Source organism: Polyodon spathula, chromosome 3 (genome assembly GCF_017654505.1).
Source record: "Polyodon spathula isolate WHYD16114869_AA chromosome 3, ASM1765450v1, whole genome shotgun sequence".
Taxonomy (NCBI): Eukaryota; Metazoa; Chordata; class Actinopteri; order Acipenseriformes; family Polyodontidae; genus Polyodon; species Polyodon spathula.
In genome coordinates, this window is record NC_054536.1 from 55,400,400 (window position 1) to 55,522,469 (window position 122,070).

The following is a 122,070-nucleotide window of genomic DNA, read 5'->3' on the forward strand; positions in this document are numbered from 1 at the left end:
GAGTCTCGTTCACAGATGAGCTGCCAATTACAGCTAAAGAGAGCAGCAGAGACAGATAAAGATCATGTGTTGAGTAAAATGAGGTACTATACACTCACAGGCTGGCCAAATACTGTCGATGTGGGTGGTCTTATGCCTTATGTCAATCAGAAAACAAAGCTAACTGTAGAGAATGGCTGTGTTTTGTGGGGTTTTAGAGTGGTAATTCTGGAAAGCTTGCAATCAAGAATGTTAATAGAGTTACACGAACAGCACCAAGGCATTGTAAAAATGAAAATGTTAGCTTGCAGCTTGTTCTGGTGCCAAGCTTAGATGCTGCTATAGAAACCGAATGTAAGGAATGTGAAATGTGCTTGGGTAGCAGGAACTTACTGGAAGTTACTGGACCGTGGTAAAGGATACATATTGATTACGCAGAGAAAGACAAACCTACTTTTCTGGTGGTTATCGACACATATTCTAGATGGCCTGAAGTAGTGCTTGTACCAAATGCCACTTCAGCAAAAACAATTGAGGTATTAAGGGGGGTATGTGCTGCCTATGGGTTGCCGGAGAAGACTGTCTCCGACAATGGGCCTCAATTTACTTCCGAGGAGTTTCAACAGTTCCTCAGGCGAAATGGTATTAGACATACTCGATCAGCTCCGTACCATCCAGTTTCCAATGGTGCTGCGGAACGATTGGTGCAGACATTTAAATGAGCTTTTGAGAAAATTAACAAACCCGGCCTGTGGGCACAGCATAGAATTGCAAATGTGCTGTTAGCTTACAGATCGACTCTGCAGTCAACAACAATGAAAACAGCTTTGCATGCATTTCTCATTGCTGAGACCGGACACATCACAACACATGCAGCTTCAACAAAAAAAAAAGAATGTAGTGGCTGAATGCAAATTCTAGATCTACACTCAGGTCTCTGCTTCCTGAACAACATGGTAAAAGGTAACAGGGGAGGAGGAAACAAATGGCAAAAAGGGATAATTAAGAAGGTACTCGGTCCAATAACGTACATGGTTTTGGTTGCAGGTAAACTTGTAAAGAGACACATTAATCAAATGTGGGCTGTGAAAGAGAATGATGTATCTGAGATACATGAAATACTGCGTGGTATGATGATAATGATGACGTTTCTGTATCCACTGAGTCAATTGGATGTAACACTATGAACGTTGGAAATGATGAAAGTGGAGGTAACTCTGAAATACAAATGCATGTAACTGTTTCACGTGGGGAAAATGTAAATATCGAGTCATGTACAACAAGTTCTGCTGTAACTTATCCCACATGTAGCTGTAAGATTCCAAATAGATTGAATTTGTAAAAAGAAAAAAAAAGAAAGAAAAGAATGTCAGGGGGTTTCTGCTAAGGGGAAGGAGATGTGTTTTGCTCTGCAGGTGCAGAGTGTTGTTCACATGCACAGCAAGCACAAAATTGTTACAATGTATATCAACAAGTGTAAGGCAACGTATTAGCTAGTGTGCATCTCAACACATGCAAGGGCGCGTGTCAGCTGGGGTATAAAAGCAAAGGCACATCGGAGTTCTGTGTTCTGAGTTCTGTGTGCCACTGTGACTGAATAAACAACATTTGATTTTGTGCAGTTCTCCTTTTCTGGCCTCATTTATTTCTTTACCCATAATACATAACACTGACATTAATAAAGCAACTACAATGTAATATAACGACTCTCTTTGAGATATGATATTGTTATATATCAATGGCGCTAGTGCTAGGGTTTACTGGGCCCTGGTGCAAGACTGTGAACTTAATGTTATCAAGTAAAAAAGTTAGTATGAAAACAAAAAAAACACACATCTGCATCTCAAAACATAGGCCACAATACAAATTCATTCATTACAACTCATAAACGAAAACATGAGTTCATACAGTTTGTGAACCCCTTAGGATTTTCACATATTTCAAACCTAAAATTGTATTAGATCTTAATTTAAGTCCTAATAATAGATAAAGATAACCTGATTAAACAAATGACACAAGAACATGGTACTTTTTCAACATTTATTTATGCAAAAATGACTCAACATTCAATATCAATGTGTGAAAACGTATGTGAACCTTTAGATTCAGTAACTGGTTCAACTAAGTGTTTCCTGTAACTTTTGGTCAGTCTCTCACATCGGTTTTTAGGAATTTTGGCCCATTTCTCAGAAATGCTTCAACTCTGTGACATTTGTGGACTTCCTTGCATGGACAGCTTGCTTCAGGTCCTGCCACAACATTTCTCTGGGATTTTGGTCTGGACTTTGACTAGGCTATTCTAAAATGCAGAATTTCTTCTTTTGCAGCCATTCTTTTGTAGATCTGCTTGTATGTTTAGCATCATTGTCTTGCTGCAGACCCTCTTTCGGTTCAGCTTCAGCTCATGGACAGATGGCCTGACATTCTCCTCTAGAATCTTCTGATACAATGCAGCATTCATGGTTGTGTCAATGATGGCAAGCCGTCCAAGTCCTGAGGCAGCAAAGCAGCCTCAAACCATCACACTCCCACCACCATGCTTGACGGTTGGGATGAAGTTCTTCTGTTCGAACGCAGTGTTTGGTTTTCACCAAACATAACATTTCTCATTGAGGCCAAAAAGTTCTACCTTTGACTCGTCTGTCCAGAGAACATTGTTCCAGAAATCTTGTGGATCATCTACTGTATGTGCTCTTTGGCGAACTTAAAATGGGCAACAATGTTCTTATTAGAGAGCAGTGGTTTCCTCCTGGCTATCCTTCCATGAACACCATTCTTGTTTAGTCTTTTTCTGATAGTTGAGTCATAAACATTCACATTAGTCAAGGGGAGAGTGGTCTGCAGATCCTTGGATGTTACTCTGGGGTTTTTTGTGACTTCCTTGATGATTTTCTGGTTTGTACTTGGAGAGATTTTGGTAGAATGACCGCTCCTGGGTAGAGTAACTGTGGTCTTGAACTTTCTCCATTTGTAGACTGACAGTGGATTGTTGGAGCCCCAGATCCTTAAAATGGTTTTGTAATCCTTTCTAGACTGATGAGCATCAATAACTGTTTTTCTGAGGTCCTCAGAGATTTCTTTTGATTGTGGCATGATGTGTTTCCACACACCTCTATGGTGAGGACCAAACTCACAAACTTTCTGATCTATATATAGGGTGGGGGCTCCCAAACTCACCCCTGAAGATCTACCTAATTATTTAAACACCTGCTTCTAATTATTCCCTTAATTGAGTTGATAAAACCAGGGGTTCACTTACTTTTTCACATTCCTTGAATCTTAATTACTCATTGTTTGTCTAATTCATACATAATTTTGTTTCAAAAGACATGGAATTGGTTAATATAAACCCTATTGGATATTTAAGAAAAGACTTTTGATTTAAGAAGGCTTTCATGGTAAAACTATGGTATTTCCTTAATTATCACTGGGGTTCACAAACTTTTTCTTGGCACTGTAATTCTATGAACACACTTAATAAATTAATATCCCCAAATGCATGTAATTGTTTTAAATAATTAATTTTTACCAACAGTTTGTTAAGGTGGAATTTTGTGAGGTGGACAGACTCAGACACATTCAGCTGGTTCGGTGTAAATGTAACAGGTTCAACCACAGACATCAACCACCCCCAAGTCAGATGTGAGTTGCTTCAAGGTGGAAGATGCAAGAAGCTGTGCTAAATTTACAGGTGAGAACCAAACATGCAAGTTAACCTATGCTTAACTCTTTGCGTTCCTATGTCAGACCTGGTCCAACATCGCGAAAATCCCTTTCCAGTCCATTGTTGGACTCTGTCGAAAACATTGCCCAAAACCATGATCTAACACAGCCTGTGTTGCACCTAATTCAAAAAAAGCAGAGACAAGGCATTCCCTAATCGACTCTGATCGGAGAGAAGGTGGAAACAACAGAATATACCATATACAGGCTGAGCAAAGCCGAATCGAACAGATGGAGACTGAGACGCACAGAGTAAACATTGCACAGAGAAGGCAGAGAATGTCAAGGCAGCTTGGTGAACTTGCACAGATGATGGATGAGGCAGAAAGTACAGACGAAAGCAGTTTGGATGATGATTTCGATCAATTTAGTGACGAGGAAGTAAATATTTCTCTTACTGAGGGCTCTGAGGAAAGTGACCACTAATCAGACGCGCAGCCGGAGGGCGAATGGAGACGCGCATCGGTAAGTGCAGATGCTTTCACAAAACTACAATTTATTGTGGTACATAGGGGATATCAAGGGAGTACTACTTTGAGGACTGCACTGGAGTTTTTTCAACATTTTTTCACAAACGCTTTGTTTACTGAAATTGTAAATGAAACCAATCGATATGCGAGTGTAAAACTAACAGGACCGCTGCGTCATAATTCTATTTGGAACTCTTGGAAACCTGTTACGTTACCAGAGATGAAGGCATTATTTGGTGTTCTGCTGAACATGGGTCTGAATGTAAAAACGGAAATAAAAGAATATTTCTCAGAGGAGTAGGCTGACAGAATGCAGTTTTTTAAAGATGTATTCAAGAGATCACGTTTCTTGCAGATCTTTTGGATGCTACACCTTTGCCCTCCCCCCACCCAGGTGCCTCAGGCTGCTTTTGTTAGCAGAGGACAAAAGGTCAGGAATTTGGTCAGCTACATAGACACAAAAAGCTGTTGGCTTCAAACGAAGGATTATCTTCAAGTGCTACAATTCTTTGAGGCTAACCAAGAGGGGGATGCTTGTGTTTGTTTTAGCTGTCTGTGAAACTGGTTATGTCTCTGCTATTGTTCCTTACTTTGGTAGCCCAACAAGACTCCCTGTTGAGACCTGGCATGCAGTTTTCATCAAGAATTGTTCTTCACCAGTGTGAAACATTGCTACAGACAACAAATGGACATGGCTTTCATTTGTTTACAGACAGATTTTACACAGGTTACGACCTGGCCATGGACCTGCTAAAAATAAAAATCTACCTTACTGGAACAGTAGTGGCCAACAGAAGAGGATTGACAGTACCTGTGAAGCAAGGCCTCAGACTTAAAAAAAAAAAAAACAAGACAGTCTCACTCTGCAAGGACAACAAGGCCACGGTGCTAGGATGGAAGGACAAAAGGATAGAGCTCATGATGAGCATCTTCCATGCAGTGACTATGAGAAGTGTGGCAAAGTGGTCGGTAGGGGGAACGGGTGTAGCGGTGATGCGGTGCAGGAGTGACAGGCAGACAACGATAATCCAGTGAAAAGTGCTTTATTACTTTTCCAGGTCTGGTGACCGACAAAGAAAACAATCCCCGGCAATACACAATGATGTGTAAAGCTCGGGGATAACAGAAACAGGGCACAGTCCCGAGCAAAGACAAACAGACGGTCACCAGGCCTGGGTGAGTGCAGTCGTGAGGGTGGGTGGTGAAAACACGGATACCGTGGTGTGCAGGGGTGCTCCGGACAGTGCTGACCCTTTGCGACAGCTCCGGAGTAGTGCTTTAACTGTCTACAGTGAAACAAACACAGACAGTTAATAACAAACACAACACGAATCACAATACTGAGAGTTCCACTCTCGCTCCTTCTTTCTCCAAGCATTTTACCCAAACAAAGGAAAAGATCAGCGTTACCCTGGCCCCTATATGTAATCCAGCATGATATCTAGGTAAACCGTTGCAGCTGCCTTATTACTTGCAGCTGCCTCTAGTTTACCTCTCTACCTTCTCCATTACTCCCCCCCCTCCCGGGAAAAATAATCCGCATTTTGGTGGTCTTTCCCCACACGGTGTACCATATGGTACATGAAGGGCTGCAATGCCAGATACCACCGAGTTATCCGGGCATTGCTGTCCTTCATTGTGCTTGACCACGTGAGTGGGGTGTGGTCTGTGACCAGATCAAATGAGTGTCCCAGCAGGTAGTATCGTAAAGAGTGAGTAGCCCATTTAATGGCCAAACACTCTTTTTCGACTACGGAGTAGTTGCGTTCCCGAGGTAACATTTTTTTACTCAGGTACAATATCGGGTGCTCTGTCCCAGAAACGAACTGTCAGGCCAGCCCTTCCAGATACTTCTTCTCTCGTTCTTTAGCGCCCTCACAGGTCGGGAGGAAGATTTATCACCAGAACTCATATTTCTGTCACAGAAGGTACAGCACACCATCAAGAGAGGAGCAATTGAAGAGCTGGACAAGCCTTCAGTTATCTATGATTACACCAGCAAGATGGGTGCAGTGGACCCGGCGGATCACTACTGTACCAGCTATGCTTTCACAAGAAAGTGGTGGAGGAAGATGTTCTTTTGGCTGCTGGAAGTAGCAATTGTGAACACTGCTATCCTGTTCAATTTGATGAAGGTGGAATCAGGACAGCTACCTGTTCACAATAAAGCCTTACTGATACAAGTGGTAGGAGATGTGCAGGAAAACGTGATCATCCGTCATCCATAGAGAGAGAAGAAAGACTGAATGGAAAGCCACATTTCATTTCCAAAAATGAATCAAAGAGTACCAAAGACTGTGCACTGTTCAGTAACAGAAAGACAAAAGGGGGGAGGAGAGAGATGGTATGGTTCTGCAAAACCTGCTCAAAGCAGCCAGGGTTACACCCAGGTGAATGTTTTGAAATATACCATACCATGGAAACATATAGATATATAGTTTTTAGTTCTTTTTTTTTGTTAGTAGTGTGTAATTGATATGTAAAATGTTTTGTACCTATCTGATTATTCTAAAGGTAATATAATCAAGCAAAAACTAACATTTTGTGAAATTTTGTTACTTTATATATATATATATATATATATATATATATATATATATATATATATATATATATATATATATATATATATATATTAAAAAATCAGTTTTTTGTAATTTTTTTTTGGTACTGTTGTCTTTGTATAGGGTATCATTTGGACTTGCACTGCTTTGTTACTTGTTTTAAGGACATAGAGTCACTTTATTTCAATTTGAACAGCACGTGGTCTGAAATTTTACTTTGTTCACAAAAATTAATTGGACCTGACCAGCCTAAAACAAAGACACTGGGAAAGAACAGAGCCACCCCACTAAACTGAAATCCGGCACATGAGGTCCGACTTGGAACCTAACCTCCACCCCCCCACCCGCCATACAAAACACATAGAATCATTCATATAACAGAAGCAAAACTTGCTTACCTCACATATATGCGTCTGGGACACATAGGGACAATTCAAAACAAGTTCAAGCCCAGCAAAGCCTACGGAAGTGTCCCATTAAAAAAAAAAAAAGAAAAACAAGCCGAGTGGATGGAGCAGGATTCATCGAAGTTCCAGATGACGCCGTGAAGACCTCAGCATCACCTCGTCAGATTCCGCAGCAGAATGGGCAGGGGACAGGTCAGATGTAGTGCAAGGCTGAGAAGATCCGGAGATGCCAGCGGAGTTCAGGAAGTCCAGCGCTCGGTCGGATGGGTTTGAGAGCCATGAATGATCTTCAGAGCTGAAATTGTAGAAGAGTGATACTGGGATTAACCAGCAGGTGGAGCTACCCAATTTATATCAGAAGTGTTTTCTGAGGGTTTATTGTATTGCACAGCCTGGCAGGAAGAGCACTGAATGCATGATTGAATGCAGGAACTGTATGGAATAAATAAACAAGCTAAAAACAACCTACAATAGAGTCATCCTGTATTACGATACTAAATACGGTGACAAGGATAAAGTCTTTTGAGGAACAGGAAGCCTAATGCCAGTTAGGACCAAATACAATTTTAAAGAAGGGGAAAGAAAGAGTGTTGAAAAATAGGAAAACCATGGCTGGCATACTAAGCTCGGTTTCAGCATTTGATTCTCAAAGTCAGTCATGGGAAGAATATTCTTTGCTGCAAATTACATTGATGCTGGGGTTAAAAAGATCTTAATTAGTGTTCTGGGAGCTCAGACTTACAGTTTAATGAGAAATGTATTGAATCCTGAGAGACTTGGGAATAAATCGTTTCAGGAATTGGTGGATTTGCTGAACGTTGCAAAAGCTTGACAAAATAAAAATAAAGGAACGGTGAGCTGGGAAGAGGCTGGTTGGAGGAGCTCCCCATGGATTTGAGAGTTTGTCATGTTCAGTCTGGAGAGAAAGAGACACTGCATGATGTGTTGGTGAGACATTATGAGGTCTTTAAAGATTAACTAGAGCACTGAAGGGCACCCAGGCCAAGATTCATGTGGATAGGGAGACCTTGCCATGATTTTTTTGACCAAGGTCTGTACCATATGCCATGAAATCTAAGGTAGAAGCAGAAATTGCTTGACTCTTGAGAGACAATGTAATCAGAAAAATTGTCTAATTTGGCAGCACCTATAGTTCCAGTGTTAAAACCAGATGGATCCATTAGGATTTGTGGGTATTATAAGTTGACTGTTAACCGAGTGGCTTCCCTGGTCCAGTATCCCATTCCCTACATTGAGGATTTGTTCGCAATTTTATCCGGAGGACAGCAGTTTACCAAACTGGATATGAGTCATGCCTATCAAGAGATAGTGTTGGACGATCAGTCTAAGATGTATCTGACAGTGAACATCCATAAAGGCTTGTTTACTTATAACTGGTTACCTGCTATCTTCCAGAAAACCATGGAGGGGTGTTGCAAGGCAATAACAGAAAGGCCTGCACACCCTGCGAGCGGAGACGACAAAAAATAAGTGTTTGTGGTTTGATGGTCATCCTGGACCTGTTTGTATATGCAGTGTGCCCTCATGATTTCAATGCTCTTGCCCGTGAGGGAAGGAAACCACCTTGGTAGTGCATTCTTGCCTTCCGATCCTTCCTCTAGGCCCACAAGACGTAAATTATTATACCGGTTCCTGTCCACAATCTTTGCTTCTATAGTCGACCCTGGAGTTAGAAAAATAGATTGCTTTCGTATTGGCATCTGCGGAAGAGTGGACCAGAGACACATCGGCCTTGACGTCTATGAGCTCAAGTTAAAGGCAGCAGGTTCTTTTTTAATCGAGCTAAGTGTGGCATCCAATTTCAGCACCGTCACTTGCAGCCAGGAGAATTTGCATTCAAAGAACTGCCTGTTCTTTTTCATACACGCTTTTATCATGGCTGTCGAAAAGGATTCTACATCAGTGCTTCCAGGCTTGTGGGGTGAAGAATACTGTGGAGACTGTCTTTTTTGGAGGGAACTCGACATTTCTGGAGTGTCCAAAAAACAGTAGATCAGTGAGGAGATGAGTAACCCAATGATTAAAACAGCTTGAGAAGTAAAATAAGCGAAGGTTAGAGAGGAACGAAATCTCTAAGCTGCTACTGCCAACAGGTCACGTGATCACCCTGATACACAAATCTATTGAATTATTATAAATTTATATACGGCTCGCCAAATGTTTCGCCAAAACTAGATACATGGCTCTTTAATGTCTTCATTTTAATCAATTTGAATATGGTGTTAATTTACACACCACGTGTGAATTCCGGTTTCTGAGGTGCAATTGCTGTACAATACATGTCATTTCAATATAAACAATATATACAGATTATATAAAAATAGGTAGAAACCATTGGTTTCCTGTAAGAGAATGACCATTACTGCTGACCTGTTAAATCTTTTACAGGAAAAAGATATTTTTCACAAAACATTGAAAGTGTGGTACCACTTCAAAGCCTAAACCATTTCTGTTGTAGTCCTTTTATCTGTGACAGGACACATCTGCTGCTTTTAGGAAATGATTACAGTACCTTGGCATGGCTATGTCTCCAAGGGACCCATAGGGTCCTGAGTACCTAAAGCCATCATAAATAGCACAGACTATGTCCTTAAGGGTACCATATATATATATATATATATATATATATATATATATATATATATATATATATATATATATATATATATATATATTAAAGGTGAGATTACTTAATACGAAAAAAAAAAAAAAAATTGACATAATTAGGCATAATCAAACACACACTTAATCAGTGATCACCACGTTTTATGTCAAATACAGTTTTATTGTGTTTACAAAAGGTGCAAACTGTTCCAGTTTTGTGCTGTAGAAGCCTGGCGACATCTCAAAAGAACACTATTGTACATTGTTTATCTATCTGGTTTGTTGATTGTACCACTAAAACATGTTTGTATCAAACAAGGAACAGGTCCTTCCAGCTTACTTAATACCAACCAAAGCAAAGGAACAGATAACATTGCTTTGAACCTTATTTATACCGTCACTCATGACCCCTTGGTAAACAATTGCTGCTGCTTTTTATGATCTGCAGCTGCCACATCATTTGCCCTCTGGGTCAATGCGTTAGTGTACCAAAGCTCTCTTTTTTACATGACCGACTTCTTTTTAACCCTTGGAACGAAGTGTCAGGTCAAGTAGTCAGAGTATTCTGTTAGAACATAAGAACATAAGAACATAAGAAAGTTTACAAACGAGAGGAAGCCATTCGGCCCATCTTGCTCGTTTGGTTGTTAGTAGCTTATTGATCCCAGAATCTCATCAAGCAGCTTCTTGAAGGATCCCAGGGTGTCAGCTTCAACAACAATACTGGGGAGTTGATTCCAGACCCTCACTATTTTCTGTGTAAAAAAGTGCCTCCTATTTTCTGTTCTGAATACCCCTTTGTCTAATCTCCATTTGTGACCCCTGGTCCTTGTTTCTTTTTTCAGGTCGAAAAAGTCCAGAACTGAACACAATATTCAAGATGAGGTCTTCCTAGTGCATTGTACAGTTTTAACGTTACTTCCCTTGATTTAAATTCAACACTTCACAATATATCTGAGCATCTTGTTGGCCTTTTTTATAGCTTCCCCACACTGTCTAGATGAAGACATCAACAAAAACTCCTAGGTCTTTTTCATAGAGTCCTTCTCCAATTTCAGTATCTCCCATATGATATTTATAATGTACATTTTTATTTCCTGCTTGCAGTACCTTACACTTTTCTCTATTAAATGTCATTTGCCATGTGTCTGCCCAGTTCTGAATCTTGTCTAGATCATTTTGAATGACCTTTGCTGCTGCAACAGTGTTTGCCTCTCCTCCTATTTTTGTGTCGTCTGCAAATTTAACAAGTTTGCTTACTATACCAGAATCTAAATCATTAATGTAGATTACTTAGTGCCTTCACAAGTTGGCAGGGACATTTACCATCAAGAATCATTGTCTTTCTGTCACAAAGGTGATATATAAATTAAAGATTGATTGACTGATTGATATAGAGATGAGTCCTGGTGGCAACTTCTGTAGGCCTGGATCTCTGTAGGGCTCAAAGATCTCTAGGGTCAAAGACAGTACATCTGATAGCTCTGGAGATCCAAAAGAGTGACTCAGGACAATAATGCTTTGTACATTAGCATAATGGCTTTCCTACCGTTGCCCAGAATCACAAACTATTCAGCAGATTACCTGCTATTTCACACTTGATGCTTGGGGCAATACTTGTTTCCTAGAAGTCCAGTATACCTAGAGATTACCAGAACCACAGAGGGTCTAACCACTAAGACAGGTGTTCAGCAGTGGATGAAGGCCTGGTGTGCGCTGAAGATTTTAAAGTCTTGTCTCACATTACACAAATTTAATTGAGAAAGAGAAAAATAAGAAGGTAAAAAAGAAATCATGGTATGGGTACTAAAAGAAAACTAGTTTAGAACGAAAGGGTTCCATCTGCACCTGCTGCTAAACTAATTCACACCTTGTTGTAACAGACCAGCTGGTGACCCAACCAAACATATGAGCAAGAATATTAAATAATTGCCTTAGGTCACCCTTCATAAATGGAGAGTGCTCAGAAAAGCACAATAACAGTGATCCTTGGTGTTTGGATAACTGTATCACTGTGCAGTGTAACTGTGCACTGTATGTATATCCGAATGTTTAGTTTGATTATTATTCTTAAAAAACCAATGGTATAGTTATGGGTTAAAGTATAGTTATAGTGTGTGTAAATTTGACTGACCCGAACCCTAATGCTAATGCTCATCCAAACCGTGACAATAACTACAGCCCCAACTCCTGTGCTGAAACATCAGAATGATTAACAGCAAGGGATCAACGGTATATCTACTGTCAAATACCCATCAACACCCGCCTGTAGACATCACCTTTTTATCTATTTTTTCTTTTTTACCAAATTACATTTAGCTACAGACATGACGAACAGAGTTGTATTAAAATGTAGTCAAATCTGCGTTGGTTAATGTATCTGAGAAGAAAGCAGCTAAAAGAAAAACTGGAACATTTTAGAAATTAATTGTATTATGAATTCCTACAAGCATAAACTTTAGGTTTAAAGTTGCTGTTTTTTGGGGTTTTTTTGTTGTTGTTTTTTTCAGTGACTGGTGATTGTTTTAAGCTGAATTTACTGTGAAGATTCTGACAGAATTTGGAATCCTGATGATGAACACAAGCTTATGCTACCTTAAAGTGGAAGGCACAGAACAGATTTAGAACATTAATGGGATTATCTTGACAGACAACTCACAAGAGACCACATTCTGGTAATCCGCAAGAATTTAAGAATGTTTTCCCAAAAGTCTCAAGCCTGTATATTATAGATGTGGAGTACACAAGACGACTATGTTTTGTTGTTATAGTTTCTTATTGTTCTGATACTTATGTACAAATCCTGAAGAACTTTGTTTCACCTGACTTTTTAGTAATTCTATTCCCACGGTTGCTTGGCAGGTTAGCTTTTCTGCAGCAGTTTAAGTTTTGAGTTTAACTCATACTCTGTTATTATTTTTAATTAATTAATTTATTTATTACCAGATGCCCTTATCCAGTGTGACTTACAGTTGTGACAAAATCACAATACAAAATATCACATTACAGATAACAGCAGTAATAAAGTACAGTAAAATCAGTAGAAAATAAGAGCACAATAAAAAATACAGTAAATAATTCCCTCTCGGTTATGACACACCTCGGATATAACGCTCCTATGGTCCCCCAAACTATAAACAGCTTTCATTTTCTGTCTCTCTCTTTTGATACAGTATCTGAACTGAAGAAAAGCTGCACTGGCAATTTATAACACAGACATCTTATTCAACATTCGAATTATTAATAAATAAATATTAAGCCTATTATGTGGTTATCTTTCCTAATGTATTAACTTTTTTTGCTGCGAGAGGATTTGTGGCTTTCTCTGGGAGATTAGACATTTCAGCCCTGCTCCTGCAGCCAAACCTGGGGCGAGCCCATCCCCTCTTCCCCTCTCCCAAGCCGTTCTCCTTCTTGAACTTGGTTTGCCTGTCTGTCGCTTCAAAACGATCTCTTGACCGCCGTTTAGCCAGGCTGTTTATACTGCTAATTAAAATGGTCCATGAGTGGGAATGTTTTTTTTTTTTTTTTTTTTTTAAATATAGTGTTGATTACATGCTTTATGCATGGTTAATTCACGTAAAGTTAGATTTTTGCTTCACTATATATATGTATTATAGAGGGAGTTATTTTATTTTGTATTTTAGTCAGATGTGTGTTGTTATGTGTCCCACAACGCACCCTACCACCCCCCCCCCCCCCCCGTTTATAACACTCTTCGGATATAATAATGTATATTCCCTTCCATTAGAAAAGCAATTTCAAGTGGCTTATGTCAGTCGACTTATCCTCTTATTGAAAAGGAATTTCCTCTTTGAAGAGGCAAGCAGTCAGCCACACAACATCTATTAAGCAAATGCACCTCTTTACCCCCAGTCTCCTATTCTAAAAGCACCAGGATATTTCAGTGCCACTTAAATGTTTGCAGTATAAGAATAATGTAATAGTCAATCAAAATGAACCAGTGTTTTAGACAGTGTGTGTGTGTGTGAAATGTAATATTTATTGATGCTAATGAACCGCAATCTCCCTTGAAGCTATAAGAAAATTGGTCTAGGTTCACCCAGTTGCCCATTTGCAACATACCTCAGATAATTTACTCAGTCAATTCCTAGGTTATTATAAAGATACAGTAGATGCATAATTTGACAAATATTGCCATAGCAACTGCAGAAAAAGTCTCAGTGTTTAAGTGCTGCAGCTGGCCAGGCTGTGGCAGATTCAGGGACCCCGTACAGATTATGTGGACGGCTTATATTAAGACACGTATATGAGAAGGAAGTTCAGTGTGTAACAGGGAAGGTGTTAATGGCTGATCATACCGAATTAAAATCTTTTAGTCATTCTTTTAACTATTCCAGAATGTAACCAACAGTGAGAATGTACTTAACTAATCTGATCGTGGAGGAAAAAAACAGAAATGGAGACAGTTACTTTATAATGGGCTCTATGTAGCATAGATTTTTTTTGGTATCTTCTTTTTGTTGGTTTTTGTGACTTTGTAGACCTACTCACCATGTATTAAAGTAATTTTCACTCCCCTCATTTTCACTCCCATTTTTACTTTTCAGAAGGGGTTACTTCCTTTTGTTTTTTACTTGTGTTCCACTGTTCTATGGATTTTGTTGGGTGCTGTCTTACTAAATGATCTAGCAGGTTGGTGGTATTGCCACAGAAGCTCATTAAACTCCACAAACAGTGTATTTTACCTTTCCATTTTGTTCTTATGTGAAAAACTTCCAAACATCTGATGGCATTATTTAAAATTAAATTAAATCGCCAATTTAACTAGCATCCTGAAATGCGGCCTACCTCTAGTTTCTCTCTAAGTTTTTTTTAGTTTTTGTAATGCTTAATCTGAAAACATACATGCTGTGTAGTGGGCGGAAATATTTTTTTTTCTAATTATTTTTTAACAGGACCAAAGGAAAGGCAAGAAATAAGAGTGTAGATTTTTTTGCCGGTCCTAATAAAAAACGATCATTAATGAACTGATAGATACATTTTTTTTAACCGTCGATGGTTATTTTACCCATCGATGGTTATTCCCAGCCCTAAATTAAACACAAACTGAATTTTTTTCTTCTCAGTAATTAATTACAAACTATATGGTGCCCCTGAAGTTCAAAACACAAGCAAATAAAAAAATACAGACAAACAAAAAATGTGTACCTGCAATTAAAAAAAAATAAGTGCAAACACAAAAAAACGCCTGCATCTTAAAATGTGTCTACAAAAACAAAGCCTGCCTCTTAAAATGTGTCTGCAAACACAAAAAAAAGCCTGCATCTTCAAATTTGTTTGCAAAACCAAAAAAACAAATCAAATGCAAACAAATCAAATCCCAAAAAGGAAATGACGTAGCTAAGTGGGCGGGTGTTGGTAGTGGAAAGACATAGATCAGATCTTTTACATTTACGTAAGCTATCGTCTTTGTACAGTTTTGGGTATGTATTATATATATATATATATATATATATATATATATATATATATATATATAGAGAGAGAGAGAGAGAGAGAGAGAGAGAGAGAGAGAGAGAGAGAGAGAGAGAGAGAGTAAGATAGCAGGGAGAGGGTTAAAATCCTCCCTGCTAAAAAAATGTGAGAATGCACGTTTGCTTAATTATTTTATTGTTTAATTATTTAGTTATTTCCTGCACCTGGTGTTAATTGCAAATTACAGCCAGGTGCAGGGTATTTAAAGGAAGCAGTTAGTCAGTTCAGGGCTGCTGAAAGAAGGAACAGAAAGTGTGCTCTGGTTCCAAGTAGTCAGAGTGAGGTACTGTGATAAACTGTGTAATTTTGTGTTTTGGTTACAGGTAAACAGCTTAGCTGTCCGGGATGTTAGTAAGAGATCCTGATTGCATAGTTAGTGCTCCAAGAAGGAACTAGGTGTTTTGTTTGTTTTGTTTATTTTTGTTTGTGTTCATTAAAAGTGCGCATCAGCGCTATTAAAATCAATTTCTATGTCCTGGGTCTGTCTTAAAGGGGCAACGAACTGTGAGAGTTGCAAGGATCGTTTACAATATATATATATATATATATATATATATATATATTAAAATAATATTATTACTGTAGTAAAAGTAGGACTGAAATATGGAGCATACAAAATAGTAGCCTGCAGTATAAAATTGTAAAAAGGCACAGAGCTACCAGTGAACTACCAGACTATGCACAGCAGTTATTTATAGATATGAGTTATTAAATAATGGTGTAACTTTATGGGAATCCTGTCATTTAAATTCAATAAAAGTATTCCTATGCGTAAACTTTTGGATGAGAAGCTTATTTGAAGAGTAGGCTAAGCTTGGGCAGAGCTGAGAGGAGTTGCCCTTTGATTCCTCCTAATTATGAAAAGCTGTTTTAAAAGCTCAAGATAGAAGCAGTTTTTTTAAAGATGAATATAACTGTCCTGGTAGGTTACCATGAAAGCTTTTGATTATACAGTATTTATAGCACTGTTTGCTGTATGGTAAGGTCCTCGCAGTGAACACCCCTCTTAGTAAACGGAACAGTCAAGTCAATTCTCTTGAACGTGACCGATGTTCCGCAAATGTCACCATCCACATTGTTCCACGGTTTTACACGGTGAATGTGCTTTGATATCTTTGTGATAAGTACAACTTTTTTTTCTCTATTAAGATGTATTTTCCATTTTGTGGTAATACTTTGGGGAACAGTAGATCATTCTGCGGTAGTTGTGGAAAATCACTGCTGTTCCTACCACAAAGTTCAGCAGAAGGCAAACCTGAAGGCGAAACTTCACAGGATAAGTTGTTTTTCCAGCATAAACTGTATATCCTCTATTTTGTAATATTATTGTTTTTATTTTTTATTTCCATCTATATTGGCAAATAATTCCATTAACCTTTTAAACCCCCAGCCTCCCACAGGCAATTTCAGCCTGGTGGGCTATGGCCTTAAATAAATCACATTATCTTCCAAAGTATAGACAGCACAGGCATGGTTCAGGGCTTGAATTCAAGATAACCCCCTGGCCATTAGGACTAAAATTTTGATTCAGATTTGATTTAAGTCTTACTCAGTACCACATTGGAAGGAGATATCCAGAAAAAAAAGAAAAACATAAAAAACAAGAAACGCTTTACATTTGTTTATATTCTATCGTCATTTTTTCACCTTGTAGCACATGGAGTCAGATTTTTTTCCAGTGCTTCCACAACATGTCTACTACACTGGATAAAAATGTAAAACTGATTGATTTAATAACATGAAGTTATTAGATATTAGAACATATAGAGCGGGGTGTTCCGACAAACAGGGGAGCAGTCACCGCCTTTGAGGAGACCCGACAAACAAGAGGTGTTCCACCGCTTGGGGCCCTCATGTAAATAGAGGCATCAGAACCAGAAAGAGAAGAAGACAAAGACTCATGCATGCTAAAGGAGAACTCTCCTTTACAAGGTAAATGAAGTGAAGCTTAACAAATGGTTGGAGAAAGTGGAATCACTAACCCCCAAAAGAATGGACCACCAGCTCCACCGGCTCCCCGCTGAAGACACCTATGTATAAAGAAAAGGAGAAAAGAGTTAACACAAAATGGGGAAGAAGACAAAGGGGTTAATAAGCGGTACCCTGTTTAGACCCTCCACATGGTGGAAAGAAAAAACCCTTCTTAGGGGAAATCTTTGGTGGCCCTGGCAGAAAGGTTGTCCCCACTCTGGACATACTAGCAATGGACTGATGAGCAGAAGACATTTTAGATCATGAAGAACGAATGTAATCTTCAACTGCTGATGAGGTCCAGCGTCCCATTTTTTTGATTAGATGATGGTTGATATTTGCTTTTGCAGCTGATGTAGCTGCTCTTATTCTGAATGAATGAGGAGTGTACAATTGTGAGGGAAGACCTGCTCTGGACACCACAGTGGAGAGATGTGAAGAAAACCAATACCTTGATACAATGGACCGGCTTGAATTGATGAACAAAGGTTCAGAGGAAGAAATAGCCTTGCATTCTGTGATGTACTTCAGCATGGAAGTGTAGGGGCACAGAGGAGAGTTGATTTTTGAAAGCTGAATACATTGTCCTTGCCGCAGCTGATCCATTTTTGAAATGCAGAGGAATAAGATGAAATGGGAATCTGGAATGAGCCTGAGGTCACTGCAGTGGATACCTAGAGTAGGAAAGCTGGAAATAGAAGGAACTGTATATTATTTAAAAAAAAAAATACGGATAAGCATATGGTTTCCATAGCTAAATCATCGAATGGAGAGAAGCAGCTTTGGCGGTGAATTGAAATGAAGTTGCCGAGAATGTCTGTAGAGACAAGCAGGTGAGCAGGAGATGGAGCCGGAGAGCACTTGGAAATTCCTCGCAGGAGGAGAAGGACAGCTGGGATTGATAGTATAGTTGGAGAAGCAAGTGAAATTGGTGTTGAATTCCTGATAAATAGGATTTGATTGTAGCTAATGCCAGATGTAGAGAGTCATTTTCATGAACTATAAAACCCATGATCCAGTCCTGGTTAAATAGAGTAGGATTAATCTTGCTTTGGGAGCAGAAAGTTACATAACAAGCCCAACTTGTAGAGTATGAGGATCTGGAAGAAAGGACACGTGCTGAAGCCGTGTAATCTTGAGCTGAATTAAGTATCTTACTGATAGTTGGATTCAGTTGAAAATCAGCTGATTGAACTGTGGAGTTGCTGCTGGAAATGGCAGAGCTGTAGGAACCAGACTGTGGAATTTGGAAATTTGTAAACGAGAAAGAGCATCAGCTGTATTATTATAAAAGCCTGGTAGGTGGAAAGCTGGTATTAGGAAATTGTTGGAAACTGAAATCCATACTAGCCGTCGCTGTAATTGCATGACAAGAGGGGAACTGGAACGTTATTTATTTATAGCATGCACTGTAGCTATATTATCGCAGTAGAATACTAATGATTTCTTAGATCATAGATGACCCCATAGCTGGGCAGCTGCAACTATTGGGTATATTTTGAGAAGAGCTGTGGATTTTAGATGTGGAGAAAGATTTTCAATTTCCTGAGGCCATTTACTGGAAAACAACTGATTGTTTAAAAGACCTCAGAATCCCAGAAATGAGGCATCTCTAAGAAAACCAGGTCATGTGGTGCTGAAATGAAATCGTCATAAAACATAGAAAGGCATTTCCAGTGCTGAATAAGTGCAGACCACATTTTAATGTATTTCCAAGCTTCCGAGGAAATATTAATGTAAGAGTCCAAGTTTTCTGCTGTCGATGCAGGCACAAGTAGTCAAGATGTAAACGTCCTCCCTTGGGGGATAATGTGAACAGCAAAGTTGAAATGACCCAGCAAGGAAAGCAAAGCACGTTTCCTATTTGTTTTATTTTACTAATCTGAAATATGGTTCAGTTTAGACTCAGGTAGAGTACGCCGACTTCTGAAAATAAACTTTTAAGATTAGAAATCGCTTCTGCTGGCGGATCTGTAGAAGGAGAGATCAATAGAAATTTGGCAAGAAGATGAAGCAGAAATGAAACATGGTAAGCGTTGAGAAGTATCCAGCATAATACTTCTGAAAGTGTATCAAATATCTATAGCCTGCTGCGGCAGCTGAAAGTTAGCTGAGTAGCGAAATAGAAATTTCCTTCCCAGCATATACCAAATAGATGACAAAGAGAAGGATGGATTGGCATTACTTTAAATGCATCTGATATATCTGCTTTAGATAACCAGGAACTTTGCATGCTAATTTAATAGCGTGAATTGCATCTGAAATGGTAATACAATGAAGAGAAAACTAGTTATGAGGAATGAGCAAGTTGATGCAGCTGGCGCTTGACCCTCGCGGTGCTGATAAATCGATGACGAGACCAGAGTTGTAATGAATCAAGTCATCGACTTGACTCGGAATCAAGTCGCAATTTTTCGTGATTCGACTCGACTCGAGTCATTGCCATCAAATGACTTGACTTGACTCGAGTCCCTGCAAGCAAAGATTCGACTTGGCTCGACTCCCTGCTCAAAAGACATGACTTGACTCTTTGCGCAAAAAAGCCTTCATTTGACTCGAGTCATTGTCTTTATGATAAAAATATTAAAAGATATTTAAAAAAATAAAAATAAATAATGCCGGAGAAAATTAAACAACACGGCAGAAAAAGCACTGATAGTAATATATTTTTTTTACTTTTCATCAGCAATTGGTTTATTATCAGATGAGCAAAGGCAAATGAATAACATAGATAAATAAACTTAGAAAAAACATTTTATAGAAGCGCACAGCACAATAAGTTATAAAAAAAAGTTTGATTTCTTTTTCTTTTTTTTCAACAAAAGGGTATTACTTTACCTTGAGTCTAAGGCTTTTCACAATCAACACAGATAATGCACTTCTCCACATCACCTTTCTGCACAGGGCGCAGCTGTCCGAAGTTTTATTTTTATTGCACTTGCCAACCTGGCATTGGCGTCTCTTGCAGCTCTCAGCGGGGTTCCCAGCTTCAGCTGTGGGTACACGCTTGGCAGTCTCCCTCTGTTCCAAATGGTTATTTCAAAGTTCCTGTGCTAACTGTAAAATATATTCTCTCCTTGGTAAATTATTCTCCTGGCATTATTTGTAAAGTACCCAGGAGTTGATGGCTACTAGTTCCATACATTGTAAAACACCTGAACAAACCACTGTCAGGAGCCAGCTTTCACAGAATACTTCTTTGCCATCTGATCCAAAACATCAACTCCATGTTTTGTTGCGTAGTAAAACTCCACTGTGTCTGGTATTTATTTTCACTAGTCCCCATGCTGATTGACTGACCAAAGCAGCACAGCTGGCAAGCAGGTGCCAGCCTTCAAAGGCTGATTAAAAACAGGCAGAGAGTAGAGACTAATCTGATTACAGCTAAACACATAGTGGAAAAAATAATAAAGTAGAATACTGTTCTGAATAATCAAAGTACAGTTGTTTTCTGTGTGGCCGTCAATGTGACTGCTTCCGTGGCTTATAGGTGTAATGTAATATATCACCTTTATTTCTGCCCTCCCACGTTCTATGCTTTGTGAGAATATTTAATACATACGGACAGAAAGGTACATGAACGCGCAACACCATATGTGTTACACGACTGGAGAATATTACATTTCAAAACCGCCAAAATGACCGCCGCGGGGCTTCTAGTGTTAAAGACAGTATTATTGTCATTCCTTGCACCCCAACACCTCTTTCTTAACAAATTAAGCACTGGTCAGAACTAATGACTCAAAGTGACTCGAGCCAGATTGGTGTCTTGACTTGAGCAGTTTAGTGACTCGACTCGAGCATGTCAAAGACTTGACTTAACTCGAGTCCCAATTTAGGTGACTTGTTACAACTCTGGATGAGATGCTTTTTTCCTGATATTTTCCGAGTGGTGATACCTATGGGGTTACTTCTGTAGACTGGAGACGGGGAGCTAAAAAGGGACCTACTATAAAACCATTTTCAATGAGAATGAACTAACTTTGGTTCTTGAATGCCTGAACAAAGGTTCTTGCTTTGAAAAGAGGAGGAAGGAATTTGACTGAATCCAGTTGAAAAAACATTTTTTAGTCCATCGATTGGTGAAAATGATGTCAGGGTGATTCTAGAGTTTTTTTTTTTTTTTGGATAAAGCCAGAATGTTTATGGGAGCGGAGACTGTGAGCATTTGAGAGAGTCACTTGCAAACTAGAGGCAGATTGTATTGGAATGGGCATCCACATAAGTAGTGTACATATACATGAAGTTGCATTACTGTTTGAGCAGAAACCAGTATTAAAATTATTACAGATTTTCCCCCCTTATTTATCTTGCCTTGAGGATAATTCTGGAGGAGCTGAAGCGTGGGTAGGATTATGAAAGGAGGCTCTGTTTGAGTAGTGAGGTACAGAGGTGCCAGGTGCTGATTTGGAGGTTGATGCTATTGCTGTCTTTGGGCAGAGGGATGTTGAGTGACCTATGGAAGCATAGACCCCATGTGCTTTGGCTCTGAGACTGCTGAAAATTCTACTAAATAGATCTGAATCAGGTTGTGCCCAGTTAATTATGTGCTTATCAGATGCCAGAATAGTTCCACTATGTAATATTCATAGGAGTCTAGTTCAACTCTTTGGTTACGATACTGTATACTGAGCATAGCACATCTCTGAATATAGTGACGGCAAGGATGAATTCCCCTAATGTTACATTTTTTAGTAATCTGGGGTCTCTGGATTTTAATGTAACTGATAGATCTCCACAACCCGCAACTCTGTGATCCAGAAACTCTGACATCGCTGTCAATAATGAAACAATATTGACATCCTTCATTTCGATTTTGTTGCTCCTGATTTGTGGAGCTATAGAGTGACGTCCAGCTGAAGTTGGAGAGGAGGAGCCGTATGCAGATGCAGTAGCAAGGTTGTAGATTGGAGGATCTGATGAAATTACCAAGGTTAGAGCAGAACCGGAAGAAACTGTAATAGCCGCTATAGTGTTTGCTGCAGGAATAAACGAGAGAGCTGAACTTTGTTTCTCTTGCTCAATATTAGATACCCTTTTATCCAAATCTCTCAGTTTGGTACTGACTGAAGATAATGTGTGAGCGAAAAGCTGGATGAATGATTTAACCCTTTGCAGTCCTATGTCAGACCCTGTCCACCATCATCAAAAAGAGGTCAAGCACAGGTCTCTAGTTGTTTCTTCTCTGGAAAAAGTTGAGAAAATCTTTCAATGGCTGAGTGAGACCGATAGAAACTGAAAAAAAGGGGCGGATCTGAGCAATACATATATAGCCCTGTGAGGCGTGTGAGTAAAAATGGATTTTCCAGACAGTGATTTACGTGTAAAAAAATAAAAATTTATTTAATATTACACGGAAAAGAAAAAAACAATAAAGAAGGATGTGAGGGAGGGAGTGCTGGAGTAATCAAAAATAAAGGAACAGAAGCCTCTTAATCCTCTTCGTGATCTTCTCAATCCAAAAATGAAACAAAAAGGAATAAAAATAGAAAAGAGCAAAGTTAGTAAGGGCTCCGTCCGTAATTAAAAGTAAATAACACAGTCCAACACGTACTTCTCTCCAGCCTTTTTTTCCCTGCCTCTATTCCTCAGGACCAACCCCGAACACAGTAGCACGTTCCCTTTAGTATGCAAACCCCGCCCCGGTAGTCAGTGGATCACCAATCCCAGACTGACAGGTATCCTTAACTTCACTTGACTCCAGTGGCTGGAATTTACATACTCGTACTTCCGCCCCTCAAAAAGATGACTTTTGTCATGGTTACAAGACCTTGGTAAGGGAAGTCCCGAGTTGGTTTGATGCCTTCTACTGTTGGGAGGCTGAATTGCGACCGAAACCCCTTTGACTCATCACAAGCCCCTGCACATAGAGATAACACGGACATAAACAAACAAGATAGCAGCTTTGCATCTAGCACTCAAAGAATATCACTGACATTTGCCAAGCTTTTTGAGAGGTTATAGTAATAAAATAATGACTTGGATCGCATTATCAAGGAGTTTGGTGATTAATCGAGTGATCAGGAAATGATTTATCAGTATGCACGACTATGAAGAGGTATGTGATAAATACGGCGAACAGGGGGTGGGGCAGGGCTGGAGATGCTGAGTGTCCTGTTGATATGCAGTACCTTTTAAACATGTACTCTGGGGGAAAAAAATATGTTTAAACAGGGTGTGTAAAATAAACAGCGCGTGTGAAAATAAATTGGACCTGACATGCCTGACAGGCGCTGAATAAATGGACCACAAAGGGTTAATTTCATTAAATATCAGGAAGTGCTGTTGCTGAATTTCACTGGCTGGCATGGCTGGCTGCTGATTAGAAGTGCTGGCTGTGGGGAAGACTTGCTTGCACAGACTGACTATTGTCTGCTTGGAGAGGCTGAATGGCTGGGCGCTGCTGGGGAGCTTTTTTAGGAGGAAAATCTGGTTCTGTTGAAATGGAACTGCAATAGATAAGAAAAGAGATTCTTGTTAACACCCTGCTGGAATCGCACTGCCTTTTAAGGAGGGTTTTTATTAGTTTGTTCATGGACAAGTCCCTCCAAAACAGTCGCTCGGGAGGAGCATCCTGAGGCCGGAGACGCTTGGATCGGCGAAGATTAGGAACTTGGTGGCAGGTAGACATGGAGAAACTTGAACGAGAATCCTGAGAATCCTCTGAATCAGAAGACAAATGCTGTAAGTTCTCCATTATGCTTGATTAATAGAATTTGAGAGTCCTGAAATCCGCTTAGGTTTATACCAAAAACTAAAAAAAACACAAGACAGCTAGATAAGGGTGACTGACGGCTAAATAAGATAGATTTAATTGATTAAAGAATATGATAGGATGCGGGTAGGCCTAGCTCCACCCCCAAACCACACATATAGGTTAACATATATTTGCAACCATTAAATATAACCTTACAATACAATACAATTTAATCTATTGTGGCATCTAAATATTGCTGATTTGTCCATTTATTAATGTAATAATCATATATACAATTTGTTGTACAAGGTAAAGGTGTACAATATTCATTATTATATATATTAGGGGTCTCCAATCCTGGTCCTGGAGAGCTAGTGTTCCTCATGGTTTTTATTCAAACTGTACACTAAATGACTTAACTGGAGCAATCAAGCGCTTACCGGCGCTCAGGGACCAGGACTGGAGACCCCTGATGTATATGCATGTTCGTGTGTGAGCATATATATATATATATATATATATATATATATATATATATATATATCCACATAAATTTAGGCATTATGGGTTGATGTGTTGATGGCATTTTGACACCAAAAAGAGGGAAAACCTTGTAAGTTTCTGTCCACCCACACTGCTCTGCAAAAGAGCTTCTACAAGCTGCACAGAGAAAACTGAAAGATTTTAATAAAGATATGAGTGAGGGACCATACCAACTGTTGCATTCTGATGGAAGTGAAGCTAACACAATTCCAGGAAGCGAGAAGCCTTTTACTCTTGCACAATACAAAACATAAACTAGGAAGCCCTATCATCGCAAAACTTTATTTCTGTGTCTTCAAGAATATTTTGAAAGACAGGGTTTGTTTTTCTATCTATCTATCTATCTATCTATCTATCTATCTATCTATCTATCTATCTATCTATCTATCTATATATCTATATCTATATCTATATATATTCCGTACATAGCCTTAATAGTATAGAAATTGTAAATAGCAAGCAATGTCAAAACTAGCTTTTGAAGTTAAATTTGAAAAACATTCCAGTACAACAAGAAGACAGGTAAAACACATATTGTATGGACCTATAATGAAATGTACAACAATGACAACTGGTGAATAAATGCACACCTCATATTCTTTATGAATTTAGAAAATATATCACATTTTGAGGGGAATTTGATCTTGTGAAATGACTAGCTCTTTGAAGCTTGATGCACTAAACCAGTGGTTCTCAACCCTCTGAAGTACCCCTGTCTCTTCTGGTTTTCACTCCAGCTTAGCTCTCAAGTACTTAATTGAACTAATATTTGGCTGATTTACACCTTTTTAATTGTTTTCAGCTCTTGAACAGGTGGAGATAGTTCAATTAAATAACCGACAACTCAGTTGGAATGAAAACCAGAACACAAAGGGGTCCTTCAGGACCAGTGTTGGGAACCACTGCACAAAACCACTGTATTCTAGAACAGCATGACATACAAATAATCAGTGTACTAATATTTTCTAGAATTCTAGAACATGGGGCCGGACCAAATCAAAGTTAGCACTTAGCGAACAAGGACAAGGAAAGGATTCACGGTAACAATACACAAGAAAAATTCCAAACGAAATCTCATGGAACCAAAACAAGTCCTTTACGCCCTTCAAAAAGCCCTTGTTGACTACAAGTGGGTTGAGAAGGGGGAGTGGTTTGCTATCGCCCGACCAAATCTACTCAATTCCGGCTATAAATCACATCGCAAGACTTTCGCAGGACGGGATTTCACAGTCAACTTCAAACTTTTCGAAAGCTATTGTGTATAAAAATAACACTAAACATCCTGATATTTGCAAAAACAAAACCAAAAAAAAAAAAACAGTACATGCCTCAAGATGCTCCACTGACCTCATATATCGAATACTTGCACACAACACTAAATAATTTAAAATGAATAATTTACAGTACCAAATATTAATATATGTATTATTCCTATTATTATCACAATATATGTTGTTTGTTGCACCCTTAAACAAACACACATAAGACTTCTTTAGCCTCCTTTTTTTTTTCACAGTTCGAGTTAAGTGTTTAATAAAATAATACATCTACAGAGTAAACAAACTAGAATAGTAATAAAGAACGCATGAATGTTTGCTACTTTAAAGATATTAACTTTTAGTTTTTAAACATTTGGTTACTCTCGTAAAATACTTCAACATGTTGGCACACACGTAAACATTATGAAGCCCAAATTCTCTGCATGTAAGAACAAGCCCACTGTTCCAGTACAAGGGAGCACATTTGGTTATATCGTGTCAGCATGCCAAGCGGTATCCTCGAAATGTATAAATCTGTGTAGATAAAAAAATTACATAATACCTATAAAGGTCATCAAGATTAAGTTTTTAAATTTGCTTCAGATTTTCGACAGAAAATAATAATAATAATAATAATAATAATAATAATAATAATAATAATACACAACTAACTGGCATTTCAGAGCATAATTGGTATAGTTTTAGTTGAAGGTAAATTAGGTAACTCTTCTTAAGTGTTACTACAGCTGTTGAAGTATTGGGTCTTTAATTGTTCTGGTCATTGATAATATTTTGACAGCTTTTTACACTTATAAATTTTATGTCCACATACATCACAGTGTTTCACAAGTCCTTCTAGGATGACATCTCATGTACACTGAATTGATACGAGTTCAGGGATGTGGTCAATAATCCTTACACTGTCGAACTGGTAACACAGCAGTGAAAAAAACTCTGGGTTTTTTAAACACTTGCTGTTATATGGAAGCATGCTATCATTTTTGTTCTTGGTTATGTTTAAGATACAATTCCAATTTTTAATGTTTTACGTGGTAACTGTATATGTGTGCTTACTTGTCATTTTTCAAATGCTATGCTTAATTTATTAAAAGATTTGAATTATACAGCTTTCTGTGAATAAATCTATATAAATAGGGTTAAAAATGGTCGTAACATGATTTTGAAAACATAAAATTTAAATCAGGACATGCATAACATATTTGTTATGAGAAAAATGAAGGAGTTTCACTGGAGGACATCTTGATGTTTGCCACAGGACTCCGTACACTGCCTCCTGGTGGGATGCAGCCACGGCCCTTCATAGAATTAATTTACAATTCCACATTCCCCTTGTCTTACATCTGTGAAAATGTTATAACACTTCCAGTCTGTGTGATGAGTCAACGGGGTTTTGGTCTGTGATTCAGCCTCCCGACAGTAGAAGGCATCAAACCAACTCGGGACTTCCCTTACCAAGATCTCGTGACCATGACGAAAGTCATCTTTATGAGGGGCGGTACCTTGGTGAGGGGTGGAAGTACGAGTATGTAAATTCCAGCCATTGGCGTCAAGTGAAGGATAAGGACACTTGTCAGTTGGGGATTGGTGTTCCACTGACTATAAAGGGGGATGTTGCATACTAAAGAGAACGTACTACTGTGTTCGGGGCTCGTCCGAAGGAAAATAGGTGGAGTATCGGACGAAGGGAGAGACAAAAGTTGAGCAGCGGGGTTTTTGAATATTTTACTAATTTCTTTTGTCTTTTTTTTTGTTTATGTCCAGAGACACCGGGAAGACGATTAAGGACGTTTTTCACTACCTGTTTTGGGATTATTACTCCAGCACCCCCTCCCTCACGCCATTTTGTTTTCTTTTGTTATTTGTTTTTTTTGTTGTGCATAGAAAATAATAATAAATCAATTTATTTTTGTACACACAAATTACTGTCTGGACATTCCATAATACACTCTCGCCTCACACTCAGGCTCATACGAGCAATTCAAACGCAGTATGGATTTTGGAATACAAAATTCTCCAGGGTGTGGTCAACCTTAGATAATTAAGACTGCTACAATGGGCTTGTCTGACCAACAAACTCAATTCCTGTATTTACTTACATTTTATACATGTTATGTATTCTGACCTTCCTTTCTGTTCCTGCTTCGATTCTTATGTAAAGTGTTAACTGTATCTAGAAAGACAACTTGTAAACTCACTAAACTATTTGGGAGACAGTGTACAGAAGAAGTTAAGCTGCATCCCAATTTATAAAGCATAATCTAATTTAGCTGTAGTGCCACTAACATGCTCTGCTTGTCTTATTCAGCTGATTTTTCCTATAATAGTTAGGTTTGTTAATATCAACTAAGCAAAAGCAGAAAAGCATTAGATAGCAGACATGTATAAGTCCCTGCAAAATTCACAGGTGACTACCTGGATTTCAATCTGAAATGTATCAAGCAACTCCAAAGAAACTGGATTTAAAGAATAAGCATAATCAACACATTTTAAATTATCATCTAAGGTAAAGTTAAACAGGGAACATCACAAAAAACTAAATTAAACCCTTAATAGGTGCAATGGCATTTACTGATATATTATGGAACTAAATTAATAGGAACTAAATAAAATAATAATGCAGGTTATAATTACTCCCTTAAAAAAAAATACTGTCATGTTTGACAATTATTTTTGTTGCAGAGCTTTATCCATACGGAGTCCTGTTGGCTGGGTAAATTTGTTATAATGACATTAATATATTCAGAAATACATTCATAACCAATTTCTCTAAAGAGACTACTATTCTAACATGGTGTGAAATTGTGTGTTTGTGTTAGTGGACACACAATGACAAGATTTTGCAGAGAAGTTCTTTCAATGCAAAATATAATGCTGGGAACTGAAAAGTAATTTATAAAAACTTCAAAAATGTGTTGCATCAGTTTATTAACAAAGTCCACATGGTTGCTGTCTGCAATTATGCTTTTTTTTATTCAAAGGAAGCAATATCCAGAATTATAAATATAGGTATTATTCAAAAGAATGTAGTGTTCTTCCAAAAAGGACAGTCCATTTGTGGTTGAAACTAAGATAAGGCTTACATGTTGTATACTGTATAATACATACTGTTATAATGTTGCTCAAAACAATAGCTTACAAGTAGTGCATGTTATATGTTACTGGGGGAAAAAAAAAAAATCAACGTTTTCCAAAACATATTGTTGTCGATGTGTCTGTTTTGGAAAGCTTCTGTCCTATTGTATTTCCCAGTTTTACCTTACCGGTAGTTATAATTCTGTTTTTAATTATCTGTGCTTACTTTGAACAAAGAGCTACACATTAAACACATTTACAAAAAATATAAATCACAAACTGGATTTTATTATTGAGTGGTAAAGCCTGGAATATAATGCGGCAAAAATATTTAAATGTACAGTCTTTGTGTATAAGGGAAGACTGTGCAAGAAAACAAGTTAAGGGAGAAATTCAATAGGGCCTACATTTCAAATAACTTCCTGTTGAAAGTGTTCAAGTGTCCACTACCAAAACTAAATACAAATGCAAATACTTGACCATGTACTTCCAAATGCATTTCAGATACCTGTATGTAACCCCTATTCATCAGTGTGATACTAGCTAATCACACCTCTACCAACCACCATCCATTCAACAATCAAACTCACCTGTTCACGATCTTCTCAATCTTTGAAGATGACCCGCTTTGAAGTAAAAAAGAGTAACTGTTTAGCAAACAAAGGTCATTTCAGTTACACGATTGACATTTATCAGATGCTTAGTTCTTCTGAGTAAATCACCAGCTGTAAGTTTACAAACTTTGTGTAAACCTTTTAAGACAAACAAATGTTTGGCCAGTAAAAGCGCAGTGTAAATAAAAGATTAACCTCTCCCATCTTAGTCCAGACTATATAAATTCTGTATATTGTTAACACTTTTGTTTAGGTATCCATTATCAGTGGTTATAAACAATCTATTAGCTATGCCATTAACCTTTATAAAGTATGATTACAAATAATAAGACTTAAAATACAAATTTTTTTTGTTGCTATGACACATTAACAAAATGTTCTAATATAGATTTTAACAGTATTTATAATGTAATATATAACATGTCATTTGACCACTAATAAAAATATCTTGTAAAAATGTCAAGGTCAATTTATAAAGCTATTATAAAGTATCTTACACGTTAATTACATATATTATAACTATAATTATAATTATCATATCCTATTATGTAGGTTATTGTATGTTTTACAAATTACTTTATTACAACTATATATAAATATACGAATCACCCTAAGAACCTTTCATTCACTATTTTAAAGCATCCCACAATGCACTTTGGTTACTTAACTTTATATATAGTTTGTTCCCATAGTTGCTAACCTGAAAAGAGCGCTTTTCTAAAAGAATTATTGATTGATGCTATCTGTGAAAAAATACAGCTTTATTTTGCCTGTTTCCACATTACTTTTTTTCTGATTCGCTGTTGATGTAAATTAAGCATTGCCATTAACAATAAATGTGTTTATAAGAACCTAATCTTAGAATGACAATGGCCAATTTTAACAACCCTTAGAGCATACGCCACGGCAATAAAACATTTTACTTTATTATACAACACAAAGCTTTCCACTGCTAATATTTTTATATATTTTCCAATTAACCACCCAGCCTCGCTAATATCACTCAAATTCTTAATCACACATTTACAGATTCTACAAAATGTACCTCATGTTGTGATCATAAAGGTTTATGAATACTCTTAAAGCACAGTTTGTTTACCCTTCACCACACTGGTGACAGTCACCCTCTCTGTCGTCATTACAAACCTCTTTGGTGAAATATTTTCCTGTTAGCCTTTAATTACAAAGTATTTCATTTATAAGATAGTAATACAATATTTGTGCAACCCCTACGAAAACGTCATAGGGTTTGCAAAATATAGGGGTCCCTAATCTTTAACATAACTATAAATGTATATAAAGTATATCAGAAGTTACTGTCAAGTTCCTTATTATACAGTTTATTATAAGATATTAATAACATATTTTGCAACCCCTAAAGTGATCTGTGACACTATTCTAATCTGTAAAATAACTATACATGTATATAAAATCTACTTTTTTATAACTTATCAATAAATCATTTTCAGCCCCAAATCTAAAAATCTATTTTACTTTTACAACTATATATAAATATACGAATCACCCCAAGAACCTTTCATTCACTATTTTAAAGCATCCCACAATGCACTTTGGTTACTTAACTTTATATATAGTTTGCTCCCATAGTTGCCAACCTGAAAAGGGTGCTTTTTTAAAAGGATTACAATGAAGTTTTTGCTTTTGATGTTTTCAGCAAAGATGCCCCAAAGTGCTCATGGAATTAAGTATTTAAACTATTGTTTATGCAATATGTAACTGTGTAGATCTTCCATTGCCCATTGTTTTCTTCTTTAACTTGACTGTCAAAATGTTTTCATTCTTAAGAAAGAAAACCTGATTATTATTTTTTTATTATTCAACTTTTATTATTATTATTATTTAAAATTGTAATAAAACATCAGCTGGAAAATGAGTACTGATGTCAAGACTTTGAAACCTGAATGGCAAAATATGTTGTACTTACAATTTGAAAACGCACTCACTTATATACATCTTACATTGGCATCTTAACGTATGTAATTACATGTAAGTATGGCTGCCTCCTAAATATATTCCTCCTTGTTCCTATTTTGCTTCCAGGTTTTCCTTGACTTGGTTCTTTTTCATTCTCATTCATTTTTTCCCTGAAAAAAAGAACACACAATACATGCATTAGTATTACTATTTTAATCTCCAATGATTACATTAAAGGGCATGGATTCTATGTATCCTAACATTGTTTCAAAAACATGATAGAAGGTTAATGACCAGTGCAGTTGAACTACAAAGGTACATACTGTATGTGTGTATTCAGAATTGCCTTCCAAACCCAGTAAATGTAGTTAGCTCTGTTTTAAGCCATTATCTAGTTTAGTCACTGTTTACATTACTTTTAGGTGAGAGGTCAGTAAGTTTATTGTAGCAAAATGCGGTAGGCTTACTTATTAACCCTTAGCGGTCCATTTATTTAGAGCTCGTCAGGCACATCAGGTCCAATTTATTTTCACATGCCCTGTTCATTTTACACTCGCTGTTTAAAATATTTTTTTTTCAGAATAAAACAGGTTCAAAAGGCACAGAATCGCAAAAAAAACTACTCAGTACTGTATCTACAACCAAGCGCCACCCCGTGTTTGCTGTATTTTTTACAAACCTCTTTATAAACATGCATACTGACCGCAAAGGGTTAAGAGATCATGGGCCTTATTTTCAAACAGGCAAAATTAAAACTAAGTCTCAAATTTATGTAATTTCACAGGTGGGGGCTAGGGCTATGTGAAGAATATGGGTTAGTATTTAGAGGCTTAGCCTTGAGGGAGTGATGATGGCCTGGGTTCCAGGAGTGCTTGTTTTGAACTGTTAGTGGCCTACTGGCCTGGTCAAAGGACGGGGTCGGGACTTTATACCGCAAGATCCTCGTACTGCGGAGGACACCCTGAAAACATAGAAATCCTCTGACTCTGCAGAGAATCCTTGGAGGCGCGACCTTCCGGACCGGGCCATGCCCTAGGAGGATGGAAAGGTTCATAACCTGGAAAGGAGGAAGGAAAGAGAATCCCTGTCTTCAGGAGCCTCTTTCAGAGAGGTGAGACAAGTCCTCTTAGGCCAGGCACTGGAGTTTGCCCGCAGGGATATCTGAAAGATAGAGTTTAGTTAGTATTTGGTTTTAGTATTTAAGAATTGTAGAAGATCATTGCTCCTACTGATACAGTGAGAGAGAGAATATAGAGTCTCTGGGTGAGACAAGAAATAGCACATGAGCTGCGAAAGAACAGTGTGGCCAGTGATCCCCTCTGATTCGCTGCACTGAGGACACCCCTTTTTAATGAAGGCTTGAGCAGCTGTGGCTGACTTGAGGCCTGGGGAAGTGAGACTCAGCATCACCCCAAAAGGATGGACCACTGGGGAGCAGGGATAGCACCTGTGAAGACAAACAAAAGACAGCATGCCAATGCACAACAATAGAGAAGAAGAAAAAGCAAGGACAAAGACAGAAATAGTTAGTAAGATGGGCTACAAACTGCAGTACCCTTCTGCAGTACCTCTTCCGGCCTGTGTCCATGAGGCGTTGGTGATTCCACTTAGTACACCACGTGTGGCAGGAAATGGCGTTGCGGTGACGTCAGGCCAGAATGAGGAAGCACACACAGGTCAGGTAACTGCAGTGAAAAAGACGCAGCGTGCCGTTTATTTTTAATACAAAAAATAATAAAAATATTTAAACAAAAATAAACGCTCACAGAGCACAAATAAAAGATGTAAATAAAATGATCAACTCCAGGTCAGGCTGGGCAAATCGCCTTCACTGTACCTGTATTTTTTTATACTTCTCTCTCCTCTCGTTCCGCCTCTCTAACACCCCACCTGGAACTGAGAGCATAGCAGGCTTTTTATACCGTGGCCGAGGGGTTTAACTAGTTAGTAATTATTCTATTACCCCTCGGCTACAATCTGCACAAGTTTATTTAATTACTCCTGGCAAGAGGACAAGCTGCTATCTTGCCTCTGCCAGAACACACTCAAACAAATCAACAAAACAAAACGTGGTGTTTCGCCGTCATAAATAACAACAAATACAATAAATAAATCATAATACCACTACAACACAACACAGGGGCAGAGGGGGAGATCCCGTTCTAAAAATAAACACCATACAGGGCTGTTCGCCCTGATACAGTGTGTCATTATCAACTTGCTCTGTGCCATTTATTGAAATGTTCAATACCACAGAACCCGAGGTTACCTTCGCAACCACTGCACATTTTTCTTGTGTCCTTTTTTTTTTGTTTTCATTTTCATAGCAGACCCTGCACCTTTTTTACGGTCTCTGCTTCCCTTGTGTTGGAGGGATAGTCACAAATGCGTGTACAGGACTACTTTGCGCAGACATTGTGATGGATCCGGCTGCCGCAGACACCTGCTTTATTGCCTTGTACCCAGTATTGTGTTTTAATTGTATTTTGTCACAGCACTGCCATTTCAAACCAAACAGCTTCCCATTTGGGCCTGCCTTAACTGTAAAGTAGCTGCATGCTCTTGAAGGGTAAAAATAAATATTAGTTAAATATGTAGTATGAAAATGCTTAAGTACGTTTAAGTTTAAGCTATGTTGAAATATGGATAGGTAAGTCAGCACTTTACAAGGACATCAGAATTTGGCTGTGTGCTGAGAACACCTTGTGTGTTCTGAGAACATTTATGATATTTTGTTTCCTTTTAAGATGAATATGCATCTTGCTGTACGCACATATTATTTTGTCTTGTTTGTGCATTACTATAAAAAGCTGTACCTTGTAACTACGTGTCAGAGAAGCATTAGCAGACTGCCTGCGACGTCTTGTGTCTCCAGAATTCTGCTTAATAAAACTTCTGCTTCGTATCAATTCTCAGAGGGTCTTTATTTAAAATTACACTCTTTTGTTTGTACAGTCACAAAGGTAAGTGATTAGCTTTTCAGGAACAAAAGCCATAAAGCACTCCAATGGAGAATGCAAACTCTCAAGTTCCACGGCGGGATGCACATCTGTGTAAACAGGTGCAAAATCAAATGGAGGACTGGCATTATAGTAGGGATCAGTAATAAACACCCAGTCCCCTGCTGTTCTTGGCTCCACATCCTCTTCGTCATCATCGCTGAGTGATAAGTCAGCATCACTGTTGCTGGTACCGAAATCCTCCAAACCAACTTTGAAATCTTCATCACTCCCGTTGTCGCTCTTGACGTACATTGCCATATTTAGCTTTCACTAAAAACTATATAAACTACACCTAAACAAGTAAAACTAATAATAAAACAAATAATCATAATTTAAAACTCTCTCTCTCTCTCTCTCTCTCTCTCTCTCTCTCTCTCTCTCTATCTATATATATATATATATATATATAATAATTCTACATATTGCACTACAGGTGTTCTCCAAAACATTTAGATAATTTGTATCATCATCTTCATTTACGTGCTGCCAAACGGAACAAACATGTAAACCATTCAACTTCTTGCATTTGCAAAGAACAAATTTATGGTGCACACAATATAGTGTATTCAAAATGCTTTATTGCATTAAAAAAGATCCTGATGAAGGCACTGTGGTGCCGAAACTGGTATATTTGTATATCTTTTTTATTGAGTATGGTGTATTATGTGCGCCATAAATTTGATTTTTGCAATTGCAAGAAGTTGAATGGTTTATGTGTGTGTGTGCATGTGTGTTGAATGGCTCCCCGCAATATATCCCAGTCTTCTAAACACCCACAGGTAGATTGGAATCACTACATGACACGCAATTGGATAAAAATGTCACCTGACCCTTCCCTGACTTTCATTGCACATTCCACAGTGCTAGCACTGTCTTAGAGAATGAAACCTGAAACACTAGACTGAGAAACCAATCATAGAATAGAATGGGAAACTTGACGTACGCACGTACGGTATGGTACTGTAAGTGGGTTTTCATTTGACGTACGTGCGTATGTCATGGTGTTGAAGTGGTTAAATGAGTGTGGCTTAAATAGGCTGATAGCTTTGATAGGCAGGAGAAAATAAGAGGAAACCAGCTGCAGCTCCCGCACCCACCCCCGAGCTCCACTTTAAAGTTAACATTAAATCACATTCTTTATATTTTGGGTTCAACAAATTTATCTAATCCCTTTGAAAGGCATATATTCCATATATCATGTTTATATAGCATTCTTTCATGTACATAGTGACTTTATCTAGCTAGTACAGTATAATTACAATTAGTTGTTTTCCTGCCAAATAACCACAAACTTCGGATCTTCAGAAGCAAAACTGACATTAACACATTCTTTTTTCTTTAATTTAATGATTTTATGAAAAAGAAGCACAATGTATAAGACACCAATATAATAGTAAAGTAAAATGAATGAATGTCATATCTAACGAACCAACAATACTTAACAAATGTAACAAACTTTGTGTGTGTGTGTAATTGTTTAAAAATATGAACACATACAATACTTATTGATATTACACACCACCTGTGAAGCCTGAATTACAGAGGCCCTGAAGTGTAAAACGCAAATACAAAAAGCAAGACACAAACACAAAAAGAAAAACCCAAAGATAAATCAAGAAACACAAGCACAAAAAGAAAAAAACGCCAAGATACAAACACAAAAAGAAAAAGGCAAACATAAATCAAGAATCACAAAAAAGAAAAATGCACACACAGAAAAAACACAACACCTAAATCAAGAAACAAAAAGAAAATCACAAACACAAATGAAGAAACACACAAAAAAAGACGCAAACACTAAACTAGAAACACAAAAACAAAAAGGAGAACACAAACACAAAAAGACCACTCATTACCGAAATGCGTCATGCTGGATCCATCTGCCGTAGAAATCTTGTCTCGCACCCAGCACGTAAGCATATTAAAAACAAAAATCTACGTGTTAAATGACAGTAAGATCTGACAAAGCCGAAAAAGATGGGAAATTATCAAGTAAGACGGCCACTTCGCTCTTACTTCACCCATGTTCTGACAAGGCTTCTAGCACACACTGCTTAAGTGGTACAGTAGGTGGGTTCACTTCAGACAAAATAGGTAGTCACTACCACTGGGCAGGTCAGCAGGATGCTGAGGATTCAAAAGTTCTCTGAAACCCCCCTGTGTCTGCTCTTCCTTTTTTTCAAACTCAGTTTCTTTATTGAAGACTCAATTAAACTAACAATTAGCCTAATCAAAGCTGTTGAATGATTTTTCTACAATAAAGTTACTGACTTCTCACCTAAAAGTAATGTAAACAATGACTAGACTAGATAATGGCTTTAAAGCAGGGTTAACTACATTTACTAGGTTTGGGAGGCAATTCTGAATACATACATACAGTATGTATCTTTGTAGTTCAACTGCACTAGTCATTAACCTTCTATCATGTTTTTGAAACAATGTTAGGATATATAGAATCAGTGCCCTTTAATGTAATCATTGGAGATTAAAATAATAATACTAATGCATGTATTGTTTTTTGTTTTGTTTTTCAGGGAAAAATGAATTCGAATGAAAAAGAACCAAGTCAAGGAAAACCTGGAAGCAAAATAGGAACAAGGAGGAATATATTTAGGAGACAGCCATACTTACATGTAATTATATACGTTAAGATGCCAATGTAAGATGTATATAAGTGAGTGCGTTTTCAAGTTGTAAGTACAACATATTTTGCTATTCAGGTTTCAAAGTCTTGACATCAGTACTCATTTTCCAGCTGATGTTTTATTACAGTTTTAAATAATAATGATAAAAAAAGTTGAATAAAAGAAAAAAAAATCTTTCTAAGAATGAAAACATTTTGACGGTCAAGTTAAAGAAGAAAACAATGGGCAATGGAAGATCTACACAGTTATGGTAAAAAAAAAAAAAAAAAAAAAAAAAAAAAAAAAAAAAAAAAAAACATTGAAAGTTTGCATAGACAATAGTTTAAATATTTTAATCCATGAGCACTTTGGGAGAATCTTTGCTGAAAACATCAAACACAAACAATTAATTGTAAAACATGTTACACTTAAGAAAAGATTGTTTTGCCACTTATCATAATTATGAAGATATACATGACTTTAGATTTAGGGCTAAAAATGGGCTATTGATAAGTTATAAAACGTATACTTTATATACATTTATAATTATTTAATAGATTAGAATTGTACATCACTTTAATTTAGGGGTTGCAAAATATGTTATTAATCTCTTATACACTGTTAATAGAGTAAACAGTATAACAGGGAACTTGACAGCATTTCTGATGTACTTTATATACAGGTATAGTTATGTTATAGATTAGAGACCCCTATATTTTGCAAACCCTATGAAGTTTTCATATGGGGTTGCACAATATTCTATTACTATCTTATAAATGAAAGACTTTGTAATTAAAGGCTAATAGGAAAATATTTCACCAAATAGGTTTTTAATGACAACAGAGTGATGAAGATTAAACAAACTGTGCTTTAAGAGTTTTGATAAACCTTTAAGATCACAATATGAGGTAGATTTTGAAGAAACTGTAAATGTGTGATTAAGTATTTGAGTGATATTACCGAGGCTGGGTGGTTAATTGGAAAATAACTTAAAATATTAGCAATGGAAAGCTTTGTGTTGTATAATAAAGTAAAAAAAAAATATTGTCATGGTGTATATTCAAAGGGTTGCTAAAATTGGTCACTGTCATTCAAAGATTATTTTCTGATAAACAGAATTATTGTTATAAAATTACCAATTACACAGATGTTTCAGCTAAAATACACAATATTAATGTCTTCATTGTTTTTTGTTTTTCAAAATGGCCACCAGGAAGTGATGGAAGATTGTTCTTGAAATAAAAAGGTTCTGATCTACTTCAAATAAGTAACTTGGGTAGAGCAATCTACTGAATCAAAATTGTTAACAAAATAAAATATTATTTGTTGTAAGTGCTGGTGGGCTTACTCGGTACATGGGCTTAAAGTTTACAGTTACCATCTATAACAAACTGCTGCTACTTTCCTAATCTGATACTCAGAAGGACAAAACACCTGGTAAATGAGAATTGAAATGACTTACCTTTGTTTGTTGAACTGTGTCCTGATTTTGCACTTCAATGATGTGACCTTCATAAATTGAAATGATCATCAACAAGTGAGTTCAATTACGTTGAATCGATGGCAATTGGTAGAGGTGTAATAAGCAGGTCTAATAACTAGGATTGCCAACTGTCCGGTTTTTGGACCGAACAACTGGTTTTAAAGAAATTTGTACAATGTATGGTCAGAACCACTGAGAGGACAGAAAAAGTCTGGTTCTTGCAAATCTTGCTTACTCACTTTTCATTGGCATTTGGGTATTTCCATTCTCGCTGAGCCAGTCCACTGTGCAAACGTTTTATTATTATTATTATTATTATTATTATTATTATTATTATTATTATTAGACCGTTAAGTTTGAGAACTACACTGAAATGTATTCTGTGTTATTTTTCCATTCACCACTTAGCGGGATCTGTTTGCTGATCATCTATTATTTAAAAAAAAAAAAGAAAATCACCCACAGCACCCTTATATCTGTAACTCTACAATGATCTCTGCAGTGGCAATAATTGGCACCCCTGTCTTAACTCAGTTCAATCAATCGTAATCTTTCTCTCTAAGCTGAATCAGTGCTCAGTAAACAAAAAGGCAGGAAAAAAGTATCAATTGTTGTGACATAGACAGAATAATTTTTGGTGACAACTTTCTTTCCCGACCTGTGAGGGTGCTGTGTAAAGGGAACAGAGTGCCCTGGACTGGACTGCCAGACAATTCATTCCCAGGGTTAGAAGGAAGTAGGATATCTAGAAAGGGGGCAGAGCTATGATACACTAAATCATTGACCCGGAAAGGAAACGACGTGGCAGCTGCAGATTGGAGGAGCGGCTGCATGATTTACAGTACAAATAGGGGAGTAGAGAAGTGATCTGTTCCTTGTTATGGTTAAAAGCTGAACCGGAAGGAGAACCTGTACTATAATCGGGAGTGTTTTCTTTATTTTGTTTGTCGTGTCTAATGAATACTTGTTTGTTATTATTAGACGGCTAACACAATCTGGAGCTGTCGCTAAAGACCAGCACTAAACCCGAACAACACTGCACTTTGTTTCATGATAAACTGTATTTGCACTATGAGCACTGGAGCATGCACTGTGGACTGGTGATTCTGTTTATGTTACATGTGGGTATAAAAGATCGGGACTGTTATTTCGGGACCAACCCGTTGATTGCAACGAAGCAATACACGCCGCTGTATTGCTTGTTATCATTATTATTTACTGTGTTTTGTGTCATCAGACCATTGGATTTACAAATAAAATATCATTGCACCTGGATTATCGTTGTCTATCTGTTAATTGATCACTGCTGCATTCCTGCACCTGCACCACTTTGGCACACTTGGTTATGATGAATCAGCAAGTACATATACTTGCCCAAAAAAGTATTGGGTCACTTTACATGTACGTTAAATATTTACACTTACCTTGTACAACAAATGAAATACCCTGGGCATAGAGTTAGTGGATCAAAAAATAGGTACGACTACTCCCGTTCATTTTTAATTAAAAGTTTAATGGAATTAAATGACTTTTTTGCTAATATAGATGGTAATAAAAAATAAAAAACAATAATAATAAAAGGTAAAGGATATACAGTTACCCTGTGATGTTTCGCCTTCAGCTGCTGAACTTTGTGGTAGGAACTGCAATGATTTTCCACAGCTACTGCAGAATGACCTACTCTTCACCAAAGTATACATCCTAATCTAGAAAAAAAGTTATACTTTTTTAGCATTAATTTAAATATAAAGGACGTCATAAAAACAAGGCTTCTATAAAATGTCACGACGATTAACAAACATGTCTTGTATAGCAAAATTAGTTTGCCACAAATTTAAGTTTGAAATTCCTCAGATGTGATTTTGTTTTCTGTATCCTCAAAATGTAGGATTGTTTTGATTTTATCAGTATTATAGCTCCTGAGTCTCATGCCCTTAGGTAATGAAAATAAATATTTCCCTACTCACGTGTAGATATCGAAGCACATTCACCGTGTAAAACCGTGGAACAATGTGGATGGTGACATTTACGGAACATCGGTCACGTTCAAGAGAAAATTGACTTGACTGTTCCGTTTACTAAGAGGGGTGTTCACTGCGAGGACCCTACCTGTGGCAGGCTGGCGAGTGGATAGAGGCCCAGAGACAGACTGCAGTTAAAAAAAAAATAACTATTTTATTATAAATAAACAAAAATAAAGTGCACAAGGGCAAAATAACAGATACTCAAACACAAATAAAGCAAAAACAAAACTCACAAAAATAAAGTTTCCAGGCTGGGCAATGCCTTCACTGGATTTAGAAAATTCAAAAACCACAAAACAAACACCAACCTGCTTCCTCAGCTCCCTCTCCCAAATGAGAAGCTGAGGCCTCCTTTTATATCAGGTGGCTGGGCGCTGATTGATCGTTAATCAACCTAATCAACTAATCAACCCCAGCCACCTGAACATAATAAACCCAGGCAGGCAGGGGAAGTTAACCCCATCCCTGCCAATTTAAAAGGGCAGAGCTTTGCTCTGCCACACTACCATACAGCAAACTGTGCTATAAATATTGTATAATCACAAGCTTTCATGGTAACCTACCAGGACAGTTGTATTCATGTTAAAAAATAAATCTAACTGCTTCAGCTTTTAAAACAGCTTTTCATAATTAGGAGGAATCAAAGGGCAACTCCTTGGCTCTGCCCATGCTTAGCCTACTCTTCATATAAGCTTTTCATCCAAAAGTTTACACATAGGAATACTTTTATTGAGACATATATAAGACAGGATTCCCATAAAGTTACACCATTATGTAATAACTCATATCTATAAATAACTATATATATATATATATATATATATATATATATATATAACACATACTAGTACCCAAAACTGTACAAAGATGATAGCTTTAACTGAGTAAATGTTCATCGAGTCAGAGATCTGATCTATGTCTTTCGACTACCAACACCCGCCCACTTAGCTATGTCATTTCCATTTTGGGATTTGATTTGTTTACATGTGTTTTTTTTTTGTGTATTTGCAGACAAATTGTAAGATATAGGTTTTTTTGTAGTCATTTTTTTTTTTAACTGCAGGTACACATTTTTTTTGTTTGTCTGTATTTTTTTATTTGCTTGTGTTTTGCACTTCAGAGCCACCATAGAATCCTGATCTCTCCTGTATAACGAGTAGTAATTTATGCTGTTGGTAGACTTGCGTGATTTTACAGTAGTATAGTAGCTGTTTAGGGTTTCTCATGCAAAAATTTGATGAAGGACGGAGGCTACAAATTTGCAGTATTTACAAACATGTAATGTTAGCACATAGAGCCCAATGTCTTTTCAGATCATTCTAAATGTGATCCGTAGTAGCACCGTTTGTGGAACCCCTGAATCAGGCTGTCTGTAAGGTGTTAGCATGGAATTTCTCATTGCTTTGCTATAATGAGTTGATGCTTGTCTTTTATATGTGGGATGTCACTAGGGTTTCCACTACCACCTTGGGAACACCAAGATACATATAATTCACTTTCTATTAAAAATACCAAGACCTTAATCCACACTTAGGTCACCCTGAGATGAGATTACTGTTACTTACAGTGTGCTTGATTTCAAGCCTCCTTTATCTAGAGAAATGATCCTCAGCAGCCAGCTTGGTCTTTCTTATGAGACTCCATATAGGAAATTCATGATTAAAAAAATAAAATAAAATACTTACAAAGTGTTGATGTTCAGTGTTCATCACCTTGGTGCACAAGGGGCCCTATATCACTGCTGTGTTTAGATATCCCACTGTTTAGCTCAATTGAATAGAATCCTTGATTTGACACATTGACTGTCTGAAAACTTCATTAAAATTAGCATCTGCCCTGACTTATTATACAACAGGACTGGAACATTTTGTAACTTGCCTGATACCCATATGGTATCAAATATGTTAGCGAGCAATCAATCTAACCAGGATGTCATTATAATCTTAATTTAAGGACTTTGCTGTTCACCTACATTTTGTACCAGTTCTGTAACATTAGGAGTGTGTTTTCCTTTTACAACATATGGTTCTAATTGTAAAAAGCTTTGATAAGAGCCACTGTAGTATGGCTTTAATTTAATTTTGCCCAAAGTGGAAAAATCTGCCTTTCAAATCTTGATTTAAACAGTTTGTTGACTATTTATTTATGTTCTGTATGTGTGCACTCAGTGTAAGTATTTTAGTTTATGTACTAGTAAGCTCACTACAGTCTTCACTAGAACTCAAAGAGGTGTCTTTGTGTTTCTGAAACCATTGACGACCAGAGCAGCTAAAATCTATTTACTTTTATAAACAGAAAGTTCTGGCTTTTAACATTCAGATTGTAATCAATGATATAACAAGGAAGCTGATTATCAACCATTTGGGATTTTGAAATACACACAAGCGTACTGCTAACCAGCTGGCCTCAATAGTAATCAAATATTTCCACATGGTTTTACTGTTTGAAGTACTTTAGTTAAAACAAAGCAATCAATGTTATTGGGTTTTACATAATCAAGAACATCCAGTCATTTATCATGAATATGCAATTTTCTCAATCCATTTTGTCAGTGAAGTTTTCCTTTCTTATTCCCCTTCTTCTCCATCTGACACAGCAATAGCAGACCACTTTTAAAATACTTTCTGTTGATGGGAGTAGTAATGAAAAGCACTAAATCTCAAAGGTTGCCGCCTTTCTCCCTAAGTGATAGTAGTGTTGATGTGATAGTTCCCTCACCCTCTAGGATTTCTAAAGGTGTAAGGTTAAATGCAGAAGGGAAGTATACTCTGAGAAGGAGCTAATTGTGGTGATTTACAACATAACAATCTCTCTCTCTCTCTCTCTCTCTCTCTCTCTCTCTCTCTCTCTCTCTCTCTCTCTCTATCTCTCGCTCGCTCGCTCGCTCCAGTATTTTATCCATTAACCTAGGAATTTTGTCTAAAGCAAGTGTACACAGTTTATAATATAAAAACAGGGCTTGTGCATAATGACATCAGTTGGGTGCTCTCTGTTTTTATCACTAATCACTAGAGGTCCCCCAAGCATGACCTTTTTGTCCAACTAGTCACATCTAAGACTGCATGTGGACATCAGGAGGCTAATAGAAGGCCAACTTGGCAACTGAAGAATGAAAAACAGCAGACCTCATCATCTCTCATCTGTTAATAGCATACATTTAAATAAGTTGTTGTTTTACAAAGGTGGACTACATTGTGTCAGCCTCTCTTGCAGTAGTGTGATGCAATCTGTCACATGTCCACTGCATGGAAGGCACAGAAGGTATAGTACTACTCTGACTGTCCAGGGCTATCTTTCAATAGAATTATCAAAACACAGCTGCTATTTATTTTACTTTTGGAACCTTTTTTTAAAAGCTAAGACTTACTTTCCATCTGTATGTAGCTGGATGTTACAATTGACACTTTAAATGGTACATTGAAAAAGTATAATGCCTTGATGTTTTATCTTTATTGCTTGATTGTATTACTTTGTGTAGGTTACTAGTATGTCCTCCTTCTTTTAACAAATAACCATTTTAGTTCTGATACTTGCTGGCTTAGTGATAGCATTCTAGAGGCTCTAGTCAGTGAATTACAGACCATTGTTTTAATTGGTTCAGACCTCTTCATCTGTTATACATTTTACACTTGGCCCCGGGCCTAAAGCCAGAAATAAAAATGCAATTTAGGATTTAACCACTTCATTTAGGGATAAAGAGAATCTGTGTCTTTTTTAATCTTTTTAAAACCGATCCTGTGATATTGTTTGCCCTTCCTGACGTGAGTTAAAGAAATAAATAGATAAAGTTCAGTCTAGCCATGATCTCTATCCGTGCAACAAGTATTGTTATTTATTTAAATACAACATATGTGAGTCAAATTCTAAATGTATTTTCTCATCGACCACAACCTATTTGTTCCTTAATAGTGTTAAGAGTACAGTGCCCGTTCTATTAATATTGAACATCGCGACACAGCCATTAAATTACAATGCAGTATTTCTTCATCAATTCACTTAATTTTTTTTAGGGTGAGAAATGGAGGTTGTGGGTATCCACTGACACACGGGGAGGTATACTATAGTACTGCTAGGGTACCCACAATGGTAACTCCTCGGACTGGGTCAAGCAAGTCAACCATATGACTAACAACAATGGCACAGAGCATGGGTGAAAATACATAAACAAAAGTGTAAGAAAAAAAAAAAGATACATTGGAAAAACAACAAAAAAACTCAAAAGTTGCTTGAAAGTTGTAAGAGAGACCCTGCTTCTCTAAGTACAAGGCTTTGCTAAGTCTAAATATGCTTTGACTAGTCTCGCTGGACTGGACAAAAAACAAGGCAGTGAAATGGATTTTATATCAATCAATCAATCAATCTCTATATAGCTCTTTACAAGGTAGTGAGGAACAATGCATAATACATTAAATACATTGAAATATAGGGCATAGTACATTAAACAACAGCAAAAAAAACTATGCAAATACATTAAATATAGGCATGATACATTAAATAAAATGCTAGGATGTGAATTCTAAACATTGTGGATCCATGCGTCAAGCAGAATTATATGAATAAGATGGAGTGAAAAACCTGAAATAACAGTGTGGCAGAGCACAGCTCTGCCCTTTAGAAATTGGCAGGGATGGGGTTAAATTCCCCTACCTGCCTGGGTTCATTGTGTTCAGGCGGCTGGGGTTGATTAGATGATTAGTTTAATTAACGATCAATCAGCGCCCAGCCACCTGACATAAAAGGAGGGATCTGAGAAAGCAGGTTTGTGTTTTGTTGGTTGTGATTTTTCAATTTTCTAAATCCAGTGAAGGCATTGCCCAGCCTGGAAACCTTTATTTTGTACATTTTGCTTTTTTGTCTTTCTTTTTGTGTTTCAATCCTTTTGTTTTGGCCCTTGTGCCTTTTTATTTTTGTATCTATTTATAATAAAAGTATATTTTTTTGAACTGCAGTCTGTCTCTGGGCCTCTATCCACTCGCAAGCCTGCCACAAACAGATATCAAGCTTAGAGGCTTAAAAAGTGTGTTTTTACTTGCAGTTGGGTTCTATCTATTTTTATCACTAATCAACAGAAGTCTAAATAATAACTATAATGTCAGTCTAAATTCTTATAAGGAAACACACTTAATAAAGCTGCAGTGTCTTGTTGTGTCAAGTAATGAGTACAAATTAGTATTTGTAATGATTATGGTGTTTTTTCAGTGAGTGTTAATAATGTATGCATTTATAAATACTTAAATAAATTGAAATTCAATTGCTAACTTTTTTCAATGTCTTCTTATAAAACAAACTATAATCTGAGTAGTTTATGTTGTTTATTTTGTCAGTTTAAGAAGTGCTTTGCGACTTTTAGCATATCTTATTCCCATCGGATCACTACAGTACACCCTTGCTATAACGCCCTTCATTATAACGAACCTTTGTCTATAACAAACCTCGCTGCTCGACTCCAAGTAAAAAAAATAAAAAAGATAATACAAACACACACTGTCAACATCGCGGTCTGTACGGATGGGATGCCACCTCGGTAGTGAAGTCAACTCTTTTGTCTTAATAAAAAGCGCACGCTGTGTAACTATACAGAAATGAAAATAATTTTATATCGCAACAAAGCTGGAAACTATATTGATAATTTGAAAAAAGGCATATCTTTGTCGTGAATACAGGTTTTCAAAGGGCACAAAAAAAACGTTTTTTGGCTTGTTCAGCAACCATGCGGCAAAGCAGCATTGATTGAAGAAAAAACAACAACAACAAAAAACTAAACTTGAGGATCTGATAAACTTTTCATGTCGGGTTGATTTGGAATAAAAGCTCAGTTTGGGATTCTTGCATGTTGGATTAAGATTTGGTGCACTTTGAAATGATTCATGTCAGATTGACTTTAAATAAAAGTTAAGCTTCAATTTGGGATTTTTGCTTTTTGCATTTGTGTTTTATGTGTTGCATCCATGAGACAAACGAATACATGTAATTGTACTTTTTTTTTTCTTAATTTAGTTGTCTCCAATTTTTAACCCTGGTTTTCTCCCCAATTATTATTTGTATCCTTGGCTCACTGCTCGCTCGCTTTGTATCATGGCTCCTGCCAATCTGTCATTTTTCGCACTGCGGATCCACAACGAAGCCACCAGACCTATAGCGCCAGAGGACAACACAGATCTGGCGGCTCCACTGCAGAACCACAGGCGCCCTATCGGCCACAGGGGTCACTGATGCATGGTGAGCAGTGGATTCCCTGCCAACCTAAGCCTCCCTACCAATTGTGCGCCACACCCTAGGAACTCCCAGTCACGGTCAGCTGTGACATAGCCTGGACTTGAACCTGTGGCACATCCTGCACTCCACGTGGAATGCCTTTACTGGATGTGCCACTCAGGAGCCCCCATAGTTGTACTTTTATTCACAATCTCATCTCATTATCTTACTGCAGCAGTGTATTGTTCATTGTGATTGTCCTTTTGCTATAACGAACCCCTCAATATAACAACAAAACGCTTGGACCCCAACAGATTCATTATAGCGATGGTGTACTGTATTTCAAATACACATTTATCATAATGTGAGCACATTTTAAAACCTCCATATTGAAAAATCAGTGCATTAAAGGTAAGATTTACTATTTTGTGGTATTATCTTTATAACTTAGACTCTTAAAAGACCTGCATAATCATAATTTTATTCCACTACAATTACACCCTAATGACTTGTACTGTGCACAGCACTGTATATGAGCTTATAGTATAATATCTATCACGACTTATATATTATACTGTATGCCTTTATTTCTTTACTGCAGCAGTACACTGGGTTGAGGGTTCACATTTTTTTTCCACAATAACTCCCAAATCCCTTTCCTGATCACTACTCACTACATGAGTTATGGTCAGCTGCTAGTGTTTGAAGGACATTTTTCTGTTTTATAAGTTTTATAAGCACTTATGGGGATAAAAGTATTTTCTTCTGACACTAAAGATCATGGTCATTTAAGACATAAAAGAATTTGCCTGAGAAGTATTTTACAGCTGAAGCTCAGCAGAGCAATGAAAGGGCAAAGGGCGATTTTTGAACTGCTTTTAGAATAACCAAAATATAGAGAAAGGATAAAAGATAATAAGTTCCATATGTAAAATGTTGCTTTAGACATTTATGATTGCTTTATGTCTTTTTCCCTGCATTACTCATATAAAGACTCAACTTTGCTTTAGGGCAAAAGAAGTACTCATACCGGTATTTACAGTTTTACTCGTTATAATATGTCACTTTAACAAACAAATAAAGTAATAAATCTTCAAAATACATAAGCCAGCTGATGAATTTCTAATAAAAAAAATGGTAATGTTTTTAAAATGGGATTTACAATGTTGTAATCAGGTATTTAAAGGGAAATTGCATGTCAGCTGTAGCAGATTTCGACACATTACCAGAGACATTATTCAAAACTCCAATGTAGTAAATTCTTGGGGTCCGTTCTTGAAGAGCCTTGCCTCATTTGCCTTTTGCCTCATAATGTCCTAAGGTGCAGAATCATGTTAAAATATATGGGAAAATGTATAAGCACCAATTATTTTCTTTTCTTTGCTTTCCCAGGGGTAAATGCAGACTATATGTCAACCATCATGTCTTATAAACCTCTATAGCTCTACTGACAGATGTGTCAGTAGCCTACCCATACTGCACCAGAAAATATATCAAACCCATCAATGACAGGCCACATTTTTCAGTTTATTGAATCTGCCAGGATTGAAATGCAAATGGTAGCTGGGGATAGGCTGAATCAGTGCCTAAGACAGGATTTACCCACACACACACAATATGAGAAACAGGGCAAACCTGGAAAAAGCAGCTCATCAAATTGTCAGTGGGGAAAGTACAATGTCTAAAATAACTGGAGGATAAAAACAGAGCTTCTTGTATAATGTGGAGCAAAGAACTGAAACTAGACTTTTTAATCTTACTTAAAGAGCAGGTAGCTTCAAATGACATTTAACAGTTTTATTTTACCTTTTTATGATACTTCCAGTCATTTAGAGTAGTTCTAAGTGTTGGGTTAACAAGCGTTAAACTTTCTCACCAACACACCATTCATACCCTATTGTTATTCCTACAACTATGACCCCTGTTGCACATACAGAGGTCAGATGGTTGTTTTCTACACTCAGTCCCACAGACCGTAACTCTGGAGGTGAGTCGCTTTGCCGAGACCCGCCCACCAGCCAGTCAAGGATCTGCAGCCATCCAATCCCTGTCAACACACTCAGCTGGCAAGCAAGTTTCTGCAAAGCATCTGGATCTTTTTGAAGTTTCCCAAACTATTTACAATAAAGCAAAAGAAAATAAAACAAACACACATAATTTTTTTGTGCAAGCCTCAGCCCTGCCACATCATGTCATAAATGTATACAGTTTATGTATACAGTAGATTCCCATAGTTAAATATTTCAGTCAAGACCCACTATCTCACTATGACAAGTGAATAAGAAGCAGTAAAATGCAGTATGTGCTATCCATTAGTAAGAGAACACCACATTAAAGCAAGGTTAACTGCCGCATTCCCACAAAATCATGCCTGTTGTATTATATCCACTCTTTGAACTCTTCAGGCGATGTGTCGACTGATAAATATGTTTAACAAAAATCAATCAGCATTATCCTTTAAAGGCCATAATAGCATGGATAAAATATATTCTTCCTTACAGCTGTAATACGTAAAGTCAATTCTGACAGAAAATGCATTTCATAATATTTATAAATGGATGCCCAAACAGTAAAAGCCAGTCTGCTTATGAACCTCATCTATAACATCAAGCACTTGAATGAGTGTTATTATCATTATATTTATTTAAAATATGCTTGGTGCGATGAGAAATAATGGTTATCAGGTTACAATATTGCTCAATAGGCTTTTTATTCTAACTAGTTAAAACAATCAGTTCCACAGTTGTCATACTTGATGTGCAGAATGCATTTTAAAGACCTACTTCACCTTTTTTATCAAGATCATGATCAAGATCTAGTGGCATCAGAAATGTAAAAGTGAAAGCACAAGTTCTTGGATTTTAACATAATTCTGAAGTGCTACTGTATATTGTTTCTATGATAACAGTGTGCAATTACCTAAAAGTAACAGTGCATAAAATGGCTGAAACAACCAGCTATCTTTCCCACAGCTGTTGTCCGTTAGTTACTTGGTAGCAAAGGCATCAATAAGGAAAGCAAATACAGTTCTAGGGATAGCGAAAGCATGGTGAATGATAGTATAAGCAGAGAAAGGCAACCGTAAATGTATCCATTTAGGATTATAATGGTGAAAACTTAACACTTGAGTAAATGCTGTTGTAAATTTACTGCTTCAGAAACAGTTGTACAAAACTGCCAAGATACAACAGAGGAACTGTATAATTGGTTCTGTATAATTAACAGTTTTCTTTTCATTTTCAGGAAAAAAAACTGTGTTGGTAAGAGCTGTAAATTCATTAGAAAGCAGAAGGGATTAGCATTGTAGCTGTGGGTTACAGAAATTTGAGAATGTGTATTTAAAACATAAACAGCAGATTACTGTAAAAAAGAAATACATCCTGTGGTAGAGTGACCAATGGCCAAGGCAGACAGAGGCAGAGAAAGTCAACACTCAGGCAGAAATTGCAGTGGAGGGAGGTTGCGCACTTCTATTCACAAAGACAAATCAAAACAAACACAAAGAAAAACCTAACTCCACACAGAAGAACTAAACTAAACTTGCTCAAATGAATCTTTAATTAAAACAGGACAGCTAAGCAATTACCCTGTACAAAATCCCTTTGAGAAAGTTTTCTCAACCCACACGGTAATCGTTTTCTTCTTCCAAACCACACATCAACTCCCTACACACCTCCTACTACACCCTCTTTGTCTTCTTGAACTCAGAATAACTTTACACCTGAGTTAATTATGCTTAATTGAAAACTCTCAAACAATTATTGAATAGGTATTCTGAGATCTTCAGCCCTAGTGAGTTTCTACAAGTGATTAAAAGGGGACAAGTTTATAAAGGGGACGGTTTCTAGCTACCTATTCTACTTTGGAATGTTTAACCATGCAATAGCCATAAACAGAATTACGTTTTTATAAAGAGGACTGTTTTTAGCCACCTAGATTTTATCCGTATATGGCTATTGCATGATTATAAACCATCTATAATGCTTTAGTAACACTCTATAACATAGTTATTAAGTATCCATTATATATTTATAAAACACTAATAAGCAGAACCTTAATATAAAGTGTTACCCATGGTAAGCCTCTGTTGATTAGGTAAGCTCTATACATGTTCCTTGTAAAATATTACCAGCAGCTATGCTAGGAATTCATTTGCTCCAGAGTATTACATCAAAACACAGATTATTCTACATTTATTTTTGTTTTTACACCATGTGGAAAAATAATGTATTAACCTTTAAAAGAATGGTAACAAAATCAGTTAAATCAGATCATTTAATTTTCCTACTTAGCAGTATACAAAAACATGGTGGTTTTGCTCTTGAGTTACAGCTGAACTTGCAGGTCACATGTGTAACCCCCCTGGTGTTGCCAGTAACGTATTAGCAATATCAAGCCTCTCTAGTTCAAAACATTAAGATTTGTGAGTCTGCAGCTAAAATGTAAGGCATGTAAACAAGGACAGCACAAGCAGGTAAATAATGTAATGTTGAAAACCTATTAATCATGTTTAAGTACAATATATATTACCTGACTGTAACAGCTTTCTGAAGTACATAGCAAATGTAAAAAAAAAAAAGATGTTTGCTGCACAGCATATTGCTAATGACCAATGCAGCTTATTGGTGCAATACAAAGTATCACCAGCTTATAGGTTTCATACAAATTAATTAATTATTCTTTTAATTAATAATTATAATAATTATTATAATAATATATTATTATAATTATAAATAATTAGTAGTTTTTTTTTTTTTTTTGGAAACACTTAAGTATATAAACAGTAATAATATAATAATAATAACAATAATAATATCTTTATATCGTGCCTTTCATTGTGGACCACCATCACAAAGCACTTTACAGAGGTAGGCTGTGAACTGCATTATATGCAGGGTCACTTACAAAAGGACATTGATTTAACATCTCATCCGCAGGATGGAGCACAAGGAGGTTAAGTTACTTGCTCAGGGTCACACAGTGAGTCAGCCAGTGGCAGAGGTGGGATTTGAAAAGGGGCCATCCAGAAAAGGGGCGGAGCCACAATACTGCAAGTCATTGTCCCCATGGTTGGCAAGGTGGCAATCATGGATTGGATAAAGGGCGATTGCACTCACTACCAAGGGGGCTTGACTAACAGTATAACAAGGGGTGTGGTGAGGTAAACTGTTCTTTGTTTTTTGTCTACCGAAGGACCGGCAAATGGACGTAAAAACTGTGAGTGTTTAATATATTGTCAGTGTTGCGTGTTAATGCTTTGTTTTGTCATTAATAGACTGCTAAACTTAGCTGTAGCTAAGAGACCAGCACCAACCTAGAATACACTGCACCAAAACAACCCCGTTGCAAACAACGTTTTCACCCACTGGACTTGGACTGTGTTATTTGTGCTTGATTTGTGTTGTACTGTTTGCAACTCTGTTTTGATACAATATTAGTTCGGGATTGAAACTCTTGTTTTAGGCTGTGTGTTACACATAGTTCTAAAGGAAAGCAAAATAAAAATATCCTTAGTCTTGGAACTTTGTGTGGTCACATAATTTCCTGCACTGCATCACTTCCATACCTGCGCACTACTAACCACTTTGTCACAATTACGCCTTTTATAAAAAGGACATTTCGTATAAGATGTTTCCTTTTTGATACCTTTAATAGTATTATAATTTATTACAAAATGCACATTAGCATTATCCTTGTCCCTTCATCAGGGAAAAATAGAAAAGGAACAAAAGTCTATATGATGATGAAAAAACTACTTTGGTTGTTTAAACAGTGATTACAAGAATTGAATCCTGAGTATAATATCATAATCACTGTAAACAGCACAGATGAAAGGTGCCAAGAAAGAAATAGTGTATCTGTTATGAAGTGGTTAAAGTAAAAATAATCAATGAGTGACAAAATTGATAATACATTCCCAATGCAAACCCATCATGTGTAGGGCTCTGTGAAAATTGCAATTCACAGGCTGCGCAGAAATCGTGAAATTAGCCCAATGCCACAATTTTTACAATATTATTAAGAAATAAAAATAATTTAATAATTATTTGTATTTCATACCAAAAAAAATCACATTAACGAAACTATACAGCTCTACTGTGTGCCTGCATGTACTATTTACCATGCACACAGTGCTGTGCAGTGATTATGTCATGTGACTACAGTACATGCAATCTAAGTGTGAAATTAAAATACTACACTCTGTAAACAAGAAAATGGATGTCTCTAAAAAGGCTAAAAATATGTCTGCAGCAGATCACATAAAGCAGTATCCAGCGGAGTTTAAACAACGATGGAGGGAAGCTCTTCTGTACATCCTGCAACATTACTGTAGATCACTACTGAAACACGTGTGTTGACATTAAGTATTCACTGAAAGAGAAAGGCTGAAACCCAGAGCAGTACTGTGACTGCTTTACTTGTAAAGAAACATAAAACAGTGACTTCCATGTTCCAAAAGTCCATTCATTAAATTTTGACCTGACAGAGGCGTTTGTTTGCACAAATATCCCTTTTGAAAAACTGGACAACCAAAAGTAACAGAAATTCTTCATAGTGTAGCAAAAACTGGAGTGATTCCTTTATCAGCCCAGCTGAGACATGAATACTTATCTAAAGCTGCAGAGTATCACAAGCAGGAGATTATGGAATTGGTAAAACAGTCTGGTTGCTTGTCAGGGTCACACTGACAAGTCGACTGACACCCCAGATCAGTATGGGTATACACACTGTATTTGTTTTGCAAGACCTAAATGGTGAACAGGCACCTGATGTACTAGAACTGAAAGCTGTCCTTGCAGATACACTTTACCTACAGGCTGTTAATTACAACACTGCTTCACAAGCTATTGTAAACTGCTTGATGAATAACTTTGATGTTAATTTTGATGTCAGTGCATTTATCTGTATATTTGCTTTAAAAAAAAAAAAAAAAAATCTGTACACGTAATTTATAACATATTTCCGTGCACATTCCGCGAAATACTTTACCTGTGACACTACTATGAATTTTAAAGAAAATGTCCACGATTTTCACAGGGCCTTAATCATGTGTCATACATTTGTATTTAAAGAGTTTGCTGCTTAAAACCTCAGCTGATAAACCAGATAATAATAAGTGATGCACTGCAACAAATGATTAATGTATATGTAGGGTTTTCGGTTTTTATTAATTTCATTTTTCGGTGCTTATTTTCAGCTACTGTATTCCTTCGAATTTAAGACGCACTTTTTAAATAATGTTTTGCTTCTCAGAAATAGCCTGCATCTTAAATTCAAATACAGTAGTATAATGATGCGTGTATTAAAATCACCAGCAAAAGACGTGACTATCAGAGTACACAAACAGCAATGTGACTGATAGCCAAGAAAAGAAGAACAAAGAAAAAGCATTTCCAGCAAAAGTTTGGCTTTTGTGGATGAGGAAAAAAGTTACCGTATAAGAAATAAATGTCTACATTTATTTATTTCAGCATTTTTTTTTTTGCAGAACTGCTAATTCAAAAGTATTCATAACCTGACAAGGAAAATAATTTAATAGCTAGTTGAGCCAACTTTATCAATAATAAATTCAGAGGACTTCTCTTGTGCACAGCCTTCTTCAACTCATACCAAAGATTCTCAATTGGAATTAGATCAGGACTTCGACTAGGCCATTCCAGAACCTTGATTTTATTCTTCTTTAACCATTCTGAGTAGATTTTAATGTGTACGTTGTTGTGTTGGAACATCCAGTTGCGCTTTAAATCAAGTTTTGTAGCGGAAGGTTTCAGATGACTGGTAATATCTTTTGGTATGCTATAGAATCCATGTTACCATGTATTGAAACTACATTTCCTGTGTCCAAATGTAACAACAATCAGCATGAACAAATAACTCGATTTTTGTTTCATCACTCCACAAAACCTTTGACCGGAACTCATATCCATCATTCAAATGCCATTTTGCAAACTTTAAGCGACAGTCCTGGTGACGTTTTCCTAAGAGTGGCTTTTTCCTTGATCTGAGACCATTGAGACCTTCACCATGCAATACTCGACCTGTGGCTGAAATGGAAACCCCAGTCCTACTTGCAGACAATTCACTTTAAACATCTTTGCCAGTCAATCTCAGATTGTTATTAACCTTCACCACAATTCTTCTAATTGTTCTTGGTGAAAGAACCTTCTTTCTTCCAGACCGAGGGAGTGTTGTGACAGTTTCTGGCAAAGTGGTTGGTGAGTGGGGAACAGGTGTTGCGGTGATGCGGTGCAGGAGTGAAAGTCAGACAATCGTAATCCCGTGGAAAGTGCTTTTATTTATATTCCAGGTCTGGTGACCATTTAAATAATAAATCCCCGGCAATACACAACCATGTGTAAAGCATGGGGATACCAAACAGGGCACAGTCCCGAACAGAAACAAACACACAGTCACCAGTACTGGGTGAGTGCAGACGTGCTTGTGGTGAATGAAGACACGGGTATTTCTTGATGGTTTTGTGCAGTGGTGATCCGGATCGTGCTGACCCTTGGCGACAGCTCCGGATTTGCGGGTTAGCTGTCCGGTGGTGCAAAACACAGACAATTACTAGACAGACAAAACACAACACACAACACGTAACATGCCTTTTTTTCTTAATGAAAGCTCCTCTCTAGGTCCTTCTCTCTGCTGAGCTTTTACCCAAATGAAGGAAAAGATCAGTGTTACCCTGTCCCCTATAGGCAAACCCACATGACATCTTGGTAAATGGTTGCAGCTGCCTTATTGCTTGCAGCTGCCCCTCGTTTACCTTTCAGGTCAATACGGTCTTACAACAGAGTCTCGCTTCTTTCCAGGCTGACCAACTTCCCGGCCCCGGAAACGAACTGTCAGGCCAGCCCTTCCAGATACTTCTCCTCCTGTTCTTTAGCGCCCTCACAGGTCGGGAGGGAGATTTACCACCAGAACTCATTGTCTTACTGTCACACAGTACCATGATACTTCTTGATAATAGAAACAGTAGTTGAAATTGGGATACTCAGATGCTTGGAAATCTTCTTGTATCCTTCTCTAGCTTTATGACAATAAATCATTTTCTCCCTAAGGTCTTCAGCTAGCTCTTTACTTTTTCTCATATTGAATTGGTAATGACAGCAATCATCCAACGCCTAACCCTTTTATACTCTCTAAGAATGTTCACCTACAATCCAGCATTTTTTAGACTTTTCTAGAATTAGGTTCTGCATTATCATATTGAAATTTCTAGCACCTTGTAGACAATACAATTATTGCACGAATACTTTTGAATTACCATTTTTGGACCTTTGCAAAAAAAAAAAAAAAAAAAAAAATGCTAAAATAAATAATTGTAGACATCTATTTCTTGTAACTTTTCTCATCCTAAAATTATTTGGTTTCGAGAAATTTCGAGAAATTATACATTTCTATTAGGCATGTAAACTTTTAACTAAAACTGTGTGTAAACCTTAATGAAGATCATTAGCATTAATGGCAATGATGCATCAAAACCATTGACATTCTCTGGCAGGGATTGCAGAAGCTGACGCTTTCAGGAGAGGTGTGTTTGGGACTTAAAAGTCAGTCCCATATGAGTGAAAAGCTGCTCCCTTTCTCTTTCCCCTGCCAAGACATAAATTAATTCACAAAGTGTGCAGTGTTCATAAAACAAGCACTGAATCAGTTGTGAGGCATTTAGGGTAGACAGGCCCAATAGTTGTTTGGCAGCAAATTGAGCATCTGCATGCAGCTCAGGTGTGTCTGTAGAGCAACTAAATCATTAATTCAGAACTTACAGTGGTGTTGAATTTTACAGTAATTTAACTTTTGGCTTCAATGTTCCTTTAGAATGGTGGTATGCAATCATTCTGTATGGTGCTGGAAAACTGAGCCATGTGTACGTTCTCATCCCTCTGACAAGAAAGCATATGATTTGGACTTTAAGCTATTCAATTCTCTGTTGTTAGGTAAAAAACAGGCAGACAACTTACTATTTAAATTAATACTTCTAGCAGACAAGCAACTTTTCTTATACTTCTAATCTATTTGTGAATTTAAGAAAAAAGAAAGTGCATATAAGGAGGACTATGGAAGATCTGTATTGTCTGGTGCTAACAAGATTCAAAAACTACCAATAGGGTTCTTATGGCGAGTAATAGCCATTGGGGCCTGTAATGACATCTGTTCTGAAAGGTTGATTAAATTGGGTCACAGTGTGGAAAAGGAGCTCTTGCAGAATTTAGCTCCCTTTTACAATCCATTAGTTACAGCACGACGATCTAAAAAGTGATGTACTCACAAAAATGAAGAAAAAGGAAATGCATTTACAGTATTATCTAAATTACTCAGCAGTTATGGACTGGATCATTAGGATCAAAGAACCTTAGCTTCTAGGACAGTGGTTTGAACATTGTTAGCCACCCAATTTTAGGATCCCAAACAGATAAAAAATTCAATGTGTCACAGATTGAATTTCTTGTTTGAAGAATTAATCAACTATTGTCTTTCATCTTTAGCATGGTCACACCTAAAACAGCTCTGCAAAAGTAATGTTGAACCTCTAGGCATACAAATCAAAAGACATTGAAAATGAAAACATGTTTGATCAAACACACTTCGGAAGGAAAAAAGGAAAGATGAGGCAACACCACAGCTTCCCTTATACAAGTTTACCATAGTAAAAAGCCTAACAAAACATAGTGAGGGCATGGTAAAGTGTAGGTGAGCATTTTATAGAATTATAAAGGTACGGTAAAGCATATTAATAAACACAGCAAACCAGGGTAAACTATGGTAATGCATGGTACAACCATGGGAAAAGCATAGTAACATTGCAAAAATACTATGCAAAAATACTGTAGTAAACTTTTATAATGGTGCCATACAAGATGGAATGTGCTTAGTGTAATACAAACCAGAAGTAACCCCCAAATAACAAATTTCTTCCCCGTAGTATATTAACACTCTGTCCTAATGATTTTGAGTTTTTAGCAGCCGAGTTATATGAAAAAATTCTGCTTAAAAACATATTAAATATAATGACATACACTTTCAAAATTAACTGTAATATATTATAGTTCATACTTGTTTCTGTTAATGATGAATTGATGTTAGGATTATTTGTAATATAAAGACCTGTATCATGAAATGTGAATTCCATATAAAAATTATTTACAGAAGAATAATAAATAATGTATACAACTTTGTGACAGAGAGAGAATGAATCTGAGTCAACAATCTCCCTCCCGACCTGTGAGGGCACCGTATAACAGGAACAGTGTGACCTGGACCAGATGGTTTGACAGTTCATTCCAGGGTCAGTCGAAAGTCGGCCATCCAAAAAGGGGGCGAAGCCACAATGCTAGAAGTCAGCGCCTTACTGCGGTAGGTGATGTGTCAGTCATGGATTGGAGGAGACGTGATTGCACTCGCTACCAAAGGGGGCATAACTGAGCGATCTGTTGCGAAACGGAGCACTGAAAGAACCATAAAACAAAACCGTGAGTGTTTGTATTTGTTTTGTTAAACACTGTTGTATTTAGTAGACGACTAACAACCGGGAGCTATCACTGTTCCATTATTATTTAATGGTGCCAAACTGTGAAAACAATTAAATAACTTTTTGGACCTTGAACACTGTTTGTTGTCATTGCTTGAACACTGCATTACCTCTACACCTGCGCACTACAAGCCACTTTGCCACACGAGGTGTCAGACCATGGGATTATGGATGACTGCACTAACCACGCTCTTACAGGTGCTGGATGTGAGATGGGAGGCTGCAAAAAAAAAGACAGAGGAGAGGTACACACGCTGATCGAGAAAATCAGCAGCAGGAAAGTACCTCAGGTACCAGCAGGACCCGTGATAGCGCCCCTAAAGCAAGAGCACAGAAAATTATGGCAGAGGATGACCCGGAGTGATACCTGGTCGCTTCGAGCCTTCATGGCCTCAAGAATGCTGGGCTAGCCAGCTGGGCCCCTATATAATCAAAGAGGCCCAAGCAGCCTACCAGGCCATGACCGATGAAGAGGCCAGCCACTACAACCTGGTTAAACAGGCCATCTTCCGGATACTCAATATTATGAGGGAAATGCATCCAGTATGATTCAAGGAGTAATTAAGGACACCGGAGACCTGCCCCAGTTTGGTTGTGCAGCAATTGTGCGACCACATGGTGCACTGGCTTAGCCCCCTCAGGAAGACAAGGGTACAAAAGGGTGAAGGCATTGCCATGTTGTTGGCGCCGAGACCCAGGCGTGGATACAGTGCCACAATCCAGCCACTCTGGAAGCCGCAGTCAAACTGGCAGATGACTTTGAGGACTCTCTGATTTCCTCCAAAACCAGTCTGTTGACCTCCTCAAAAACCAGTCTGTTGACCTCTCCGTCACCACCGCCGAGCAGCTGGGGACTGGCTCCACTTCCACCTCAACCCCGCCTCGCTCTGGATTCCAGATCTTCCAGACCACCGACCCCAATGGGCCGACCCACCTCTTAACAATGGAGGCAGTGGTTGGCCCTCATCTGAGGGATTCACTGGCTATAATCTACTGCTGATAAGGCTATGAAACTACAAATATTTAACTCCAGTGCCTTCTGCCCCTCATTTCTGTTCCCGGTGCCACCAAGAAGGATATTATGCCCAGCTGTGCTCCTCAGCTATGAAGTGCAACGTGGTGACATGTCACCTGACAGCGGAAGTGGGTAAAAGATGGGGAAATGGATGGGAGGGACATATTGTTGATGTAGTTGTTAGTAAAGTGAGTACCCATGCATTAGTGGACTCCAAGCGTGAGCAAACCTTAATTCGGACAGCTTTCTTGGGCTGTGTGTCGTGGCAGCCACAAGACCAGGTGGCAATCTCCTGTATCTATGGAGACACGACGACTTATCCCATGCTAAAAACATATATATCGGTAGGACTGATGCAGTGTCACCTCGTAGTGCCGGTGGTGGAAAGGCTGCCACATCCAGTAATTCTAGCTCGTGACTGGTCACAGTATAAACAAATAAAAATATGGAGGCAGTTCCATTGCAGTCTATGAGTGCAGCTGCAATAGCCAAAGAATTAATGCAGATTATGTCTAGAGTAGGGATTCCCAAAGAGATATTGACTGATCATGGAACTAACATTTTGTCACAAATGTTACAGTAAGTGTATAAAATATAAAAAATACGTCCCATCTGGATATCTGTTTATCATCCACAGATGAGCGGTTTGGCAGTTCAATTGTGATAGTCACCAAAAAGGACGGCACCAATCGTTTCTGCATTAACTTCCTAAAGGTAAAGGCTATTGCCAAGTTCAATGCCTACCCCATGCCTCAGGTCGACAAGCTTCTTGACAGACTTGGAAAGGCAGGGTTCATCTCAACTTAGGACCTGATGAAGGGACACTGGCAGATCCCCTTAATACCCTTTGTAGTGACTTTGGCATACAATTTATTTATATATAAATTAGTCTCTAGGCACACTGTTTAAGAACGTCCAAACTTTAGTAACTGAGACATACCATAATAGTTCGGAGATATCATGTAGAACTTAGATTCCCTTGACAACAACTGACATCCACACAACGTGTTAGAAATATAAAACAATCATTTATTTAAGGAAAAAATGCGTATACAGCTAATCTAATATTACAGAAAGGAAAGGCTATTGGTTAGCGATATGCGTGAATAGTAATATGCAGTTAATTGATTCCATAGTCAAACGATTACAATGACCATAACATCATTAGCATACATGGTTAATATACTAATACTGAATATGTCTTATCACACAAACTGTCTACTTTGCATTAGTATATTCAATACCCGTTTCTCGTTGTACATGTAAATATGCACGAGAATTAATTCAACTTCCCATTCAGAACGGAATCCAACATTCCAGTACCTAATTTAACAAATTAGTTTACCGTGTTAAGTTAGTTTGGACATGCAACGTACCAAACTAATAATATGTTATTAACCTCAGTTGATTATACATTCCAATTAAATCAGAAATGGGGCAATGATGAAATTCTCTGCATTTACGAGGCAACTCCTTTTGAGTTGCACATCTCAAACAAACATAATACATTTCTTACACATTCTAAAAAAAGGAAGTTATGTTCAGTTTCCACTTAACTTGATAGCATTTGCTTCAGTTACTTTCTCGAGTCATAAAGTATTTAATACTAGACATGTTGAATACTTATCCATTTCCATATACAGACGTCAAGTCTGTGTTGATGAACACTGAAGCTCTCGATCTAAAGTTCCAATGAAAATGGTACTTGGCTGTTTACGCATTGTATTGCGTAGGCTTGCAATACAAATATTTGTTCTTTTCAAATGGAGATCAGCTTGTTGATCTCCAAGGCTTGCAACATTATCTTTGTTGTTGGCAGTTTTCCCACTGGGAATAGTTCTGTTGATCAGACGTAACTCAGTTCAGCTAATGCATTGCAACTGAAAAGTTATATAGTTTGTAAATGTTCTTGTGGCGATTCTCTCGGAATCTTCCAAAAACATAACTGATAGCTTCGCTTCAGTTTGTTTCATGCAGCTACATGGAAACAAAGACCCGCTTTCTGATTAATGCAGTATCCCTCTTACTGATCCAGTCCCTCGTAGGACAGAAGGCAGGGCCCTTCCTCAGAAGATGATTCTAGCCATTATTCAGAATATTGGTTCTTTCTTGCCTTCTGTGAATTCGAGCACGTATGCTCCCATGACTCTGCAACTGTTCAGAGCAGTGTAGCATCCATTTTGTCCCATCCAAACTTCAAGACAACTCTAGTGGGAGAACATTACTTGTGCACACCTCCTTTGTGGTCAGCAGACATGTCTGGGCGCAGCAGCTCTACTGGAAGACAGCAGAAGCTCGCAGCACTTCGAAAGTCAGCGGGGTTTGCGATTCTATTTCACCCCCTGTCAGCTGGATTTACGACAAGATCTGTTTCTAGTCTTAGTGTCAAGGTACTCAGAATTGTCTGGCTTGTGGTGCCGCATGAGTCATTCAACAATCGTGAAGATAAGCCATGTGTCCAGTATTTAATTTATGACTCTTTTTAAAAGCATTCTTTGTCAGTGGGGGAGTTGGAGACCAGAAACCAAGAAGACACAGAGAATGGTTTAAGACTCAGTGGATATTCCAAATCTGTTATTTTCATGCAAAGAATGATATGATGACCCCCTTTCTGACGCTAAACCTTGATGGTCTGTTTCATTTCATAACCATGCAATTTGGGCTACATGGTGTGCCCGCTGCCTTTCAGAGACTAATGTACCAGGTCTTACGCCTTCATCGTGAGTATGCAGCAGCGTATATTGATGATGTGGTTATTTACAGCTCCACCTGACGAGAGCATTTAGCTAGGCTCACTGCCGCACTGCAGTCTATGAGGGTAGCCTAGCTGACAGCCATCTTGATTAAATGTGAATTTGCCAAAGTGGGCAGGTGAAATCCGTAGCCACCAAAGTCCAGGCTTTGTTGGATGTGGCAATCCCGAAAACCAAGTCCCGAGTGAGGCCTCTCTTGGGGTTGGCCGATTACTACTGATGCTTTATCCCTGAATATGCCATAGGGGTCAATCCTAGTAAACATCAAATTTGCACTAAATTTAATTAAATGAAAAGGAGATTGTCAGGGGGCGTTCGACACCATTAAGCAGAGACTCTTTCAAGCCTCTACCCTTATCACACCAGATTTTGATAAGGAATTCATCCTTCACACTGACACTTTGGATGTTGGTCTGGGGGCAGGTTGACGGAGTAGAACACCCCATCCCAATGCTCCCCCAGAAGCGTAACTACATTGAAAAGGAATGTCTGGCCATTAAATGGGCCACTCAGACCTTACGCTACTACCTATTGAGACATTCATTCATTCTTGTCAGTGACCATGCCCAACTCAAATAGTTAACACTAGAAGGACCGGAGATATACTGTAGACCTAGAAGCCCCACAGCAGTCTTTATGACAGCTGTATTCAAAACACTGTAAATAGTATAACGAAAGGAGAAACGGATGTAATTTATTTATTTTTTTATTATTGATTACGCCACAATACAGTAAACATTTATTTTACAAATCGAAACAGGAACATGTAAATAAATAAACAACAGACATTAGTTTACAGCATAGTGTGCATATTTATAAAACTGAAACGATAGCAATATATTTTTTACTTTTCTACAGCAACTGGTATCAAATGAGTAAAAGCAACTGAACCACGTAGATAAATAAACTTAAATACAGAAGCGCACAGCACAAGAAGTCTAAATTATGGGTTTTTTTCCGACAAAAGAGTATTCCGTTATCTGGAGTCTAAGGCTGTTCACAATCAACACAGATAATGCACTTCTCCATGCCGCCTTTCTGCACTTTTATTTTTATTGCACTTGCCAATCTGGCATTGGCATCTCTTGCGGTTCTCAACGGGGTTGCCAGCTTCAGCAGTGGGTACACGCTTGGCAGTCTCCCTCTGTTTCAAATGCTTCATGCGAAGTTCCTATGCTAACTGTAAAATATATTCTCTACTTGGTAAATTCTTCTCCATGCATTATTTGTGAAGTCCACTGGAGTTGATGACTTCTAGGTCCAATACATTGTAAAACACCTGAACAGACCACCATCTGGAGCAGATTTCATGGAATACTTCCGTGCCATCTGATCCAAAACATCAACTCCATATTTTATTGCATAGTAAAACTTCACGGTCTCTGGTATTTATTTTCACTAGTCCCGATTCTAATCAACTGACCAAATCAGCGCAGCTGGCAAGCAGGCGCCAGCCTTCAAAAGGCTGATTGAAAACAATAGACTGTCAGTCATTCACTCAGGCAGAGAGTAAAGACTAATCTGATTACAGCTAAAACACATTGCGGACTGGTAAATAAAACTAATAAAGTAGAATGCTGTTCCGTATAATCAAAATACAATTGTTTTCTGTGTGGCCATCAATGTGACTGCTCCCAGGGCTTTTAGGTATAATGTAATATATCTCCTTTATTTCTGCACTCCCGCCGTTCATGCTTTGTGAGAATATTTAATACATCCGAACAGAAAGGCACATGAACACGCAGCCCCATATGTGCTACACGACTGAAGAAAATTACATTTTAAAACAAAAAAACATCAAAATGACCGCCGCGGGGCTTCAAGTGTTAAGCACAATGAAGGATTGCTGCATGACCCAGCTACACTTCAGCTTCAGCTCACAGAACGATGGCCTGATGTTCTCCTGTAGAATTCTCTGATACATAATTTATGATTCCTTCAATGATGGCAAGTCGTCCAGGTCCTGATGCAACAAAGCATCCCTAAATCATGACACTACCACTACCATGCTTGACCGTTGGTATGATGTTCTTACTATGGAATGCAGTGTTTGGTTTTCTCCAGTCACAACGGGGCCCATGTTGGCCAAAAAGTTCCACTTTTGAGTCATCTGTCCATAGAATACTGTTCCAGAACTCTTGAGGATCATCCAAGTGCTTTTTGGGAAACTTGAGATGAGCATTCATGTTCTTCTTAGTGAGCAGTGGTTTCTGCCTTACTACTCTACCATGAGTCACATTTTTGCCCAGTGTCTCTGATGGTGGAGTCATGAACACTGACCTTCGCCGAGGTGAGAGAGGCCTGCAGATACCTGGATGTTGTTCTAGGGTTCTTTGTGACTTCCTGGACGATTTTACGCCTTGCTCTTGGAGAAATTTTGGCAGGACGTCCACTCTTGGGAAGATTCACTACTGTCCCAAACTTTCTCCATTTGGACAATATGGCTCCCACTGTGGTTTGGTGGAGCCCAGAAGCCTTAGAAATGGCGTTGTAACCCTTTCTAGACTGATAGGCATCAACAACTTTTTTTCAGAGGTCTTCAGGAATTTCTTTTAATTGTGGCATGATGTGCCTCTAGAACAGGGGTACCCAATCCTGGTCCTGGAGGTCCGGTGTCCCTCCTGGCTTTTGTTGCAACTGTGCCGTAAATTATTTAATTGGACCAATTGAGTGCTAATTAGAAGCTTAATTGGTCCAATTAATCAATTTGAACAAAAACCAGGAGGGCATTGGCACTCCAGGACCAGGATTGGGCACCCCTGCTCTAGAATCTGTGTGCTGACGACTTCACTCTGATGGCAAGGGCCAAAGTCAGATTTATATTGGGCAGGACTGGCCCAAATCAGGCCTGATTGTTAACCAAAGTATTGAAACAGTTGACCCAAATTATCCCTTTAACTGGTTTAACTAGGGTTGCAATAACTTTTTTTCACACCTGAAGATTGCATGTTTGATTACCTTGCACACCAAACAAATGAAAGAAGCACCAAACTTTGGTGTCATTTTTTCTCTCAGACTCCCTCTATATACTACTGAAACCCACAAAAAGATCTGACCAAATTCAATGTAAAAAAATGTGCAAAAATGCAGAAAATCAGACTGCAAATACTTCGTGGTATCTGGCACTGCAATCTTTCATGTATTTTATGACTTACCATGCAGGTAAAGATCACCAAAATGCGGGACAGGAGTGTAATGGGGAAAGTAGACTCCGTCGTGGGATATGTGACAGAGAATGAATGAATCTGAGTCAACAATCTCCCTCCCAACTTGTGAGGGCGCTGTATAACAGGAACTGTGTGCCCCGGACTGGATGGTGTGACAGTTCATTCCAGGGTCAGTCGGAAGTCGGCCGTCCAAAAAGCCACAATACTAGAAGTCACAATACTAGAAGTCAGCGCCTTATTGCGATAGGCGATGTGTCAGTCATGGACTGGAGGAAAAGTGATTGCACTCGCTACCAAAGGGGGCATCACTGAAGGTATATCAGGGTGTGTGCCTGGGTGATCTGTTCCTTTGTTATGGTGGCGAAATGGAGTGCCGAAAGAACCATAAAACGAAACTGTGAGTGTTTTGTATTTGTTTTGTTAATCACTGTTTATTGTATTTAGTAGATGGCCAACAATCGGGAACTGTCACTGTTCCAGACAGCAATAAAACCTGGATTCCAAACACTGCTATGTCACAAAATAACAGCGTATTCACCACCAGCACTGGAGCACTGAGAGAAATGACGCAGATCTGTGCCTGTATTATTTCGGAACTGAAACCCTGCTTTGCCAGCATTATTATTTAACAGTGCCAACAATTACATAACTGTTTGGACCATGAACACTGTTTGTTGTTGGTTTGAGCACTGCATTACCTCTACACCTGCACACTACAAGTCACTTTGCCACAAGCTTTCATCAAAATTTTCATTTTTTAACACAGTAAAAAAAAAAAAAAAAAAAAAGTAACTGCTGTCAGACATTCTGCCTCCTCTCTTTTTATGTACAGTATGTCCCCACAAAATGTAATCAGTTGTGTTCTCTGAATTTCTACACGGGACACAATTCATAGTTTAAAGACACATCGAGAAATCTTTCCATTGTGAAAAAGTCAATATCACCCAATGTAACAGCACGTATCTAAATTGCTGACATTTTAAAGTGCTACAAATATATTGTGTTTATTTTTTCCCAGTACTGTTGTAACTTCACACAAACACAAACATGCAGCAACAATAATAATGAATTGTAACACAAAGATTTTCATTCTAACAATACAATGATAGTAGGCAGGCTGAAAGCTCTAAAAGCTTTTGGAATGAGCCTGACTACATTTGACATATTAACCAAGCATTTTGCATGTTGTGTCATGGCAGTGATTTTAATAATATTTAGAAGGTACACAACACAAATAATGGGTGATTCTGTACCAGACTGCCTTAAAAGTGAGATTTGTCATTTACAAAAAAACAAAAAAAAACAAAAAAATACAAAAGGAAAGGTTTGACAGAAGGTGTTTTTCTTTAAATAATTTTAAACGCGCACCCCAAATGAACTGTGTAAATAAGCAGATGGTAAGTCAAGCACACCTAGTTCCCAGCAGGCATCTAAACCAAAATTTCTTGTGATTATAACTAGACAAAAGCCCTCGGTTCTTGACCTCCATCTGTTTTTATTCAGCCCTATCATCAATAAAAGGTTTACCTTCAAATTTTTTTCTGTTTTCTGAGAAATCTTTGCTGTTGCCTTGAAAATGTAATTTGAACACTGAAGTAATTTTTTATAGTCCTATAAAAGTGATGGGCGGTGATTTATGTAATATAACTGTCATTTTCTTTTGATACATTCACTTTGAGTTATTTCACTTTTATTACTAGACTGGAATAGGGGTGAAAATGATTTTGGTATAATATAGAATATTATTTCAATCCAATCTACAGAGACCTATGAAACAACACCATCAATTTTGAAGGCAACTCTGCTTGAAAAAAAGGAAACTACCAGTAGAAGATTGCTTTCTGGCCTACGTGTGTACCTTTTATGTCTGTGCTGCTTTGTTAATGTGCTATCTATTCATGCCTGCCCCAAGATGGAGGTGTATTGAAGAGTGTATGTAAAAGAGAAGGCAAAATAGATAAGACTGAGTAACAAAAGCTTCAAACTTAATTAAGGCTTTATTTCTAAAGGTTCAGATCATTCTGTTCTGAAATATTTTGCTACAGTGCAAATGACTTTGCCTTCTGTGTTTTTATTCAGGAAAATACACTTTACAAGTGAATTATGCTGCCCCTCTTTACAGGCCACTTAATTAAAGGAAGTCATATGAGGGATTTATGGTAAATGTGATGCATAAACAGTAATTGCACGTGTCTTCCTGTTTTGTTTTGTTGTTTCGAATGAGATTTTATTTATTTTTTAATTCAGAATACTAAAACTTGATAAGAATGTATCTTAATATATATATATATATATATATATATATATATATATATATATATATATATATATTGTAACAGTGCAAAGGTGGCAAGACAAACGCAAAACTTAATGCTTAGCCAGATTTGAACCAGGGCCCGAAAGGGAAGTTCACTGTCCTAAACGGCAACACCCAGAATGCAAAGTCTATTTGTGCTATTGCCTACCAGCTGATCCTGTGTTCCTCTGTTTTTCTATGTTCTCTGTGGTAACATATTATAACACACGTAATCATTTTTGTTTTCCTGCACTGCAGGTTAAAACATGATCAGATAACATTTACTGCCACGTGTTCTATAAATCTGTTAGATTTTGTTACGAGAAAGAAAAAATTTGCGGTCATTTTGAAATTCCCCATGCTTTGCCCAAGCTGATGCTATATGTATGTTTTACAAAATCTACAGTATTTGGACTTTTCGATGCTTAACCAAACTTTTCTATGCTTGATTCATAATGCACTGAATCTTGTCAAGCTTGTAAATGAAACCAGCTTAACAAAGAGGAAGAGACAATGTCAGTGAATACAGATATTAACATTTTTATTACACAGTAAGGAGTACAACAATACCTGAATCATACTTTAAAAGATTCACAGGTTGACAGACCATACATTACAGTCCAACTAAAGAAAAGGAAGAAGAAACAAGAAACCACAGTTCTGACATAGTAGACTTTAAAAGCTCAAAAGAGTACGCTGACAAAAGCATGACGTATAGACCCCCCAGTGTTAGTCTACCATTAACTTGTGGTACATGTCTGAATTAAGTATTGCACAACAACTTCAACTTATTTTATTTTTTCACAATAAAGTCGCAGAACCAAACAATGTACTTCAATCTGCATTTCAACAGTCTCCAGTTTGCATGCGTCTTGTTTATTGTGATACGTCTACAAACTGGACAATCACTTTTTTTTTTTTAGTCCACCAAAGTATTCTAGACATAGGCATGCTTTAATTAACCAACTTTCATTTTTTATTAACTATATTATTGTATTTATTTTTTTAATTAATTCCCATGACATGCACCTTATGCAACAAAGACAGGCAGCCCTGTCACACGCACGTCTCACAACAGAAAGAGATTAAAGAGGAGAGAGAGAGAGAGAGAGAGAGAGAGAGAGAGAGAGAGAGAGAAACGCCCTGTTCGTATCAATGATCACTGTTCTGATTGGTGTTGACTTTTTTTCTTGTTGAGTCTCTTAAATGTGTGTTTACCTACAAATTATACTTTTCACATAATCCGTATATAAGTGACAAGCATAAAGGAAAGTAACAAAAGGTGTTTTTTTTTTTGTTCTTTTTTTTTTTTTTTTTATGAGGTCTGCATTGTTACCAAGTAGTGATATGGTTTTGCAGCTGTATGAGCTTTTACTTTTGGTATCCTGTTCTCTTGTGCCCATTTGGTTTGACTAGACCAGTATCTTGTTCTGGTGCAATATACATGCTGTCAGAGGTAGAGCGAAACTTTTTGCCACTGAGGAGGTTGTAGCAAAACAGAAGAGGAGGAGGAGGAGAGGAGAGGAGGCGAGGAGCAGGAGGAGGAGGAGATAGAGCTTAAAGAGTCAGTTTCTAGTTTTATTCATTTATTATGTATTTGTTTTTCCTAGGGTGCCCTGAATTGAAGTAACATGATAATTCTTTATTTGAAGTATACAATACACTAGTGTTAAAATAGCATTGCCGTTTCACATAAAATCACAGCTTCTGAGACATAAATGGGTGTCTGACACCTTTTTGGATTGCATAACCCTTTACAGTGTAGAACATAGACTCAGGAACATGAGGAACAAATCAGACTGCTCATAGCCAAAGTCAATTGTATTGAGGTCAATGACTTGTCTCTTAGCACCACGGTTTCAAGACCATATAGAACATGTGGTTATGTGCTTCAGTTAAGTGCTGATTTTTCTCTACTTAGGTACTATGTTCCAATATCCAGTCATCACAGTTCAGCCTTATAAACCACTATTTTGATTTTGTTTTGGGACGATGAGACCACAAGATAAATGAAGGAGCATTTTTAGTAAGTGTTTTCTCTTTTGTTTGCATCAAAACCAGCCATGTCAAACAGGTATGAGTGAGCAGGGGAGCTTTGGTTGACAGACACAAAGCCCTTTTTTTATAAAGGCTATTTCATTGACTGATAAATAAAGTAAGCCACACTCTCTACTGATTTATTTATTTATCCCACTCTATGGCCTGTATGAGGGTGTGATGACATCAACTCAAATGGCATCACCATACCACATATGTACTTCTATCCAATAGCCAATATGCAGACAACTATATGCACCATTGTCAAGAATGGCCCTCCAAAATTACCAACTGGTAGGAATTGTTTTTTAAAAACAAATGAAAGCACTGGAAACAATATTCTTGTCAGACAATGGCATTTTGGATGTTTTTCTTTGTTACAACACTTCTTCTTTGTTGACTGGAGTCTGAATGTGGAAATTATTGCTTGTTTGAGAACCTTTTGATACTTCTGAAAGGAGTGACAGCACCCTTATACTGGGCCACTGGCCCAAGCTATTGAGTAGTTCTGGTCTGGGTTCTGGACAGCAAAGGGTTAACTGGTTTATGACCACTGGTTCACCTGCTCAAATTGGTTAACCTGCTGATCATTTGGAGAAAATAAATCTGGTGCTTTATTATTATTATTATTATTATTATTATTATTATTATTATTATTATTATTATTATTATTATTATTATTATATCAGATTTTGGTCCTTCGGATCTGTCTTTGGCTGACTTCCCTTGTTTGTAATACTGTATAACCTGGCATTCAGCAGTGTTAAAGCTGTCAATCTACACCTTAGCATTTGGAGCTTTAGTTTATTTATTTATTTCTTTTTTTTTTTGTAAAAACAGCAATACTTAACGACCTTGCAGTGATATGCATGCACTTGTCTTTTTCATGTTGTTGTTAAAAGTGATGAAGTTTTGTTATATGATTATGAAAACTTCACTAACGATAGCAAGAAAAAAAAAAAATACAGCTACTAAAATACAGATACAAATCAGTGATAATGGCTCTAGCACACTTAATAATGAGTTTGCCAAAAGAAGCATGCCTAGGGAGTCTTTGTGACAGTGCAAAATACATTTATGTACATCCCCTTGTACTAAACATCAATATGTTAGCATTCCATGTAGCATGCTAGTTCTCAGAAAAGATCATAACAGAGTGAAATTGCAGCTCAGAGAGATAGCTTTTTTTCTTTTCTTGAGGACAACCGAGAGAAAAAAAAAATGTTTCCATTGTTTCTTTTTGAACTACTAGAGAAATATCACTAATACATACAAATATAAAAGCAGCATAGAAAGATTACAGTTTTCTTCTTCAACAACTAGGAATAAAGAGACTAAAGTGATTGGCATGGTTAAGCTACAATGCATCTTCACGTTTGTCCAACACATTCACAAGAAATCACCATTGGGAACCTCACAGGACAGAAGTGTTTTACACCAAGAGAACTACTTAAAAAAAAATCAAATAAAAAGCATGAAGGCGGGAGAAACATGAAAGGGCCAGAATTGAAGCCAATGTGGTTTTATTTACCTTTTTTTATTTTTTTTATTTGACGTTATTGAAATGAGCAGGAACTGACCTGATTGTCTTACTATGTGGAACTTTTTAAAAGTGAAGCAATGCTGTAGAGTAATAAGGAGCAGCTGGCTGATATGAAAGCTGGGGAAAAATGCTAATCAACTGCAGGCTCTTCCTTATTTATTTTTTGTATATATTTTTTTTCTTAAAAGGAAGCCTCTTTTTTAAATTATGGCATTTACTTTCCCCTATGCTGCTGCTGCCGCCTCTTCTTTTTGTATATGTTCCACTGCAAAACAGCTTTAATTTTTCATTCCGTTGATCTGGATATTATTATATTTCTTCCAGAAGTAAAAAAAAAAAAAAAAAAAAAAAAGGATGAACATCTGTGTTTCTTTCCAATCTGCTGCTCATGTGCGCGTTTCATTGCCGGTCTTCAAAGTTCAGTCAGTAACCCATGTATGCCATTCGTCGTCTAGTTAGAATGTCTACGCTCTATCCAACACTCATGCCCTTGAGGGTTTTTATCTCTCTTTTTTCCATCATTGTTACAAAGAACAAGGTGTCCCTTTCTCATATTTGAATATTAGCATTTTTGCTTTCAACAGCAATTAGCAATCCCTTGGTTTGCTGTTTGGTTAAGCATCTGTTAATGAGGTCATCTAGTTTAAAATCCCAGCTACTGGAAAAATAACAGAGGGGTGGAGGTCAAATCTACTCTTTTGTTATTCTCTGCTGTCTTTTCAGTTTTTATGTTATTTTTTTTGTTTTTTTATAGGAAAAAAAACAAAACAAAAACAAAGAAAATCTTTGTGTTTTTCATCATGATAAGTCAATATGACCCGTTACTGGCCTTCCGTGTTTCACTACTACTTCAGGATAAGTTCCTTCTTTTTTGCAGTATAATAGTTTATAATCTTTGAGCATACAAGGACATGTTTGTTTGTTTGTTTTAATTTTGCTTCCTTTATATTTTCTCCTTGTCTCAGCGCGTGGTGGGTTCTGTGGCGGAGGGAGTGCCTGGGGTTGTTGATCTCGGAGTGGCGGCTGGAGGCGTGCTGACCGGACTCCCTGCTCCACTGCAGGGTTTTGCTGAGGAGATGGCTGCTGCTGCTGGAGTCTCTCCTTGCTGCTGCTGCTGCTGCTGTTGGGCCTGAAGGGTCTGCCCACACACGTGGTGGTGCTTTTCCCAGTCCTTGTGTTGACAGAAAGAGCCGCAGTATCTTGCAGTGTTACAGCCGCTACATGTTTCGCTGGCCTTGCGCCCACAGTTCCAGCAACTCTGCAAAAAAATTATGAATAAATAAATTAGTGGTTTAGTTAAAAGTGTTTTTTTTTTACTATTAAAATGTAAAGCAACTGGTTTAGGTGACCCTTCCCCCTGCACCAGCTTATTTTTGAAAACAAACAGATTTTTACAGTACTGAACCGAAACATTAAACTAGAACTGAACTTCCAAAAGCATATGGATGAATTGTGAAGACAAATAATTAAAACTACTTGTCTTAGACTAACCTACGGAACAAATCTTTTTTTAAAAAAATAAATAAATAAATGTATTCAAATGCACATCAGGTAAATTTACAATGCATGTAGGCGGTAATACAAACATTAGCTGGTCTGGATGTGACACTTTAGTTTTAGATAATTAGTTTCCTGCTTATTTACAATACAGCAACTATGTTTATTTCCCTCTTAACAGATCCCTTCTGGGTCTCCATAGATTATTTAGTCTATAGACCCTCTGTTATTGTAGAAGACAGTTAAAAGTTTACTCTGGGAAAGCCCCAAACGAGGAAAGGGGTAAACAGAGCTTATAAACAGGTACTGTAACAATATTTGAGGGTCTTGCCGATTGGTCAAATACATAAGCAATAATGGCAATAACCAAAGACAGTCTATTAAACCCTGTCTGATTAAAATTAGATGTGCTCATATTTTTGAGCAAACTGATTAAACACACAGGCTGAATGGAATGATTAAAAGTGCCTGTTCCTGTCCTGTAAATTGCTACCACCTTTTCAACTGCAAATTAGCTATCTAGGGGTTTAACTTTAGGAGAACACTGCTTTTTATACATAACTAAGATTGTGGATAACAAATGCCTATAAAAACAGTACCACAGCGGAACTCCGTACAAATAAAAACCCTTTGTTCTATACCAGAACTGACAATAAAGTTCTGTGGCAGCTAGGTTTGTTTTGCATTTATACCACATGTATTATTAAATGTCTTTTCACATTAGAGTACAAATATTAAAAAAAAAAAGTCTGCCTCTGTCTCTCTCTGTCAAAGATATTAAATTTTTTTGGTTGTTGTCCGAGTAACAATCCTATCTTCCTGTTGCTGTTGTCTGTGACTGTTTAACGCTGACAATGGGGAGTGTTGCCCATGAGTGTACGTGGCAAACGTGAGCCGTCTCAGGAACCACTGTGTTCACAGCAGAAAAACAAACAGACCAAAACCATCGCAGAGCCCACAGGCATTCCAAATCAGGCATACTAGACTTTGTATTATTCTATAACCACTAATAAAGGAAGTGCATGGCCTTAGGAAATGCAAGTACTGATATTTAAATTAAAATTAAACTGTTGTGGCACGAACAAAAGGCATCACCTGAATTTAAGTTTAAAAAAAAAATGGATACGATGATGAGAATTAAAAAAGGTTAAAGCGTTTGATGGGCAAATATTAGGACTACTAACATATGTAAGGTATAAATCTCGATGGGCCGTGCGATTCCCATGATACATACCATACCTGGGGTGCAGAAAAGGCCCATGGAGCAAGCCAAGGGTCTATGACCACCCCAGAAGTGGTATTTACCATCGGAACTGCACAGTTGTTTAAACCGCTTATAACAAGGCTACCTTTCATTTGTGGGAAGAAAAATGATTAAAATGCATTTTAAATTAAGACAAAACCAGAAACTTATATTGTGTCTATATGTTACACTCATAGTCAGCATTCGGTCAATCACAGATAAAAAATAACCATTTCGCGACTTGAGCATTTACAAATTATCAAAGATCGAAATGAAAGGTTATTTCAAAATGGAAGATACCAAACAAGCAAAGAATGAAGCTTCTTCAGTCTGAGTAAAGCGATGTAATCAAATTGCGAGATGTGCTTTGATGCACAGTTCTTGAACAGAATTTGAAGATGCTGCTCAATCTGTGAATCGCAATTAATTGAGGGGTGTTAAAAATGGGCATCAGGTGAAATACAAACTTTTTAATACAATATTTTTTTTTATTGAATGAACATTAAATCAGTAAATTATATTTATAATATACATCATTGAGTCATTATGTTTATATTTATTATTTATGCAGGAAGTTAACCCATTGAGACCGTGGCCTCATTGGCTGTGTAAAGCAATTTAGGAGGATAGTGACCTCAAACGTTAAACTTCAAGTGAGCTTGAAATAGCGTTTGTAATGTTCTCGCCTTGTTATTTAAAAAATACAGTTTTAGAGGAAAAAACTAACACAATTAAAAATTGATTGTTTTATTTATAAGACTACTGTATACACAGTATTTAAACTGCAAAATCAAATGTCAATCCACGTTTGTCTAATCATTGATTTTTATGCGAAAGAAAGAAAGTATGCTTCTTAAATGTTTAATAGTCTCATAAATCATAAATCAAAACAGGTTTTGCAGACCCCGATCAGCACCAGTCTGTGCCGCTCCTGTTGAATAAAGACAGAGACTGCTTTTGACAGCAAGAAACCCTTCTTAAAGGTTTTTATTTGAAATGATGTCAACATTTTCAAAAGAAACCATATTGAGAGCTCCACTGGGCTGTCTCATTTTAAAACACTGTTTTAATTGTTTAGATAATAACAGTCAGGTAAAATTAAAGTATTTAAATCTAATTAGATACACATAATGAGAGTTAATTAAAAAAAATAAATTATATATATATATATCAGAATTTAGGTTTAGAAACCTACAAATCACTGTATTTGTTTTTGCAAGGCTTGCTGCTGTGGCATTTAGAATTGCACTGAACTCCTTTATGCACACAGAAGCACTTCATTGTTTGACAAAAATGAAGCCTTGAAAAGCCCCAGAATCAGTGCTGTTGTTGTACAAAGAGGAAATGTGTTTTCTTTGGGTACTTCCGTAACTTAGGTAAATGAGGAATGAACAGTCGGACAATTGAAATTCAGAGATCCTCCAGCAGACCGAAGACCGAAGAAGCTGTCTCTTCATTGGCGTTTCGCTCTTTGCTTGTTTGATATTTTCCATTTCGCAATTTGATCCAAATCATTTGCTCAAAGACCAAAATAACATTTCATTTCGTTCTTTGATCATTTATCAATGCTTAGATCACAAAATGCTTATTTGTTTTCAGTGACTGACTGAATCCTGACTATGAGTGTAACATACACATCTGCAGTATAATATGCCCCAAATTTAATTTAATGTAATTTATTGTTCACTTGTTAAAAATAAATTGCACATGTTCGTTTATTGTGAATTTCTGCAATGAAAACGTCATATCTAAACTAGAGGGCTGAGCATAAGCTGATGACTTCAGATGACACTGAGGAAAGCAGGGGAGCAGCTGTGATGGATGCTGAAGCCGGGTCTTGAGGTAAGTTTTTGTCCTCGTTATATGCGAGGCACACATATTCAAGTCTGTTTTCATCCTTTTGGCTCTCAACTGATTTGGTTAGTTGTCAGACACCCTCGCATCCACGCACAAATCTGACCGCGGTGTCAGGGGACAGCGCAGTTTCCTGCAGACGCTTCAAATCCAGGCCAGACACAAATACATTACTGCTGGTTTTAAACTCGCTGTCAGCAAATATCTATTTAGTCCAGCTCAGTTTTATAAAACTGGAGACTGAATACTGGTCCCCAGTTGAACTTTCTGCACTGGCATAAAATTCCCTTAATGTTGTTGAGATTAGTTATTTCCTTAAAATGAATGTCCATATTTTTTTCTTTAAGCCAGTCTAAGTACATTAACAGCCCATACTGTAGTTTTTTTTTTTTTTTTTTGTGTGTGTTCTTTTTTGAATCTTTGCTTTCTTCTATTTCATTTAGCTTTCAGGTCGACTGCTGTCTTCACTCACAAAGTTGATGTTGTAACAGTTATCTGGAGTTTCATCCCCAAATACATTAAAGGAAATAGGTGGAATTGTTGGCATATTCCACTGACGTGACTGCACATTAAAAATAAATAAAGTGTGTATTATTTGGAATGTAATAAGTTTAAATAACATATAAGTGTTTATCCACAACTATAACGAATAACTCAAAGTACTTGGTCAAGTAAATACTCTTCACCTGTAATCTGTGCACTTGTCTGCCCAAAACCTGTGTTTTGCATACTAAATGTAAATACAGGCTTACAATAGAAACAGAATATTCTGAAAGGTTATTCAGAATAATCATATTCACAATACTGGAGTATTCTGAATACTTTTGCAAGGAAAACATAGGGAGTAGCACAAAGCCTGGCTATAACACTCACAAAGTTGGGCTCCTGAGCAGAGCCTTTCTAAGAGGGTCCAGTGCAAATTAGGATTGATTGTGACTGCCTGCCTCAGGAGTGAGTGCAAGAGGGGAGCCCCACCTCGCTGGAGTCCTCCTGCTGGTGAATGACGCTCAGCGCATCCTCTGCAGCCTGTCGCTTGGCCTCGGCGACGGTGCGTTCCATTTTCACCCTCTCTGTGCTGATCATCTCGTGGGCTTTCCGCTCAGCTTCGGACACGGCCTTCTGCAGCTCTGACACCGCCTGCCGCTTCACCTCATTCACCGCCTCCTCTGAAAACCATGGTGGGGAAACAACTTAGTGTCAAAGAACAGATTAAAAGGAGAGTGTCAAAAAATAAGGAATACCATTTGTGACTTCTGTTACAAGGTAACTACAGCACACTCGTTAACAAAGGAAAGTCCTCCTGAATAAGTTTAACCATAATAATGCCCTCTTTTATTCAGAGTAAAATGACAATGATTCATTGAAAACCAAATAAGTGGTAATTATTAACTTGGCAAATCCAGCACCAATTAACACCCTATTAAAACTAATTGCAGTGTGTTTTAATTAAGTGTTTGAACCTAATTGTTTAATCCACTTAAAAAGTACTTTAATTACATTTTCTGTTTAATTAGAATGTGCGTTTCAAAAAAAAAAAAACTTTTACAGAATATCAATATACGCCTTAGTCATGTGAGAAAGTGCTGTACATGCAAACTGTAATATAATATTATATTCTGCCGAGTCAACGCCCCATGGCATAGAGTTGACGTTAGGCAAAAGTGTGGGAGGAGCGTTGACTCAAAAAAGTGGCAAATTAACAAGCAATATAACTATAATATTTTTAACATTAGATAAATAGACTATGTTTAGAATTAGGCATGTTTCAAATTCAAAAGGTAAAGCACAGCACACAGTTACACTCAAGAAGTGCAGTTACTTCTTTGGCAGAAACTGATCAGAAAACTACAAAGCAGGAGCAGGCTGCAGCAGCTCAACCTGGATTCTGTGCTGCACTGAGTGACACACATGTTACTTTCGTTTTAAATTAAAAACAACTTTTGTTTTTACAGTTGTGTACGTACATATACATGTTTACACACTAGTTGCTTTTGAAATGTTTATTTTATTATAATTTATCATTTTTTGAAGTAGTGCTTTATATGTGGTAAGTTAGAAAATAACCCCTTTTATGTTTAATTGTTCGTTTAAATACGGCAGTTTGGCTGTGCAGGTATTTGACATGCTATGCTTGAACTTCTGAGTTGTATCCGATAGTTTGTCTTTCATTTTAATATTGATGTCGTTTAAAATGTAACCATCATAAATGACTGCTGACGGCAGTTTTAGGTATAAGCATAACCGCGGTGGTTCTAGTGTTAAACGGTGAAATACAAAGTAAAGGGTTTGCCTGAAAAAAGGGTGCTGTGTAAGTCCACTGTAATGTCATTTTAAATATTCATAAAATACACATTAACCTTTAAAGCTGAAGTCTATTGTAATGAAAAAAAAAAAGTTGTAGCTTAACAGGAAAGCGTAATCAATCGGAGTCAGAGTCTGTATTGTCGGATCAGTGCTTATAATTTATTCAATCAATGCACAGAGCAACTAATGTACTGCACAGCTTGTTCTACTTACTTGAAGTGTGAGATTTGAAACCTCAGGCATAATTTGCACATTTATTTTTATTTATTTTATTTATTTATTTATTGTGCATGGTTATTAGAAACGGTGAAAAATTTACGTTCGTCAAACATGGGGATGGGGTGATAGTTCAAACAAGGGTGTTGACTCTGAGACATATATATATATATATATAAATGAATATATATATATATATATATATATATATATATATTGTAATAAGGTGTGTGGAATGGTGTTGGAAAATAGGTATGTCAGCTTGAGAATGAAGAGGGCGCTGTTCCCGGAGAGCGCCTGATCATAACTATTGGAAAAGAAGGGTTATGTTCAGAATGGTCATTAGGGGGATGTGGGCCAGTTCTCTCCCCCAAATGCTTAACTAGCTGATTAATAGGAGCAGCTGAGAACAAGCTGGGTCTAATTAGCTAATCAGGCAAGAGATATAAGCTGCCTCTTTGTCTGTGCTGGGTGATTGCGAGTGGAGAGAGTCTGGAAGACAAAAGGCAAGTGAAAAAACCTATTTCTGGGGAAAAAGGGACAAGACCTTAGCAAAGAAAATAACCCTGTGGTTGTTTACTGTTTGGTTGTTCACTGGTTTGTTTGTTGGATAAGCGGCTTAACCGTTCCAACTGTAGTTAGGGAAGTTTGTGTTCAGTTAGAGCTCTGTGCAGAGCTAGGCTTTTTCTTTTATGTCCTATGAAGCGACATATTTGTTTTGTTTGAAATCTGAAACTAATAAACGGCAAGTCCTGTTGAAGACTACCTTCAACCCCCCAGTGTTGTCCCTGATTTCAGTCACTGCGTTACTCTCTCTCTCTCTCTCTCTCTCTCTCTCTCTCTCTCTCTCTCTCTCTCTCTCTCTCTCTCTCTCTCTCTCTCTCTCTCTCTCTCTCTCTCTCTCTCTCTATATATATATATATATATATATATATATATATATATATATATATATATATATATATATATAGAGAGAGAGAGAGAGAGAGATTCCTTATATGAGAACGTTTTATCGGGAATAAACAGAATGTTTTTTACATCCTTTACATGTATTTTTTTGTTTCGTTGAATTAAAATAAATCACAGAAACAATGTATCCATTTATTTTTACCAAAGGAATGTTATACCCTTGAATTGGGTGACTTGGATCCATTTTAAATAGAATATTCAAGATGAAATTCAAATTCCATCTAAGTGGCAACACAGGATAATCATTTTTTTGCTTACGATCAAAGCTGTAGCTTGACTAATTGTATATGTAAATCAGGCAATTTATATTTAAATTATGCACTTCTATTCTAGTCCCAAGGGGACATGCAGATCTGTAAAGAGAATTGGTAGGACATTTTGCAAGGTGCTTGAATATTTATTACCAACTGCAAACATTCCCCAATCACTTGAAAAACACATCTGAATATAGAGACAGATACACACAGAGTCTGATTTGTATTATCAATTTCATGAAACTGAAAAGCAGTCTAAATTAAGGCTTATCTGCATTTAGGATTAATAATATTTTACTGAAGCTGACTCCTAGTTACATAGCTTACATTCTCTACAATTTATAGATAAAGTGGCAGGGCAACGTGATATCTTTCTGAATCCAAAGTATCATCCATTATGAACCTAGATGTGGGTCAGCTGTCATGATAACATGATTTAAGCTATGGTGTTGTATTCCCAAGGTTGCTTCTGGTTTTATATGATGTCTAGAGGCCCATTGCTGGTTTGCAGAATTGATGAAGTCTGATAAAGTGCTTATTGTATACAGATGTGATCATACTGATTTTATTTATAAATGACACCATGTGGCAGAAGTGCTGATATATCATGATGTGCTCCTGGTAGTGCATTGCAATGTAATAAAAGCACTTCTGTATTTGTTTTAAAATAGTGTAAGATACTGAAGTACTTTTTGTATATTTTTGAGTATTTTACAAAATTTGTAAGACTTCACATTTACAGTAAGATGCTATTTCATGAAGTGATTCTAGCTGCAATGATATAGCAGAGTTGTATTTCTAGGGACTGAATCATTCACACTGAATTGTAATCTGATTCTGTAAATATATAATTAAATGAGGTTTTTAATTATATGTAGAATATGTACGTACAGTAAATTGACCAATTTATACTTTACAGGAAGGAGCAGTTAAATGTGTTCTGAGTAGTTTTTTTTAGTTTATGCCATTCAACAAAAAGTTTCTTCAAGTCTCTCTAGCTACACCCTCAAAATGCTGTTAGGAAAACTGTCAGAACAATCCTATTCATTGGCTTTGTAATAGAGTGAGTCCATTGTGACTAGCATTAATTGTGTTGTATACCCATTCAAACAGAACATGCACAACTTATCATTCTCACCAGCTTTCTTCCAGATCTCTTCCGGCACATATCCAGAGGTGGGCCTGTGAAGGAGTTCGCGGTGAGCTTCTGAAAAACATTCAAGACACTGTTCAGAGCGCATTGGTCCAGTGACATTAATAATATGCAATGCACGACAGGAATCCCTATCAAAACATATCACAAATTCAAACTGTAACAGTGTGAGCCAAAAGAAAATGAGTGTGTCAGCTTTGAAAACAAACAGAGAAGCAAGAGATAGAAATCACTTACCACACTCTTAGGCTTTAAAAACAATGGCTTATGAACTGAGTATTTCCAGCCAGGTGTGGTTTCACAGTCAGGCATTATAAGAAATAATCCATTTCATGATGGTGCATTTACAATTTAGGTTTGTGTTAAAAAAAGCAGGATTTGACTTTGACCCCTTTTTAAATAAAAAAAGGTTTGTTGCACATATTACACATACCAAATATATTTAATCTGAGCAAGAAGAGTAGAACTGTACTGTAAATGGACAATCAAGTAAAAAAAAAAGAAAAAGAAAAAAGAACCATGTGTGTTTCATTTATAACTAGGACTAGGAGGGCACAGATCTCTTTGGACACTAAACATGGACATGATGACATCTGAAAAACAATGACGATTATCATTAATCTGACTGTAAATTCCGTCTTGACCAAAAGCAGTTAAGTCTATCTAGACCTCTCCCCTTTGAGCTGCTGTCCACATACCTGGAAGTGAGGGGTCTGTGTTGATAGGGCTCTGTTGTCTGGAGTGGCTGGTACTGGTGCTCGTCCCTTTCTTGAGGTCCTCAGCATCGCTGTACCGCCTGATCCAGTAATTGAGCTCCTCGCGGTCTGCCTCCTGACATCGCCGCAGGACTGTAAGAGAGCGCCTCGTCTTCTCTACCATGTCCATGATGCAGTTCAGCAGCTGAGGAAAGAACAACATCACAGAATGCTGAGCACTTGCGTGAAATGTTGCTGTATAAAAGTAGGTTGTGGTAACTCAGGTCAGCAAGCATAAGAAAGTGATCAATAGAGCCGACTTGCAAGCACAGATGTACTCCCTTTACAAAGTGTGCAACAGGTTTTTGCCTCTGCCATTGTGATACCACTAAACACACCCACCAGCAAATTTCATAGTACATAGCGATTTAAGCTTTTTATCCAATACATACATATGTATGTATTTATTTATTTATTGATTCATATTGTGTCTGTTGGCTAGCTCTGTCTTACATTTTGGCTATAAGAACACTTTGCTTGCTTCCCGAGGGGTGTTCTCTTAGCTGGAGACCTCTGTACTACTGACTATTATGCTAAAGTGTATTATAAGCCACAATTGCTGATGTGATTAGAATTTAATTCCTGGAAAAAATGGACCTTTTTTAACATGCAGGTTGTGTCAAACACAGTATCCCAAACATTAAAAAAAAAAAAAAAAAAACATTCAGTTTGCTGAGCTACAATTTGTTTAGTTTTATTCAGGTTCTGTCACTACAGTGCTTGACGTTATTGAACTGGAAACAACAATTATTGTAAGGCCACAATTCGATAATTCAATAATTGAAATCATTGTTTGGCCATGCTGACAGTAAGGACCCTTCATAAGTTCACTCTCTTCAATAATATTTTTTTTTTTATGTGCAAGTCAGCGCATAGCAATATATACAGTTACATATTTTGTTACATACCCTACTTAGTATCACATGTATTAATCAAAACAGAGTTATAAACATACTTGTTTATCACATGCTGTAACAGGTAGAGATCTGTGCTGACTCTGCTGGCACGATCACAGGGCTGCGGGAAGAGGGAGGCAGTCGTCCAACAACCGCCTGTGAGTCATGGCAGTGACACAGGGAGGTGGGAAAGTGGGTGTGTGGACTTTCCCCCTCTCTGAATGGCTGAGAGGCGCATCTTGGGAGATTGTTAGCCCTATAAATTAACGCTCTGTTGTTTCCTCAGGTCTGCCCTGTTAAACGCGGCGAGAGTGCGGAAGCGCTGGTCCATGACCGAGAACCAGTGGGAGAGAAAGAAACAGAGGTTCAGAGCGAGACATTGAGGGCGGGGAACCCTTGGGCAGACCCCTGATTAGTATATCAGAGCAGGCTAGTTAGCCGGCAGCGTAGGATGGTGATCCGGGTAACACGGGCAGCGGCGACCGGGATATCACTGCAAAGTGCAGCACCTTTTCTTTGTAGTTTTGTTACTGTTTTATTTTCCTTGTTTCTTTGTGCCTTCTGTTTTGAATTATTGTTTCGAAGCACCTGCAAGGGTGCCGGTATTGTGTACCATCGCTTGGTATGCCCGTGGTTCTGTTCACCATCGTCAGTAAATCAGACCACGGACCCACAGCGCCATCTGCGGGATTAAAGAAAAAATAGCACCCTGAAATAAAACTGGGCACCTATGCGGTGTTGCCAAATTCACCTGTCTGTCTCCTGTGTCAGTGAATTACCCACCACCCTTCCATACGTGGTGTCAGAAGTGAGATTCACTGGCACTGCCCCAAGCAGTGTATTTACAGAAGGAGCAGACTGGCAATGGATGCTACCCAGTTTGCCGCGATGATGGACCTCCTGCGGCAGACGCTCACCGCGGCAGTGCAGGGGGCGGCTAGACCCGCAGCTCCAGACCACTCCCTACAGAGACCCACCAAAATGACGACCGAGGATCGACCTGACGCCTACTTGGATGTGTTCGAGGCCATGGCGATCTCGGCCGGGTGGCTCCAAGTCCAGTGGGCTAGCTGATTATTGCCCCAGCTCACCAGGGAGGCTCAAGCAGCTGCGAGGACGCTGTCCCCGGAGCACATGCTGGATTACCCCCTGCTGAAGGCAGCCTTCCTGAGTCGTGTGGGAACCACCCCGGAGGGCTACCGGAAGAAATTCCGGGAGGAGCAGTTTGCGGAGGGGGAGCACCCCCACTATTGCCCACCGGCTAAAAGATTATGCCATGGGCTGGCTGAACCTGGACGCGGTCACCAAAGCCAGGTTGGTGGAGCTGGTCGTGGTGGAGCGGTTTCTGGAGTGTCTGGCCCCGGGACCTCAGCTATGGGTCCAGCGACAGGCACCAGACACTCTGGATCGGGCGGTCGAACTGGCAGAACAGTACCAGGAGGCGGACGTCTGGGAGGAGTGCGGCTACCGGATCGACCCCTCAACTGGCCCCGGAGAGGGCGAGGGGACTCGGGGGAAGGGGTAGTTCAGAATTTGGTCAGTGGGTGTTGGCAGTGTCGGACTGGGGTCTCGCGCAGACGCCTTATCGGCGAGCCCCTTTTATAGCTCCAGTGTTTCCCCCTTTTGCCAAAACTTCGGGGAGAGAAACCAGCCCACCGAGGTGTTGGACGTGCAGGGAGGTGGGCCACCTCGCCCGGGACTGCCCTGTGATGGAGTGTGACCTCAGCCGACCAGGTAGGCACGTTCAATTACCTCAGTCACTTCAGCACACGGGTTTTGTTATTCCTGTGACAGTGGATGGTACAAAAACCCAGGTTCTCCTGGACAGGGTGTGGTCAGTCTCTAGTACAGGAGAGCCTAATCTCACCGGGGCATAAACGTATATGGGGACGGGTGCATATTAAATGTATTCATGGGGATGTCCGCTCCTATCCCAAGATCAATGTGTGTATGACTATTGGCCAGCAGGTGATGCAGGTGCAGGTACGATTATGTCCTCGATTGCCGGTACCAGTAGTTCTGGGATGGGACTGTGAGCAATTTAAATATTGGTTGACTGCAGTTTAAATATTGGTTGACTGCCCTGACAGCCCCGTCCTCTTTACTGGCGAAGAAAGAGGAAGTAATTGGAGAGATCGTTCCCTTTCACGATCCAGAATGGTTTTGCCATAAATTTAAACCCCGTACAACTAAACGGGAGTGCTGGATCACTAAGAATGAGGGCTGGCAATGGAGGGAGTTGGAGAAGTTTCAGGTGGGGGCGGTTGGTGAAGAGTCCGAGGGGAGGTCGCGGAGCCAGCGCAGGGGTCTGGCTCGGCTGCCTCTGCTCGGGATCAACCTGACCCCGAGTTGGAAGCCATGGGAGCTGATTTCTTAGCCGGCTCCTGTGACTTCCAACTCGAGCAAGGGCGTGATGACGTGCTGGGCAGGCTCTTTGACCAAGCGACGGTGGCTAATGGTCATGTAGTCGAGCCCAGACGCGCCGCCACGTACCCCCACTTTGAAATTGATCGAGACCTGCTGTACCATGTTGACAAATTACCCCAGACCGGTGAAGTGCGTCATCAGTTGTTCATTCCTCAGTCCTTTAAGTAGGATTTGTTGAAGCTGGCTCACGCTATTCCCCTGTCCGGTCATTTGGGAAGGGATAAAACTAAAGCAAGGCTTGTGTCACGGTTCTTCTGGCTGGGGCTGGATGGTGATGTCAAACGGTTTTGTGAGCGGTGTGGGGAATGTCAAAAGGCCAGCCCTAGAGCCGTTCCACGAGCCCCACTTCCCCTAGTGGAAGCTCCGTTTGAGCGTATTGGGATGGACATAGTTGGGCCATTAGAGAGGAGCGCGGCAGGATACACCCACCTACTTGTATTTCTGGATTATGCCACGTGTTATCCAGAGGCTATTCCCCTCCGATCTATGTCCGCTAAGTCCGTTGCCAACGAGCTTGTAAAGGTTTTTTTTCCCAGGTGGGGATTCCCAAGGAGATACTAACCGATCAAGGCACCAATTTTATGTCCCGGCTAATCCGCGGAACATGTAAGCTTTTGGGAATTAAGACCATTAGGACCTCGGTGTTTCATCCTCAGACCGACGGTCTGGTGGAACGCTTTAATAAGACCCTTAAGAGCATGTTGCGCAGGTTTATTCGTAGTGATTTGCGTTACTGGGACCAGCTGATTCCTCCCCTTCTCTTTGCGATCAGAGAGGTTCTCCAGGCTTCCACAAGGTTTTCACCATTCGAGCTGTTGTATGGGCGGAGACCTTGGGGCGTGCTCGATCTGGTCAGATAGATGTGGGAGGAGCAGCAGGACAATTCCACCAATACCGTCTGGTATGTGTTGGACCTGCGCAAGCGTCTTGAGTCTGTTGGGAAATGGGCGTATGACAATTTGCAGCAGGCACAGCACAGACAGGAGACACAATATAACCGAGGAGCCCGGTTGCGCACATTTCAGCCAGGGGATAAGGTACTTCTGTTATTACCCAGTTCTGAGTCGAAACTCTTGGCTAAGTGGCAAGGATCCTTTGAGGTTACATGCCAGGTTGGGAAGGTGGACTATGGGATCTGCCAGCCAGAGTGACGGACAGAGAAACATATTTATCATATCAACCTCTTAAAGCCTTGGTTGCAACCAGAGGCATTGTTAGTGGCGCATGCAGATGACATCACGGACCTGGGACCTGATCTTTCTGTGTTGGCAAGAAAAGGATCGGTACAGATTGCTGAGAATCTGACACCAACGCAGAAATGTCAGGAGTTTCCTGACATTTTCTCTTCCGTCCCGAGGCAGACTCGAGTAGCCCATCATCACATTGATATTGAGCCGGGGGCGCTAGTTCGCCAGAGGCCATACCATATACCTGAGCGTAAAAGCGGAAATTGACAAAATGCTGAGACTGGGGATAATAGAAGAGTCCCAAAGTGACTGGAACAGTCCGATCATTTTAGTCGATAAGCCAGACGGGTCAACTCGATTTTGTATTGATTTCACACGAATCAATGAGAAATCGAAATTTGACGCTTATCCAATGCCCCGAGTAGATGAGTTGCTGGAGCGTCTAGGCACGGCTCATTTTATGACGACACTGGATTTAACGAAGGGGTACTGGCAGATACCTCTGACTCCAGAATCTAGAGAGAGGACGGCGTTTTCAACTCCCTTCGGGTTGTACCAATTTAGGACCGTGCCTTTTGGGTTGCACTGAGCACCCGCCACTTTCCAGCGGATGATGGATCGCATCTTGCGGCCCCATCAGCAGTACGCCGCTGCTTACATAGATGACGTGGTTATCCACAGTGAGGATTGGCCGAGTCATCTGTGTAAGGTGGCGGTGGTGCTGCAATCCTTGCGGGAGGCGGGGCTCACTGCTAACCCAAAGCAGTGTGCCATTGGGAAGAGTGAGTTGGAGTATTTGGGGTATCAGGTAGGGGGCGGCCAGATCAGACCGCTAGTTGCTAAGGTGAAAGCCTTGGCTGACTGGCCGGTTCCTACAACAAAAACCCAGGTGCGCTCTTTCTTGGGACTAGAGGGCTATTATAGAAAGTTCATCCCGAGCTTCTCTACGCTCGCTGCTCCCTTGACAGACCTCAGCCGGAAGGCTGCCCCAAATACGGTTCAGTGGACAGAATCGTGCCAGAGGGCCTTTCTCGCCTTGAAGCGGAGGCTGTGTAGTGAGCCAGTACTATGCAGCCCGGATTTTGGTAAGAGGTTCACCCTGCAGACGGATGCGTCAGAGACAGGTCTCGGGGCAATGTTGTCGCAGGAGGTTCGGGGAAGCGAGCACCCAGTCCTGTACATCAGCAGGAAGCTCCTTCCCCGCAAGAAAAATTATAGCACCATCGAGAAGGAGTGTCTCGCAGTAAAATGGGCAGGCGAGTCACTCCGGTACTACCTCCTGGGGCGAAACCCTGGTTACAGATCATGTCCCCTTAGCATGGCTTCACCGGATGAAAGATAGCAATGCCAGAATCACACGGTGGTACTTGGCCTTGCAGCCCTATGCCTTCAGGGTAGTCCACCAAGCAGGAAAGTTGCATCAAAACGCAGACTTTTTCTCTCGGGAAGGCATGGGGGTGTAAGATTTTCGAATGAACCGGTGGTGTCATTCTGAGGGGAAGGATATGTAACAGGGAGAGATCTGTGCTGACTCTGCTGGCGCGTTCACAGAGCTGCAGGAAGAGGGCGGCAGTCGTCCAACAACCGCCTGTGAGTCATGGCAGTGACACGGGGAGTTGGGAAAGTGGGTGTGTGGACTTTCCCCCTCTCTGAATGGCTGAGAGGCGCGTCTTGGGAGATTGTTAGCCCTATAAATTAACGCTCTGTTGTTTCCTCAGGCCTGTTAAACGCGGCGAGAGTGTGGAAGCGCTGGTCCACGACCGAGAACCAGTGGGAGAGAAAGAAACGGAGGTTCAGAGCGAGACATTGAGGGCGGGGAACCCTTGGGCAGACCCGATTAGTATATCAGAGCAGGCTAGTTAGCCGGCAACGTAGGATGGTGATCTGGGTCGCACGGGCAGCGGCGACCGGGATATCGCTGCAAAGTGCAGCACCTTTTCTTTGTAGTTTTGTTACTGTTTTATTTTCCTTGTTTCTTTGTGCCTTCTGTTTTGAATTATTGTTTCGAAGCACCTGCAAGGGCGCCGGTATTGTGTACCATCGCTTGGTATGCCCGTGGTTCTGTTCACCATCGTCGGTAAATCAGACCACGGACCCACAGAGCCGTCTGCGGGATTAAAGAAAAAATAGCACCTGTGCGGTGTTGCCAAATTCACCTGTCTGTCTCCTGTGTCAGTGAATTGCCCACCACCCTTCCACACATGCATACAAACATATATTCTGAGAAATAAAATATGTTATTACTTTTCTTACATGGTCAAGGTGCTTCCACTCCTCTGCCCATTCTCTGTCCGTAAGCCGGTGATCAATCACTTCTTCTTGACGTGTGCCATGCATCCCTGCCAAGAATGGAAAAATGATTTTACTCACTCTAAGCCATTTGACTGGAAACCTTTTCTTCTCCTTTCATTATCCATCAAGTGAGTCATGATCATCTCTGCAATTCTCATCACTTACACTAAACCCGACACTTCCATTCTTCATCAAATACATCTACTTTCCAATTCTGTCTACAGGCAAGTCTCAGCCCATTCTACTCACAAAGGGGCTGACAAGTAATATTAAACATATTATTGGGAAAATTCATTCTCTCTACTACTTTTTTTTTTTTCAAAACCGAATATGTAGTCTATTACGAATTTCGCCAATATGTATCTTCAGGCACCGCTGGAGTCAAACTGAAAGCAAACGGGCTGCTTGGGCAACTTTATTACCTGACTCTAGAAACAATGCAGTTCACTCAACACAAGATCTACCTACAATACACTACATTATCCAGCAGCTTAGTAAGATCTCGTCATTTCTTAGTAAGAAAAGTAAAATCTCGTCATTTACCAAATAACTGAGACACCCTGGTTTGTCCCAATTACGTATTAATTATTCATTCAGCACTGATTATTATTTTGTGACTATTTTTTGTCCCTGGCCCTTGTTGTCTTATAAGTGCAGTTGCCAGGCAGGGAAGGTGGGACAGGTGCAGCTGGAAGTCTGCCTGCCCCCCTCAGCTTCCCCTTCCCCCAGCTGCAGCAAGTCAATGGCTGCTTCTCATTCAGCTGCTGCAGGCACTGCTTACATGGTCGGCTTTTATCTTTTGACAGGGAGAAACTCCACTCCCTATCAATAATGAATTGAGCTCAAACATTTAGGACCATTCAAGGCATTCAGCTATACAATAAGTCTGGAGTCTGCAGCAATAGAATGCAGAAAGTCATGGTCAACATTCTTTTTTTTCATGGATCCCCCTAAACCACTGAGGTAGGTGTAGGCACTGAGTTTTCTTAGTACACTTCCAATTAACTTCTCCTGGGACCTTGCTTAAAGGTATTACAGCTGATTCTATAGCTTTTTCTGGACACTTCCCTTTGCTATGTACTGTAGATCTTATATGCACGGTTTTGAAAGGTATACTTTATAGCAAACATTTTCATTCAAAAAAATTAAAATTGTGTGCTATTCTAAATAAAAAGCAAGTCACTCAAGTGAAATGACCACAGACGTGAAAGACTAAGTATAACATGCAAGCAGAGACGTCTGTAATGGAAATCATGTGTTTCTTTCAAAACTACACATGTTTGACCTACAACAGGTAAGATGTATGTATTTTTTTAATCTGCTATAACCACTTCAAGCGGAGTGCATGGAAGGCTTCTCTCCATTCCTGCTCATCGTAGCGTCTCTCATACTGGATATCTGTCCCCTGTTCCTTACCCAAAAGTCTGGTCCTGTCCCTGAGGTCCCTGTGGTTGGGATGCCTGTATGAGTCCCTGTAGTGATGAGCGATAGCCATGTCATCCAGACGGTAGTGCTGAGGTGGAGGCGGTGTGGGGTGAGGCAGACTGTTGGGCTGGTATGATAAGCCGTTATTTGGACTGTACCGTTGGCTGGGGCTAATAGTGCAGGGCCGCTTGCTGGGATGCTCTGAGTGCAAAGGCTCTCGATCAAAGCCGTTCTCTTTGGTTCTGCATGAAAAGAATGAAAATAAACAAACAACAGTCAAACACACAAGGTATTGGTATTTGAAATTAACACATTCTCCCTGTTGAGCCAAACATTAATGAATGTTCTGGACTGAGTTACCTGTGTTAAGCAAATAACTGCCACTTTTCTCAAGCAAATAAAAACCTGCCACAATAATTCTGCACCAAACCATGCTTTTTATATTGTTATACATCACTCTCCTTCTTAACTGCTGTATCTCTCCTGATCTTGACTAATGAATAATAAAACAGTATTTGTGTATGTAAATGTATGTAAGCCAGGGACAGCCTTATTTTAAGTAATGTCCCAGTATTTAGATACACTACAATGTCCTATTGTAAGTGACTCTGCATATAATGCACAGTTCGCAGCCTACCTCTGTAAAGCACATTGTGATGGTGGTCCACTATGAAAAGCACTATATAAAAATAATGCTATTATTATATTATAACTGTTTATCTACTTAAGTGTTTCCACCGTTCGTTACAAAAAAACAAAAAAACAATGTATTGTTTATGTCAGGGATATTTATCTTCAATTGCTTTTTCGGAGGCTATAAATGAAGACTTCCATCAACTTAAAAGTTCCCTGCAGTGCTGAAGACAAAAAACCAAGTCCAGACATGGACCCTAATCCTCCAAGGACTAGCATATATAGTCAAGCATAGTTGCTGTATAAGGTAGTTTTACAACTGAACAAGTATAACAAGGTACTACCTAGCTGAAAGTATTACACTGTGTATACATGTTGTACATTGCAACATATTTAAATGGAAGCTGTGTGTTTTGTTCAGTTTCAGCATTTAAACCTGCCATCATGCCATCCCTACTGACATCTCCAGGATCCATAACTAGTACCAACAACGCACCACTATGACTTTCCATAAACAAGCTGCTGTAAAATTCTGCACTCTTCCAATGTAACAGTTTTCACTGTTTTAATGACGGATGGTTCCCAATGTTATTACAGAAACAGATTGAACTTTTTAATGAGCCATTTTAATAGACTTGAAATCTCACTGTGACTGCTCATCCATAGCAGACCATATGTACCAAAATACTCCCCACCAAAAAAGGAATATTTACTTATTTTATTATTAAGTAGCATTTTTACATGTACCCATCTATTCTAAACTCTAAAATGTAATTCCTGTCAAGTAAGAATTTGAACTGGTTATTCTCATAAAACAAAATAAAAATGAAAGACATTTATTATATTATTATTATTATTATTATTATTATTATTATTATTATTATTATTATTATTATTATTATTATTATTAACATTGTCTGGCTTATTTTAAAAAATCAGAAAAAAAAAAAAGCTTAGCAAGCCAATTTTGTAGAGTGCCTCATCTATATTTCTGCCATCTATATCCCCAGGCTCCAAGGTACAGTGCATGGAACCAAGATTTTCAAAACAGAAATTAGAACGTGGAACGCAAATTTCCCAGAAATTTCTTTCTTCCCCCTACTAATTGTGTGAGAGTTTACTAAATAAGCAATGAAGTGTAACTTTGGGCTTTTATAGTGCATGTGGTTATATTAGGAGTAAACAATGTCCAATGTATTCTACAGTTATTCCAGATGGATCACTTAAACTTGGAGCAAAGTCAGCAGAGCACTCAGGCACAGCATCTCACCAGTAGTAGCCTTAATCAGAAATCTAAACTTTCCAGCCTGCATATCCAAAATCTAGAGCTAATGATTCACCAGTTATTTACAGACATGGACACAAAGGAAACCCTATAGATGTGGCATACGGGAAAATGTATTAAATTGCCCTTTATTAATTATCTGTATTTTTACATAGGTGTACAATCAAGAATAACATTTCTGTCTTTCATTGGGATTAATTTGCTCTGTCAAAAGCAACATCCTCCTACCCAAACAAGCCTACTAATGTATAGTATATTCCAAAACAAGAACCTCTTACACAAACTCACCAACTAATGTATAGTGCACTCACAAAACCCAAACACTTATGCAGACGTGCCTTGTAAAAAAACAAAACAACAACAAAAAAGAACGAAAAAACAACAATATACTTTGACAAATCACTCAAAGGACAAATAACCCACTTTTACTTCTATTGTGTTTAATATTGAGCCAGCAGAACAGTGTGGGGGGGGAGGGGGTTAAAATCTAGGGCAGCAAAGTCACCTATCGGGTGTTCTCCTCTTGCCGTTTTCGTTGACGTCCAGAAGCAGGTCGGAGGAGTCGACAGGTGAGGTGGTGCTGGTGTCAAGCAGCAGCTGCTCGTGCTGTGCGAGGTACTGGGCCGGGTTCTGCTTGGCCAGCCTTGCGCAGTGCAGGAGCTCCCGTTGAAGTAATGGCAGGTTGGCCTGGGAGGAGAAGCGTGGCACAAACACGAACCAATGAGGAACCGCTGGCAAAACATTCTGCTCTTCTGCCCAGCTACAAGACACTAGAGCCTTTTCAATTACTAAAGCATCTGTGTGGTGTATGTTTTTGAGGTCTAGTCAATACAAGGCTGTATTCACTGTCTTTGCCTTGTCTAAAAATTAATCAATGAAGCACACATGTAGTTTAAATGCACTGAAGATGCATTCAAATGAAAAAATAAACTACAAAGTGTAGAATAATGCTCCAGAACTGCAGACATAGAATTACATGAATACTGCTGGTAACATAATATAATACTGTTGGTCTCTTCCATTAAAAAACTTCCATGATGGCTTGCTCCTTATGCATTTGCTTAATTGTGAAAGAAAGGTACTGGTCAATATCTCACTGCAGTAAAAGCGCATTAGATTGGAAAAGTGTGTTTTATTGCAATTCCAGTTTGATCAGCTTAAGTTACAATGTAATCACAGTGGTATTACATTTCAGATACAAGGAAGACAGTGCAGAAGTTGTTGTCCACCGACACCCTTTAATATTTGTTCCACTCAAAAATGACTTAGCTAGTTGTTTTTCACATGAGATACTAAACCTCTTCTCAACGCTTCTTTGGAGGCTGGAGCCTGCTGTCCAGTATACCATAGTAACCTCATATCATACAACCAAGAGAAGAAAGAAAATGTACCCAGTGTAACTGCCTAACAGCACTAATGAATGACCTTGCTTATTGGCCATTCATTTTTTATGATGGACATTACAGTACACCTAGTGACACTGTGTGGGGTTTAATTGGCCAAAATACAGATACAAAATATCAAAAAAAGAGTCCTGGCATTAAATCCTAGAATCAACACCACTGAACAAAACAACCACATCCTCAACACACACAGATATGTTTACAGACAGTTTTCAATTTTAAATACACCCTTCTTTTAATTCAGCATGTTTTTTATTTATTTTTATTTTTTTTAATTCCATGTAAATAACTGGCACAGCTTAAGCTGAGGAAACAGCTTTAGTCTAGCAATCTCAAAGCAAAGCATTCCTGAAGTGATCATTAGGAAAATGTAATCACACGCTCAACATCTTGCATACAGATGTTTTTGGCAGCGCCTAATGCAATCTTTGCCACTGACAACATTTTTCTGTCATTAATTTATAATGGAGGAAACCATATATGTAAAAAACAAACAAAAACAAAACAAGGCCCACTAGTATGATAAAAGCAGATCTCTTGTAACTGTTTTTATTAAGCCATGTAAAAACACATTGTGGACCTGTTAAAATGTCAGTTTCTGCATTTTGAGATAACATTCAATAAGCATTAAAATTCCAAACTTGCTTCCAAACTGTTTAAAATGCACAGATTCTGCACACAAAAGCTGCACAATTGGCACAAGATAAACGATTGTTAACAATCTAGTTTATTGATGTTTTTCTTTTTCAGAGGTTATGCCTTGAAGTCAGACTTTCTTGTATTGATGATACAGAATGAGAAGCTTTCACAGAATCGGTTTAATTGTATCGACTCAATTTAGTTTGCTCCAATTCTGGTGCTAGATTAGTTAATTAGGATTGTGTCTAATATCCTTCCAGTAAATGTTTCTTCATAAATGCAAAATAGAAGAGTGGGTCTGTGGGTTACATTAGCCTAATGAAAACAAGACTTTAATGCATATTGTTACAGCTGCGTTTGAATGCACTATTAAGGCCCATGTTCCCACAAACATATGGTATGTGTCATTAACGTCTCCTTTGAGGAAAAGCACTAAAATTAGAAGAAAAAAAAAAGTTGCATCTTTGATTCCAACCATCCCAACTAAATTATATTGTAACCATATGACATGCAGCACTGAAAGAGGAATCTGGAAGTATCTTTGAATGCTTCTAGCTCCGGACAAAAATATTATCATATGTGGTGAGACGATAACTCTGAGCAAAAAGCAGGATAAAGTAATAATCATCGATACTTTTTTTTTTTTTTTTTTGCTTTTTATGATTCTGTGGCTACTTTGTTGCTTTCATCAACACATCTGCTGTAGGTGAATTGAAGAATAAGGTGCACCCTGCATGAAGGCAGTTGTGAGGGGGTGGTGAAAGGGCAGCCATAGTCCCCCGCAAAAAAAAAAAAAAAAAAAAAAAACAACAATAGGTGCAAACTTTATTTCAGTAGCTGTCGTGATGCGTTTCTGAGGAACGAGATTACCATAATTCATTTTTGTTTTGACTCAAACAACATCCTAATTGGTGACCCAAAGCTTTTAAATCTTAATATATAAGGAAACCGTTTCTTGCCTGTACAGTCACCCCTTGAACAAAACAGGACACATTGGTTCAGTCATTTTGGATTATAAAAATCAAACAATGAAAACAAAAAAAAATCACATAAAATGAGAAATTCAAAGCACTTGACCCTCAAGTTCATGTAACCATTAGCGCTTATAGGAGAGGGGGAAACTACAGTTCAGCTTACTTCTTTCTTCCATTTACTCTCATAAAGAAAAAAAATCAAAAGAAATATGCACATCTGTGACTTAGCTACAGCACTGTTTAAATAGTTTCCAGATTAGTGAGTTGAGCAATACCTTCAGAAATGGGATGACAAAGGGTCGCAGTGGGAAATTCGTAGCTTCTTGCAGTTTGGAATGAAATTCTTCTATGGTTAAGGTAGAGTTCTATTAAAAAAAAAAAAAAAAAAAAGATACATACATAAATAAATATGAAAAAAATATATGACTGTTATAATGACATTAGGGCTTGGAAGCTAAATCATATCTTGTATAAGACTGCATGATTGAAAATGTAGGACCCTTAATAGTGAACATGTGTTATGTTGTGTGAAGTATAGTGGTTCCTCCTTTGTCTAGGGTATGCACACATCCCATAACATTGCCTCGAGAGGGAAAATGTGCATAAAAATAAATTCATCTGTAACATGAAATGCAGGGTCTGGTATTAAACTATGCTACTAAATTTGTATAGAACAAAAAAAAATGTATTTAAATAGATGCGCTTAACAGTTTTTTTTTTTTTAATGCATTTACTGTTACATTTTGTAGAGTCTTCATTCTAATTTAAAACCAAATCTTTACCTAAGGCTTGCTAGTTTATCAGTTTAATCATAGAAGAAGTAATATTATGGGTTAATCAAATTTTTTTATTTTTTTTTATTGTAATATATCATATATATATATATATAATATATATATATATATATATATATATATATATATATATATATATATATATATATATATATATATTTATTTTTTTTTTTTTTTTATATAAAGGGACAATATAAAAAACAACACCACAAAACCCCACATTGCCTTATTTCCCATACCTAAATTTTGTTACTTTACTCTTACATCTGTTCACACAGATTGCAGAAGCTTATTGTGACAGCTATGAATTCTCCTGAGCTTTTCTTTAGGATTGCAAGCTCTAATTAAGTGTGTCATGCTTTTTTAACAAAAGAAGAAAAACTGAGAATTAGGGAGGACGAAGGAAACTGTAGATTGGCAATCAAGGAAATCAGGAGGACATACTTAAGATTAGCGTCGGGATACTGTAAATAAAATAAAAACGACTTCGGATACTCAAGAAAGAAAGAAAATGGCCCTGGGGGGCAATTTTTATGACTTGTAAAGACAGCATCTAGCCATAATGACGATCGTTGCCTAAATGTCTTGTTTACCCCTGCAACCCTACAATACTGTAAACTATTACCAACAGTAACTATTCCTCAAGTTGGAAGATGATACAGTAGTTCTGTACATGTCTATATATTTACTATATTAAAAAAATAAATTCCACTTCCATTTAGGATCCTTAGCATATGTTCTGGAAACCGCACAATTATTAGTACTGTACTACTTAGGTGTTGTAAAGACATTGAGAAGAACTTCTAGTCAAAATTCTTGTCAAAGAAATGTTTGTATTGTTTGTATTTCTCTTTAAACACTCTTCATAAAAGTAGCACTATTACTAGCACTTAAAATAAACTTTTATTTGTGTGGACTTACCACAAGCCCCAGCACCAATGTGCGCACCCTCTCGCCGATTTCCGGTGAAATGTCGTTGCCAAACTGCTGCAGTGTGGTGAGGAACCGCTTGAGTTTACTGAGCTGCCGTGCGCCACAGGCAGGTGGCAACTGCTGATTGGCTAATGATGAGGAAGAGGATGAGGAGGGTCCATTGCTAAACCCATTTGGTGGAGACGGAGCTCCGTTTAATGCTGTGGGTGAGTGGCTGGTGCCATTGGTTACTGTGCAAATAAAAGGAAAGGAAATTATTTCGACAGCAGTGGAGGCATATACTACTGGCCACAAAACACAATATTACATCACATGTACAACATACTATAAACACTATTGGTAAATATTTTACATACAGTATTTACAACAGATACCCCAGTCTGACATTTGACCCCCTCTGGATAGGACTGAACTCATCACAACAAAAGTAGATTGTCTTTTTAAACTAGACTCTATGGTAGTGCTGATAGATGGTGAAGGACAAAGCATTAGATTTGGTTAAACACAGCACTGAAAGGTGCCTTGAGAGCTCAGACAGTGGTTGACAGGTAGTTGTTCTAACACATCTCAATCTTAATCCTCTCTGGTTTTACGATGTTGGCTAATGCTACCAACCTCCAGAAATGAAACCCCCTTTGTGAAAATCCCTCTGAACCATACACCAATAATCTAAACTCCAATATAATACTACTACTACTACTACTACTAATAATAATAATAATACTACTACTACTACTACTAATAATAATAATAATAATAATATAATAATAATAATAATAATAATAATAATAGAGTATTTGACTATTGATACAAATAGATAAACAATAATAATACAAAAATGGTGTTATACACTATAATTTATGTTTCCATCTCCCATAATACTGCTGCAACAACAATGGACACTATGAGGCTATGTGGTCCAGTGGATAAAGCAAAGGGCTTGAAACCAGGAGGTCTCTGGTTTAAATCCCAGCTCACTCACTGTGTGACCTTGAGCAAGTCACTTAACCTCCTTGTGCTCTGCCTTTCGAGTGAGATGCTGTTGTAAGTGACTCTGCAGCTGATGCATAGTTCACTCACCCTAGTTTCTATAAGTCGCCTTGGAGAAAAGGCGTCTGCTAAATAAAAAAATAATAATAACATATCTTTAACATTACATCTGTTAGCAATTATTCACATTAACAGCAAAGTGGCAGCTTTGTTGAGACTTCAGAATTGATAATTGCTGGTAGATTTCAAGTTTGCTAAATGCCAAACATGCAGTTTATTTAAAAAAAAAAAAAAAAAAAATGAATAGAGGAAAAGTACAGATTTAGTTAGTTTTGAAGGGAAATTCCCTAATATCCCCTAAACACCTATACCAAGTGTAAAAAGTTGTAACACACTGATAGTTGATAGTTACATGTGGTCGGGGTGAAAGAACTGGTCCTTGGAGCTCCTTGCGTGGTTGGAGGAGGTGGCATTGTTGGTGGTGTCAACCTGGATTGTGTTTTCACATCAGCAGGTGAGTCTGGCATTGTGGAGTGCTTCTCAGTGCGATCTGGAAAAGACAGAAAGATCAATAAAACACATGAATTATTTGCAGAAATATCTGGATGAACAGTCGATAAACAAGACAGAGAAAAAAGCCCAGAGCACAAACAAACCACTTGAGGCAGTAAAATAACAAGTGGCTGGGCTATGCGTCTCAGATTTACACCCCTAATCAAAGCATTGCTAAAAGGTGAGCCTCAGATGGCACCGCCTCATTAAGAAAACGCTTGAATTATCATTCCCTTCTTTTCTACACTATAGGCAGATGCTGCCCATGGTACAAACAAAGCCCCAGAACACGGCTGTCTATATTAATGCTGTGATATTTCAGAGCAATACTAATATTAATAATAACAAAGACAGAAGAGAAAAGAAGGTAATGAATTCCCTATTGACAGCCTGGACTGAAAAACCTGATGCTCTGCTGTACAGGTGAGGTTTTGGTGGGGCTGCATTAGCTGACAACTATTCTGTGCTGAAACACCTGCTGCCCGCTGCTTAATAATTTACCAACAGAGTAAAATATCTGGTAATGACATATAGCCTTTCAGAATCAAAAAATTAAAAAAAGAGAAAAAATGTCAACCAGAAAGACAACCCTAGGGTAACTAATTTCAGTGTCATATACAGAAATGGATAAATACAGTACATTAATATATTTGTCGTTACACAAAATTAGCATTTAAAGTTTTAAGTGTGGTTATTTATCCCAGACATGTATACAGGTCTGCAGAGCTGAAAGAGTTAATGGTATATTTAGGCTCAGTACAGCAACAATTTAACTCACATAAAAACACATCTTGTATAATCAGTAAATCTTTCTTTCCCTCAGTGCAGGGATCTGTTTTTTACCAACACTATCACTAATGACCACAATCACTATCAGACACCATTGTTTGCTTGAACGTAGAAAGATTCCCAATTTTGTCCCAGGGAAGGGTGTTTCTTCTATACAAACAAACATTATCTTCAGTAGTGGGGGAACGACTCACAAGCTGTAGCCAAACAAACAGCAGTACAAGTTCCAGGCACCTGGCACCAGTTTTACAAATAGTTCTCATAGTTGTGCAACTCTCCAAATGGCCCCAACCTGCTGTACAAATCTGCAGCATAAGCGTGAATACACGGCATGTCAGTACAGCAGTTCAGTGTACTGAATAATGTCGGCAGCCAAGTACAGCATTATATAAAAAAATTACAACCCCCCCCTATTATATGCTGTATCAGATAAGAAAAAAGGGCAAAATACACTTTACAAAAATAAATACGATAACAAATGAACTGGCGGTCTGGCCCCCTGACCCCCTGAATTGGATTTGCATCCCATGTGAACAGCTTGCCACCTTACAGCATTAAATCCTCATCCTCAGTCCCAAACTGGATGTACACAGGATGCAAAACTAATTCAGCAACATGAGGTATGCTGTAGACTGGGACAAAAAACGAGTGACAAACTGTGTTGGTACGGTAAAAGGTACTTTGTTCAGTATACAATCACTTGAAACAGGTTAAGGGTGTGCTTTTATATAAAGGTATTAACCTTTTAAAATGCTGAGCACTGGCTAACCCTTTTGAATAGCACAAACAGAGCCATTGCCATGTGGGCACAACATAAATAAAGGGATATGCTGCCTAGACACTTTTCTTTATGAATATAGAGCACTTGCAATGCATAAGCCTGTACTTACACCTATAGCAATAGTTAACCCTACGGTATGTGCCCATGTTATTTCCTCAAAAGCCTTGCCTGCATTCCTCAGTAGGATTGCCCCACCCTTTTCATCCCCACTGCCTCTTACTCTCTTGAGCACATCAGACAGGGAGCCTCCAGCACTGCATGACATGGCTGAACTCATTACACTGAGATGCAGCCAGCATAGGGCCCTTCCCAAATACAGGAAAGCGTCTCTGATATGCCAGGGAGGGGGTCTTGTCAGGACTAGGGGAAGAGATAAAGAGCGGGAATGTCTGGTCCATCTGGTTCCCATTCTGCTAACACTCACGTTGAACTGTTACAGAGAGTAGGCTCCACACCAGATCCAAAACACATGTGAAAAGGCTGACAGGGACTCCGACAGACAACAATCTGTTCCAGTCCTTTCCGTATCCTCCAATTCTTTTCTGATCGGGTCCGCAGAACAGCCACCAGCTATTTCTTCTTTTGTTTACATCCAAATCAAATTTTTCATTTTAGACAGGGCTGCTGTACATTTTGAAATCAGCCAGCTGTAGACAGAATGACTATATCTATATATAACTGGTAAAATATTAACTAAATGCAGGGATTCTTTTTTGAAAGACCAAATTCTCCAGTTCCCTTTGAACAACAATACAGCATCCATATTTAAGCACGAGGGCTGCAATATCCAGCACACTTTGTGGGAATCAGACAAACAGGTACCAGTTTGAATTAGTTATGATGGTGGTTTTATGATGTACTGTAGGACTGGATCAGACTCCCAAAACTCAGTTCACAAGTACCACAATAAAATCACTGGTGAAAATTACAAGTTTTCTTTCATCTCAAAACCTAATAAATGACACACTTTAACCTCATACCCTACTGAATCCCCCTCTCGGAAATAACGTCATGTAGTAATCACAAGCAGTCTTTTTGCAGGCTTCCATCATACTGCAATTAGAAGACCCAACTGTGATTTAATTCCCAAGTTGTTACTATTGGTTGTCACCTGGCTTTCCCGAAATATATAAATCAAGAGTTGCAACACTGAAGACGAAGTACTCAGTCTTTTGTAAGTCCTTTTCTGCACAGCAAGAACAGGCTTTATTGGACAGCCTAGAAGAGAAAACGCTCCAGAGAGCTTGGTAAATATCCCAACCTGGTCCAGATCTGAAGTGGGACAATCGCAGCGGTCTGTGATGGAGTGAAGACCAGTCACTTGTAAATAGGGTTTATTTCGGTGATTTACTGTGTAAACCTGTTTCGTACTGGTACTTGTTTTCATTCCTTGCCATATACTTCCATACAGATGTGTACAATTCCATCAGCTACATCCACAACTGTATTATCTGTATGTTCACTAGTAATTGTGTTTACTTGTAGTATAAATGTTTAATTGTGTCATTAGAGACGTGTACATGTGGTCAGCAAGTGATTGCGTGATTGTGGACCACCCCCTATATAAAAGACAAATGTATTTTGTTGAGAGAGAGCAAGAGAGAGAGAGAGAGGTGGTTCAGTGAAGACAATTACCCAGTCTGAACAGTAGTGAGTAAGGATACATTGAGATAGCTGAAGCTGTTTTTGAAGTATTTAAATGTTTTGCTTAAACCTTTTTTTTTTTTTGTTGTTACTGTGTTTATTTTGTCCACATCAAACTACAGTTTTCAAGTCTGTGTCTGGTTTCCTGACATTGACCAAGACTTGACCGCACTACCTTACCACAAGGTCCTCAGAATGAAGCAAACCAGGACCATCTGCAACTCATTCAGCTGTGCTTTCTAAAATCAGGTCATAATGAAGATAGATGCTGGAATAATATGCTACTTTTAATCCATATACACACCAAAAAAATAAATAAAATGGAGGATCTGAAGTACATTTAGAAAATGTGGCTCAAGTATGCAGTGATCGCTGCCATTTGTTTTCCATTACATCTGTTTGTTTTTTTAATCTCTCTCTCTGCTTTTTCATGGGAGAAACCTGAGTGTCTTTCTTTCTCAACATGGAACTAAATTGCAGAAGAAAACAACTTTTTGCAAAAGCCTTAAAGTTTTTATTTGTATTTATTTATTTTCTATTTTCTGAATTCATGGTTTTGGCCAGCATGGACAAATCATGTTGTCATTTAACCATGAAACAAATATACTGCAGTTTACCATGGTAAAATCATAGAAAAGTATAGCACAACAAAGAATATAGCAATCATGGTAAAGCAAGGTAAATTACTGATTGTACGCTAATGCACTGGAAATGTCGTATCCTGCAAAGGAGTAAATTACAAAAAAAATTATAATTTTGAGAGAGTAGCTCATACCCAAATGACAATGAACAATGGTAACCCTAACCTCCATATTGACTCAGATTATCAAATTCAGACTAACGGACGTCAAGAAATACAGAGTAACATTATTTCATGTAATTAGTAATAAGGTACCTTACTGGTCGGGTTTCTTTGAGCTCCTCGTTGTCTCAATGTGTGAGTTCTTTAACGTCGCGCTGCCTTTCTCTCCCTGTTGTCTGCACACTGAACGCACAAGTTATTTCCAGCCAGAAAAAAAGGTCCTGCCCAAGAATCTCTGGACAGCCAGCTTTTATCCTTTTGATCAGCTTAGTGTGCTTTCCTATAGCTTTCAAAAATATTATATTGTCATCTGAAAAGATGACTCCTCTGTACTACTGCGTACCACTGAGAGAGTTAAGGTAGAGCTAATGAAGGGGTTTAAAAATAACTAATGGATTCTTTTTTTTTTCCTCACTATTTATTATTTAAGGTGTGTAAAATAAATTACTAACAATGAATTAAGATTGAGTCATTTTCTAAGCATTTTGAGACCAAAAAGGTAAAAGGTAATAATATTTCAGGGTAATGCATTTTAACAAAGACCAATATCTATTTACATATTTGTTCCTAGCCATTTATTTTTGTCTGAAAAAGATGACTGTACATTGAATTTTGTTTTGTCAACTTTAGCAAATACATACCTCGTTGGTTTTTGCATAAAAACCCTAGAAAAAAAAAACTTAAAATAAATAAATAAATAAATAAATTCATCTGCTTTGTTTAGCCTTCTATGGCATAGAGAAAAAAAAAAGTAATATGGTGAGCTTTTAATTTCATAGCTATTACATCTATTATTACATCTAAAAAAACAAATGTATGTCTTCTGACAAAATATTTATATAATGAATTATATGCAGTAAAAAGCACTTGTGAGTAAGGGTCAGTCAGCACACGGATTTCCTACAAGATATCATTTAGGTATTCAGAAATGTTCTCTACATATGTGTGCCTCATAGTTACTGTGTGTTTTAAGCAGTGTTAGCCCATTCTGTCCCTAATCTTTCGACCACTTTTTACACTTACAGGCAGCACATTTCATCTGACATCACAGCAGGATTTCTGAGAACTGCTTGCTGTAGTTTTTTCAGTGCGTCTTTTTTTTGCATATATGGCATATGATCGCTTGTTGTGATCACTTTCTCTGCTGGCACATCTGTGATCTTTTTTTGCATATATGGCATATGATCGCTTGTTGTGATCACTTTCTCTGCTGGCACATCTGTGATCGTGGACATTATTCTAAATGCAATGAGGTTTAAAAAACATTTGGAAGCAAACTTTCCTTTCACTCTGGGCGCTGGCATCTTCTTCACTTGCACTGTCAGAACTGCCGTAAATGATACAAAACACAACGCAGAACGTGTGCAAATTAACAAAATGGTAATGATTCGTCACGCACAAGTGACCTTTCCTTAGCCCTACCTTAAATTAACATAATATTCTTCTTACTCGCCACTATCCATGTTTTCGTCATGTTTAACTGTAACTTCCCTTTTAAAATGACTCTGAGCAATGTTTAATGTGTTTTTGTTTCTGAATTAAAACAGAGAAACTGTTAATTGTGAAATTAATATAGTAAAGGAGAGGTAAAAACTCGGAAGAAAACACTGAAAGCCAAAAGCCCTAATGTGTGTAACTCATCTCGACACGCAAGAGAGGGAAGATGCCTCTTGGAGAAAACTAGAGGTAGTCTGCCTTTATTTGTTAATTTTTTTAAGAAAAAAAAAAACTTAACTGAACATATATTACAAAAATGCAACAAACATCTAAAGATTCTTAGTCTATTAATTTTCCTGAAAAACACTGTAGAAGTTTTGTTTTTTTGTAAATTCAGATTCCAAGGGGGTAAGAGCCCCATCCCCCCCCCCCCCCCATAATTGTTTATGTGATTACTTAACACTAGCAATTTTAAAATTACAATAACATAACTTAAAAGTTACCTTAAAGTAATTTCTGTATGGCGATGGGAAATACTGAAATGTGAAATATTGGTCATTTGTTTTTGATTAAATCAGTGAATGCTGGCTTTACCATACATTCACTATAGAGAAAATCCAGTTGGCAATAGTGGTACAAGCAAGCTTGATTAAATGTAAAATATTCAAGGCTTTTTGGCTGGAAAACTGTCATGCCTCATAAAATTGCAGTGTTAAAAAACAAGCATCTTCCCTGAGCCCCTAGCATCCTTTTCAGAACAGAAGCAGAGCTAGAACAAAAATAAAATTCTTAGATCCCTGATGCATTGAGCAGTGGTAGTCAGAACACCTGAGTAAGCACGTAATTGTACTGCAGTATGAATATTAAACAGCATTTTAAGTCTGTGTATTAAATGGCTTGTGGAACATTTTGACACTAATGAGAAAGCCCCCAAATTGGGTGGCTTGGCGTTCTTTAGACATATCAGTAATGCAATTACATTCCTCTGTAAAAAAGATAAAGAAAAACAACACATTATTAACATGAAAATTAATGGACTGGCTTGTCTCTTTACATTTTAGATTAATTTGCTTTCTGTTCTACAAGCAATGCTCTTTCACCTTTGTCAAAGGCTAGAGAAATGTGCTGAATATGAATGATGTGTGGAACCGAAGCATAAATATTTTATTGATAACATTAAGATAGCTATTGAAATGGTAAGGTAATTTACTGCTATATCACAGAGTGCTTTCAACGTTCCATCCAGACGTGTTTTTTTTTTTTTTTTTTTTTTTTTAATGTTAGGAGGCACGCATAAGCAATTTAGACATACCATTAACTGGGCTTTCAGCTGCCTATTTAAGTAGGAGAGTGCACAAAAGAGTTTAACTTCATATGCTCAAAATGCTTTTCATTATTTACAGCAAGGTTACAGATCAACTTGTTAGAGTCACAGCAATGTATGCTTATGTGATGGAACCAGAAGACACACTTCTTCCAGTACCAGTCCTTCTGTTATTATTCAGCTGGTATCTTCATACATGACACTAAGGTTCACAAGCTGTATTACAGAGACTTTTAAAGGGCAGTTAATAAACCCATTAAATGTCCATATAGTAACTGAACTAGTCCAAGCACAGTCATACATCCTAATTTTATGATAGTGGGTGAAAATAATAATCTTAAAACCAAATAGTTTTAGCAAGAGGAAGCAATTACCAGTACGCTACTCTGCCAGAAGTCGAGTGTTCTTGGATATTACATAGAGAATAGCAGGGCATGGCAAGGCATTTCAGGAATCTTATAATCATCAACTAAAAAGAGCCTTGATGTACCCACGCTGCCTCCTACACATTCCTGTGCCTTAACATTACTTCTGCTTTAAAAAAAAAAACAAGTTAGCAAGCAGTGAGCTGTGCTGCAGCAAATGAATAAACATTAGCAACTCCAACACTGATGACAATATTTTAATTAATCTACAGAAACAAAAAGAAGGAAACACTATCCAAAATGTTATCTTCAGCCTGATCGACACCTAATGTATTTGTTCCTTTTTTAAGAGGGGGCGAGGGTGGGGTTGTCTGAATCCCTTGGTTTGGTCTCTTTCACTACACCTATACTGCCCATCCACAAAACCCTACTCTAAGCATTCGAGCTGTGTAAGCAATATGTCTGCAACATGTCTGCTATTGGGCCTCCAATCCCCTGCATCCTGCTGTTTTATAGCTTTGTAATTAGAGTAGAGATTTGAGATTAGTTCCATGATTCAAAACTATGCACTGGAAAGCCTAGATGTCATTTAACATTTGCATTTAAAAAAAATAATAAAAATATGTATGTAAAAAAATATAAAATAAATAAGAAAAAAAAAACAACCAAATATGGTAGCCCTGCATTTCTAGAATGTGGGTGCTATTCAATCACAGCTATGGTATTCCATCAAAAATACCATCCATTCTGCAATTGCTTTGTGAATGCACATATCATAAAGAGTTTGTTGTTGTTATTTATTATTATTATTATTATTATTATTATTATTATTATTATTATTATTAGTTTGTGTGTATTTTATTGTATATCTATGATGCATTTCTCCATGCTATCAGAACAGGACGGAATGATATAGTCCACAAAAAAGGCAACACTTGAAAAGTTTGCACGCATTTCAATGATGTCTAAAAAACAAACCTGGTTAACATTTCTTCTAGACAGGGGTTTGTGCCAAGGTAGCTAATTATGACATCTTCAGCATGATGCCAGTGGCCTTGTTGTGGAACAACAGTTTGTAGCTTAGAATGGACACCCCCACCCCCAAAAATAAATAAATATATAAATAAAAATAAATACAAAATGAAAAAACATTGAAACAATGAGAGAGAGAGAGAGAGAGAGAGAGAGAGAGAGAGAGAGAGAGAGAGAGAGAGAGAGAGAGAGAGAGAGAGAGAGAGAAGGCACATCATTAAAATTGTGAAGCAGTTCAGAGAGATGGGGCAGCTCAATTGGTATGCAAGCAACGCTTTCTCACCCTGAATATGTTATGAACTTGCGGCACTCTAATATGCCATGCAATCATAAGCACCAGATGGAACAGTAGGCAGTACATGTCCCATCAAACCTCAGCGTGTCAGGAAGATGTATTATTGTCCCTGCTCTGTGTTTTTTTTTTTTTTTTTTTTACGTATTTTCTTCCTAACTCCAATCCTTGTCGTCTTCCCCTGGGACTTCCACATTTCTCAGCACTCTGTTCCCTGTCTGCTCCCCAAGCACAGCTCCTCCAGGGCTGCCTCATCTGTGCCAGGTGGTGCGAAGAGTCATTTCATTCCATCCTATCAAATCAGGTGAGGGCTATGGGACTGCGGCAGACTATGATCACTCAAGGGTTACCAGATGCGGCAACGAACAACCTGCGCAGTTTAATATTTAAAGAGCCTGCATTCTTTTTCTTACCTTAAAAAATACATTTTCTGACTACTACAGTATATCTTCCACTAAACAATTTTTTTTAATTTCAAGTTTGAATTTCATGTTCTAGCTTGAGCCCAGTAAAATGGTATTCGTCTCTTGTAGTACATACAAAAACAATTTTTCTTTCTTTATTGGAGAGAACCCATTTCAGCCATCTTTTGATATAAACCCCTTCATAAACAACTTACTATATAAATCAGATAATTGCAGAGCTAATAAACATACAAACCATATACTGTCATTTTACACAAGTCATTCAGATGTTTCTAAATTTAAACATCTGACAATGTAGCACCTCTTATGTATTCACTGTATATGTGTTGTGAAAACAACTTCCCTAAAGCCATTTGAGAAATAGTATTTCTACTACTAGGCAGAAATGGGTTTCTCCAAAGATAACGAGAATGCGAAATTTACTGAATAAAAATAAACATTTTTTCCCTCCATCGTGTTCCTTGACAGAAGTGTCAAACCATTATGAGAACTGGGACACTGGATTTCCCCCCCTTTATCATCTACTGTAGTACCATATGTAGCCTTCTGCGTAATGCACAGCACTTTAAGATGCCGTACTGTAGCAAAAAAGGCTCTTGAACAACAGATGATGTGCCTGGACACACAGCGTGACATCAATAGGCCTCCCAGTTTGTGTAGAGATATAGTCCGGTACTAGCCAAAAAGGCTGGGAAATTGTCCAGTGAAAACACTGCAATTAAGCCAGTATGTTCTTTGTAATTTAATTCACGCTTGCGTTCCCCCCCTTTCCCTTCTTCCACCCTTATATGTGATTAGAGGTACTTTCCTCAGATTTGACACATGCATTAAAACTGCAAATTGCAGTCTGCTATCTAAAACATTAACCACTCTATGTCAGTGGCAATTTCATTTCTCTCTCCTGCAACAATCACCCACATATGAGCACCGATGGTAAAAGGAGTCAAGTACACCACGGCTGTAAATGCCAAATCAATTTTCAACAGATAATGAAGAGGTTCATGTTTTACATCAGTGAAATGCTATTTTACTACACCAAAATGTGAGCTAATAATAACATATTACCCTGCTAAATGGAAAACACAGATATGATGGAAAGAAAGAAAGAAAGAAAGAAAGAAAGAAAGAAAGAAAGAAAGAAAGAAAGAAAGAAAGAAAAACAGCCTGGCGGCAGGGTGACGGTTTATTTCTCCTGGGACCCTGTCTGCAAGTGTTTTGAAAATATCTCATGACAGAGGCCATATGTTAAAAATTATAGCCAGTTAAGTTCCCTACTAAGAAAAATATGTAGACAATTTATGAAATGTGCTTCAGGATGGGGATGTACTAAGTAGAATCAGATTCTGAAAACAAATCTTTTTTTTTTTCTAAAACCTGAAAAAAAAAGGGTTTGCAATCACATCTGGCACGCAGAAGTTTTTGGAAGGGGTGGTCTGACCTAATGCAATAAGAACAGTGTCATTGTGTGTCTGGCAGTGGCCATGGTCACTAATAGCTCTTTCAATGGAACAGTCCCTAGTACTGCCAGAGGCAATTATAGGAACACTTTTACAAGATGGCATCTGCACACTGCATCACTAACCCTAACCCCATCTGCACACTGCATTACTTCTAGTTTATAATTATGTACAATTCATTTTTGAAGTAAAATGTATTATTTCACTTTGCCCATTATGCTACTACAGTGCTACCACATTATAATGTGATTCTCTGGGTCCATAATTGGGACACCGCGTTATTTGTATTTCGGCTTATAATGACTATTGGCATTTCTGTTCCCAAAATGATTTGCAATGCCCACAAGCCAAATTAGTATTGTAGCATGCGGTGGAAAATGAAGGAAGTAGACACACACAATTTTCAGGTACATGAATCCATGGTTTATTGGGAAGATTATTCCTGGCCCACACCAAAAACAACAAACAGTCTTGCACTCTCACAGCAGCGCATTCACACAGCAGCTTGGCTCACTCTTCAGCACATTTTTTTTCCTAGAGCAGCCCTCTTTGGAGTCAATCTTATCAAGAAAACCTCTTAGTTTTTCTTCGTCTTTTAGCCAGCCACACAGTGTAGATTCTGCAACATTTATATCTTTAGAAACTGCTGCTTGAGTTTCACCTTTTTCTACTCCATCCACTGCATCGCGTTTTATTTTAAAAGAAAGATTTTCGCTTTTTGCTGTCTGCCATGCTTCGTACTGCATATCTGGAACGTCCACCCAACATTTGCGAGTCAAGTTGCATTGTGGGGGAAATGGGAGCCATGACCTTACTGTTTTATAACCAACTCCACACTATAACGGGTCACTTTATAATGGGGTAGCACTGTATTTCATTGACAGAACTATACTGTTATATCTAAAATTTATGAACTGAGGAAACCATTGTAATTATACAGAATAAGGAAACTTTAATTGCCTAATATCTTAGAAACAATGACAATACTGAGAATAAAAAAAAAAAAAAAAAAGTTTAATGAATTGTGTCATTAAATGGTATATGCTTGTAAATTCATACGTGACTGTGTGTACAGAGTTCACACACACAAACAGAAACACAGCAATTCTGTGGTTATGGCAAAAAAAAACCTCAGTCTGACATCATGCAATTTTTCTTTCTAAGGAAGGAGGATTCCATTATTTGCTGTGGGTTTGTAGAAAATAAGCAAACATTTGAGGTTTCAATTGAAAATGAACACTCTCTGTGTAATGCTCTCAGTGGTTTAAGAAATAAGCTTCTTTTTAAATATACACAGCCAGTAATCAAACCAGGAAGACAGGGAGAGATCTTTCTCAAGCACCTGCTAACCAAAATCTCACTGTGGTAGAAAACCAAAACTGTAAAATAATAATAATAATAATAATAATAATAATAATAATAATAATAATTACAGCGTTAACTTAGCTGGTCAAAATCGAACTACGGATGACCAAATTTTCCTTTTGAACAGTATAAGGGTTGAATAGATTGTCAGGCAGTTCGTCCTAAAGGATAGTAAAAAAAAAAAAAAAAAAAAGAAAAAAGAAAAATAAGTGCTGATGGGTATCAGAAATAGCCAAGTGTCAGATCTGCTCAAGTATCTCCAAGCTGACACATGCTCATGGTCACAGCTGTTAGGTGCATTCTCAATACTACAGTGCAAGGGCTTTTAACACTGAACACTGATAGCAGATAGCATGCTTGATCCTTTACAGCAGTATTTACTATTTCAAAGGATCATTTTTCTGCACATTTTTGGGATAATCATCCACATGTAAATTGCATCAGAAATACTTAAAAACAGACCCAAAAACACACACACACACACATATGCACCCATGCGCACACACACACGCACACAAAACAACTTTGCATTGTTCTTATTGTATATCATTCATAGCAAATTACATTAACAATAATGAAAAAGTCTGAAAACATGTAAGCTTAAAATTGTAAGAAACATCTATTTGAAGTCTCTCTGGATATAGTCAGCACAACAACTGCAAACCCTTTCTATAGGAAACTCTTTTTGGAAGATTAAAAAAAAAAAAAAAAAAAAGCCTGACAAAAAAAGTAAGCATAACAGTTCCTTCTCAAACAGCTTTGCAGACAACTTAATTACAACACAGCACAACATTAAACCAGAAAGCAGCACAACACCTACTCCACATACTTATTAAAACCAAGCACTTTATTACGTTTCTAAAACCAAGAGACACTTTACCTTAATAGCACTTTCTGTTATGATCCCTAGCCCCCCTAATATAATCCTCAGTGACCATAGACCCTTATGGCATGTGTAAAACATTCTGTGCCCAAAAGAGTCACTTTGAACTTTTTCAACCCCTGCGTTGATATTTTATGTACATGATTTGCTCATCTGTAGCCTTTTCCTTAATCCTTTTCGCATCCTTGTTTTGGCCAAAAAGCCTGTCACAAAAGCACCCAAGGATGAATAACGACAGTATTGGTGGAGTGCGACCCACATGTTATTCACAACACCCCCACCCTCAAAGAAAAACAACTGGCAGTAGTACCTACGCGCAAGAGGAGCAGCAAGTGAAACCAGCAGATACTGTTTCAAAACACCATCTGCGAGGTGTACGGACTCTGCAGTCTCTTCAGCCTGTCCTCCCCCACTAATCAACATCAGCAGCCAGCTGCAAGCATTCTTCCTGCCTGTTATCTAGAGACTGGGTTTGCATCAGCCACATGACCACGGTCAATCCTCACATAAACTGCCAACACAATCCAGCAGCCAGAGCAGGCTGCTAACACAACGTAGCAGCAGAGTTCTTGTTTGCACTGCTTCCTCAGGATGGAAGGATTTAGCCAAGTTCCAATAAGACCCCAACCTCAGAACATGGCTATACTTTCATGTCTGCTCATTTGAACAGGGTCATATCTGGTGATTAAGGAGGCACAGTGCACAGGCCACTACTGATGTCATTTTTTATTATAATTATCACTATTGCTATAATGGAATGGCAAAGGATCATTTTACTTCAACCCTGGTACTGTACTATAAAGTCACTGCTGTTAATGGACATGCAGACAAATGAAGTATAATTACCATGGCTTAACTTAATTATAAAATATAATTACAAACCATGAATTATGCAGTAGTTCGGCAAAACATATGGTAAACTATTACAGTCGACTTGAAACAATTTGTCACACTTGCTGTATATGCAGAAATGATTTCTGCAGAACCACTAAACACTTTACTTCATAGACCTTTTAAGTTAGCGCAGTCAGCAGGTTTAAAACAGCTGAGGCAAACAGCAGCAGAGAACAGCCCTTTGCAAGGGTAAATCTTGGACTCACCTGGCGCCCTGTAACGAGATCTGTGCCTCACAACAAGACCCCTCTCTCTCTTTCTCTGTGTTAGTCTCAAGGCAAGCCGATCCCAAGCTTTCTGCCCAGTACTTTGAAATAAGCGCTGAAGACATGAGGAGCCATCAAGCCTAGCTGGAGGCAGGAAGCAGGCCTTGTGCGTTTTTGCTAGGCAAAGACAGATGGAGAGCTGACATTCCGTATTGCACTTGGAGCAGAAATGTGAACGATGACAGGAGCACATGTGGCCTTGAACAGAACCCCTGTCTCTTCAGGCAGAACAATGACAGGGATGCAAGCGCAAATTATCTCAGCTCGAACCCCCCTCTCAGCTGACTAGCTGTAACCATACATTCTGTGGCATTGTGCAAGGGGAGAGTGGAAGAGGGGGAGAGGGAGAGGAATGCAGATCATACAAGCATTTCTTAAAACATTCCACCTTTGTATACAGTCCCCTTTAAGATGTGCTCCTCATCTATTTCCCATTTGAACTTTTGCTGCAACATATGTTTAAGCTACTATAAATTTACAGTATTGAATGCAGATGCTAACTGTTGGCTTACTATTTATCATTTGTCCATATGTGAACATGTTTTACCAATGGCTCAACATTAAAAAATATATATTTGACATTTTATGGGTCTGGACTTAAAAAAAAAACAACATTTTTACATTTTAATTCAAATAAGAAAACCAAAGATAATCTGCCTATTGAATTACTATTTCTTGGAAGTCAGCTTAAAAATAAACATTCCATGCCAGTTGAGAATATTGTTTTCTTAGTAATTATTTAGCTCTATGGCCTGTTCACCCAAAATAAGGACCAAAGTACAATTCAGACCTTTTAAAACAATTCTGGTGGCTCAAATCTTAAATCTTCTAGTTTAGCTCTTGTAGCCTCTCAAATACAGTAGACCCCCCACCCCCTTTCCCTACCCCCAACCCCTAGTCGCATTTCTTCTCTTGCTGTCTTCACTGCATCTGATTAACATATGTCTGAATTTTCAGCCCCTGTCAGCTTGAATGCATTTCTCCTGGTTGCCACCTTAAACCTCTGATGAAACCCATGTGGGGAACACAGGAATAGCTGGCCATTTTCTTTTTTTCTCTAAGAATGTGCCCTCTTTTGACTGACGGAAGGGCCTGTGGCTCCTTGACAAATAATGTCAGTTAGTAAATACTTCAGCTGTGATGCAGCCTGCGAGCCTCACCTAATGCAACGAAGCTCTTAAAATGCCACTGTTGTCAGAAGATCTGTAAAATGCCTGGAATAGCAATGAGTGTGCTCTATCTTCTGAAAAACAGCAGCAATCACACTCTTTCTGAGTAAACCAATTCAGTCAGTAGAAGTGGGTCTCACATTTTTGGTCTTATAAAACCTACAAAACATATAAGTGGTCCACAAAAACTGTTTGTAACAAGCAATTGCACCATTTACTTTATCTACCCACACACCAGCTGGTCAGTACAATTACCACTAAAATTGGTAATTTCAAAATGTATGCATTTTCACAATTAAACTTTTACAGATTGTATTTTTTCATAGATCGGACAATAAGATAAAACTGTCGTAAATTAAAGAACAAATAAATGTATATACAGTAGTATAAGTTTAAATATTACAGACCTACACATAAAGAGAACAACATACGCTTACTGAATGATGAATGGAAATACAATCTGCAAACAACCTCCTCTTGTGTGTTATATATTGTATGTGCTGCTACTTTAAGAAGGCAGTGTGCACAGAAGTGAAAACCTCATTTAAAAATGCATAATTATGTATTTCACAGGCCAAACAGTTACAAATGTATGAAGCTTTTCAAGGTGTCATTTGGCTGTAGTAATTGCTGCTTTAAACTGATCCATGTCAACAAAGCTCTGTTCCCTGGAGATTCTCAACTACAGTACAAGTCTGCCTGGGGAAGGAGCTGACAGAATGCCTCTGCATGTGAGTCGACCAGCAGTTTCACAGGCAGCAGTGGTAGCCAGCTGCATCTTCGGGAGCTTCCTATCCTTTTACTATTTAACAAAACATTCAACCGCTAAATATCTTTCTTTGAAGAGTTATATATAACTATATATATGTATGTATGTCTTGTTTAGCCCATTTTTAAATGGATTATACCATTTTGTTTAATACAAAGGGGGGAAAACAACTAATCCTGAATGCTGTATCAACTTCACAATATCAGCTGATATGCAAATTAGTAATTTGCAGTAACAAATGTTGACAAATACTTTTTAAAAGCAAATGTTGTCATCTTAATTGATGTATTTTGCAGACACTAAAATTTAACCATTCAAACACCAAATTACAACAGCAGTATCTTCTGTATAAAAACACACACATAATATAAAACAAAAACAAAGAATTGTTTTTTCACAGCAGCTGAACAAGTTGTACTGTACTTTTCAAGTTATAATTATACAGATTAAAAATCACCACTTACCATTAGGAAACTGAAAGTTTGAGAAATGCATTTGTTTTGGTTAAGCCCTTGCTAGCAGAGTACTTACAGTGTCTGAATTAAGTCCTTTCTCCGGGTCTTTCCAACTTTCCCCACTACTTATAGTCCTCTGTTGTGATACAATGTGAATTCATGACTCTGCTCAGTGGGTATTAAGTGAGTTAATTTAAAAGAGCTGGAACCTCATTGATTCCATTTGAAAGCAATACACCAAACCAAGCAGTCTTCTCCTACCCCCATCCGCCTGCCAACCTTTTTTCAATGCATAGGGAATTAATAGCAAGATATACTCAAACCAGCCAAATAAAAGGCACTCATTTAAGTCAGGGCTGCATTAACAGAGTGAAAGAGTAATAAAAAGAAGAAAAAAAAACGTGGGCAAAACAGATTCAAATAGCGCATTTTACTCCTAGAGTTGGCTTTAACAAAGCTGAATGGAGGCCCATTCTTTTTTTGTGCAAGACTTGATAAACTGAATGGAATGGCACTCAATGATGAGCCAATGAGCTATTGATGAATGGTCAACACGACCTCCCCCTCTCGTGGTGGGTCTTCCTGCCAATAGAGCACCAGCTTGAAGGGGCGGATTCGCTAATGTCCGAATTTCCCCGCTTTCTTGTTTCCCTTTCTCTCTCGGACCACTGGCCTCCAATTGGGGCTGACATATTGGAAATACCATCTTTTATGGCCTAGTGACAGGGAACAAAATGTACGAATTAGCTGTGCATTCACATTAAAATATTCCACTTCTTTTTTTGTGAATGCCGGACCCCAAAGGGTCTGATTTTCCACACAGCTGGAAGCTATTAGTGCTTTCCTAAAGCATCCCACTGGCAAGCAAGACCCACCCAATGAGCGATCTGTGAGAGAGAGAGAGAGATAGAGCGAGAGAAAGAGAGAGGCCTGTGAGTTACTGTTTCTGGAACCAACGGAGGGGGCCTGTCTATTTCTTACTTTTATTACAGAACCGAGTTTAACTGCTAATTAAATCAGTGCAAACATGTGATAAATGAACGTGTGCAGCCTTTGAAGAGATTAAAATGCTGTGTATTTGGCAACAGGGACTCTGCATAATTTACTGTGTTGAAACACATAACAATTCCCAAATGTATAGGATTTTACATTTAGGAACTTGTTGTAAAGCCACCAATAAATACACGGTACTACTAATTTGTATTTATTTTATTTTATTTTATTAGATTATATTTTAAGGGAATGATAGGGCAATTAAAACATTTTTTTTTTTTAATGTAATCACAGGTTTCCCTGGAACTATCAACCATTTTGGCTTACATTCTAAAACTGTGTACAGTTTATTCATAATTCCTTGGCTTTCTACTATAGTTCAAGCAAACTGTCCAGAAAAAGAAGCCACTGACTATACATAGTTACATAGTTATACAAAAAAAGAAAAAACCACAAACCAGTAGCATAATTTCTATTTCTTCAATGTGTTGTGGCTCTGCTGTAGCAAGAACACAGATAAGACAGTTATTTTCATACCAGCAGAATCCTAAATTCATTCAGTACTTGGCATTATGCCTTTGTAATTTGTGTAGTTATTGGCCTGTCTCTGTAAAGTTCCTGTACTATGCGCTGCTGAAGCCAGTCACTCCTGTACTGTATTGTAATATTCTCTTTTACTGTAATGTGTTTTAATTCACTGAATAGGTGTATTGTGTTTGAGATAAAGTGCTTTGTCACTCTCCAATCTCCCTTCGCTGACTGATGAAGAGTTGGTTTTGTTGAAATGCATGGGCGATAGCGTATGCTACAGTGAACTTTCCTGCCTCCCAGCAGCAGAGACAAAAACCTGCAGCACTGCTTCTGTGCTGCCTGAAAGCTTTCTCTTAATGCTCACCCCGCACAAAACTGCAGGCTCCTTGGTTCTGTGGAGCTATTCATGACATACCAGTTTCATATTTTCTGCTTGTACACTCACAACAATAAATGCTAATGAGGTCAGAGATTGACTGTCTGTAAACAATTACATGTACACCCTTCCACAGACACACACTGACACCCGCGCTTCTATTAGGTCACTCTTGTTTTAATGTCTTACCTCCTTGTTAATGCATTTCGAAACACAGAAACCAAAACAACAAAAATACTGTTTAATAATGATACATCACATTCTACATTTGAACGACCAATCCTATATATCTCATGTCAGAATTCTACTGTTGAGTTTAATAGAAGTTTTGGCTCAGACTGTGTTTGCCCCTTGTCTGACTTTTTAATCGTGGCCAAAATATTTTTACTGACAAAGTATGGTTACTTTCCAGCAAATTCTCCTGCAAATTTACATCCGAAGATATCCTATCCAAAGATAAGAGATACTGTAACTCTCATGTGAAACAATCATACTGAATTCACTGATGAAATAGTGCCTTTTTTCTAATTTGCACACCACCTGCACTATCTTGACAATAAAGAGGTTTATATCACTCACTAGATGGAGCTCACAGTACACAGTACTCTGGCATCTTCAGTTCATCATGATTTATTCTATCAAGCACTAGTAAGCCACAGTCAATCAGCAACCAGTCTTCTCTGCATGTGTACAGGTACCATACAGTATTTAGTCAGCGAAACATGGACTGCCCTACTGTACCACCAAGAAGTGCAAAAAAAGTCTGCTGTTTCAGTGAAACTCCATGGAGAATGTGCCCTAGTTATTCTGTGACATTTCTCTTTTATGTTTCTGATTTCTCTTTCAATTGAAAATGTTTAGGTTTTATTAAGCAATTAATTATTTTTATTTATTTATTTTTTTAAATCACACATGGTAGATTTAGTTCATTCACATAAAGTACAGACAGACATTTTTATATTTATGAATTGTATTTGATCACAATTCTCAAAGCCCCTTTCACACTGGCACTCCTACCCAGGTCCCAACCCAGGTTAATGCTATCCGAGTGACAATCTCATGTAGTGTGAAACCACATACCTGGGTTGACCCAGGTTGCAGTGACCCACCTCAGAATGTGACCTGGGTTGAGTGAGACAAAATGCATAATGGCCGTTCAAAAGCCAACAAAATAACAAACAGCCACGCCTGCAGGAAGGTTTCACTTCCGGAACATTTCTGTTTAGCCATTTTTGTTGATTGAGACACACCATGAGCCAGATTGCAGCAGGGATGAAGAAACATTTGCTCTAATCAACATTTGGGCTGACGGTTCAATCCAGTGAAGCCTGGATGGAAGCATCCATAAAAAGCTGCTTCCGGGGCATCGATACATGCATTATGTACTTGCTTCTGTCACCCAGGTCAACCCTGCTTATCAAAAGCAGTGTGAAATCGCGTAGCCAACCTGCATGACACCGTCAGAGTTTGTTCAAGAAAGCGACTCGTTGAGATTAAGTCTCATTCGCTAATAATAATAATAATAATAATAATAATAATAATAATAATATTTATGATTATTATTTAGTTTATGAAGCACAGTTGGTGCAAGCATCTCAAAACACTGAACAGTATACATTAATACAAACAGTGCTCAGCTGATGTTTGTATCAATGTGTATCAGCACTTGTAAACTTACAGTAGAAGGTGCCAAACTAACCAATTGAGTTTCATTTGTTTTTGTTTTTCTTATGGTCAAAACCGATTATCACTTTGTCTCGTGCCTACGTATTCAGGGACTACAGCAATTCTCAGGACTCCCAGGGTCAGGCACACACATATAACAATACCTATACTATTATTAGAACTAACAAACAAACATATCTGTCAGACTATAGCGAGAGTAAGAAAAACAATTCTGGCAGGAACCGCTGGACACGTTACGACTGCTAATTTGAAGCCTGCTTTAGGATCTGCTCTGTCCCTAACAAGAAAAAAAAACAAAAAAAACAGGCAAATCTGTCAGTTTAGCAGGGATCGGCAAGCAAGAGTGCAGGACCGGCAGGAACCTCGGATTCCTGACCAAACCCTCTTCTACACAATGCCTCCTGAATGGAAGGAACCCAGGCCCGGCAGAGATAGCCTGCTGTCAGGAACAGGCCCTGACGTTTGTGGTCGGACAGGGCTGGCCATGCAGGATGTCAGAGCAACAAACTGGTGCCCAGAGATATTAGATTTTCACACACTCTCTGTCTGGATGTTTTGCCCTTCAGGTAATTAAACACGGAAGCAAAGCTGGTGTGTATGAATCTAACCCTGTTACTGTGGCTGCACTGATCTGCGTATCTGCTTCCGCAAGAGCTGCCCAGAGCATCAACAAATTCCTATGGTTTTTCATACACCCACTTTAGAAAAACAAAGAAAACACACTACTGTGCATATACATGTTATTATATTTTTTTTTTTTCTGCTGTAGTTCTTTTTTGGACAAAATGTGATATCAGTGTTTCCACTTAAAAACTTGACTGTTTTTCAATATCATTAAAATAAATATATTATTCACATGCAACACTTACATTTTACAATCTTCAAAGTTTAAGAGCATTTGTTTAGTACACACAACTGTATCAGCAACTTATGAAATGCAACTGCCTGTACAATTTACTGTTACTTATTTACTCTTTTTTCCTGTTGCTAATTTTTTACTCTGTCCTTGTGCATATTTTACAACAGTGCTCTCTTCAGTGGCGCGCCACCATTTAACAACACCTCACAGATGTCAGTCAACTGGCTGACTAAGGCCACTAAAGAATGAACCACTGCAGTGAAGGAGCTTGTGAATAAATGATAGTTGTAAAATACGGTACCTAAAGATTCACAGTCATTAGGTGTAAGGTAATAATTATTAAAATATGCTGGCATTATGACAGTCATTGTTTAGATTATTTCTTTGTACAATCAGAACAAATGTGTAGTATCCAAAATATAATACTAATCAGTTATATTCAGCACAGCAATAACATCGGCACTCATTAAATACATTTGTGTTGTAGGGAAAAGGAAACTTTAAAAAAGCAGGATTCTTTTGATTTACGATATAATAGGTAAGTAATGTGTCACTGGGATATTTGTTACATACTTATTTTTGTGTGGTTTTCCCTTTGTACTGTACCATAGCTCAGTTTAATTTAAATTTGATCCAGAAGGATGCAACCAGAGGATGAATGGCCATAAATCATCGACCACATGTTGTTTTAAAAGAATAATCTATTTTGATTTGAGAAAGGTTGAACACAGAAACTTGTCATTCCCTTCAAAGACTTTCCAAAAGTGACATAAACTTTATATACACATGTGGCAAAGTGCCCGCCCCTCTGTGTATTTTCTGTTATATGTTGTGTGTTAATGTTGGTGTATAGTCATTGTACACGGGATATAAACGGGTCTGTGAAACACGTGTTATACTATGTGTTAAACACGTACTATACACCAACATTAACACACAACATATAACAGAAAATACACACAGGGGCGGGCACTTTGCCACAACACATCACACAGTTTCAGAACTGTGTTCTTCTTGTTGTCGTAATGCTTCAGTCTGGAGGTCTACTGAAACACAACTGTGTTATATGTTTCTATGGTAACAACAGAGCAGGCTCACAACCAGGCCTAGCATTACCACAGAAAGCATTAGGGCTCCCTGAGGAAAAGCAGTAAGCTACAGAATGGCTCAAAAGTCTTTCGTTGTATGAGCCATACGTATAGGTCTAGGCTCTTTCACTCTTTCACAAAAATAAAACAATTGCCTTAAATGATTTCTTGGAGCGCCATAGCTTTAGCACTGTGGATATTTCCAATAGCCTAAATAATAACTTATTACAATATATATATATATATATATATATATATATATATATATATATATATATATATATATATATATATATATATATATATATATATATACTGTATTTGCTGAACTCAATTTTAATAGATAGATTACACGAATAAGACATTGAACTATGAAACATAGTTTGAAGGATAACATTTGAGGTGCATTACTGAGGAACAGAGACCTCATACTCACCAATTAGGTTAAAAGATATCTCAGATCCATTTTCTAATTTATATAATTATTCTGATAGTAAATTATTTGATAGTGTATTTTGAGACTCCTAGTGGCCACACCTTTCAGAGGTGTATTGCTGCTCTGTGATGAACACAAAGAACGTTCAACAAAAACAACCTCCGTTCAGCCAAATTCTCACAGAGACAAAGAGGTTCCAATAAACTGATTTCACGCATCACACTGACCTGGGATCAGTGTGCTGCACTTTAATACACAGTGCTCCGTGTGGGGAAAAAACTATTCAAGCGACCCTACTCCTGGTACACAGTATCATCTGAGTAAGAAGATCTTTTCAAGTTAAAAGAGCAGCTGCTGCCATGGACAGGAATGACACCGTGTATAGCTTTTTTTTTCCTTTTTAAATTTCCTTTTACCTGTTTAGTGAGAAATGTTACAGTATATCAGGTATATTTTAGTGCTACCTAAATGCTTATTTTATGTAATTTCTGTTTTATGTAAAGCATTTTGAGACTCCTTTATGGATGTGAACTGCGCTATATAAATACTGATTGGTTGATATTCACCCCGAAATGGTATCTACTGATTTTGATAATCTTGATAAATGTGACCCTATTTATTTATTGTATTTATTTATGTGTTTGCTGATTTATTTATTCATTATACAAATTAAACCTAGTGTTAATCATCTTGCCCAAAGAGCAACACATGCTGTTTCATTATTTTATTATTAGGGCTGCAAGGAAGGGTACATTTTTACCATCAAAGGTTCGGAACACATTATCGAAGGAAGGTTCGCACCCTCAATGGTACTAATTTGCACAATTTACTGGTAACGTCACCATAGCTACTTGTTTATATTTGATTGAAAATACTATTTTTTTTTACAAGTAATCCATATAAATGGAATGAAACATTCACATGTAGTTTAAAAATATGTTGTATAGAACAGTAATCATGTTTTTATAATTTTTTTTTTTTTTTAAAAATACACGTTTTAAAAGGAATTGATGCTGCTTGTGATATACACAGTAAGCCTGCATTGCAGCAACACCAACTGCTGCGGACTTCGGCAAAACAAAGCTTTATTTAATAGCACCGTGTGACAATTATTATTTTTTTGGTTCCTGGGTAGTAAGTGTTATTTCCTAATTGCTTATGCCTCAAAAGTATAGCAAATGGCTATTATTCCCTACAGACTTTGCTTTTGTGACCAGGACAGTGATATTTTGAAATTTACCTATTTTCCAGAACATTCCAGATAGATTCAGTGCTGAGTAAACTTGGAGTAACTTCTAGAACTTTCTAGAACTTTCCAGTAATATAAATAGTAGTATAAATACAGGGGCCTTAAGCCCACCAGTTCAGTTCAGTTCCAGCTGCCTAAGTGGATACATATCTGCATTTTTCTGAGATGGCATCAAGAGGCTGCAAGAGGTAGCATTCCTGATGGGTCTCCAAGGTTGTTTTACCAAGTTTCCCTGCTATCTTTGCCTTTGGGATTATACTGTATTTACAGTATAATCATAAATCTCGAAAAACTACTCACTTCTAAATCTTTTGTAGTCATTTTTGTATTACTTTAGTATAAATACATGTTAATTTGGATTCTTATGTTGTTTTTTTCTGACTTTATGTGAACGAAAACACACACATTTGCCCGTTTTCCCATTGGAAATAGTGGTATTTTGAAATATCACTGTCCTGGTCACAAAAGCAAAGTTTGTGGGGAATAATAGCCATGTTCTATACTTTTGAGGCATAAGCAATTAGGAAATAACACTTACTACCCAGGAACCAAAAAAAAAAAAAAAATTGTTACACTGTGCTATCAGTCACATTTTACCACTACTAAAAATATTAATAATAATATGAATTTATGCTTGTCAAGTGACTTTGGAGATTGGTTGTGCCTGAAAGACACATAAACAGTAGCTTGCACAGTTTGCATTCAACTTTGTTTTTGGTCGTCTGGGCATTTAACAAAAAAATCCCAAACAGCAGAGGGGTTTCGAGACATTTCTTTCAATACAGCTCACGCTATACAACGCTTTGCTGTCGAGATGGGGAATGAAGAAATTAAAGGTTTGCCTTTGGAGGGGAGAGGGGCTCAGTTTTTTAAATTAAAATTATTAATATTAGCGTATATCTTGTATGTTTCAAACATATTCTACCACTGCACTTCTTTTACACTGTCTTGTACACCTGGTATTCAGTACATAT

The 122,070-nt window shown here is 38.1% G+C and overlaps 1 protein-coding gene across 7 annotated transcripts; it reads right to left on the reverse strand.

Moving 5' to 3' along the window:
- Positions 1-71,372: 71,372 nt before the first annotated feature.
- On the reverse strand, positions 71,373-114,602 carry LOC121313202 (protein CBFA2T1). 7 transcript variants are annotated; one of them, XM_041245512.1, is made up of 11 exons: positions 113,955-114,602; positions 97,590-97,727; positions 96,176-96,417; positions 94,736-94,825; positions 91,950-92,131; positions 89,518-89,768; positions 88,054-88,148; positions 81,243-81,444; positions 80,530-80,598; positions 76,624-76,814; positions 71,373-72,312 (listed from the first exon to the last, which is right to left on the reverse strand). In XM_041245512.1, exons 2-11 carry the CDS (start codon positions 97,702-97,704, stop codon positions 72,016-72,018), a joined length of 1,734 nt encoding a protein of 577 aa, XP_041101446.1. In that variant the 5' UTR covers positions 97,705-97,727; positions 113,955-114,602; the 3' UTR covers positions 71,373-72,015. The 7 variants fall into 7 exon arrangements, with proteins under 7 accessions (XP_041101446.1, XP_041101445.1, XP_041101442.1 ...); XM_041245511.1 differs by having other exon boundaries at positions 113,888-113,964; XM_041245508.1 differs by lacking the exon at positions 113,955-114,602 and adding an exon at positions 111,426-111,619.
- Between the last annotated feature and the right edge of the window lie 7,468 nt (positions 114,603-122,070).

Bases quoted from the DNA above. Each gene is read 5' to 3' on its own strand.
- LOC121313202 (XM_041245511.1), bottom strand. From the start codon at position 113,918: ATGCATTTCTCAAACTTTCAGTTTCCTAATG. The intron at 92,132-94,735 runs GTATTGCTCAAC...TTCTCCTCCCAG, and splicing joins TTGTCATCCCATTTCTGAAG to GCCAACCTGCCATTACTTCA. The intron at 89,769-91,949 runs GTGACTTTGCTG...CTTTTCATGCAG, and splicing joins AAGAGGAGAACACCCGATAG to AACCAAAGAGAACGGCTTTG.